Source organism: Oreochromis aureus, linkage group 1 (genome assembly GCF_013358895.1).
Source record: "Oreochromis aureus strain Israel breed Guangdong linkage group 1, ZZ_aureus, whole genome shotgun sequence".
NCBI lineage: Eukaryota > Metazoa > Chordata > Actinopteri > Cichliformes > Cichlidae > Oreochromis > Oreochromis aureus.
Window position 1 is genome coordinate 40627210 of NC_052942.1, and position 121896 is coordinate 40749105.

The 121896-nt window shown below is 46.5% G+C and overlaps 5 protein-coding genes across 8 annotated transcripts; 4 read left to right on the plus strand and 1 right to left on the minus strand.

Moving 5' to 3' along the window:
- Window positions 1–23211: 23211 nt before the first annotated feature.
- On the plus strand, window positions 23212–27663 carry tssk6 (testis-specific serine kinase 6). Its single transcript, XM_031738329.2, has 2 exons — window positions 23212–23489; window positions 26943–27663. The coding sequence occupies exons 1-2, from the start codon at window positions 23238–23240 to the stop codon at window positions 27615–27617; spliced, it is 927 nt and encodes a 308-aa protein (XP_031594189.1). The 5' UTR covers window positions 23212–23237; the 3' UTR covers window positions 27618–27663.
- Window positions 27664–32793: 5130 nt separating this feature from the next.
- On the plus strand, window positions 32794–46567 carry hdgfl3 (HDGF like 3). The gene is made up of 6 exons (XM_031738372.2): window positions 32794–33077; window positions 35609–35685; window positions 36885–37023; window positions 37466–37627; window positions 39643–39777; window positions 41261–46567. Exons 1-6 carry the CDS (start codon window positions 32994–32996, stop codon window positions 41285–41287), a joined length of 624 nt encoding a protein of 207 aa, XP_031594232.1. The 5' UTR covers window positions 32794–32993; the 3' UTR covers window positions 41288–46567.
- Window positions 46568–47986: 1419 nt separating this feature from the next.
- On the plus strand, window positions 47987–56016 carry rbb4l (retinoblastoma binding protein 4, like). Its single transcript, XM_031738319.2, has 12 exons — window positions 47987–48145; window positions 49939–50083; window positions 50168–50313; window positions 50585–50761; window positions 50847–50962; window positions 51563–51723; window positions 51806–51932; window positions 52028–52105; window positions 52195–52271; window positions 52377–52434; window positions 52689–52799; window positions 55421–56016. The coding sequence occupies exons 1-12, from the start codon at window positions 48130–48132 to the stop codon at window positions 55490–55492; spliced, it is 1284 nt and encodes a 427-aa protein (XP_031594179.1). The 5' UTR covers window positions 47987–48129; the 3' UTR covers window positions 55493–56016.
- Window positions 56017–56215: 199 nt separating this feature from the next.
- Window positions 56216–66026, minus strand: txlng (taxilin gamma). Of its 3 annotated transcripts, none has more exons than XM_031738317.2 (11): window positions 65966–66026; window positions 63831–63939; window positions 63312–63459; window positions 63014–63105; window positions 61332–61502; window positions 61059–61253; window positions 60245–60364; window positions 60087–60161; window positions 59875–59967; window positions 59703–59798; window positions 56216–58891 (listed from the first exon to the last, which is right to left on the minus strand). In XM_031738317.2, the coding sequence occupies exons 2-11, from the start codon at window positions 63921–63923 to the stop codon at window positions 58562–58564; spliced, it is 1413 nt and encodes a 470-aa protein (XP_031594177.1). In that variant the 5' UTR covers window positions 63924–63939; window positions 65966–66026; the 3' UTR covers window positions 56216–58561. The 3 variants fall into 3 exon arrangements, with proteins under 3 accessions (XP_031594177.1, XP_031594178.1, XP_039470063.1); XM_031738318.2 differs by having other exon boundaries at window positions 65896–65981; XM_039614129.1 differs by lacking the exon at window positions 65966–66026 and adding an exon at window positions 65282–65875.
- A 2289-nt stretch (window positions 66027–68315) lies between these two features.
- ccdc102a (coiled-coil domain containing 102A) lies at window positions 68316–121578 on the plus strand. Of its 2 annotated transcripts, none has more exons than XM_031738360.2 (10): window positions 68316–68469; window positions 98502–98921; window positions 99261–99653; window positions 105852–106075; window positions 106625–106733; window positions 108238–108354; window positions 108549–108758; window positions 116420–116590; window positions 117375–117478; window positions 119775–121578. In XM_031738360.2, the coding sequence occupies exons 2-10, from the start codon at window positions 98559–98561 to the stop codon at window positions 119905–119907; spliced, it is 1824 nt and encodes a 607-aa protein (XP_031594220.1). In that variant the 5' UTR covers window positions 68316–68469; window positions 98502–98558; the 3' UTR covers window positions 119908–121578. The 2 variants fall into 2 exon arrangements, with proteins under 2 accessions (XP_031594220.1, XP_039470064.1); XM_039614130.1 differs by lacking the exon at window positions 68316–68469 and adding an exon at window positions 87289–87415.
- The last annotated feature ends 318 nt before the right edge of the window (window positions 121579–121896 follow it).

Sequence of the window (121896 nt, forward strand, 5' to 3'; positions counted from 1 at the left end):
GGGATGGACTCACTGCTGCCTCTGCTGGACGTTAGAGGAACTGCAGCTTTCTGTAATTGAGGTAATAAAAAGTTTTTTTAAGTGAATAATATCAATAATATGATGAGGAGGATATATAGAATTTTTTTTTCTCTGAAATATTGTGGTGTTCTACTCTTAAATCGGAGTTATTTAGGTGTGTGTGTGTGTGTGTGTCTACCTGTTTAGACATCTTTGTGGGGACCAACAGTCACTTGTGAGGACAAAGGTGCCAGTCCTCATCAGTTTAAGGCATTTTTGAGACTAAAAATGTGGTTTTAGTGTCAGGGTTACATTTAGGTTATGGTTATTTTTAGGCTGAGGGTTAGGCATTCATGGTTAGGGTAAGCAGCTAGGGAAAGAATTATGTCAATTAGATGTCCTCACTAAGATATCAAAACGAGAGTGTGTGTGTGTGTGTGTGTGTGTGTGTGTGTGTGTGTGTGTGTGTGTGTGTGCGTGTGTGTGTGTGTGTGTGTGCTGAGATAAGAAGCCGTCTTTGGAAGCTGAGTGAGTCCCAGCGGTGAAACAGAGCCAGACGCTGCATATCACCCCAAACCACTGAACCTTACATTCCTCCTGAGTCCTGACATACTTATCTCCAACACATACCACTCTGTCAGGGGTCAGCTGCTGGCACAGAGACAGAGGGAAAGACAGCAAGCGAGGAGCAAAGGGAAGGGGGGTTAGGATCTAGGAGTAGGTGCTCTGCATCCCAGCCTATCCCTGCACCTCCTCTCTCCACCTGGAGGGGACGGAGGAGCGTAGAGAAAGAGTGAAGAGGCCTCGGATGGAAGGAGGGGTGAGGGCTGCTTAAGAGATGGAATGGCGAGGTCTATAATCCAGTTAGAGGTAAAGAGGAGGAGGGGGGGTCCAAGTTCCTGTGGTTGTTTTGCCCCCAGCCCAACAGCAGGCTGGCTCACAGGTCATTGAACTCCCTGATGCTCCTCCTCCCTCCTTCACCCACCTCTCTCCCTCCTCCTCCTCCTCAGCCTCCCGTCGGGGAAGATTACCCAGACGAGAAAATCTTAGGTCAACAGATAAACAACGGCTCAGCAGAGAGAGAGCGGTACAGTAAGCATCCCTGTTTCCCCGCTGGTTTCTGTCTTATGCGGCGAGCGTTTGATCCCGCAGAGTTCGGTCCATCGTGTGGACGCAGCGAGCCCGGCCGAGCTGCCCTGACGTCCCCACGGGCAGCGCCAATAGCAGGGATGCGGTGGAATGCAAAGTGATGCGCACTCTGCCGGGGCTTAGTCCTTCCATCTTGTTTAAGGCTTACAAAATTGTTGTGTAATTGTGGGGAGATTTTGGAAATTATCCCCAAATGCACTGATGCACTTCAAAAGTGACATCAAAATGCTTTGATTCGACACATACATCTTTCAAAGTCGGTAATATTTGATATAAGTGCCTTTAGCATTCATGTAAACAACGCAGATGTGACCAAAGCGGCGTGATGCCGGCCTTTGATCCCGGCGTCGCGTCTTTGATCTGGCTCACGGAGTAAAACATGTATTTTCCGAGGGGGGAATGCAGCCGGGCACCGCAGTGAAATGGCCCTGGCAGCATTAGCCAAACATCGACTTAACACACAGCCCAACAAATTAACTAAACATACTTACCAGTCTCACATGTTTAGGGCAGCGTGCCCCGTGAGCCTTGAAAAATCGAGAGCCGGTGCTCTTCTAATAATGCACTCACAGAGATTAATGTAGGAAGGGTTGACACGGGTTATGCTGATCGCCTGTTTGTGCAAGCGGAGACCGGAAAGCTTTGCAGAAAATGAGAGCCACTGAGCTAATACACCTGACCCCCACGACACCTCCGCCGACAAGCGCCTGGTTTTTACCACCAGCGCGGTCGCAAATAATTTGTGCTAATTGGCTCTGAAGGCAATTACAGCGGAGAGGAGACGCAGAGGAGGAATGCTGGGAAGAAACTGGTGCAGTATGAAATGCATATTGATAGTTAGCATCAAACGCTGCCCTCTTTGATGTGCCGCTGCGGCGGTGTCAGCGTGCGATGGGAGGGCTGATAGAAGAAGCTGGACAGGAGACGGGTTCTTCTGAAGCTGCGGAGAGAGGTCATCCGCACCACTGCAGAGTGTGAGAGCGTGAAGAAGAGGAGGAGGAAGAACGTAAGAGCAGGTCAGAGGATCACCATCATCTGAAATGGTCAGCAGTGACAGAGTCCGCCTCCAACCGTCCACCACGCAGCTGCTCGACACAGTCCTGACTGACAGGACTCAAAACACAAAACATTACTGCGACACTTACACTGGGTTCTTCTTGTTTACTCCGACCTTTGACCTTTCAGTGTGGTTGCTTAGAAGCGCTGCAGTTCCTCTGACATCCACCAGGGGCTCCAGCAGAGAGTCAGTGCTCGTGTTTACAGCCTGATCCAAAAACTGCTTTGGTCTGTTAAACTTTTTTTTGGTTAACTCACCTGATTAAATTGTATTAAGGCTTCAAATTTGGGGTGTGGCCTCTTTGACTGACAGGTGGAGGTAGCTGCTAGCTAGTCTGCGAGGCTTGGACCTCTGGGAAGTCTTTCTCAAAATGTTGGACAACTTTCAGTTGAGATGATTAAAGGAGGAGAGCAAACAGCATCGCTGTGAAAGTTTCATGATGGAAGTGGGCTAAAAAACTTCCTTGACTCAGTTTAGTTAAATATGTCGAGGACCATGTACAGAAAACATGATCTCCTAAGAGAAAAGATGCATTACACCAGATTCAGCTGCTAGCTAATTTCAATCCACAGTTCCTGAGCAGGAGAGATAACAGTTATACAATTATGCACGCAGCTGATTATTCAAGATAATAAAACACCCCAGCTAACAAAAATCAACCTGATTTAAGTCATTTCCTGTACACATGAAGGTCAAATATATTTAAATAGTGTCTTGAGATTTAAAATCTAAAAAGGACGACAAAAAAAAGACGTTGGATGGTTAATGCTATACCCTCCACCCCCTCTGAATCCCTACACCCTAACTCACGGTGTAACCTGACCAAATATAACCCAGCCCGCAGCTATTGTGATCGGTGGGTTCAGTTCAGTACTGTCAGTGTCTCCTGTACACTGCATGTTCTCGCTGCGAGGAATAATAATCATAGCATCAATAGAAAGACTCACCAGTGTCAGCATATTCCTGGAGGGATACTGAAACTGTCGCTGGGAATGCGAAGGAGCAAAACTAGTGAAAACTAGTGTTGTAACTAGTGTTTTATACACAGAGCAACACACAAAAGTGTTCCTCTGTGTATAAAACACTGGCACACAAATACAGGATGATTAACACTTAATGCACACAAACATGTGCCAGAAACACCGACTAACATCGAAGGCTCTGCAAAGACTCCCTGCAGAAGTTGTGTTCAGATGCTTTTGTTTTCTCATTCAGGTGGATAGAAATCTCTCTAACAGACTCAGTATAATGATGCAAACAATTACTGCTTCCTTGTTTACTCCTGCAAAACTCCAGGAGAAACCAGAGTGCAGAGAAAGAAAATAAACTCATAGATAGTATATCTCACTCCCAGTGCAGGAGAGGTGTGCAGCTCAGCTCAGTTCAGCAGGCAGGTCAGCGCTTCAAGGTCCTGCTCTGGCTGACTGACAGTTTGCTCTCACAGGGCTGAGTGGCCTGAGCATTTCATGTGTAAACCGCCGCTGCTCTGGCTCGTTTCAGATGTCATGAAGAGAAGCTGGCGGGAGGAAGAGCAGCCACAGCAGATGCGGTCTGACACTCGCGAGCCCCGGAGCGAGCTCTCAAACGTAAACGCCTGCTCAGGCAACCGGAAGAGGTGACAAAACACATCAGGTAACTCTGCCTTTGCGGATGGTTCCCAGCCTCTCCTGCCACAGACGCGAGACGGCCTCGCGTCAGACGTTCACGGTCGCTGAAGGTGACGGGCGTGATGTGAAGAGTGCAATGGAGCCGTTTAACTGGTTGTCAACTGGTGCCGCAGATGCCGACTGGTAACTACGAGAAGGAGCTGTAAATACTGATGTCATCCTGATGTCATCTGAGGTCGTTAGGTGTTCATGGACAGATGTCAGGGGAAGCTCGTTAGCAGCCCTGCTGACTTTAAACTGGACGTTGCAGTGAACGACGCCACAATGACAAAACAGTCAAACCTCTGAGGCTTTACTGAGACAACCAACGTTATCTTAAATGAACAGCTATGACCCGTGAATGAGATCCCGCCGATCCTTTAGTCCCAGTCATCAGTAATGGTTTCAGTGATTTAAGGCTGAGGCCTGAAGAGGGATTTTACAGATTGGTGAGCACTGACTCACAACAAAAGCCACCTCAGTGTGCTTTATATTGTACGGTAAATATTCTACAACAATGCAGACAAAACCTCAACAATCAGATGACCAACTATGCAAGCAAAACAGGAAGAAATTTCCAGCAGGCTCAGGGAGGGGCGGGGCCATCTGCATGTTGGGGGTGTAAGGGGGAGGGGCATGACAAAAACGTGTAGTCATTCATGCTTTACTTTCCTTGTTCCCTCATTTCTTACAGACTCAAGGATAGCATTAGCCTTAATCAGTGCTAACAGCTGACCTGATTGGCCTTTTTGGACGGGCAGTAATGTGCAATAAACATTCATTCTTTAGTTTATTAAGTCATTCCTTTTTGCACTTTTTAAAAATCCACTTTAAGGTTTACTGTGTTGTGCTTAGTTGTGCCAGTGTAGGACAGTTTTCCAATTTTGTGTAAGTATGACTTATCTTATCTTACTTCCTGTTTTACTTTGAAGGTTAGTTTTCTCCTGTTTGTGTGTGTGTGTGTGTGTGTGTGTGTGTGTGTGTGTGTGTGTGTGTGTGTACTTCCTGCCTTTGTTTCCCCCTCGCTGTCTGCTTTGCCCTAACTGTTCCCACCTTTGTCTCATTTTGCAATTAGCCCTCTGTGTATACCTGTCAGCAGGAAGTGAGGTAAGCTGTTTCACTGGAAGCACAAAGGAAAAAAAGAACTGGAATAACACGAGGAATGCTGACAACAAAAGACTCAAAGGCGGTCAGGTGGGAGGAGGAAGACAGTGAGTGGACAGCTGGACACCAGTGACACTGATTTCTGTATGAATCTCCAAACAGGAACCATAAAACAAACAAAAATAAAATGAGCCATTATTATCATTATCATGTCCTATATTTGGAAATACAGGAAAAATAACATCTAAATTTTTTTAAATCCACCCACCTGCCTGCTGGTCTACACAGCATTTACCTCCCCGTTTGGCCCGTGAACACCTGGTGACAGATTCATAAGATGCATGATGTGGAGTGAGGACCATTAAAACGCCACGCGGCAGATTTAAAGGTGAAGCATGCGTGTTTCAGCAGATTGAGCTCGTGTCACTGTGGACCCAGAGTGAAGCCTCCAAACAGCAGCAGAAAATAAAGAAATTGGGGATATTAGCTGATAATTAGCTGCAGTTTTGTTCTCTCAGCAGACGTCCTTGAGTTCTCTCCACATGCTGCAGCGGGCTGGGGGGCTACACAAAGTCCAGTCATTAATCCTGCAGGCTTCTCTAAAAATTTCAGATCACAGGCGGGGCCGCGGCCGTCGGCGAATCCCCTCTGCCGCCGCCGCCGTGGTGACATTACGCTGAAATATTAAACACTGGTCTGCATCACTCTTTTTATGCACTGAAGCATATTTTGTGTAGTGCTTAGGAATATTAAAGCATAATTTATATTTCAGGAGTTTGACACCTTGACATTTTGGCACCTCTGTTTTGAATTTCAGCATGCGGTTTGACATGTTTGTATTAATAACATTGTGATCTCTGAGGGCCATGGCCTCGGGCTACTTGAACAAGACTACTAAAGAAAGGGATTTCAAAAGGAATCGCAGAGCAGCCGAGGGACTCGTCAAAATCAGCCCTGATACTGTTGCCCTGATAAAAATCCATTACCCGCAAACGTGAGGGGGATGGTGGTGTGTGTGTGTGTGTGTGTGTGTGTGTGTGTGTGTGTGTGTGTGTGTGTGTGTGTGTGTGAAGGAAACTGAGACCTCTGAGTTTCTCCTTTTTCCCCGTATTCATGTTTGGACCTTACTGCTTCAACATTTTTCTTTATTTTTATCCCAACATGCCTCATGTCCTGCATCATTATTCCCCAAATCTGTGCATGACAAAAAATGTGTACAAATGGCAATTTTTACAATCTAAAGAATCATTTTTAACCCAAAAAACAAACAAAAAGAAAGAAATGCAGGTACCTAAAAAGCACATTTGAACGGTTGAGCATGTTACTGAAGGACTGATCAACATAACCATCAGGTGTTAGTCGTTCTATTTGTGGTTCTTTAACTTTTAAAAAGAAATAAAATTGGGGGAAAAAATGTAAAATCTTTAAAGTTTTTAATCATTTTATTACTAACAAAATAAAACATTACTGCTCACAATGAAACAGCTAACAAGGCGCTCGTAAAGTTTTGCAGTCACTTTCAATCCTGTGATCATGCAAACAAATAAAACCAAAAGCACTTTGATTATTCATGAAACTCAAAGCTGAGTAAAGCTTTAAAAATATTTTTTAAAAACCCAAGAACAAAAAAACACGTGGGTCAGTCTGAGTTTACCGTGGACTGAAGTCCAACCACAGATGAAGAACACAGTGATCCAGCTGTGCTACCAGTGAAACCAGAGGCTTTTGAATTCTCTTTTCATCCATGACTCTTGTTTTCTTCATGGTTAGCATTAAAGATCGAGTTAGGATAAGGTTAAGGTTAGGGGTGAGGGAGGACTCAAAATGAGCCACTTATGTTTGTGACCACCTGCTATTAAGGGTCAGCTAAATTAAGAGGCGACGACACCAGGTGATGGATTTCAGTGCACAGACTACACAGTTTTAGAACGACTGAACGTAAAGAATCATTTAAGTAAAATCCTCGCTGCAGCAGAGCAGCACGCTGCTCCACAGCTGCATGTTTGAACCAGCTTCCCACCTGTGTCCTTCCCATCTGTGTCCTTCCCTCTGTCTGTGTCTGATCATCTGTTCATCTAGCTGAACAGCTCGGTTCCTACTGTTCCCTTCAGTGCGTGTAGTTGGTATTTGGTGCAAAAGTCTTTAACTTTAACTGCATCTTTATACAAAACTATTTTAAGATATTTAAGCACAGCTAACCCAAAGCTTCTGTGAGGATTCTAAATTGGCCAGCTTGCATTCAAAGACTCTGTGGGAGTATCACACAGACACAGATACCTGCTAATCAGCACTCAGTAACATGCAAATCAAATCCTAGAATTTCCCTCACCAAAACTGGAGCTCAGACTTCCTGGTTAGTGCAGTAACATCACAGCAGCCATATTATTGGTCAGTCGGGATTGAAAACTATACAGTGATTTGGTGCTGTATGAATAAAATGTAATTGTTTCAAAAAGCTCCAACAGCACAAACACCAGAAGTCCAGTTCAGGGACTCCTAACATTCAGGTTTTGGTGCTTCAGCCATGGCTTAGTGAAGGAAAGTGACTTCTTCTGAGATGCTGCCATCCCTACAGATACTGTGACATTAAAACAGGGTTAGATTTGAATTAGTTGCTCAGTGTGGACATGAACACCGATAAGCACAAAAATAACAGTAGAAAATACAAACGACTGTCCTGGTGATACAAATGTAGTGTGAGTCCGGTTTGTTGGTTCAACCCTTGAAACTTTTACTGATCCAGAGATTTTATTTCATCCTCAAACAGACTCAAACCTCAGTTTTAAAGCCTGCTCTTCTTTGACTATTACCTACTAATGATGTGTTTACTGGTAATGGTTCTGTAAAACAATTCGATCCGACTGATGAAACATAAGAATTAATATGCAGCTAGTAGTAGACAGGGTGTAACACAACACACAGCAGCAGAGGGGAGTGCCAGTCAAACATTATTGGGTTATGGGCCTGCAGTTGTGGAGACATGCACTCTATACGTCAATTAAATATTATCAGATATACGTCTGCCAGACACCTCAGGGGTGACATTTATCACCCAGACATGTGATACTTCCTGTGTGTGTGTGTGTGTGTGTGTGCAAGCAGAGCCAAGAAAGAAACAAGAACAATCTGGGAGATAATTCCCAACCAAGGTCCATGCATTTTTTCTCAGATTTAAGCAAAATAACATCTTTTTCCTTGTTTCGAGCTCCACCTGATCACCACCTGATCACCACATGCAGTGTGTCTAAAATGAACACATCTAAGGACGTGTATAATGAAGTAAAGGTTTCCGAGCCTCGAGGCCTTCCCGTACTTTGACAAATTAAAGTACCTCGTGGGAGTTTTAGGACAGGAGTGTCCAACGTGTGTCCTGGGTGCTACGTCTGGCTCGCTAAAGGTTCTAATTAAGCCCAGTTAACTGGAGTGAAATGATTCCTATATTATATGTAAATTAAAAGTATTTCTAAATATTGACAAATTTTTCAAAGTGAAGTACTCTTTAGTTCCAAACACTGTGGAAGTACCTGTAAGGTCCAAACCTGGGGTACTTATTTAATCTTCTGCTGAGCGTTTAGCACGTTAGCGCTGCCTGTCTGTACCCAGGACACTCGCAATCACACCTCTATCTTCAATAAAGTTTAATATATAGGAAACCAAAACTTTTACATTAAAATGGTTATTTTATTTAATGTATTTGATTATTGTCTGAATACAGACAATGGCCATTAGAAGAACTGGTGAAAGTATAAACCTTTGTGCTGCTCTGAAGCACATTTTTGGATCTAAAGGTACACATGGTTACTTTGAGGTTCAGTAATTACCCCTATAAGGCATTAATTTGTGCACCTGCAGGGGCAGAAGTTTACTTTCACTGTACCCCCGTGTCTGAGTGTGCAGTGGAGGTACATGCAGGTTAAAGAAAGTGAAAATACAAAGTGAGTTATTGTGTTTTTACCCAGAAATCCAGCTGCTTATCAACATGTGGCAGCAGCGGTGGCTGTGACACACGGCTCACAAAGGCAATTTAAGTAGTTTAAAACCCCAAGAGGAAGATATTCGCTCAGGGTTTTAAAGCTCTTCTGAGTCTTAACACACAGATACACACTTCCCAGTGATATAAAGATCTCTGAGAAAACGCTGGAAGAATATCTTAATGAATCTGTTTAGAGGTTGTAAAAAAATAAGACAGACTCGGCTCTTTGTGAGTGGGCAGAGTCTTTTTCAGAATAGAAGTAGGAATACAAAGTGAAAATAGTAATTAGACCATCAACAGAAGAAAAATAATGATCATTACAAAACACAGAAAGCTCCACACCCATAATCCTAACCCTGGATCTCGAGCTGCAGTTTGACACTTTATGGACAAACAGCCAAAGTGCTCGACTAATCATCAAAACATCAAAGATGGACGGGGGGCTAAAAGCAGTGAAGTCATACAATGCAGAAGCACTTTTAAAACTGCATTCGGTGTAAGGACCACCAGGGGGCGACTCCTCTGGGGTCTATGAAAAAATGAGCCTCCCGCTCATTGTCCTGATGAGTTTATGGTCTCAGTCATAGGTTAGTTGAGACTCTGTGCTCAAGCACCTCCAAATTTCATCATAACATTTTTATAGTATTAAGAATAATATGTTTTGGAATTATCTTCAAATGTTATGTTTTCCTAACTTTTCTATTGATGACAGTACAGACAGAATAAAAACAGGCTTCATGTCCAGTGCTGATGATGTCACAATGTTACAGTCGCTCACACTGGTTTGTCATTAAAAGCCTGACAACTTGATGCAGAGCTCATTTTAGCGAGAGGAGACAGAGGGCAAACAAACGGGTGAGCGAGGAGGCGTGGTCTGATGAAGCTGTAGCTTCTGTTTCACTCACATTCACTGAAGATGATTTCACATAACTGAGCAGTGTGCTGTCTTCCTGTTGACTGTGGAAGAAATGACTGAGTCTTTGCCTCGGGTTCAATAACTACAGGCTCCGCCCTAAAACGGTGGATTAGATTGAAATCTCTGATTATTCTTAAACACTACAAGAGGTCATCCAACACATTAGGTTCCTTTTGAAGATAACATTGTGATGTTTATCCAGTTGAATTTGCAAATGTGAAATGGGTTGATTACATTTGCAAACAGCATATTTTATTAATATTAATTACAAGGCGCTGCATGCCTGACATTATGATTGGGAGCGAGCCCCCCGAAAAGGTGAACTTAGAGCCGCCCCTGGTCTCAGTGCTTTCAGCTATGATTGAAAAAAACATTAAGTCCATTTTGGAGATGATGGTCCTGTTAGAGTCACAGAGAAAAAGGAAGCAGAGGGAGGATTTAGGGCGGGGCTTCAGTCAAATTCAATTCAATTCAATTTTATTTATATAGCGCCAAATCACAACAAAAGTCGCCTCAAGGCGCTTTATATTGTACAGTATACTGTATAATAACAGATACAGAGAAAAACCCAACAATCATATGACCCCTATGAGCAAGCACTTTGGCGACAGTGGGAAGGAAAAACTCCCTTTTAACAGGAAGAAACCTCCGGAAGAACCAGGCTCAGGGAGGGGCGGGGCCATCTGCTGTGATTGGTTGGGGTGAGAGAAGGAAGACAGGATAAAGACATGCTGTGGAAGAGAGACAGAGATTAATAACAGATATGATTCGATGCAGAGAGGTCTATTAACACATAGTGAGTGAGAAAGGTGACTGGAAAGGAAAAACTCAATGCATCATGGGAATCCCCGGCAGCCTACGTCTATTGCAGCATAACTAAGGGAGGATTCAGGGTCACCTGGTCCAGCCCTAACTATATGCTTTAGCAAAAAGGAAAGTTTTAAGCCTAATCTTGAAAGTAGAGATAGTGTCTGTCTCAGGTGAGGGGAAGGTCTAAACCAGAGGACAGTGATCTGTTTATGAAGGAGCTGCAAAAACATATCAGTTATAATAAAGACAACGCAGCCTGTCAACTATAAATCAGTAAAAACCATCAAAAATCTGTTAGCTGTGAAAAAATCATTCCAATCAGCTCTGCAGTGGGCCTTCTATCAGCTTTTTTCATTACAATAAAACCAGATTTTGTAGGATTTTTAAAAAAATATTAGAACGAAAATGATGAAACTTTATTCTTTAATAATTCTTTAATTATATTTGTAATTATTTTATGAGCACAACCTTGAAACAGAGCAGCCACTCTGACCTGTTTTTGCACAAATCAGTGAGCTAAAAGTAGCTCAGCTTGATAATTAATGAAACTGACAGCAGCCTGTTAGCTTCAAAAATATAATAAAAGTAAGAAGTAAACTGATTCCTTTGGCCTGAACATTAAACAGCTGCAGATCAGGTCACAGGTCACTGAAACTGATCTGTTTGAGCAGCGTGATCTGTGTGCCGGTACCCTAGCAGCACCTAAACAAACCTAAAGTTTCAATCATTTCTTTTTTATTTAGATACTTGAATATTCATCTTCATCTAGTTTTATTGTCAAAGCCACAGGAGGCTGCAGGAGATTATCCAGCGTGTCCCAACCCCATCCTAAACCCTCCCGCTTTCCTTTCTTTCTGTCATAAAAGCCCATCGTTGTGTGTTTTTGAGGCAGCAGCTTTTAGCCACCTCAGGACTGGGAACACACAGTAGATTGGTTTAATTGAATTTCCAGTGTCCACCAGTCCAAGTCACCAGAGGAGAGATAATTCCCTTATCCACATCAATGCGGGCCCTCTGCTGGGTGCAGCGAGAGGGGCTGTGGACCTGCTGTTTGCTGGCAGGATCTGCCACAATCAATTACACAAGCTTTGTTAAATAGCCCTGCGATTTCCTGACTCCGCTCACCCCACGTTGGCGGAGTTAAAGGAGCCAAACAACAGCCGCTGAGACAAATAACCCCGATCGCTATCCGGCTGCACTGCAATTTGGTGTCTTAAGCTGGCTGAAGTAATGCCACGAGATGCTGGAGTGGTGCCCGCTGATGTGGAGGGGCTGATGAGGAGGGCAGGACCCCCTCCCCTCCAAAAAACACTAACCACCACATAGCTGTGATGTCCCACCAGCAGGGGGGCTCCTTTTATCCTGTGCGGTCACCCAAGTGTCAGTTCTGGGCCTCACACGGGTGAGACATGATTCGGCGGACGGTTGGAGAGGAAAAGAACAGTCTGAGGCAAAAACTGTGTCAGTATGTTCGGCTGTTATCTGATCAGATATGCTGCATTTTTACATTTAAGCTATGAAAGCAATAAACCGTATGCTTCCTGTCATTTCATTCACTTTCCTTTGGGTTTCATTTTCATATTTCTTAGTATTTCTTAGCTTCGCTTGCCCGTTTCTTTTCAGTCATAGGTTACTTTCACTGAGTCACATGTTGTCTTTGTAATTTAATATCTTTGATTTTTTTTTCTCTTATTACTGCCTGCTTTAGCCTCCAGGGCTGAAAAACGTCATCATCAAAAACTGCAGTTCCTTTAACATCCAGCAGAGGCAGCAGCGAGTCAGTCCCCATAGTCCCCTCAGTCCTCCCATGTTAAAACTTTACAGCAGAAATAAACATGTTTACTGATACAGTTAACCTGTTTAAATGAAATTCAAGATTAAAGTTTGCTTTTTTAGGGGCGTGGCCTGTTTGACTGACGGGTGGATGGTGACACAGGTGGCTGTAGCTGCTCTAGCTCCACCTGAACTGGACCTCTGGACCGTGTTTGTGCTGCTGGAGCCTTTAGGAGAATTTTTATTGGCATCATGTAACCAGTAATATGGCGCCTGTGAGGTTAATTACATGCCATCACAGTGGGCCTGTTCTTCTTCTCATAGATCTCAAAGGATGACTGTTTGTATTAAACGTGTCCAAAGGTTCAGATAATGAGGTCAGTGTACGACAGACAGCAGATTACTCTGAACACTCAGTTTATCACAGTTGCTTCTACTCTTGGACCTGAATGACGTCACAGAGAGAAGATATCGTCATGTGATCACAGGAGAACCGCCCACCTGCTGTGAGCGGCAGCCAATCAGAGTAAACCTGTGTCAGTAGGGGATTTTCCAGGCCTGACTGATCTCGATGGTAAGAAGCAGCCATGAAATCTTCCTTTTGTCTTTAACAGTTTTTGAGTTATTCATAGTTTGAGCAGGAAATTTGCTGACCTGGAATGACCTGGTTATCAGACGGAGGACGGGCTGAGGAGGTTCAGAGCCCCAGGAAGAGTTAAAGAAGCATTATTTTGAACTGTGGCTCATGCAAAGTTGCTGTGCTTGAGTCTAAGAATAAAACCAGGGAGCTGAATGGGGAATGCAGCCGTTTTTCTTTACGGACTGTTTTTTCTTTGTATCATTCAAGACTTTCCCTTCCTGCTATTTTTAATCATCACAAATCCTCCTTCTCCTCCAGGCTGTTGGGTACTTCCAGCAACTCGTGTTGGTTTTTATAATAATCATGTGATAGCAGGATCAGTTTATTCGATCGATGTGAATCTGCCACGGCTTTCTGTTAATAATGACACAGACTGTGGACCACGAGTCTCTTCCATTAAACCACGTCTGTAAATATCGAAGGCTTTCAAAAATGTATTTTCAGTGTCTTTGTTAAGCTTTCCTTTGATTGTCGGAAACATATAGAAGACATAAAGAAATCTTGGTATGTGGCTGATAATCCAGTTTGTGGTTTTGTGCACTTTATTCGCAGCCGCCTTTGCTTTTAACTTCTCCATAAATGGTCCTTTCAGACTAAAACCTGCCTAACAAAGCGAAGTGGCAGTCATCACATCTGTATGAAATTATAAATGAAAGTTTTTGAAGTTTTCGCAGAGTTCACTCTTGAAAGCTAACTGTTCTGCGCCTATTTTACTGTATGTCACACTTCTTTTCATGCTGACAAATGGAGGCTCTTTGTGTGGCCGCCGTCTCTGTGCAGCAATGTCTCTCATTGGATATGCCATCATCTCTGATGTGTACGATGATTTCTCGGCTTTGTTGCCGGCTGTATAGAGACAGGTTTAAGTGCCTCGGTGGAACTCCTATTCACCCCCCCGTGTTCAGCACTCTCCCATGGCCTCTTCTCCATTTCCAGCGCCCAGGAAAAAAAACATGTCATTGTGAACCATGACCCCACCCTGATCCACATCCACTCTCCATCAGGAAGCCAAACACATGCCTGAACAATTAACTCCTGCACTGCCATCAATTTAGCCTAGAGGGAAGAAAAGAGTGAGTCACGCAGGTTCAGGCCAAGAAGAAATGGGTAAAAACAGAAGGATAAAAAGGTTTTCTGAAGAAAGAGCCAGAAAAACATGTTTTTTAGTCCCTGCAAAGTAACTGTCACTGGAGTGACAAGGAGACACTATTGAGTGCCTCCGTTCATTCAGCCGGTTTGTCTGAACTGCTCAACAAACAATTACCGGGAGTCATGCGGGTTATGTTTATCTTGAGTCCAGGCCTGCGAGGAGCTGCCTTAAAAGCCACGGCGAAGGAGGCAAGTGCATCTTCTTCATAAACTCGTGGTTATTGGGTCTCAGTATTGATTCCTGTTCAGCACAGCGGTTGCTGGTCAGCAGGCGGCTGATGGCGGCATGACCCTGCTGTCTGTTCATCTCAGCTCCTCATCTCTGCTTTGCTTAGCCTCGTACGGCTCCCGAGTTAAAAATGTGACTCGTAATCAGCCTTCTTTTACAGAGTACCTGCATTAAAACCGTGCATTTCACCTCATTTTCACTGCGAGATTCATCGTTTCCAAACGTGCCAAGAACATGAGCTCGCTGCAGCGTTTAAGCTCCTAATTCGGTTCACTTTTATTTATAAATTCTCAGTGTGCTCAAGGTGCTTTACACTGAGGTAAAAACCCTACAATAATACAGAGGAACGCCAACAATAAGACGACCCCCTGTCAGCAGCACTTGGCAACAGTGGGAAGGAAAAACTCCCTTTTCACAGGAAGAAACCGCTGGCAGAGCTCAGGGAGGGGCTTGGAGTTTTTATTTGCCTGAAAAACGCAGACGGCTCTCGACACAAACAGAGACTTCCTAGTTCACGTGTTCGTGACTATTCCATATTTTGCTGTGACACAAGGCTGCTCCACATGGTGGCGGGGTGGGGAACTCCAGGCCTTTAGGGGCCAGTGTCCTGCAGGTTTTAGATCTCACTCTGGGTCAACACACCTTAATCTAATGATTAGTTCATTACCAGGCCTCTGGAGAACTTCAAGACATGTTGAGGAGCTAATTTAGCCATTTAAATCAGCTGTATTGGATCCTGCAGGACTCTGGCCCTCGAGGCCTGGGTTAAGGCACCAATGGGACACTTCTAACACTATCACTCCCAAAGTCTTTAACAGAGCGGACAGAAACTAACAAAGAACAAGCTGAGAGTCTCTCGGCCGGCATGGGAACTCCTCAGGAGGACGTGGCCAAGCATAGGAAAGTCTGGGTTTGTCTGCCGTCCCGGATAAGCGGACGAAAATAAATGGAAATGCATGATTCATCTTTTCAGTACTGTAGAATATAACTTTTATTTAGATGGTTGTCAGGAATTGTAATGGCTGTGCATTGTTCATAACATACAGGATGTTAATATGTCATATTTGTCGTGTGTTTTTATATCATATCTAACATCTGTTTTTTCTTCTTTGTTGTCTGTTTGGAGTGTAGCTTGTGCACGATGCAGAGGAGGCTCTGGGTCTGACCTGAGTCACTTCGGCCGCTAGTTTTACAAAGATGAAAGCTTCTTCTGACTTTCCTGCTGAGGTGAGTCAGACTAACTGTGAGGCTGATTTCAGGTGAACCTTTTGCACTGATTGTGAAACAGAAAAGTTATCGCAGGTTTGACAGGTGAGTTTTTCTCTGTTTAGCCTCCACAGCTCTTACAGCTCCTCTCCTTCCCCCCCTCCTCTGTTCCCCTTTGACCCCCCCTCCTCCACTACCTGCCAATTAATGCCAATCAGGCGATGGTGGGGGGTGGGGGCTGGGACTGGGACCACCTGGCTATTGCTCACAGCGGGCCTCTCCTCCGTACCTGTCAGGACCGGCCTCTCTGCGGCACGGAGGAGCTGGAAATCTGCAGCACCAAACTTGTGTCCACCATGGTTTATTAATGCCAGGACACACTCGTTCACTCACTGTGTGTGTGTGTGTGTGTGTGTGTGTGTGTGTGTGTGTGCGCGCGTGTGTGTGAGATCACTTTGGTCTTTTCTTCACTGCTTCACTCTGCAGCGCCATCCCGTTGCACTTGTTGTGCAACAGAGAAGAGATTTTCTTCTCCAGAACATATTTTTGAATGCAGAAGGATTTCAGCAAAGGAATGAGAACGAGACAGCCGGTCAGCAGTGAAGCAGCAGGTATCTCGGTCCGCTCCAACAGAGTCTGTGGACGCAGCCTGGTAACCAAAGACGGGCACCTCTGGCTCCAAAATCGCCACGGTCCTCATGAAGTGACGACCCTGTGGCATGTTTAATCAAATATCGTAGAATTCACACAATATTCATTAAGTGAAAATAAGTAAAGCTGCAGGCTTCTTTTTATGTAATAAATCTGATGTGAAATCCTCAATTTTTCTATGACTTATTTTTTAAAAACGAGTATATGTGAGTACGCTGCTGTCAGTGCAGAATGCATGCGTGCACTGCTTTCATACAGAAGACGAGCTCGGCTCTGTTTCCTTTGTTTTTCACCTGAAGTGCTTTGAAAATGGTGCATATTAACATTAATGGCTGTGAGTGAATTAGCTTTGCCTTCGAATTCATAAACTGTCAATGTTGCACGGCAGCGTCCCTGACATTCACTGGAAGTTTATTATTACGCTACGGAAAATAGTTCCCAGACAAAGACATTATTCTAAAGAGTTACATCTACGACGCAGTCACAGTTAAGGTTAGCAGCATATTCAAAGCGTTCCTTGTGTGTGTGTGTGTGTGTGTGTGTGTGTGTGTGTGTGTGTGTGTGTGTGTGTGTGTGTGTGTGCGTGTGTGCGTGCGTGCGTGCGTGTGTGTGCGTTTGTGTGCGTGTGTGTGTGTGTGCGTGTGGTGGAGAGAAGCTGAAGCAGTCCTGTCACACAGCCGCCTCGCCATCACCCAGGAGTCTTGGCTGCAAGCGTCCGTTTTAGAACTCAGGATCTTCGTAGAAATTGCGCCTGATCTCCGTGTTAAATAATGCATCCACATTTTTTTGTAATGTAAAAAAGGCGGCTTTTAGCTGCGTTCGTGGGACAGTAATGCCACCTGACAATCGTTCCCTGCAGTCTTGACTGTGGCCTGCAGGAAAGGAGTCAGACTCCTCGTGATTGACAAGGACAGAAAGTGGAGTAGTCCCACTCCTGTTTTTGAATTGTCAACCGCAGCCATGGGATTTAGGAGTGAAGGATGAAAACCGTGACTTTGACTTCAAGAAGGAAAGGACTTAAGCATGACAAGTGTGATTACAGTATCCGGGAAAGTCATTTAGGGCGCCAAGGTAAGAGCCGGTCTCAACAGGACATTCAATTATTTATAACACTGGGGAGTGTGGGTACTTTCAAGGCCAAACAGCTTACAGCCATTTCAAGGAAGGTGTATTCTCACATACTTTGGCAATACCAGCCACACAATATTTACTTAAACTAGTTTAACTTCAGCACAAGTGGCCTTTCGATGACGCAGATTTTGTCGCAGATACAAATGAGCGTGTGATTCAGGACTAATCGGTGACCTTGGAGCTCTGATCAATAACTTCTTTTACACAATCTTTCCTTATATGGATCCATCACATCACGTGGGTTAAATTCAGTAACCGACGGGGAGGTGAATGCAGACCCCGCTGCTTCCTTTCTCGGCTGAGTCAGCCACAGAGTCACAGAAAAAGCTCCTGTGGAAGCTTCAGTGTGAAAACATGGACGCACTCACCCACACGTTATCATCACACGGAGCTGGAAAAGCATGCATAAGAGCATGTACACGGGAAACAAACAGCAGCTTGTCTGTGGTGTTAGAAACCCATCCATCCACCCCAACCACCTCCTCCTGCTGTAGATTCTGGATCATTCTGCAGGTAAAAAAACAGCAGCAGGGAGAGTTTGACGTCAGAGTTGGAATGCAAAAGAAAAGTGGTCGTCTCTTTAGCGTTAAAAGTTTTTGACGGTTGGGGTTGACTTTCACTCACAGGTTTCTGGTCACAGACAGTAAAAGACGGGTCAGAAAGTGAAGCCATCGCAAAAGCACCTGAAACATACACGTTTAATGACCAACCACCAGGGGGCGATAGCTGCAAAGGGCCTTTCACATAGAAGTCTGTGGGCGCAGTCACTGATTTCATGTCATATTGAATAAAATGTTAGGTTATTTTGTAAATCGTGGTCATTCTAAGAGCCAGGCAGGACGATTATGCAGCGCCAAGTTCACCGGTAACACCACGGCCCATCGCCGCATGGTGGCGTCTGCGGATAACCACACATGGACAAAATACAGCCCGACATCCTCAAGGATAAATAACATTGACCTCGTACTGAAAAATAATAAAGGCATCTTTATGTTGAAGGATCTTTATCACAGGATAGTGTTGCTATTTCATTCCACTCCAACAGATGGCGCTCCACTCGTGTGTGATTTTAATCTTTCTTCTTCTTTGATCCCTAGCTGAGCGTTGGGTCTGGATCGACTCCTAAGCCCATACGCTGCTGTGGGTGCCAATGGCTGTCGAATTTCCTTCACAACTCGTTTCCATGCATGGCGATCGTTGGAGTGGTCTCGTCCTGGCCTTGTCGAGATTTATTCTGCGATCCCTGATGTCATCTTCAACCTGTGTCATTTTAATGGCACATGTAATAAATCTATTTATTATATTTATTTTTAATGCGCTGATATAATAGATATAAAAAAATACAAGCAGACTGTTTTACGTTAGCAGTCTTTCATACAAAAGTTTCTTGGTTTTCAAACAATGACTGAAGTTCATTCATTCAGCTGTTCATTATTAATAACACTGTATAAAAACCTTTAGGCCATTATTAGTAAAACTTCAGTCTGCGCACTAGTTTGCAGGTTTTTATCACTTGCTTTTTTATTTTGGTGTGTCTCTGTTGCTCTGCTTCCTACCTCACCTGTGCTGTCTCACCTGCGTTCAGTCAGCCAGTTTGCCTTCACAGTGCAAACACACTTCCTGTTTTTCCCTCCCACCAGCTGGATCAGCTTACTGCTTGTACTCAAGTCTGTTTGCCTTCACTCGATGTATTTTTTTATTCCAGTTTGATTCTACGTTATGCCGAATGATGACATGTGGTGGAGTTTAACTTGATGATTATTCCACATATTGTGACTTTCATTCCACATGAATCCTGATTTTGATGCCATATATTCAAATGTGAAAATGTGCTGATCAAAGAGAAAGCTTGTTAGACTAACTGCAAAAGTAACACATTATCTGAGGGGGTTGTGTGTCCTTCTCACACACACACACACACACACACACACGCACACACACACACACACACACACACACACACACACACACGTATTTATCCTAACTCATGTCCCCTTTGTGCGAGAGGTGTCTTGTACGATGTTCATTGGGCCACCAGAGATCTGATGGACTACGTTGAGCCTCTTTGTAAACACACGACTCTTCTGTCCCTCACACACACACACACACACACACACACACATACACACACACACTCTCTGAAGCCACGCTCAGTGGGCTGCGAATGCGATGTGAGCGGATGTGAAAAGTATCGCTGGTGTAGTCGCACACTTCCAGCGAGCAGCTCGGCGGACAGACACCCGTACCAGATGCTGAGCGTGCCCTGGGCTCAGAGGCATCACTGCGAGGGGGAAAGCCAGTGCGGGGAAATAAGCACCTGTCATGTGCCAACTGAAGTGTTAAGTGCACAAATTGTGGAGGCGAGGGTGATGTTTCCGCAGGGGTGACAGCTCTGGGTCTGGGTGCCATGTCAGGGCCTGGCATATCATGCAGAGCCCCCACCACCACCCTCGCACCCCCTTGCCTCCTCGCCTCCCCTCCAGCCCATCCCCAGCCCCCCTGCTCGCTGAGGGGCACAATGGCAACTATTATTTACTGGATGTCTGCCTCATTTCCACATATTCATCCTGGCCGGCCTTCGCGGGGCCACGGGGGTGCGTCGACCCCCTCTCCCACCCCTCATGTCGTTGCTGAGGGGCGGCAGTGGCAAAACAATCTCTGGCGAGCATTTAGATCATTTATTTAGAGCGCCGGGTGTCAGCCGCAAACCAAATTGCCCACATTTGTGCGGCGGGGTCTTCGGCTCACGCCTCTCCCTTCAGGTTGTGAGCCGTGGAAGGTGCATCAGGCGGGGTGTCAGAGGGCCTCTTCACAAACTAACATTAATGCCACATGAAGGTCTTTCTGTGAACAGTGTGAAAGTGCAAAATGTATGATAAATTGAGCGTGCCGGGGGGCCTTCATGGCTGTGAAGTGCTGTGGCCGGTCGCAGGCATTGTTATGACTGTGGCTATTTAGGATCATGGGAGTTGACAGTGCGCTACTGGCAGCCATAGAAGCCAGATTTATCCGGGTTTTTGTGCACCGACGAGCAGCAGAGAGAAAGCAGAAAGTTTCGCAACATTTCTGAATTAAACACAACTTCAAGGACGCGGTAAAAAGCAGTGACCTGCTGCCTAATGCTATTAGTTTTAAAAGCCTAACCCAACAACGTGTCAGCACCTTGGAAAGGCTTTTCGTACCACCACCTGTTGTCAAGGTGTTGGCAGTGGGGGCGTGTGCAGAGCAAGTAAGGAGTAAGTGAGTGTGCTTGGAGACAAATAGCTGCAGAGAGGGAGAAGGCAGGTAATCACTGCGGCCTAATGGCTTCCTGATGGGGAAACAGCGCTACATGACATCGGCTCAGCAGTCCACAAATATCTGCAGGAGACAGATGAGAACCATGTGATGCAAAGCAGGACAGCCGGGTACGTCACTTGTCTTTGCCTTTGCTGCCACCTGCAGGTCAGACTGCAGTCAGAGCGGACACGGAGACGTGATCGACCCCGCCGGGCTTCAGCATCTGTCATCGCTTCCATGCAAACACACAATGCACACATTTATTATTTTTAACTGTTTCCACACAAAGCATGTTACACAAATGAAACTTCAGCTCTTCCATCTGAAGCAGCTGCTTGCTTCTTGTCGCCATCTGCTGGAAAACTCTGTGAAACACAGTCTGACAAACAGCCGCCGACAGGATTTACTGTAACAGTGACTCACAGACCTCAGAAAATGAAAGTACCAATATGATCAAATGAAATAAAAATGTCTGCACAGACTTCCCAGCTTCCCTCTGATGTCTCCGGCTGAGCTTCAGGCTGACAGTTACTGCACAGTAGTTTACAGTCAGGCAGAAAAAAACAAAGTTATCCCAAATCAGTTTGGAAGAAGGAATTAGAAGCAAAAAGGCTGCATAAATAAAAACAGGATCCATACTTATTCTCACCCTGCAGATGAGGCGAGTTTTTAGTGGAGATTTCAAGACTGTTGGTGAGGCAGAAGTCCTGATCCGGAGAGCGAGGATCTCCAGAGTCTGCAGCTGTGAAAGCTGTAACAGTCAGTCCAAGCAAAGAGAGCAGCGTCGTCAGTAATCAGCAGCAACCCCATGCAAACACGTCTATGTGGGCAGAAGGGCTTCAAAATGAATCACAGGTCGCCTATGCAAAGAAGCCAGCAGGTCAAATATGTTTGTGTTTGCAGTCACAATAATTGTGTCTTTGCTGCTAAAGTGTTTAAAAAAGTCTGAGTCAGGAGAAGCTGGCTTCAACTACAAATTCAGTTTGAAAGACGAATCAAAGATAACACAGGAGCTAATGAGGTTGAAGCCTGACTAAAAACCTGGATTTCACCTTTATTTACTCTTGTTGAAGGTGAGAAAAATCAGGGTTATTTTGAGTACTCAGCTACAGTCCTGGCATCACTTCTATGAGCCAGATGTGGCCTTGAAGTTCCAGCATACCTGACATCCGCCCCGTGGGCGAGTTTACCAGACTGAGCACTGCGAGTCGAAGCCAAACGTGGCCTAACGAAAGCTGCAGATGTGCCACATGCCCATCAGCCTTCACAAATATCCACCAGTCAGATACAAAATCTTCAAAAATACTCACATCTCATCACAACACGTGACAGAACGATGTGCACATGCACCACGCATGGTGATTCAATTCAGTTTTATTTAAACAGCACAATTACACAACCACAGTTACCTCAGTGTTAGAGAGGACACCCCAACAATCAAACGACCCCGTATGAGCAACACTTGGTGACAGTGGAGAGGAAGAACTCCCTTTAACAGGAAGAAACCTCCAATGGAACCAGGATCAGGGAGGGCCGGTGAGAGAGAAGGACGAAACATAAAGTACAGTAGAGATGGACAGCCAAGTGAAACGCTGGGTGAGCTGTAACTGAAGACTTTATTGTTCTTTATTATTACTATACTTTTTTTATCCAGACAAAAGTCTCTCTGAGATTAAAATCTCTTTTTAAGGGGAGACCTGGCCATCAAGGCAGCAGGAGGTACAATAAATACGGCAGATAACAATAAATAAACATCTTTAATCACACATCAAACAAAACAGCAGGTCGATTTTCTGAATTCATAAACAAATATTCTTCATGTTTTCGATGCACGTAACTCATGAACTGATCCAGCAGCACAGATGTGTCTGATATGTTTCGAATGTTGGCTAACACTTAATAATAACCATGAGTAACAAATGGTAAATGCTTATTAACCATCAGTTAACAACAAATAACTCTTAACAACACAGCAAAATAATAATTAAAACTGTTTCCTAACTAGTAAATAGCTGATGTGTAGCTACCTGCAGCTTTACAATTACCAGTAATCTGATCATCTACATGAACATATACTATAACAGAATGATATGTGGAGTTAAGTATAGTTTTTCATTGTTAACAGTGAAATAGCTGTTATAATATAGCTCTATAAATACAGTGACATGAACAATAAAGTTTACACACGAGTCTCTGCCGTCCACACCGACTGCTTCCAAAGGATTAAGAGTCTAAGGGCAGGTGCTGCTCATCAGATGGACGGTTTAGTTTGAGCTATAAAAAAAAGTCTTCCCATCAGTGGGCATCACATCTAATTCACCCCAAGGTCAAGCAGACCCTCCAATACTCAAACACAACCTGTTATAATTAAGTTTGTTATTTCTTCTCTTGGTTCCTCTGTCATGTGACTGGAGGGTTCTGAGAATCAAGTGTTCTAGAAAATGATGTCATAAAGGCAGTTCACTGAAAACTAAACCGGCATCACAGAGTAACAGCTAACTCTGCAGTCATCAGCTCGACCACCATGGATAAACGCTCCATGGAGAGTCGCGGTTACCAGTATCAGGGCAGACTGGGACAAGGCATGTTCGGTGAAGTTGTGAAAGCATACTCAACCCAGATGAAGAAAATGGTCGCCATAAAAGTTACTGACATAAGTAAATGCACCACTGTTTACATCGAAAAGTTCCTGCCTCGTGAAAAAGACGTCCTGGAAACTTTGGATCATCCCAACATCGTTAAGACTCACGAGATCTTTGAGTCGCCCAAAGGAACGGTAAGACGTTCGTGCTCTCTGCTGTTTTAGCGTCACGCTGAGCTCTGCTGTTCCAAAGACAGCACAAACAAGTAAAGGTCGTGGTTTATTTTAGTGACCAGCAGGGGGCGACTCCTCTGATCAGTAAACACTTACCTTCTTGGTTTTTGGAGCAAGAAATGACCAGATTTGGACGAGTGGGGGGAGTGCTGAGTGTTCAGCTAATTAGAGCTCAGTAAGATCCAAATAAAATCCTCAAATTTCACTCAAACTGGAGCGCAGACTTCTTGGATGGTCTGTTAGTAGAATAACCTCGCAGAGCCTGCCAGTGTCTGCTGCTCATGGTCACATTCACAGACGCTTTGCACGGATCCAACAGGTCTGGCTGCTTATTAGTTGGTATTTACTGCAAAAGACACAGGAGTTTATTTATAATCAATCCAAGTCGTGTCTTTAATCCAAAACTATTTTAAGATAATTCACTGTAGCTAGCCTAAAGCTTCTCTTACTGCCGTTATTTGCTGATTCTTGATTCTCTAGCTTGCATCTTCAGACGCAGATACCTGCTAATCAGTGCTCAGTAACATTCAAATAAAATTTTGGATTTTCACAGCAGCCATATTATTGTCAGATGATGGCATTAAAAATCCGCCAACAGCAGAAAAACGGTCCAGAGGGACCGCTAGCAGCTACAGCCTCCTGTGTCGCCATTCACCTGTCTGTCAAAGAGGCCACGCCCTTAAAATGGCGGACTTTAAGACTTAATAATAATAATAATAATAATAATAATACATTTTATTTGAAAGCGCCTTTCAAAACACTCAAGGTCACTACACAGTAGAATAAGACATAAACAAATTTAAAATAGCAGAGTGGAGAGGTTATGTGGGATAAGCTATTTTGAACAAGTGAGTTTTGAGTTGGCACTTAAAGAGAGAGAAGGTAGAGATATTTCTTAAATCAGGAGGAAGGGAATTCCGGAGTCGAGGAGCAGAGCAGCTGAAAGCCCTGCTCCCCATGGTGACAAGACGGGGGGAGGGGACGGAGAGTGAAAGGGAAGAAGAAGATCTGAGACAACAAGATGGGGCAGTGATGTTAACCAGTTCAGAGAGATATGGAGGAGAGAGATGATGAATAGCTTTAAATGCGTACAAGAGTATTTTGAAATTGATACGATATTTAACCGGGAGCCAATGAAGCTGCTGCAGAACAGGAGTGATGTGGTGGACAGAAGGGGTCCTGGTGATGATACGGGCAGCAGAATTCTGGACGTGTTGAAGCTTGTGGATGGATTTTTGAGTAAGACCAAAAAGATTTGAATTACAATAATCAAACCAGGAAGTAACAAGGCTATGGACAAGAATGGCAGTGGCATGTGAGGTGAGAAAAGGACGGAGACGATTAATGTTGCACAACTAAAACTATGCAGACCGAGTAACATTATTAATGTGTGAATTGAAAGATAGAGTACTGTCGAGGATGACACCCAAACTTTTCACAGAGGAAGAAACGAAGACCGGCGAGTTATTGATAGTAATAGAGAAACTGTTGGTTCTGGATAATGTTGATTTACTGCCGACCAAGAGGAGCTCGGATTTATTACTATTGAGTTTGAGAAAATTAGAAGAGAACCATGAATTTAGTTCAGCTAAGCAGAGGGTGAGGGAGGATGGGGGAAGAGCAGAATCAGGTTTAGTGGACAGATAAAGCTGGGTGTCATCGGCATAACAGTGAAACTGGATATTGTATTTACGGAAAATGTGTCCAAGCAGTAGAAGATAGATAATGAAAAGAAGGGGCCCCAGGACAGATCTCTGGGGCACGCCAGTGGTCAGAGGAAAGGGCTGAGGAGTAAAGGATTTGAGTTGAATGAACTGAGTGCGATCAGACAGGTATGATTTAAACCAGGCTAGTGGAGTACGGGAGAGACCGATGGAGGCTAGCCTACTGAGAAGTATAGAGCAAGAAATAGTGTCGAAGGCAGTGCTCAGATCGAGGAGAATAAGAATGGAAAGTAAACCGGAGTCAGCTGCCATAAGAAGATCATTGGTTATTTTTATAAGTGCTGTTTCAGTGCTATGGGACAATTTTAAAACTGGAGTCATAAAAACCTTCTGCCTGCGTGCAGTTATTATGAAGGTGAAGTTATCTACAGAGATCAGAACAGTTTGTGTATCAGGCTGTAAACATGTTTATTTCTGCTGTAAAGTTTTAACATGGAAGTCTATGGGGACCGACTCACTGCTGCCTCTGCTGGACGTCAGAGGAACTGCAGGGATTCCTGCTTGGTTTATCATCTCAGTCATTAGTTTTAATTCTTATTGGATTGTGCATACTTTTGATTATTAAAGCTGGCCACCACTGTTCTATGTTTATAATATGGTAACACGAGTATAGCTCACTCGATGCATCTGCTACATGTCTAATAACAAGTAATCTCTAGAAATCCAACACAAACAACACCGATCAACATTTAGACCAACTACTGATTTCATCAGCTTACCTCGGTTAGTGTTGACGTTACACCCCATGCATGTAAATGTTGCTGAACTGCAGAGCTCCTTCAGTGACAGACTGCTGCATCCTAGATGCATGAAGGAGCGTTTCCGCAGGTCCTTCCTCCCTGCAGCTGTCAGACTGTACAATCAAAACTGCTCCCAACAATCATAGATGTTTACATCTGCGCTGTAACTGCAATAATTTAATCAACCGATTCGCACTACAACCTGGGTTTGCCTCTTATCTGTATTTAATTTAATTTAATTTAATAACTGTACAGTACTCTGTTTATAGTAACCATTGTCCTTAATGTAAATATGTAAGAAAAAAATTGTTTATGTTTCTGTTCTGTGTCCTGTGTACTGTTTGTTTGTATATGTGTCTTTCTGGCTGCTGTTTCAACCAAATTTCCCCAATTAAAGGATTATTCTATTCTATGTTACGACCACAAGTGTGGGAGTGGGTCAGGAGCAAAATGTCACTAACTGTGATCTTTGCTGATTAGCTGGGACAAGTGAGTCATGAGGAAGCCATTTTTGTGATTAATTTAAGTTGTAAAATATGGTTCCTCACCTGATAAATGGAAATTATGGCCCTGATACCCTCCCAGCCTGCTTTAGTCTTACTTATACTCTGATACAGACAGCTGGAGACTCATCCTTCTTATACTTCTTTGAGTTGATGCTTTGTAACGTAAAGTCTCAGAAGACTAGCAGGCACGCAGACGTCCATGCCGACCTTCACGCTCTCCATCTAATGACGAATTGTCAGTATAATGAAAGCCTGATGAGGACGTCTGTCTGTGGAGCGTCGGAGCACGCTCACACCTCTGACGCATCAGGCCTGTTTGATGATGAGAGCTGAAATAATATGATTAGGGTCATAAATGAGCGCACTGGGTCAACTGCTAGTCAGCGCTTGTGTTGTTAGACGAGAATTTTTGGATTTATTTCTCTGTGTGCTTCCATGTCGCAGGTCTACATGGTGATGGAGCTCTGTGTCAAAGGAGACCTCCTAAATTACATCAACAGCAAACTGGCCTTATTGGAGCGTTTCAGCCACAAGCTTTTCACCCAGCTGTGCAGGGCAGTGGAGTATCTTCACAGCAGGAACGTGGCCCATAGAGACCTGAAATGTGAAAACCTGTTCCTGGACGCAAAGTACAACCTCAAAGTGGGCGACTTTGGTTTAAGCAAGACGCTGACATATGTGGACGGTCGGGTCGTGCTGAGCAAAACCTTCTGTGGGACGTCGTTGTACGCAGCCCCAGAGGTTCTGCAGAGTCTTCCTTATGACCCCAAAGTGTCAGATGTGTGGAGCATGGGCGTTGTGCTCTACATGATGCTGTACGGCTCAGTGCCCTTTAACTGCTCCAACTTTAAAAAGCAGGTGCAGCTTCAGAAGAAACGCCGCTTTAACTTTCCGAAGGATCCTCCAGTTTCACCAGAGGCTAAAGACCTGATCCGAAGAATTCTGCACCCCAGCGTGGAGCAGCGGCTGAAGGTCAGCGAGATATTAGCGAGCGCCTGGGTATCAAAGGAACCGGTGGAGGAGTGTGACGGGGCCTCCACATCTGCTGCAGCGACGCCACCTGTAGGAAGCAGCTGGGATGCAGAGGAAGGACCGTCAGCTCCACGCACAGACAGATAACCTCAACATCAGGAGTCTGAAACACTGAATAAATAAATCTTCTCTAACCAGGTGCAGCTTTTTCTTTTGTTTTTTGTTTTTTAAATTTAATGTACATATATACTTCTGTCTCTTAAAAGTTTTCTTTTCACTTGTACTGAACACATTTGCATACAGTTTTCATTGTTCGAAAGCACAATAAAGATTCTGATTCTTTTGAGTTTCCACACATGGTGAGTTATTCCACACATCAGGAAGACCTGCCAGACATAAAACAGTCAAAGGTTTGGCTGCAAGTTCAGCTCCGGCAGAGCTGAAATTAAATACCAAAACTGCAGTTCCTCTAACGTCCACCTGAATCTGTTCACTCTGAGGGAATGAAAGACATCGTCAATAAGGCAGAGTGGAGCCTGCATTTGAATCCAGAGAAGCAGAGCATCAGATTTATCTTAAACTAGCTTCAGTTAAACTACAAACAAAGAGAAGCTAACATCTCGTCTTCACCGAAGCTCCTGAGCTAATGCACCAAAACCATGTCTAACTTCCTGTTTGACATGGAAACTGCACACACTCCTCAAAACTGCACAAAAGCCAAAAGATTAAACCTGAAGCAAAAAGTTGTAGAGAGATTAAAGCTAGAATGTTAGATTGCAGTTTCATGAGGAACTTTCATTCATGAACGTGTGCCACTGCAAAGCCAGATCTTCTTTACATAGAAAGAAGAATCCAGCTGCAGTGTTTGGAGGAAAAAATGAGTCAGTGCTTTACCACCTGAGCCACAGGCCTGCACTCTATTGGTTATAATTATAATTTTTAGGAGTCAGCCTTAAAACACTGCGACGTGAAGCCAAAATACCCAGAGGAAGCCATTAAGCACACACTAAGACTTGTGTGGCGTCCAAAAGTGTCATATAAGAGCCTCTAACACTCTAGAACTGTAATAACACATGCTTCCTCTGAGCTGTCAGCACTCAGTCCCACTCTCCTGCTCTTCATCTAATCTCCAGCCTGAACCAATGTCCACACAGGAAGACAGCGCAACAACAGGTGAAAACTCGACTTTAAGGGTGTGACGACCAAGTTCAACTTTTCTTAAATTTAAGGAGACTGATTGGCAATGTAGACAGGAGTACTAGGAGGCGAGCCAAATGGCAAAGAGAGGAGTGGCAAAGGGAAAGTCTTAACGCTGGACACGAAGGAAGGAGAAAAGGACTTCTCTCGGCAGAGAGATCAAGCTGGAGAGGATATGCAGCAGTTAGAAATGGAAATGTGCTAACAAGAGAAGACAGTCCTGAGAAGACATGAGTAGTAGTTACAGAAGGATAGAGCTAATGAGCTGTACCATGAAGATAAGGGAAAGAGTGGCCAACAAGACAGGTGACAATCAGTGGGCAGCAGTATGGATGTCTTCATGCTGAGAAAGAGCTCTACTGATGTGACGTCTCCTCTGAGTGTTGATGGAGACGGTCAGAGAAGGTGAGAAGGAGCTTCACTGTGTACTTGTGGATCAGAGAAAGCAGATGATTGGCTGCAGAGAGAGGAACTGTGGTACTGCATGAGGAAGTATGTGAGCGTGCTGCAGGACATGTATGAGGAGCAGATAGACCACACACACTTTTAAATGCTGTCGGTGGCATCAGCAACATGCATAGGCCACGCCTTGTGATCCACACAGGTTCAGCTCAGAGGTACAAATTAAGCTTTGCTCAGCACTGTGTGAGCTTTAAGACCTTTTCTCAGTGCGACTGGAAAAGTACTAATGAAGTGTATTTGAAACTGGAAGGAAAGCTGAGTCACGTCTGTCACGTGATGAGAGGAGGTGTGGTTTCTGAGTTATAATCCCAAACTTTGGAATTTCTTTCCAACTCAGACTTAACAACCAGTCAACGTGGTGCACTGACCTCTTACTAAAAAACACAACCTTGAATAAAAACATCCATCATAGGGAAGAAATTAAATGTGATGGTGGGTAAAGATCAATTTAAAAAATGAAGACCAAACTGATTAAAATTTTTACTGACGAGTAAATTTAGAGGAAGGTAATAAAATAAAGTAGCATGTGAGTAGCAGAGAGGAAAGGAGATCAAACGGGGAGTTTCCTGTTTTGTTTTAGAGGGTAAAGCACGTCCAGCAGAGGGCGACGTCAAGACTTCATGTTTTTTTTGGTAATATTTTATAACACAAGGGCGTAGATTTGGCATGGACGGAAGGGACATGTCCCCACCAATATCCAGCGATTATTGAATTGTCCCCACCAATAATTTGATCTCTTCGACTAAAGAAAAACAAACCCGATAGAAAGAAAAAAAAAAACGATCTGTCAGCGTCTCATTCACCCAGCGGTGCAGAAAGAGTTAAATTACGTTCTCTACTGGAGTCCTGCCTCATGTGACAAATATGGCCAATGTGATTGGCTGTGCCTTTCAGGGAGCTCTGTTTAGTTTTAGCAGCGGCAAGCCTGCGCTGCGAGGACCTGCGAGGAGGAGAGGAGGATGGCAGCACAAAGGAAGAACCTGATATAAGAAAGTATTTTTCAAAGAAACCTGTCAGTCACTTAAAGTCAAGTTCACTCATAAAATGTATCCGTCATAATAACGTTACAGGCTATGCTAGGCTTTGGCCCACATCAGTGTAAAACTGTATGTAACCATGCAGTGGGGTCCTAGCCTGTTTGGCGCCCCGGGCGAACACTCCCTCTGCCCCCCCCCACACACACACACACACACACACACATGAAGAGAGAGGGCGTATGCATAATATGCAAACAGCTACCAAACAGCCATCATAATTCGTCAACAATCAACAATTGACAATGACTAATTAACATTAAAATCTGTAACATAATGTAATGTTTGGAGTTTAGTCTGTTACTGTTACTATTTTTATTATTTCTTCTTGGAGCAACGGTAACCCACATAATTTCCTTAGGGATTAATAAAGTATTCTGATTCTGATTGTTTCAGGATGACCTGCCATTATCCAATCACACATCTGCTTACCTGTATCTTTTGCTCGTTTCTCCTCCTCTTCTTTTCTCTTTTTTCTAAACTGAGCACCTGATGGCTTTGACCTTTTCTTGTCCATCTTCCATTGGTTTTAATTTTGCACTCCAGTATGAACACAAATCCCCCAACTCGAGGATCACCACAACATAACCTAACAGACCTACACCTTAGTTCACAGATTCACTTTGTCTAGGGTTTATTTCTGGGATTTCACACAACCCAGGATTCAGATCATGAATACATAATGGGCTTGGATTTACAACATTATGAATGAAATGTGCTCTATTTGGAAACAGCAGGCCCCTCCCCTTTCGACGGGTTGTGTGTGAGACTTTAAATCATCAAACTGTAAATTATAAATTTTAAATTGTTATTGATCTCTTTACCCCGAGTCCTAAAGTGTGTATTTACTTTCTTACTCTTCTTATATTTATTGTTTGTTTACTTGCACTGCTGTAACTGGAGCCCCGTCGTCTCGTCTCTCTATATACTGGACTGTATGTAGCGGAGATGACAATAAAGTTTACTTTGACTTAAGCAGCGAGCAGGCGCACCGAGGGCTCTCGCGCTCACTTTTCGCGTATAGAATTTCGAAAACACATCGGTGCAAATTATAAGTCTGTATCATAATGTCCGGTGTTTTCGTGTTTGTTGTTTTGTTTTTATTTTGTTTTATTTTGCGAGTTGGTTATTAGATGCTGCTCCAGCCAGCCAGAGAATCCCCCGCCGCCCCGCCCTCTCCTCCCTGTGCCGCAAGCAGCAGGCGCACCTCGCAAACGGAGGGCGCCCTTACTCCCAGCAAATGATCGATAGAAAACCGATCGCTGCCTATGCCATTCCCAATATGTGCTGGCTGATGTCGGGGCAGCATGAGTACGAGCAATTCTTTCTTTTTTGCCGATGCCCGTGATGCCGCCCCCCACCACAATGCCGCCCCGGGCAACCGCCCGTGTCGCCCGTATCAAAAACCGCTACTGTAACCATGAATAACGTGTTTTGGAAACTAACTAACACAGCCCCCCACTTCCCACTTCCTCTATGGACCACCACTATTTATACCAATTCTATGTGCAATAACTCAACTGTACATACATAACACTATTTATTACATATTGTTTACGGTTTGTAAATTGTACATTTTATATATATACATCTTCTTCCCTATGTTAATACTGTCCATATGTATATAGTGCTGCAGAACTGTACCCCCCCCCCCCCAAACATGTTTACACTGAGTAGGAGATGCTCTGTATCTCATTGTACAGCTGTATAATGACAATAAAGGCATTCTATTCTATTCTATTCTAACTGCACAACAGGCAGCAGTTATCTCAATCTCCCAGAGTAGCATTTCTAATCTTGATTGAAACTGTCAGAGAAAACGGCAGCCTCGAGCAAGCCAGGATATAGTTTACAGAGGCTGTACCATGTCCACCAGGAGAGACTGGACAGTATAGATGTAAAACAAATATGCCAGCAGTTTATCTCAGTTAATGAGAGGAGCAGGCATGTGTTTGGCTCCCTCACATAGTGGACATTGAGTTGTTGTGTGGGGCACCAGTAGTCCATGTCTGTTGCTGTAACAGTAGTTCATGTTTAGAATAAAAAGTCCCAGCTCACTGATTTGATCGGGGCAATAGTGCCTAAAATGTTGCATAATTTTGCTGAGAGATCTTTTACTTTGTGGTAATCTTAGATGAGTAGTTTTATGGACAAAAACCAGCAGGTCGTTCAGTGTTCAATTAGTGCTAATGTATCAGAGATGTTGGTGTACTATAACTGAAGTAATGTTGTTAAGTCCTTAAAGTCATATTCTTTTATTGTCATGACTGTATTTGAAGCTATTTTTATTTTTGTATGATACCTGATTTATATGGAATATGGCTGAAGTAAACTAAAGTCTAAAATACTTAGTCAGTCATTTGTTTAATAGTAATTTAACATTATATTATTCACATATAAAACTATGAGTACATATTTTATTTAATCTTTGTGCTACTGAGGTAGCTACTGCTCTTGCACTTTGTTACTTTATCAAGTAAAGTTGATTTAAAAAAAATAAAAACATTTCCAGCCACCGGTAAGCTGAGGGCTATTTAACCGGAAGTGTTTGCTGGGGACGTTCGAGCAGCAGTGCCGCTTTTATTCTGAAGGCCGGAAGTCGAGTCTTTCCCCCGCTGTGGGTCTCCGCGATTCTTACGCTTCTTACGTAGGCCATTCCCGCCGCGTTTACGGCCGCCTCCAAGCGTAGCGGCAGCGCCGTCAGTCAGGCCCGTTTTCCGCCTTTCTTTAATTATTTCTGTCGGTGTGACTGCGGCGGGTAAACACTCCGATGGTCGTTGAGCCCGCGCGGCACTGAAGGACTGCACAGGCTCGGAGCTCCACCGCAGACATGGCTCGCCCTCGGCCGCGGGACTACAAGGCAGGAGATTTGGTTTTCGCGAAGATGAAGGGATACCCGCACTGGCCGGCCAGGGTGAGTCTGGGCTGGGAGCGCGGGAGGCGGGGTCGGTGCGCGCGGTCCTGCCGCTGCTGCGGGAGCGGAGCCGCATTTCTCTGCGCATTTGCGGCCCCGGGCAACGTCCGTGTGTGGGCATCTTACACCGAGTTCGGGGCCCTTAGCAGGGCTCCATTTTCTGCAAAACTGCGCTTCTCTCCGCGGCTCCCAGCTTGCATGCGTGCGTGCGTGCGTGTTTTAATGTGGTTGTGATGTTAAACCCTAAACATGACCTCAGGTAACCCCGCTCACGCGCCGTGTTTCTGTCGGCTTCTCGCTGCTGTCCCACATCACGAAAACGAGCCCGTGCTTCAAACAGCTCGGCTCGTGTATACCTGTATGTATACCTGCCACTCACGCAGCACGAGTGACCCACGGCTCCTGCAAGTCCTCACATGACTGCATTCACATAATGCATGAATGCAGATTTATTTTCCTGCAGTCAGGAGTGACTGTGGACACCTGTGCACACCTGTGCTCACCTGGTGATGCTGAGGGACCATGTGCAGCATGCTGATCATTTCAGATAAAGTCCAAGTCTAAGAGAAAGTTTGGACCCTGTCAGGATGGTTTTGCTGTTTGACGTTTTATCAAAGCGTTCTTTTATAAAATGTGAGATAAAATCCTGACAGCAGGTTCAGGATGTTACCGACGTGATGGGCTCCTACAGTGCTTCAGCTTCTACCCTGCAGGAGGTGCAGCGAAGCACAGCGATATTTGTCATGTCCTCTAAAGTTTATGAATATTTGACTGTAAAAGTGGATAAACGGGACACGCTCCACCCAAACTCCTGTCATTTCACAACAGAAGCTCTGATTCATGTCAGACTCGGTGTGTCAGTGGGCAGGAGGTTCCTCCATGCACGAGCAAAGTTTAAACACAGAAATGATTCATATATGAGAGCGTGAATGGATTCATCTACTCTTAGAGAGGTTTGACTAGGATTGCCAGAGAAACACCGACCCATTGGAAAGCTCTGACTGTGCTGAAGGGTGGCTGTGGCTCAGGTGGTACAGCAGGGCAATACTAATCAGAAGGTTGCTGGTTCAATCCTAGCCTGCTCTAGTTGACATGCTTCCCTCTGGTGCATCCGTCAGAGTATGGATGTTAGAGCATGGAACAATGTGCTTTGAGTGCTCCAAGTACAGAAGTACTCACTATACAAGAATCAGACCACATATAACAGGTAGTGTTAGGTAGACCAAGTGTCCTACATTTAAAAATGTAAGATGTGGTGGAGTAGTGATCAGCTGATGGATAATAGCACAGAGAAAAGCATTTCACTGTAACTTCTATCGGGCTGTTTCTCTAAAGCAGGGGTGTCAAACATACGGCCCGGGGGCCTGTGAAAGTTTCTGTGATTTAACAGCACGGTCTCATACCTTTAAATGGTTCTAGTTAGATCGGTTCTTGGTCCTGGGTGGAGGACTTCTTCATCAGTGTCCTCAGAGCGCAGGTACTTTACTCACAGCATGTTTTCAGGGAGCTCGTCTGTTTCTAATCTGACAGCACTCACATATAGTTTATTGTATTTTTTTATCCTCCCTACTTGTATTTGTTGTCCGTTCATCTGTTTATCCATCTCCTGCTGTTTGTCCAAGTCATTGCAGTCTAAGCAGCAGCGCTTCAAGCTCCCTGCCCACCTCCTCCACCTCACCGAGGCATTCCCTGCCTGGCAGATTTTATTGATACAGCGCCAAATCACAACAACAGTCGCCTCAAGGCGCTTTATATTGTAAGGTAGACCCTACAATAATACATACAGATAAAACAACAATCATATGACCCCCTATGAGCAAGCACATTGGCGACAGTGGGAAGGAAAAACTCCCTTTTAACAGAACCAGGCTCAGGGAGGGGCGGGGCCATCTGCTGCGACTGGTTGGGGTGAGAGAAGGAAGACAGGATAAAGACATGCTGTGGAAGAGAGACAGAGATTAATAACAAGTACGATTCAATGCAGAGAGGTCTATTAACACATAGTGAGTGAAGAAGATATAATCTCTCCAGCGTGGCCTGGGTCTGCCCCAGAGTCTCACCCCCCGACATGCAAAGAAGCATCATCAGCAAAGAAGCATCATCACCGCCCACAGGAGGCGCTGTGGGGACCGGGGGTTGGATCTACATGTATTTAATTTTAGCTGCTGAAAATTGTTTAAAACTATCATTTAAAGTAGTGTAAAACTCCTCTCTTATGAAACCTAAGTAGTTTCAGCACCTTGCTTCATTCGTAAGTCCAGCACACTGTTTTATAATCAAATGTTTGTTTTGTTTTTATTTCTGCATTTTGTGTCTGTTGTGTTTCCTGTAAGAGAAATTTCTTCATTGAAACTCATGAATGTGTTAAAAATCCTCAAAGATAGAAACGATGCTTCTGTAACTGTTACTCTGCTTTATAAATAAAGTTTGTTGGTTTTTTTCATCCTACCTCCTCCAACATGCTGAACAGGTTTCTGTGACCTCGGTTGGTTATCGCTCTGATAAATATTCACTTTCTCTCTCTGCTTCAGATTGATGAGCTTCCTGAGGGAGCTGTCAAGCCACCTGCCAACAAATACCCCATCTTCTTCTTCGGGACCCATGAAACGTACGCACCTTTTAATTTTTCAACTTGTGTTTACGAGGCAAGCAGCAGCTGCAGCGCTCAGGTCCACGGGCCGGGAATCACGATATTTGATCCGAAATAAATCCCAAGTATAAACTCAAACTCGCGTTTGGCCTCCTACAGAGGGTGGTTCGTGAAAATCGGCTGCATAGGAGTTAAAATGTGTATACACTCATATCCACGATATTAGCAGATTTATCGATTCATTGGCGTTTGTCTCGCTTTAACGTCGCAGTTGTAGATGATTTGAGTTATTTACATGCTGGGGGTTTTCTGCATACAGGAATTTTGGCCTTTCCTCAAAACAAAACCACCAGAACTTTAATAAAACTCTCCAGCTGAGAAGGTTTTTAAAGTCTGGGTTTATTTACTGCAGCATAAAATAAAAATAATGTAATTATATAGAGCATGAAAGCATATCAACATGATGCACAAACGTTACAGGTAACACAGACTGGTTTTATACTGCTGCGTAACTTCATCTGTAAACACATCATATACAGATGTTTTTGTTTATTTTCAATATTTTGTTGTACTTGTTACAAGGACAATAAAAATATTCTGATTAAGATTTGTGGATCCGTTGTGTTGCTCAACACCTGAAAGATCCCTGGTTTCAGATCAGATTCCTGGGATTTCGAGTCTCTGGAAGAGCCGTTCCATCCCTGATGAATCATCTTTGTGTATCAGGAGATTTATGCTTAACAGCCACACAGTAGGAAGGAACTGAAACTTTCAAATGTTCAGAGTTAAAAGATCAACATTTAAAAACAGAAATGAAAAGTACTCAAGTATATGTACTCAGTTACTTTCAGTCTGGTGCTATCCATGCTCTCATCCATCGGGTGAAATACTGAATGAATCTTGACGTTTGTTTTGTAAATAACGGTCCGGTTGGAGTGGGGAAGGAGACGAGGATCAAAAAAGGGAGCAGGCGCTGCTGTGTGGTCATACTCAGCCGTCACACTTTACAAGTCAAATATTTATGGAGCTTCGTTTCACTAAATTATCACAAATATCACCAACCGGCGATGGAGCCATCCAGATTGTCTCCTCGGAGCCTCATGAAAACGCCGCATGTTCATCAATGAACCTCAGATCATTCAGTGAAGCCACTCTGGGTGTTTTAATTATGATAACAGAAGTAAACGTGTCTGCTTCTTCTTCTGCGTCTTTTTCAGTGCATTCTTGGGTCCAAAGGATCTTCTTCCCTACAAGGAGTACAAAGACAAATTTGGCAAATCCAACAAGAGGAAAGGATTCAACGAGGGCCTGTGGGAGATTGAGAACAACCCCGGAGTGAAGTTCACCGGCTATCAGGTCAGTGGGCGCTTCGTCACATCAAAAGAAAAATGGTAAATGGCCTGTATTTGTATAGCGCTTTACACAACCAGTCATCCACCCATTCACACACTGGTGATGGCAAGCTACGTTGTAGCCACAGCCACCCTGGGGCGCACTGACAGAGGCGAGGCTGCCGGACACTGGCGCCACCGGGCCCTCTGACCACCACCAGTAGGCAACGGGTGAAGTGTCTTGCCCAAGGACAACCCAAGGACACAACGACCGAGACTGTCCAAGGCGGGGCTCGAACAGGCAACCTTCCGATTATAAGGCGAATGCCCCACTCTTGAGCCACGATCGCCCCCAGAGAGAAGGGCGCTGATCGGCAAAGACACCCTGAAGCTTCAAAGAAAAGCCTTTCACGATAAACATCTTCCTTTCAGCTTTTCTAATCAAACGCGGTGTTGTTTGCTCGCAGGCCATCCAGCAGCAGAGCTCGTCGGAGATGGAGGAGGGCGGGAACGCCGCCGATGGCAGCAGCGAGGGCGAAGAGGGCGACTCCGTTGAGGAGGAAGACGACAAGGAGAAACTGAAAGGAGACAAGACCGGGTCCAAACGGAAAAAGACGGCCAGCTCCAAGGTAGCGTCCTGCAGACAGAGTCTGAAACACTGAGTCTGTGCTCGTTGTGCTGCTTATTTCAGGTTGGGTTTGAGCAGGAGAGGTCATCATCTCTGCCGCAGTAATCTGACCTGCTGGGGTCAAATATGTGCTATAGAAACATAGTCTGTTAGTATAAAAAGCTTGAATCAAAATGTTCCCACAGCCTCCGACAGCAGGCTGGAAACACATTTTTAAATGGCAGTGACTCACTGTGGAGCCTCTGCTGGACATTAGTGGAACTGCAGGTTTCGGCGCTACCTCCAGGTTTCAGCTAAAAAGTCTGAGGCATTATTCTCGCGTTCTCCTGCTCTCCACAAACCCAACAATAAAGCTTTGGTCAGATATTTAAATGGATTTTAAAAGAACATCAGGGAGCTCGGTGACTCGGTCTCCCTTCATCGCCGTGAACACACACACGTGGTGATGTGGTGAGTGCGTGTTTCTGTGTGTGTTGACTCACATTACTCACTCGGGACTTGATGATCGGTTTTGTGCTGTTTGAGGAACGTTTCATGAAGCAGGGCGATGTGAATGTTTGATTTGTTGACGGTAACAAACAACTAACAAATAAAATCAGCTGATATGTGATGGATGTTCCAGAGGATCACGTGAAAGCTGTGTCGCAGACATCGTTTGAATCTCACGGCGAAACATTTTTTTTAAATCGCTGAACATGAGTCTAAACCTTCATCTGTCGCCCTTCATTCACCCAGATGTTTGCCGCCCTGGCAGCAGCGTCTCCTCCCGACGACCTTCCCCGTGTTTGTCACGTCCTCCGTCTTTTGTTTGACCTTTATTCTGGAGGAAAGCTCTCCCTCCCTCTCTCTGTGTGTTACTGTATTCATGTTTAAGCTGCTGTAAATGGAGGCAGGTTGAAAAAGTCACTCGCATCCTGCTCTTCACTTAGCAACCACAGTTGCCTAGCAACTGGTCTCCATTACACACGGCACATGTGGTGCATCCGAAGGAATGTGCCGCGCTCCCGGGAGCAGCATATGCGTGTGTGTGGTGTACATGTTTAGACATCTTTGTGAGGACAACACATTGGAGCTATTTTATGAGGACGAAATCCAGGTCCCCACAAGTTTGAGACTCAAAATGTGTTTTTAGTGTCAGGGTTACAGTTAGGTTTAGGGTAAAGGTTAGGATTAGGCATTCATTTTTGATGGTTAGGGTAAGGAGCTCGAGAAAGCATTATGTCAATGAGATGTCCTCATTAAGATATGAAAACGAGTGTGTGTGTGTGTGTGTGTGTGTTAATCAGATGGGGACAAAGAAACAGAAATGAGTTCATATTAAAGCTGAAATCATATTTTCAGGTCTGGACTTTGACTCAGCTCATATGTAACTTTATATATTTTATATAACAAAGTTACATAGTTGCAGAATTAGAGATGATTCCCTGTGAGCAGCACTTGGTGACAGTGGGAAAGAAGACGAACAGGAAGTGACCTCTATCAGAACCAGGCTCAGGGAGGGGCTGTCACTGTCATTTTTCTTTGAGTTTTGTTTTTGCTTTGTTTCCTGTTGGATCTGTTATGTCACACATAAGAATTTCATTCATTTCTCTTCATAACCTGATTCATCACTTCTCCTGTTAAAATTAGTTATTTGAGCAGACCCGCTGCTGCAGGCTGCAGTAAGTCTTTGTGGAGCATACAGCCTAAGTGTTTATGTTGTATGCTTCACAACACAACCAACAAAGATGTCCCTCAAGTTTTTCCACTTCTTGGAGCATTTCCTCACATTCATTCATTCGGCAGTCTTCCTCCAGGAATTGGCCTTTGTGGAATTTGTCTTTATATATTGCATGTCAGTTTCCGGCGTAGGGTTTCAAAGGGGTTTGCAGTGAGTTGGGGGGTTTTTAACCTTCCTGATCCGAGGCTTTTAAAGATATTTGCACTGATGTTTGGTTGTCCGGTTGAACTGCTTTATGAGCTAAATGTCTGCGACTGTGTGTAGTTTGTCTGCTGATGCTCGTTTCCCTGCCTCAGAAATCCTCAAAGCTGTCGAGGATCTCGTCTGGAGAGGATGACCTGGGGAAAGACGGGAAGGATGATGACCAGAAGAGCGGCTCGGAGGGAGGGGACCCTGACAACGACATCATGCAGAACACCACCGACAGTAAGGTGGGAATAAAAGATGTTAGCAGTCAGAGGCAGGAAAGGGCTTCGAGTTATGCATCCAAACTGATAAACAGGGTTTCAGTTGGAAGTGTGCGTTTCAACCCAAACCAAGTTGGTTTTAACCCCTGTTTTGAATTACTGGGAAACAATATACACGAATAGAAAAGAACAAAAAAGATTTGTTATATATATCATTGGTACAAATTCAAGAAACCTTCAAATATAAATGGAGACGATGCATTTACCTCTGCTGCTGTGTTTAATGACCGTTCCTCCCTGCTCCATATCAAAGAGAACAGCTTTTTGATGACTGGGACAGTTATAAGAGAACTTCTTTGCCACCGTTTGTGACACATGAATATTTGTTACTACTCGTGGACCGTACCTCAGGGAATCCTAAGAAGAAATTGAGGAAAAAGGCTCTTGGGCTCTCATTCAGGAGCAGATTGGACGAGCCTCCAGGTCGGAGATCCACCAATTGGACTGGAGGCATCCCCGGTTTTTGTTGCCAGTTACTCTTCAGGTTGTGGTTGGAAGTGCGCCCTCGCAGCCACTGCAGTGTCAGTTTTTCTCGCTGGATGCTCTGGATTCTGTCGATTGTGGCCTTACCGCTGTGCCCTCGCCGCTTGCATCGCCAAACCAGTGGCTGATCCCACGGTGTGGCTGGAGACCAGAAAAAGTGTTTGCTGTGAGTCTCACTGCGACCAGCTCGCGCTGCCATGTTTTTGTTGGATTGCCCTTCTAAACATTCGCTCCTTTGCCAATAAAGCTCTCCCTTAATGACCTTTTAGCCTGAGGTCATCGAATCAAAACCTTTCAGTGGTTTCTCACACTTGTTTGAGAACCCGAGGAGACTGATCCTTCCAAGCTGTTGCACCCGGACTGTGGAATGCACTGTGGAGTTTGGACTCTGTGGAGACTTTTAAGAAGCAGCTAAAGCTTTTAATTAGACCAAGGCTTAAATGCTTTTATGAGACATTTATGACTGTGTTGTGTTTTGCAACCAACAATCCAATGTGGTAGCCAACATAGCTGTTCAGCTTTCTTTGTACGCTCCATGTGTAGCTGGGTATTTGTCTGACTGCACTGTGCCAAGTGTAAAGTTTGGTGTAGGGTTGGAGTTCAGGAGCTGGTCTCGGCCCTTTACTTCTAATGAAAGGAAGTCTTCATGCTTTAGCATTCTGAGACACTTTGGACAATTTCATGCTCTGTGTGGACAGTTTGGGGACGCCCACTTCCTGTTCCAACATGGCTGCGCACCAGTGCACAAAGCAGGTCCATAAAGACTTGGATGAGCCAGCCTGGTGTGGTTGACTGGCCTGCACAGAGTCCTGACCTCCCAGAGTCCTGACCTCACAAATGTGCTCCTGCAACAATGGTCAAAAAACCCTTTGGATTACACATTAAATGTGCTGAATGTGAAGGGAAAGTGCCTGAGACTAGTCTGCTTTAGCTTTTCTGAACACGCTGTCTTTTCCTTCCTCAGAACCAGCTGCTCTTAGAGGAACACTAGAGGGGAAATCATTGTGTGTAGCTGCGACGTTGGGACGGTGACCCCACAACATGATTTCTCATCAGCACCACCTGCTGGCTGCCATCGACACCTCCACTTCCTGTTCTTCAGTGTGTGTTTGTATGAAAGATGCACCCTTACTGATGCTGGTATCAGCCTCCATGTTGGTGCCAGGCGTGAGACTGGGCATTACGTCACACAGGTTATTTCTCAGCACTCTCACTTAATCCCAGGAGAAGCCTCGAAAATCAACAGCTGAAGGTTGTAATTAGTTTCATGTGACGATTTGAAGGATATTTTAAGGGGCATTAAGTACATGTAAACCTTTAGGAGCTTTGATACCATAATGTGTGTTTTTAATGGAGCTTTATTTTTGATTTGATTTGTTTCTACTCGGCCTGAGGCGACAGCGATGTGTTTTAATTTACTGTGTTTAAGCTTCACGTCTCATAAAGTAGCGTCAGGAGCGTAAAGTTTTAGCTTTAGTCTGAAAGATCCGCTTTAGTCCGGACCGGGAATCTTGGAAACCTCGTCACAGACGGACACACAGATCTGAGCAACAGCTGCGTTAGCCAGTCGGTGTTTACGATGTCATCACAGAGCGCTCTCCTGCCCACATCGACAACATTTAAAAACCACGTCGCTGACTGATCACACTGAATATAAATAAATATTTTTTTGTGATTCAGCGTGTTAATAATAAAAACTTGAATTAGTTACAAAGTAACTGTAAAATATGAACAAATTATTCTTTCGATTGTGCAAAAATTAAAAAGTCAAACAAAGCACATTTTTTTCAGCATGTTTAAAGATATTTATCAATTAAACCTATAAAGCTAAAGATTTCCTCTATAAATGTATCTGTTTGAGGGGAAAACTGGCAGATAAAAGAAGGCTGCTTTGGACAAACAAGAATAGATATGCCATATTAATTTCTTCACAACAGAAGACGTAGGTATCAGGTAAATATTACTTTTAAACTGTGACAGGAAGTGTGAGCGTGTTTGTGCACGTGTGGAATAAATCGGGTCTCCGGTACAGATCAGGCAGTGACCGTGTGCACAGTAAGGTACCTGTATTTGCTCAGGTGAGCTGGCCAGGTGCTGTGAATGCTTATTGGTTGCGTTAGCGTTAACTGCTCACGTTGATCTCTGATCAAATTTGCACGTCTTTTTTCCCCCCTCGTTTTGATGACATCAGCAGCAGGGCTCTCTAAATCCTAAATGCTGATTGGCTGAAGCACATGTTGTTCCAGAGGTGTGATCCAGATGTTGATTCCAAGATAAAAACCACAGTTAAAATGTTCTGTTTAGGTGTTATTGTGGAGGTAGCTAACAGCCCAGCAGAATGAACCTGCTGAAAATTCACAAAGCACAGAAAAACTCAAAAATTTCGCCTAACTCGCTTCGATCTGACCGCACCTTCCAAACAATCAGCAAACAGAGTCAGCTGTTCGTGCTGACCCGACCGTCCGAGCTTGCTTTATTCAAAAGGGAACCCCGGTGCAGTCTGACGACAGAGCTGAAGCCATCTGGATTTGAGGCTATTTATAGCTCTGCTGTAGCTAACCAGCTGCGCTCTGTAACCGCAGCGTATTTTTTATGGAGTTTAATCCATTTTAGAGGATGAATGTAAACAATGGTTAATGAAAGCTAGGCTGACTAAAGCAAACCCAGTATAAGCGTTTCTGTCACGCTGTGCCGGTAACGGTAAATGTTTCGGCACATTCAGCGTTAGTTCATGTTTTTTATATATCAACAAAAAGCTGTAGGCTTTACTTAAACATCTGTGACTAAAATCAGTGAGAGCTCAGAGGTAACACAACAACATGACCCGTCTGTGTGTTTCTGTGGGTGTAATTCAGGCTCCAGAGTGAACAAACATGATGTGAAACGCCCAGATTTATCTGACGCAGTGCTCATGTTTTATGTTTGGATGCTCAGGTCTGTAAATTATTGGATTATTTTGCCTCTGCACATCACAGACTCAAGTAGTCTGAAATCAGCTCCTCCCTTTTTAACAACAGCTTTTGTCTGATTGGCTGCAGACTATGTGAGTGAGGGACTCATGAGACCACAATCTCCAAATTAAACGATAAGACCCGAGACGCCGACTGGCACCATAAGTGTTACTGACCTCCCATTTTCTCATAGGCGTCTATCAGATTGCAGAGATGTCGCCCCCTGGTGATCGGCGGAGAGAATGCAAGTTTAATTCACCCTTGAGTTAAAGCTGGCGTCCAGTGTGGTGTGTGTGAAACTGCAGAGCTTGTGTCCACAAACTTATGGTCCTGACTGTAACCTGCCTCCTCACTAACTGCTGAAAAATGACTTTTTACATGTACTACTTACTGTAGTTTGTCACACACAGTAGAAACACAGTAGAAATACAGTATTAGTGCATCTGTGCTTGCTCTGCAACTTGGATGTGATCACAAGGTTCTGAGAACTCGTCCAGAAACATCACCTGATATAAATTCGGCCCGGTGATATCCAGCATACCTGCTCAGGTGAACTTTTTTGTCGTATCGGCCTGTTTCTGGTCCACGTGTCTCCTGCGTTGCACGAGACTCTGTTTAACGTGCTGCAGACCTTTGACCTCTGTCACGCTGTCCCGGACACCAAATACCTGAACGCTCGGCACTTGTTCACAGCGAGTAGTCCAAACCGCAGAGGAGCAGATTAACGACTGGCCTCGTGCAGTGGGCATTTGGTCCATTGTCAGCATCTTCTTCCAGCCACGTGATGCCGTTTGCTTCCGCCCAGCAGGGACATGACCTTTTACAGAAACCTGGACATTCTAGCTCATGAGGTATCCAACCAATCTTACCTCCATCTCTAAAACTGCATCCTGCCACTTAAAGAACATCTCTCAGACTTTTAACTCTGCAGCTGAAACCTCTATTCATGCCTTTCATCGCCTCCCACCTGGACTACTGTAACAATGCCCTGTTCGGTCGGCCAATCACAGCCCTAGATGAGGTCTGCAGTACGTTCAAAACTTCTCAGCCCCACCCTTATGAGCCTCCGCTGGCTCATAGTCAGTTCTGCATCTCCTATAAAACCCCTCTCCTCGCCGACACCCCAGCCTGGACACCGCGGTGTGTCTGCGAGAACAGCCACGCTGATCCCTCGACTGAGTTGGACTTTCTTCAATGTCTTCCTCAGAGTTTGGACCTGGAAACGGTGATGACGTCAGTCTAAGCAGACAGGTGGGCCCGCTCTCAGAACCTTTGAGTCACACCTTGTGCGAGAGGTCAGGTGTGTTCCTCCAGTTGTACGTCATACTCACACAGTGTAGATAACCATCAGACAGTATTTGTACTGACTGCACAGACCTACCTGTACGCATCACTCATGATCACCTGTCACTGTGTACAAATGCATTTGATAAGACCCATATATATATATATATATACATACATATATATATATATATATATAAATACACATATATATATATATATATATATATACTCTCCTAGCGTCTATGATGTATGTCGGGTTTTGCGGTGTACTGATCACTCTAGTTATAGCTTGAAATAGGTTTCTGTTTTTTTACCTGGATAATTATGGGAGTGGTTTATGGAATATTCAGTGTCAAACATTATCCATCCACACTATATGTTACTCTTTTATGTAACCAGAAAAAGATGAATGGAAATGCATAGATAAATGTATGGAGTGTTGTGCACAACCGGGTTACACATTGTAACTCCGTATTAACTCTTATCTGTATATTTGACTTTGGTTGTAGAGTGTAGGAGCGCTATTCTATTCGGACCGCTCTAGAAAACAGCTCATCTTTTTATGGAGAAGTGACACATCCGTTCCTCTGTGTACCTGTGAAATAGATCACTGTATAATTCAAAGCTTTTTATAGTGGCATGCTCTGCTGTTGTACTCGCCATCCATCCAAGTGTCTGCTGGTTCTTCTGTTTAACCTCTGAGCATCCATCAGATCGGCAGCTGTGACCCTCGCGTCACATCCACCCTAACACGGTGTGGAAACTGGGAAACCTGACAACAGACGACGTCTGGGAGACCTGATCCGGTTTCGTCTTCATTCTGACGAGCCGTTCGAATGTTTTCCCTTTCAGATTATTTTGTTTCTTCACAAGCTGTGAAATGTGTGCTCTGAATAGGTGAAGATTCTTTAAAAACTCCCTCCCTGCAAACCCGCCTCTAAAAACTACCACACGAAGAAAGTAACTGGGATTATCCTCGCCACACCAGTAGACTTTGTTCTTCTTCCAGTCCTCTCCACCTCCTCCTGTCCCAGCATCCTCCTCTGCATGTCCACCTTCACTACATCCATGAATCTTCTCTGAGGTCTTCCTCTTCTCCTGCCTGGCAGCTCCAACTTCATCCTCTACCCTCCCTCCTCTGCACACGCTCAGACCATCTCAGCCTCTCTGACTCTGAGCTGTCCCTCTGATGGACTCATTTCTGATTTAGGACTTCCACCTCTCCAGACTACTTTCTGTTTAAAAAAAAGAGAAGGTGGAGGAGGATCAGGCTGACAAACTCATTAAGTTAAGCCCGTGGTTACTCCTAGCAACTCAGTTTTTGACCTGTGGGTTTACCGCCACCCTCCCCGCTGTGAGTTTGAGGCCACGCGGCGCCGGTTGGCGTCAGGACTTTGACCCTGCTGTGAAAAATATGGGAGTGTTTTTCGTCTCCGCCCATCAGGAGACTAAAATGAATCATTCTGACATCAAAAACTTTTTCTTGTTTTCGCTTTTTTCCAAAACACATTAGATGATGATGATGATGACCTCACGGGTTAACTTGCAGAGACTGAGGTAACTCTGCAGATGACCTGGTGGATGCTCAGAGGTCAGCGTCATGTTGCTGTTAGCGAGTGAACCTGAAGGAAACGGACGCCGCTGTTTCTGTTGGCTTGTCTGTAATCCCGAAGGTAATCTTGACCGCGTCCACCCTCAGAGGAGACGGGCGGTGTCATCTTTTATTTTGAAGTTCCCAAATCCTCCTTCGACCGAATCAAAGACGACGCCTGACCGCTCGGTCTTTTAACTCCCGTTGCCTTTGCTTTGCTCCCACTCCTGTTGTCATCAGATACAGACTGTTTATTTTCCCACGGCGGGTCGAGACATCCTCTCTGCGTGAACTCGTCTCTTCCTCTGTCGGTGTTTCTTTCCGATCTTTGTTAATGCTCGTATTTGGAACATGTTTTGCATTTTAAAGGTTTGTAATTTACTGTAAACTGTTTTTGCTGTTTATGGAAAAAACTTTTACAAAATAAACTCATTGGAATGCAGAGCGCGACTGTTTCCTGTTCACACTCACCAAAATAAAAGCACCTTTCTGACCTCCTTGGCTGTCCGTGTTACTGAGGTCTCACAGTTCTGCCTTTGATTTCAGTTTTTTCTCTTTAGTTTGGTTCCAGTGTACGTTTACTTGCTTCAATTTAGCTTTTTGGTTTCAGCCAATCTGTATGAGAGACATCCAATCATAATTAAAAGAAACCCAAAAATTACACAAATTCAAAGAAAATAAAAATATTTAACCTCTGTTTAAACTGTCTATTTTTATTCATTTTTGTGTGTATGGAATGATCTTTTAATAGCAGGATCTGTAAGTCTGCTGTAGTTTGTTCACAGGTGTGTTAAATGTGCAGATGTTCTTGTTTTTCAACAGTCACACCTCAGAGCTGCTTCTCTGTGACGTTTAACTCGGCTGCAAGGTTCAAATTCAATTGTCACATTCATCTGAGCTGCAGGGAGCTCAGCTGCTTCTTCCTCTGGATCATAAAACCTTTTCCCGATGAACATCACAGTGTCTTGCTGCTGCTTTTTCGTCCTTCATCTGTTGGATTAAAGAACATGAACAGCAGCCACAGGTTTGATCTCAGCCTGTTTCATTACTCCCTGTATTCAGGTTTACTTAAACGACACCTGTATTATCAGAATATCTAATAACGGTTCACCATTTGGAGCAAAATTTGGTTGATTTCAGGCGAGATGCTGAGTACTTAAACTGTCTCACACCCCCAGTCAAAGGCAAACTGCTCACTGTGTCTGTTTTGTACGGCGATCGTGGCTCAAGAGTTGGGAGCTCGCCTTGTAATCGGAAGATTGCCGGTTCGAGCCCCGGCTTGGACAGTCTCGGTCGTTGTGTCCTTGGGCAAGACACTTCACCCGTTGCCTACTGGTGGTGGTCAGAGGGCCCGGTGGCGCCAGTGTCCGGCAGCCTCGCCTCTGTCAGTGCGCCCCAGGGTGGCTGTGGCTACAACGTAGCTTGCCATCACCAGTGCGTGAATGGGTGGATGACTGGATGTGTAAAGCGCTCTGGGGTCCTTAGGGACTAGTAAAGCGCTATATAAATACAGGCCATTTACCATTTTGTAGGGCAGAGAATTGGGGCCACATTAAGAAAATAAAAAAGTACATTTTTCCTTGTACATTTTCTATTCCTTCCTCTTAAAAAATACTGTTTTTTTTCCTAATGAATTTGCCACACAGTTTCTTGTAAGTTTTCATTTATACCATGTAAATTTTATATTCGACCCCGCCCCCTCGTGACCCCGCCCACTGTGCTGTTCCCTTTGGTCCTGTGCCCATCACCGTGGTCCTGGTACTCCGCTGGTTCTGTGTTTTCTTTGTTTTCGATGCGCATGCCCTGTCTGCGCAGTCTGTGCGCAGCGCTGATCCCCTGTACTATGCGCGCGCTCACGCATGCGCAGCGCTCCTCCGTAATCCGGCGCTGAGAGGGAAGGACCCTGGGTTTAGCAGCGGCTCCCCCGAGCAGCAGTTTTAGCAGAACTCCCGCCTTCCTGGATCCTCTGCCGTCCGGCTGCGAGTCGCGGGCAGAGTTTGGACCATGGCCGATAAAGAGGGTACGTTTAACGGCCGCTGCTCGGCGCCGAAAAACTGCTTTGGCCTGTTTTCCGAGCGCGCCGCTTTGTGCGCGCAGACTCTGTCAGGGTCTCATGTTAGCATCACATGCTAATATCAGAGCTGTCAGCGCGAGCTTTCCCGGGTTTAAAACCTCCGTTTTTAAACACAAGCGCGTTTGAACGCCCAATCTTCGAGTTCGGTATGACGTCAGAGCTCCAAACTGACCCGGTTTGACGTTAATGAGCTGTTGCCTCACCACGAACAGCAGCTCTTCTGTTAGTCAGCCCGCACACAACTGGAGTCTGTTTGCTGCACGTGAGGCTGGTCAGGACTCCTTGAGCAAGGCACTTTGGCTGAACCCCAAACTGCTCCAGTCCAGGTCCACTCTGGTTCCCTGGTAACGTTTCATACATGAAAGTGCTGTGAAGGCTGCATCACGTGATTATTAATCAGATCATCAATCAATCAGATTTTATTGTCAGCACCTTTCACTCCGGTCAGAGCCGACAATAAATCAGAGTAAAGTAATTATGCAGGAATAAGCGATTTATAATAACTTGTAAAGAACATAAAAGCAACACTTTCAAGATTTAAATAGTCTGAGCAGATTAAGACTACATTTAGAAACTAATTCACTAAAAACTAATGTGTTAATAAACGAGGCAGATGCATAATAAAAATCTAGTAATATAGTATAAAAATAAGAGTAAAATATACAGTAATTTGACTACTGTAATGAGTAAATAATAATAAAATAACTGAGGTAAAAAATGAAAACTGCTTAATAAATCAAAATTTAAAATACAGTAAAAGTAAACAGTAACACAGGCTGACTGAAGCCCAAAGATGTTCAAGCTCAAAGATTTCACGTATCAAAGCCTCCAAAGGTGTTAGACATGCAGGTCGGAGCTTCATACCTCTCCTCCTGGTCCCAATGACGAGTCGGGCAGCAGAGTTTCGGTCAGCTGGTGTAAAGCCTCATTACTTTGAGCCGACAGCGGTCACTGAAAGCATCAGTTCCTCAGAGTGTGTCCCGATCCTGCCGGCTCTTCTCCCAGAACACGAAACTCCTCACCACATCTCTAAAGCTGGGACGCCGTTCAGAGGAAGCTCATTTCTGTTGTTTGCATCCTCGTTGGTGTTGTTTCAGTCGCTGCCTGCAGCTCGTGGTCACAGGTGACGGTAGAAACCTTTGCAGGTCTCTCCTCCTCACAGCAGGCTGATCCATCACTGGGCAGTAACACTCGGGAGCGATGCAGCATTTTCCCGCAGAAAAGGGGGAAAACTCCATAACATCAGCAGCATGGCATCATGACATAGACACAGACTTTATTTCATCCCACACTGGGGAAATTCACTTTTCACATCAGCAAAAGGGACACGAAGAAAAGGTGAATTAAAGAAGTGTTAGAAAAATAAATAAGACCAATACTACACAATGTACAGATGGTTATTGCATACAGTAAAATACATATAAGAAAAATCTTGCTGTACATAAAGCACAGTGGGAGTGATGATAATACTAATGTGAGATTTAACAGAAATTCTGAACAGCTGATTTGTGTAAACATACGGTGTTTGATGTGTCGGACAATCTGATTGGACCAAAACATTCTCATCTTTTCTATACATACAGTTATTTCTTTTTAAAGAGTTTCTCTTATTAATGTCTTTTTAAAGCAGTTGTAAAAATATGGTCAAAGATTTGCAGTACAGGAGCAGATGTCTGCATCTCACGTACAGTCAGGATGAGACGTGTGTACCTGTGTCTCACCTTTTGGTCTCTCTGAAGTGTACGACGATGCGGTGGAGGAGCGGGTCATCAACGAGGAGTACAAGATCTGGAAGAAGAACACGCCCTTCCTGTACGACCTGGTGATGACGCACGCGCTGGAGTGGCCCAGCCTGACAGTGCAGTGGCTCCCAGATGTCAGCAGGTAAAAGAAGGCTGCTCAGGTGTGTGCGAAGCTGCTGCTTTATTGGCTGGTTATGGTGATGGTTCAACTCTGCGCTCTCCACAGGCCGGAGGGGAAGGACTACGCCGTCCACAGGCTGGTTTTAGGGACGCACACATCAGACGAGCAGAACCACCTCGTTATCGCGAGTGTCCAGGTTCCAAACGACGATGCCCAGTTTGACGCGTCGCACTACGACAGTGAGAAAGGAGGTAAGCGAGGGCGTGTTTATGTGCTGGTTACAGTTACTTCCTGTTTGAAAGGGAGGGGGAGGGTTTTAGCTGATCTGTGCGCTCAGACTGTGTTGTTGTGTCCCCCAGCAGGTACGTTGATGCTGTGTTCAGGTGTGCTGAAGGCGCGCCACTCCCACAGGTAGCATTAGTGTGTTAGTGTGCCCCTGAGCAGCTTTCAGGTACAGTAAGTCAGGACATGGCGGCTGGCCACCGTCGCCTGTTCCTCTCCATCTGAGCGTTGTTGATCTTTCAGAGTTCGGCGGCTTCGGTTCCGTTAGCGGGAAGATCGAGATCGAGATAAAGATCAACCACGAAGGCGAAGTGAACCGAGCGCGCTACATGCCCCAGAACCCCTGCATCATTGCCACCAAGACTCCCACCTCCGACGTGCTGGTCTTCGACTACACTAAACACCCGTCTAAGCCAGGTGAGGTCGCCACCCGGCTGCTTGCTACATGCTAAAATCAAACGCCCTCATGCACCATGACGAGGCATGTATGTGTGCGTTTCAGATCCCAGCGGGGAGTGTAATCCCGACCTAAGACTGAAAGGTCACCAGAAAGAAGGATATGGCCTTTCCTGGAATCCAAACCTAAGCGGCAACCTGCTCAGCGCCTCCGACGACCACGTACGTGACATCATCATTTAGCTTCAGTACACGAACTGAAGAAGGGTCCCTGTGAGAGTCAAGTTTAAGGGTTTGGAGGTCACACAGGCCGGCGGCAGGACATTACCAGGATGCTCAATGTCAGATTTCAAACTAAAATGCCTTTAAAAATGTTTTTTAAAAGTCCAGCTTTTCAAAATAACAGCTTCCAGTTTCTTATTGGATGCTGTCAAGACTTGTGGAACTTTCAGAATAAAGGCCCTTTTAATGTTAAAAAGTTGATAAGATGATCAAAAATATTTCTGTTTTTTATCAATTTTCCAAGGAAAAAAGTTCCAGAGCAAAAGTAGCAGGTGCTTCTTCCAGTGATCCAAACATTTCGTCCCGGTCACACGGTGACGTACAGAAGTCGTTTCGTTATTGCTGCTCAGTCCCGTTAACGAGTGGATTTTTCCCCTGATGGTCACAGCTGACACTAAACTCTACATGTAGTCATTCAGAGGAATAAGAACTTGATTGTCTTTGCTTTTATCTCCTGGAGACGAACGCAGTTACAGAATAAATATTTCATGTTTGTTTGCTCATAAAACTTCCCCACGCCCCCCCTCCTCTTCCTCTCAGACCATCTGCCTGTGGGACATCGGGGGCGGTCCAAAAGAAGGGAAGATCTTGGACGCAAAGACCATCTTCACGGGCCACACGGCGGTCGTGGAGGACGTCTCCTGGCATCTCCTCCACGAGTCACTTTTCGGCTCCGTCGCCGACGACCAGAAGCTGATGATGTAAGTGATCGTTGAAGGTGGTGGTTGTTTGTAACTGTGCGATCAAACCTGCTGGTTCTGACCCGCCTCCATCCATCCTCAGATGGGACACACGCTCTAACAACACATCCAAAGCGAGTCACTCAGTGGACGCTCACACCGCCGAGGTCAACTGTCTGAGCTTCAATCCCTACAGCGAGTTCATCCTGGCCACCGGCTCTGCCGATAAGGTAGAGGACACACCCACCTGCTCCTGTCATTGTACGAATAGAGTTCTTTCTATTACTCATATATGTTAAGGTGTGTGTGCTTTTCTTCCTGTCAGACTGTTGCATTATGGGATCTGAGGAACCTCAAACTGAAGCTTCACTCCTTTGAGTCACACAAAGATGAAATTTTCCAGGTAAGAGCTGAAAGTGTTTGTGAGGCTTCGTCTGCGACTCACACGTGATCGGAAAAATGATGGCAAGGCCTTCCTGTCCTTTTTATTAGGTACAATGGTCTCCTCACAACGAGACGATCCTGGCGTCCAGTGGCACCGACCGGCGTCTCAATGTCTGGGATCTCAGGTAATGCCTCGCTGTCAGGCGGAGCTTCAGATTAGGGCGGGGCTTGAGACAATGACACTAATGTAGTTTTATTAAAAATACTGATATCGACTTGTCTTGTTTTAGCAAAATTGGGGAGGAACAGTCTGCAGAGGACGCTGAAGACGGCCCGCCGGAGCTCCTGGTAGGTGATGATGTCAGCATCACGTCTTTAAGTGACACTCAAATGTCTTTATTCTGATCACATGATCATGGCTGACCTAAAAACCAAGCATGTTTTAGTTCATTATGACCTTTCGATGACACAAGTGCTCTTACTCAGATACTGTGACATAAGCAGAGAGTGTTCGGGTGTTTCAGGTGTGCTCAGCAGGTGCATCATTTTCCTGTCAGACCAAAGCCCCGCCTCTCTAACCTGTCATTGCTGATCTCCATCAGTTCATCCACGGCGGCCACACGGCAAAGATCTCAGACTTCTCCTGGAACCCCAACGAGCCGTGGATCATCTGCTCAGTGTCCGAGGACAACATCATGCAAGTGTGGCAGATGGTGAGCGCGCGCACACACACACACACACACACACACACACACACACACACAGTATGTGACAGTAACAGATCAGATGAAGTGGTGGGTGGTGCATCAGGTTTTTCCTGCTTAGTCGGCCACACGGTGAAAGCAGCAGCTCGGAGTTCTTTCGCAAAATTGGGGAGGAACAGTCTGCAGAGGACACTGAAGATGGCTCGCCGGAGCTCCTGGTAGGTGATGATGTCAGCATCAAGTCTTTAAGTGAAACTCAGATGTCTCGGAGTTCTGTCATGGAAATGTCATTTCCACTTGTGAAAGCCGACTTCAGGAAAACAGAATATCGTTTCACTCGCGCCAAAGACCGAAACATCTGGAAGCTCGTTTGGATATGTTTCAGAAGCAGGAAACGGTGTCACGAGCACGCCAACGGTTGTAATTGTTTTGATTTCAAGAACATCAGAACATCGACCGTCTGATCCTCCAAACAAAGATTTATTTATTTAAACGTACTCGAGGTGCAGTGATGGTTTCCGAGGTTTTGGAGGGAGGCTGAGCGTGATGCAGGATCCGTGCTGAACACTAACAGAGACACTGAGAATGTTGTCCTACTGGAGCCGTCTTGGTTGTAGCGTTCAAGGCCTCAAACGTCTCATCAGCTCCGTGGTCAAAGCTGTAGCTACTGTGCATTCTGGGCTGAGCTGTGCAGCGTCACAAAGCTTTGCCTCAGTCGCAGCTCATGGGTCCTCCAACAGGAATGGCTAACAACACAGCAGTGGACCGCTCTGAGGTGGCCGTACGAGCCCTGATCCTAATTCAGATTTTATTTGTCACATACACAGTACAACAGATCAGATACACGAATAAAACTAAAATTACAAATCAAGTATAAAATTAAAGTTAAAAATCCAAATTAAAAATGTGCAAATCAGCTGATTGACAGTGAACAGTCAAAAACAGTTTCTGAGGTACATGATTTTGTTAATAAGTGCATGTACAGTGATATGAGAGATGCAGAGTCCAGTCCTACACCTGGTTCATTGCCCGAGTAGCCTGGGGGAAGAAGCTCCTCCTCTTTCTTTCTGTGTTGGCCTTAATGGAGCGGAAGCACTTCTCTGACCTCAACAGTGAGACGAGTCCATTATCAGGGTGGGAGGGGTCTTTCAGCATCTTCCTGGGCTTTGGTGCTGCACCACTTGGTGTAAATAGACCCTGTGCATGAGAAAATGCAAACTTCCTGTTTTAAGACCGGATGTAGAGTTTTACATTTCCGGTAGCTTTATTTTGCGGTCAATCGCTACTGTGAAGATGGACTCCAAAATCATGTCCAAAACGCGAAAACGGAAAGATCGCGTTAAGTTACAAAGAGCAGAAGGTGGGAACACTCACCATTGCTGTGTCATAAAAAAATCAAATGATCAAGTTTGACGTTTGACGCGTGTAGATCGATTGGTTGTTAACATCATTCAACACAAGCAGAACTGCATTACAAAATCAGAAGACAAATCGTTCACATTCAGCAGCACATCTCTGTATAGTGACAGTTCTTATGATTTAAACAGGCAAATGTTCAGTATTCAAACTACAGGTGAATAACAGTGAAAGCCAGCCATGTTTCCCCCGTTATGTCGATATCAACTAGTCAAGTACACACCTACACAGCATGTCAACAAACCGTGAAAAAAAGCCACAGTTTTACAGCCTTAAAACATCTATAATCATTGTAAAAAATAAAGTTGGCTACTTCACGGATTTCACCTATCGCCAGCTACTTTTAGAACATAACCCCTGCGATAAACGAGGGACGGCTGTATACAAATACTGAGAAATATAGAATTTGAATCCTTTCTCTCTTTTGCTTTGAGGCGCGGGGGGAAAAATATCGACAAGGCGATGAACATCATCTACAGATATATTCGGTAAATGCCCAAGACATCTTGAGAAATGTAAATCGCCGCTTGATTTATCCATTTGGTTGACTTGTTTTGGAAAACTCGACCGTAAACAAGGAGCGAATATCACACTGGAAACGAAGCGCCTTACAGGAGTTTCCCCACCGGAAGTAGCACATGCTAATTCTATAGACTGCAGGTCAGGGAGCTCTGAGCGAATGATGCGTTCGGCAGAGCGCACCACTCTTTGACGAGCTCATCTGTCCTGCTTGGTGCTGTTCCCGTACCAGGTGCAGATATTACCCGTCAGGATGCTCTGGATGGTGCATGAGCAGCACAAATCCCACCTTTACCTGTGGAAACAGCTGAAACATCCAGCCTGGAGAAACAACCCTTCAAACCCGAGAGCGCTCGGGCAGTTTGCACATGGAACAGAACAGCTGTGGACAGTTGGAGAAACCGCTGGATTGCAGCGAGAGCCTCAAAATGTTAATATGCATGTAAATATGAATTATGAAGGTAGGAGGAGGTCCATCATTGTGTCCAGGCCAGTTTCAGTAGTTTTTTTTTTTTACTGTTTTTCAGTCGTGGTTCAACAATGTCAGAGTAGGATGTTTTTAACATTGGGGGCGGAGATGACCTGCTCTCGTTTTCGTCTGACGTTCATCAGATCCGTGCCGATCTCTCACGCCGCCCGTGTTGAGGTAAGAACTGCAGCCGCTGCTTCTAATGGTTCTTTCGTGTTTCTTGCAGGCGGAGAATATCTACAATGACGAGGAGCCCGACAACACACCTGCATCAGAGCTGGAGGCTCAGGGATCGTAACCCCGCACAGGCTCCACCCCCCCCACCTCTGACCCCCACCCTGATTCATCTCAGTGCGAAACGAACAGCACGGAGCGTTGGAGGTGTCTCACACTCCGGCGCCGTCTTGCTTTGCTTCACCACTGCCCGGTACCCAAAAGCACTGACGCACCTGGAAAAGATTAGAACTGAAGTACCGCTCGGGTGGGCGGAGCTCCGATGGATTGGCTCTTTGTGCACGCTGTCGCTGTGAATTCATTTTAAAAGGGCTGACGGAAGGAAACGCGGCGTTACAGCATAGCTCGCTCTGTTCCTCCACCTGCAGCTCCTGTTAGATGTTCCCGAGTTGACGACGCGTCCTCCAAACAAACATTCCCGCTGCGTTCGCCTCCCGCTCCTTCGGTACTTCCTCACCTCTGCATTCGGCTAAATTCCTACACCCGAGGGAAACAGACGTTTGTTTGTTCTGTTACATGATGTGAAACTTTAGTTTTTGGTTCCTGCACCTCTGATCGCAATAAAAGCTTTTGTAACTTTTCCAAAAATGCGTCTCAGCAATTCTTTAAGATTCTTCGTGGAAGAGTCTTCAGCTTTTTAACTCTCCTAAAGTAAATCCTAGTTGTATTTCCCTTAATCCGGCCTCTATCCAAACCATCAGCTCCTGTATCATTTGTGCCGTTATGAAAATGTGAGGAACAAACACAGACACACAGAGGAATCAAAGAACAGAAACCAGCAGCGCTGCAAATTCTACAAAACGTTTATTGAAAAGCGAGACAGACTGTAGGAACACGGTAACGAGGGGTCAAACAAGAAGCTCTCCAAAGCTGTGACACCTCTTTGTTCACAGTCTCACCTGCAGAGGTAGATTCTGACATTACCTGAGAGTCAGAAAGAGGAAACGTGCTGCAACCTTTGTCCCCACCATCACCATCATGTCGAACACAATCCGATACCTGACTGGTCCAAACACTGATCATGTGACTTTATCTGGTCCCTTCATTATGCGTGTGTGTGGGGATAAGTTTAATAAAAACAGAACCGGTGAATCTGACGAGTCCAAACACTCCTTCAAACTTTCAGCTTTGCTGTTCTCGCAGCTGTTTCAATAAAGTTTAACGTTCTCGATAAAAGGTAGTGCTGAGGTTTTCTGGTGGGCGGAGACACACCATCACCTGACAGGAAAAAGATGAAAACGGATCAAACTTCCTCAGTCATTCGGGCGCTGCTGTGTGGTTTGAATTACAGATGTGCAGCACGAGAACGGCGCTGAAAGCAGCTGGAGCGTTTTTTAAACGACAGCACATCAAAAAGCCGAGAGCCTCATCTGACGCTGGAGACACTGTCGACACATCAGCGGGACCATCGAGGGTGACCCCGAGTTAAAGTGGACTTATCCTGCTTCTGCTCACTTCCTGTCGTGTATTTCCTGTTCCTGTGTCGTGTCCTTAATGTTAAAGCTCAGCTGCTCTAAACACAGTTCTTCAGTTTTTTCTACTCTTGAATCCGGATGATGTCACAGAGAGGTGGTGCCCTGTTTTTCAAGAAGCAGCCAATCAGAATGCTGTCTTAAAGTGTGAGGGGCTAAACCAGCCTGTTTCAGCAGCAGTGAGGCCAGGTATGATATACAGAAGGAGTATTTTGAATCATGCAAAGCTGGTCTGGTAGAGTCCAAGAATAGAAACAGAATAGATCCACTTTAACGACCTGGTCAAAGAAAACTGATAAACGATGAAAAGGTGAAGAGAGATGAACGTTTGAGACAATTTCTTGCTTTTGATGACTTAATCCCCACAGAATGACCCGGAGACGGATTTGACCCCTGCTGAGATTTTCCTGAACAAGACACAGACCCAGGTGTTCCTAATAATATGCATCACTGACAAAAAAAACATTTTTTTTTTTTTATTCAGATTCATTAAAAAAAAGAAAAATCACATTCAGCTTTTCTTCCAGTATAAAGATCACAGAGCCCATCATCATTTCCAAACATAATTTACATGAAATCACTTTTCAGAGTACGAAGGCCTTCGACTCTTCCTCACACGTGCACGCTCCTCAACACAAAACACATGCATGATCCCTAGAAATGTGTTGAACGGGTTCAAAGGAGAGGAAATGACACTGGTTGACCACAGGGGGGCAGCAAACGATGCCCAAAACTCATGGTTTGAATTTGGTTTTTTTTTAAATTGACAGAGGCTGTCGTCATGCCGACTCAGCGCCTATCAGCAGGTTCAAAAACGATCCCGCTGCGTCCCGATGGCAGCCGCGTGACATTAACAGCGTGAGGTTAAACTACAGTCACTTCCTGTTATCGCCAGTTTTGTTTATGAAAACCAAAAAACACATTTATGTGTGATCGGACCAAAGCTCTTACATTTCAATAAAGTTCAAATTGAATCATTTTGATTATTTCTCTAAACATTCATATAAACGTGATCAGAGCTGCACCATGGATCAGTTTCTCACCAGCTCACTAATTTTGTGGCCAAATTTTGCTGACTGTCCTCTGAAAGTTTCCTCTAACCTGAACGTGCAGCAGAGCTGGATCATGGTGGAGGAGACATCCACAGACTTATTCATCATTAATAAAATTTAAGACTTACTGAAAGCACAGCTGCAGCAGACAGACTAAATCTGCAGGAAACACTTAGAACCAACTACACTGCGAGGTTCTGCCATTTCCCGCCCCTGTGGTCGGTCAGATGACCTCTGACCCTGGTCCCGTTTTCTCAGACACTCGATAGCGTGTCCGACTCAAATCAAAGTAAACACTCAGACGTGTGAGGAGAGAAATCGAAGGCCCGCCTAGAGGTTCCCTATGAAAATAAAGATCGAGTAGAAATGGGGAGTATGAAGAAGTGCCGATCGTTACCGCGCGCCACGTTTTAGAGAATCTGATACAATCATTTATCACACAAAGAGACACGGCTTCAGCTTCTGTGTAGAAATCTGAGGTCTATGTTAAAAAAAAAGAGCTCTCTCTCCACTGAAGATGGTTTTCTGGCTAGTTGTGGAACTAGGCTGGAGCTGCGTGAAGCCCCTCCCACCGCGCCCCCTCACCTCCACGCAGGCTGCGAGGTGAGCTCAGTCCTGCGGCGCGCTCGCCGTCTCTGCAGGCTTGCTGTCACCAGGAGACGCCGTCGGGTCCATTTCAGGTGGTCTGGGAGCTTCCTGAACGTCCGCCGTCTCCGGCCCGTCACCCTGCGCTGAATCCTCCGAATCCTCCCCCTCCTCTGCCGAAGGCTCTCGCGCTTTGGCCTGAGGAGGCGTGGCGCTCCCTTTGTCTCCCTGCTCCTGGAGGAGGCTGAGTCGGTTGTTCAGGTCGTTCCTCTCCTTCTGCAGGGCTCTGCACAGCCTCTCCAGCAGCTCCAGCTTCCCCTGCAGAGCCTTGAAGTGACCGTCACGCAGCGTTTTCTGCAAAACAACAACATTCAGTCAGGTCCAGTTTCACGTAGGAGAAAGAATCAGATGGATGAAGCTCCTGTGACATCACCTCGTTGAGTCTCGACACTGGCATTCTGACCACCATCATGCTGGTTTTCAGAGGCCACAGATCAGAGCCTGGTCAGGATCAGAGGTGTTCAACTAAAATTTAAGGATGTCCAATTACAGAAAACTTCCCTAAACAAAAGAGCCATTATAATTCACTATGAGTAGCCTAACAGTTAGCAGAGTGTGTGTGTGATCAACAACTGGCTCTCCAGTAAAAGAAAGAAGGCCACGCCCCTAATACAACAAACTTTAATCCAGGCGTGTTATAGGAACATCCTCCACCGTACAGGTGTAATAAAGGAGGAAATGATCCACAGAGACCAAACAGTGTATCAGGCTGTAAACATGTTTATTTATGCTGGAAAGTTCTAACATGGGAGTCTATGGGGACTGACTCACTGCTGCCTCTGCTGGACGTCAGAGGAAGTGCAGCTTTTGGCACTTCAGCATAGCTGCTTCTTTCAGCCTCCGAGTTCAGATGAGTGCACTTGAGCGTTGGACCTTTATGTTTTAAAGGCTGTGACGGTGCTGAACACTTTATTTGCGAGACACTAATCAGTCTGGCTCTCCTACGTCTGCTCCTGCGTTTCAAGCTGAAACCGACGCAGCATTTCTGAAGTGTGTGTCTGAAACATCTGAGGCCAAAAACGTGCCTCTGTCTTCATTTTACATCAACATCGGTCACTTTAAACGTTTCGAGAAAAACAAAACAGAGCCCATGAAGAAGAATCACCTCCTCTGCCATCTGCAGCAGCGCCTGGTTGTTACTCTCCCATTTGGTCCTCCACTGGGTCGTTTCCTTCTCCAGCTTCTTGATCTTCTTGGTCATCTGCAGGCACACAGAGAGAGTTTAGAAACACAGACAGATGAGCAGGTAACCGCATGCTGACATGCAGGTGACTCACCTTCTCCATCTCTTGTCTAAAGGTGGTGAAGACCTCGTTGCTTTTAGCCAGAGTGCTCTGGAACTCCTCAAACTTGTCCATGTACAGAGAGAGCTGAGAGACGACAGCAGTGAGTGATGGAGACGATCCAGCTGACCTGTGTGTGTGTGTGTGTGTGTGTGTGTGTGTGTGTGTGTGTGTGTGTGTGTGTGTGTGTGTGTGTGTGTGTGTACCTGCTGCTTCAGCTGGGTCTCCTGCTCCTTCATCAGCTCACACTTGCGTCTGGACTCGGTGGCGTCCTTCAGCAGCTGCAGCGGCACAGACACAGTCTCTCAGACACTTGAGCTCATTTACAGCTGCGATAAAAACCAGAACAAACTGAGATCCTCACAAAGTCTCTCTCGCGCTGCTGCTTCTCCTCCACTTCCTTCATCATCTCGGTGATTCTCTGCAGCTTGGCGTCCATCAGCTGCTGCTGCAGCTCCTTGTGCTTGAACACTTTGTCGATGTGCTGCAGAGAAACAACAGAAATCACGTTTCCTGCAGGACCCAAGTGACTGTAAAGATTATTACAAAAGCAACATTTTTCTTGCTGCTCTTGAGTCCCAGCCAAGCTTTTCAGGTCCTGGTTATGTTTCTCATCAGTGTGCAGGACGCTGTCACAGCGAGTGATCTGAATGTGCCGAGGCGATGAAATCCTCAGTTTTATCTCACTGCGACATGACTAGAAGAGTCGATTTAAGACTGTAATAGTCTTTAAGGCCTTTAAATGTGTATCTAAGACGTCTTAAAGAACCTTCGTGGAGGCGACATATTTTCCATCTTTGGGAGATGAAGCGACTGCCTTGTTTTTAAGTTTAAAACATCTTCCACAATCAATTTATTTGACCACGTGTGTTGTGGCCACAATCTGGAGCTGGAGATGAGGGTCCTGGTTCTGTTCTGGAGGGTTACTCCAACCGGAACCTGCAGCAGGTTCATGAGCAGAACCAGGATCACCTGCTGCAGAAGTTGTCAGTGTGTCCACTCTGAGAAGCGGCTGTGACATCACAGGTGCCACAACCAGGCCGAGTCTGTGTTGTGACACCCAGAATGCGTTTCTGCCTTTTTAATGGCAGCATTAATCCTCTTCATAACAACCAGCGCTGACTTCATGAGCAGAAACAGACTGTTCTGATTGGACGGCGGGCGGGACCTAAACTCACCTCCTCTCGGAGCTCGTACTGCTCGATGAGCTTCTTGAGCTTCTCGGCCAGCTCCATGTTCTCCTGCCTCAGCTTGGTGTTGTGGGCGCTGTGCTGCTCCATCTGCACCTCGATGTCGCTCAGGGTCATCTGGAAGTGCAGCATGGCCTCCTTGCGCTGCTCGTCATACTCCCTGGACCGCTGGGCGTTCTCCTCCTGTGGGGTTAAAGGGAGGAGTGACACCTGCACAAACGTAAAATGGTCCTCATCGGGTGTTTGTGGCGGCTGAACTACCTTCAGGGTCTTGTTGTGTCTCTGCAGCTCCCGGCAGAGACTCTCCAGCTTGCTTCGGGCCAGGATGGCCTTGCTGTGCTCCCCCTGCAGGTGCACCTTCTCCTTCACGATCTGAGACTGCTTCTTCTGCAGGGCCTTCAGCTGCTTCTGCATGCAGCGGCTCTCCTCCAGCTGAAAGACAGCAACAACAGAACAAACTGGGTCATTTTTATGTTTATGGAAACAAACGGGAAGCTGACGGCAGCGTGGTGTGTGTGGAGGCTTAGAGCAAACATGTAGCACCAAGAAGCCTGATCTGAAAGGGGACATCTCTAAGCCGTTCAAGTATCACTCAGAAACATCTCAACAGTCGTATCTGAGTCACAGTCAAACCAGGCTTCATGCCAGAATCTGATAACCTCCTTGTACTTTCTTCTTCTTTATGTCCAAATCTGTGAGAGCTTCCTGAGGTCTAAGTAGGGCTGTTCGATATAACGATATATATCAGATGACGATATAAAAACGTCTATTGTTTCATTTTACGCTATCGTTTGTTTCGTGGCGTCGCAAAATAAACTGTTTACGGCAATATTTTTTCATCGTTTTGATGGTCACTGTAGTGGCTATATGAATTTCCTAAAGTTCTCTCTTTCTCTTATATTTAATATAACCACACTACAGACGGACAAGCGCCTGTTTTTATGCGTTGTGGTTAGCAACAACGACGGTAACACCATCGCGTGTCCGCTTGTTTATGTTCCACATAAACCTTTCACAATAAAGCTCAAGATCCTGTTGAGACTTTTCAAAATAAACTGAATCACGTGAAGAGCAGATTATTTACGGATGAGAAGTAAAAAAGAGCCGCCAGGTGCTAAAAAATAAACCTTAGACTAAAACGTTAGAACAGGCTTTTCCCCGCAGCACGCCGTGTAATAAATACTCACAAAGAAAACGGCGGCCATTACAACTTATGTCTAAAAATGTATCGTTTCATGCATCAGTTAAAACACTCGACTCCAGCTACATGACGCGCAGCTGGAAACACTTCACGCAAGACGAGCTGCCTGAGATTCACATAATTTACAGAAAATGTTACATTTTTGTGATTTATATCGTTATCGGGACGATAGAATTCTTATATCGGGATATGAGATTTTGGTCATATCGCACAGCCCTAGGTCTAAGGTCACCTTTGTGTGAGATGGTGACGTGAAATCTGGAGCGCGAAACATCTTCAGACTTTTTCCAGATGCCCAGCTTGTTGGATTCATTTACTTCTGTGGCTCCGAAAACACAAACTGAAGCTTTGTGATTATTTTCAAACGTTACTGTTGTTCACACTGAGCTTCTGCTGATTATTACTCTGTGGGTGTCCACTGATCCACCCACAGAGCTCTGCTGAAATCCAACCAAACTACCACGATCGCTGCTGTCAGAGCGGGACATGATCGGCCATGACCACGACTCACGGAGGACCTGAGAGCGTGTTCACCGTGTCGGTAAATCTGAATCAATCTGCTGTTCATGATGTATGTGAAACAGAGCGAACGAGCACGTGTTCCAGCTCACACTGAGAAAACCAGACCAACCACACATGGTGACAGAGTTTCGACATTTTCTGGCCGACGGTGCTTCATGTCACCTGCTCCCAGGTGGTGGGAGTATCTGCTCAGTGTCGGTGTGTCGGATTTGCGGCTCACCAGGTCAGCGTATTTCTTGCACAGAGCGGCCAGCTTCTCCTCAGGAGTGGCGAGAGCGTTCAGCGCCTGCATCAGAAGAACCACCTCCTTCCCTGAAACCACACGGAAGATCAAAACTAAACAAACCGGACCGATGAGGAAGAAACTGACATCAGGTGACACGAGAATACACGTGAAGCTTCACACGCGCCGTGTTGGTTTTATTACGTTTTTATTTTTGTATGTAAATATTTAAATGTGAATCCTGAGGTGAGAAACGCATCCTGGCTGTTCAGTGCTTCTAAAGTTCTGCTCATACCAAAAGCTTTGTCCTCTCTGTTCTTCGCATCTCCGCCGGCATCGAGCTCCGCCTCCACCAGGTCGCTGGGACTGTCCTCTCGGCCTGGAGTCTCCCCCCTCTCCTCATTGGTGCAGGAGAGCCCCAAACCAAACTCAGACACCTCCTCCTGACAAAACACATCCATCTATTAGACAGTTATCCTTTACACAGGTTCTCTCACAGAGATCTCACTCTGTGCAGACTCCGCCCCTCCGTGCTGGACTGCAGCTGGTGGTAGTCTTTGTTCTGGTCTGAACTCGAGGGTCGCTCTAACCAGAATCTGCAGCAGGTGGAGAACAAGGACTACCAGCTGCAGGACAACACGGAGGAGATGAAGTCCGTCTACTTAGTGTAGAATCAGCTGATTATACTGTCACCAAGAACACGTGGGATTATTTATCTGACAGTCCAACTCTGAGGGAAACACAGAAACCTCCCACAGGTCACTAAACAGACATGAACAAGCAGCAGCACAAACGACGAGCCGTCTACGCTCACCTGAGACGGGCTGTCCAGGTCGGGCGGGGAATCGTTGCCTCCTACAATTCGTCTCGTCACCACATCGAGCTCGCAAACTCCCGAAGTCTCCATCAGCGTCGCTCACGAGCTGAAGGTCAGAGCAAACACAATGAAAGTCAAAGCACGGAGAAATAAAACCAATTATCTGACCCTCAAATCTGCAGTTGGATTTACTGAAGAGGTCAGAGTGGTGGGTGGATACAGTGGAGTTTTACATGTTTTCATGTCTCTAATTCTGGCCAAGTCTGACATTTATTTCCATTCAGGTCTGCGTCAAACTAGGAAATATGGTTTCATCTTATTCACAATATCAAACAGGTGAGAAAGATTTAGCACTGACGAAGAATAAACACTAAATCCACGTCGACATCACTCCAAATAATGTGAAAAACTCTGGGCGGTGAGTGTCGCCTTCCTGCTGACAACGACTGACAGTGACCTCAAACCCCTCAGTTCACCTGCCTCAGGTGTACAGCAGCAGGTTGTGATTTACTCTCAGACAGGGTTGATCCTCTCTGACTGTGTGATTAAACCCACTGCTGTTGTTCCACACAGGTAAATGCACATCACTTACCACACACTCACACACTCTGTTTAAGCATTAACTGGTGTTCCAGGTGTTCATGGACCTCTGTTGGTGCTCTGTCTTAAATCCTTCTCCTCATTTAAAGTGTTGTTATAACAGAGATCAGCCACAGCTGCTGTCAGTGTCAACAATACAACTTTTACAATACGTCTTTATCGTGGACTAACTGCGTGAAATAAGCTCAGACTTTCAGCTCGGCTGCAGCCTGATGGCTTGAACGGGATGAAGAGGACGAGGAGCTCGTGCTTCTCCACAAAGACACCAGACTGTGTTCACAGTGAAACACGTGTGTCCAGCAGCAGCAGGCTGACCCTCTGCGCACGATGATAACAGTCTGACTTCAGTGCACACACACGCTGAATAAAAGTTACACTCAGGCCGACAAACAGACCACTTCATTAGCATCTTTCCACTAAACGTAGCAGCTGATAGTTTAGACGCCCCGAAAACGTTCGGTGGAATACTTTAAGAAGCTTAAAAATATCTAAAATGGACTTTATAACGTGTTTCAGCGGCGCAGCGGCACAAACTCACGGAAGTTTACCCCGGGCTAGCAGGCTAGCCTAACCAGCTAACAGCTTTACAGCAGAAATGAGCGGTTAGCTTCCAACTGCCCGAGTCACAGAGTGCGAGCTGACCGTGTGAACTTGCAGGTGAACCTGTGTGTGACACCTTCAGCCTCTCTCCTACCATCAGAGCGGACTTTCCTGCGCAAACATGCTGCAGTCGCTCAGCTAGAGCTGAAACACTGGCAGCTACAGCGTTAGCTGTTCTGCTAAAGCCGACGATAAGAAACTTTGAGAGTCCAGCTAAAGAACCACAGAGCATCACCTCACCAGCCTACCTGCGGGGCTTGATGTCCGGTGTGTGGGGATAGCTCCCGTTTCTCTCCGCTCGGCTAACGTGTTTACAGTAAACACTGTAAGCTAACCAACTTCACTAAAGTCTAAAAAACACCACATTAACGAGTTAATTCAAGTATAAAACTACAGCCGGATTAAAGTAGGCACCCTTGGGCATTAAGAACAGCCTAAAAAGATTTATTATCAGCTGCATGTCGGTCCGGATCAGCACGGTAACCGTAACCCGGACCGAATTTAAGGCGAGTCTTGTGTGACGTCCATCGGCGCGGACGGCATCCTGCTCAGGCTAGCTGCTCTGCTATGCTAGCATCTGATTCTGTCTACCTGTGAATAAGTGTATCCCTCACGTGTCAGGTGTCACCTTTTGGATTAAAGAGCGCAAGTGACAAACTAACACCGCGCGGAAATGTAACGCGCCTTTGGAAATTAAAGCCAACATTAGTTTACTTCTGTTAGCACGGCTAACCTGAGCTAGCACCCAGACTGTAGCTAACCCTGCCTGCTAACAGTACTGTACAAACTTTACTTCGCCAAATACCAAATGTTTCCCGGTTCTCGTCAAAGCTTCGCATTCAAGCTAATAACCATACGGCACCTAATAAGTTTGAATCCGCCCGGAGCGTTAACAGTGGGGTAGCCGTCGCTGAAACACCTGGAGCGGTTACCTGTGTGTCTTCACCGGAGATGAAAGTAGGAGTCAAGCTGCCATCAACCGACGAGCGCAACATCCGGTTATGTATTTTTCAAAATAAAATCCCCTGAAGCTTAAAAAAAGAAGTCATTGCCTCTGTGGGCAAACTCGGCATACTTTCGCCCTTTTTCATCAGATCTGATGTCACAGTGGCATACCAGCTCACAGAAACTGAGTAACTGACCGTGGAGTGGCAAAACTTGATTTAGAATCACCTTAGGGTCCTTGTGCTTGTGAGACTGGTCAGCGCACATCTCTCAACTTTTCACATCACAAATTTTGTAATTTTTTAATTATAAATAACATTATTTCCAAATAATCATCATTTGACAGTCTATACCTTTTTTCTGGGGGTATTTTTCTTATGTAGTTGTACAGTTTTTGAATTAGGTGCATAAAAGGCTCTCTAATTTGAATGTGGCGTCCACCGCTCCTATTTCCTGTGTTAATCTGAGCAGCTTGATGAATCTAAAGTCGAAACGAAAAGCAAAAAAGCCCCGAGAGATTTTTGTTTTTCAGGGAGGGAGGAAGATGAAACTTCTTTACAAAGATCCGTACATCCAAATAAAATAACAGACCTCTCTTCTTGTTTATTAAAAAAAAAAAAAAAAAAACAATCTTTATGTTGCAGTTTTTCGCTGATGTTAACTTATTTTTTTCCTGAACATCCTGAATAAATCTTTAATTATAAAAGATATTGGCATTTATAACAACAACAACAATACTATTGCTAACAATAATACTAATAACGATGATGATATAAGAATGTCCCAAATGTGGGAAAAAGTGCATTTTCCCTTCTGTGTTTGTATAATAGTTTTTGGTCTTCCTCCTCTGCCTCTCAGACTGTGACCCTGCCGGTGTGGAGTGAGTGGGAACAAGTGAGCGAGTCCAGAGAGTGACGGAGTCAGTGAATGAGCTCAGGACACCGAGAGTTTGGGTCAGAGAAAAGGAGTTAGTGGCATGAGAACCCTGACTGAGCATGCACAGAGGAAGTTTCACGCGTGTAGCTTGTTTCTGATTGACCTTATCATTGTTTCACTGAGTTGGAGGAGTGGTGGTGGGGGGGCTATTAGTCCCCCCACCCAAAGGTTAAACCAGCTGTTTACGTACGAGGACTCTGAAACAAGTCCATGTGCTCGCCACCAGAGGACGCTAAACCGCGGTCTCTGTTTACTCCTCATAGTTCACACAGTCTCATGACACTTATTTAGGCTGATTAAGTAAAAAATCCTTTAAGTCCAGGGCGGCTTTCATGAGATAAGTTCCTGTTTTTGTGCCCTTCATCTGCGGCTCTGTCAGTGAAACAGACTCAATGAGTGAAAATGTGAAAGGACATGCAGACACCACTAAATCCTGCCCTCTGAATCCTCACCCTCAGAGTCCTCAGGCAGTTTACAGCCAGTTTGTCAGGCAGTGATCTCAGGTTAGATTCCAGCAGTAGTGACACTCTGTGTTTATCTCATGGACTTCAAACCCAGCTGAAGGAGGAGGAGGAGGAGGTCTGTTGTGGTGACACCTCCTCCTCCTTCGTCTCCATGGTTATATATGCTGCCTGAATTCACTGGGCAGAGGAGACACTGACCATCAGATCAGTCAGAGCTGATCACATAATTCATGATCATAATGTGGACACACCATACACACCATAACTGTCAGCTTCTAAAGGTTTAATTTTTCTACTCTTTGCTCTATGTGATGTCACAGAGAGAGGATGTCCTTGCATGGAGTGGAAGCAGTAGAGGGGAATCAGCAGGTGATGAGTCCTGGTTTCCAGTTAGGATGAGACCCTGAGGCAGACCCGGGACAGGCTGGAGGGAAGATGTGTCTCAGCTGGAGGACGTGCTGTCCACAGGAGCCACAGTGGACTGAGCAGATGTTAGAAAATGGATGAGACTTTTTAAAAAGTGAGAGTAATGTTAGTTTGAATTTGCATTGTTTCAGTTGTTTTAGTGCAAAGACAAATGCATTTGACTCTAAATAAAATCTACACATTAACTGAGACCAACAAAAATCAGTAGCGACCCTCAGATACAGCATCCTGCTGTGTTTGTGTTCCTCCTGATTACAGCTCAGAATTCCACTAATTATAATCTTTTCTGAGTGTTTGCCGAGCTTTCTGATCTTCCTCCGCTTTGTTGTGCAGCTCCCAGTGAACTGAGCTCCTCTGCTTTCAACCAGGGGAGCGTTCAGCTCAGACAGCCAATGAGCTAACGGCTCGAAGCTGGGCGCGTGACCCGATTGGCTCAGCGCTGTGCATTGTTGTCATCCCGACGGGCGATTGGCCGGCCGATGAAGCCCCGCCCCTTCTCTGCCCTCGCTGCTCTCCATCCAGAGCGGAGAAGAAAAACGGGAGAAGAGACGGAGAGCTGCTCGGGGCTTCGGCTGCAGTTAAAGCGGCACCGCGGAGCTGCTTCAGCGGGATTTAGAGACTGGTTCCGCGGGAATAACGGCGACGCTCACCGGCTCACCTTCACGGTACGTCCTCCCGCTCTGCTGCTCTTCCTCGGGCTGAGTTTGAGTGCCAGCCGCTGTTGGTGTCAGATATCAGGGAAGCTGCTCCTCCCGTCTGCTTCCACCGTGGAGCCACTTTCAGGGTGTTGATGTGCAGATACGAGGGCTGTGCACACACTTTGTTCTCTGCGAGACCAGAGACCCTCTGCGCTCACGTCTCCAGCCTCTCTCCTCTCTTTCTAACTCTGAGAGCTGGGTGTGAGTCCTGCACGGCACGGGCTGCAGGGTGGTGACCCATGGACCCCGCAGGGCACAGCTGGGTTTTCTGGAGGTTCACTGTGACCCTGACCGAGCTCTGCAGAAATTAAAAAGGGTATCCACGAGTGAGGGCTTTACTCCGAGCTGCAGGGGTGGACTTGGTGGAAAAACCCAGGAGCTGGGACACGAGTGGTAACCCGAGGATCAGTGCACCACCTGTGAGGTTCAATATGTTTATGAAAAGACTGTTCAGGTGTAGTTTGGGATCAGCTTCAGGTCAGACACATGCCTACACATTCACGTCACAGAGTTATTTCCGGTCATGTGTCTGCTGCTGCTTCATTTTCGTGTTAAACAGTAACGTAGAAATCCTGCTCCAAACACTCAGTCTGTCCCACTTTTTCTACTCCTGGATCTGCGTGATGTCACAGAGAGTGGATAGAAGCTCCACCCACCTGCCTTTTAGTGAAGGTTGTGTTAAAGTGGGAGGAGCTAAAGCAGTGATGGAAGGGTTAGACTGCAACTAAAAATGTAACGATTGCTTATTATAATAACTGTATTTTTGAATAATAACACGTGTGTTTACCTCAGAGCCAGAATACTCACCTCAGACAGGTGCTGGGAAACCTGTAAAATTATACCTGTGATTAATCAAACTTCAGTGTCTGTTAGCATTAAACTGTGACAGTTACGTTCAATGTTACTACAGTTTAATTGTGTTTTAAATGTAGCCTTTGCAGTGGTGCGTTTATGGCCCTCTGGTAAAACCCAGACTCGCTCACTGCTTAGTTCAGTTCGAGCCAAGATGGCAGAAGGATGGACTTTTGTTTACAGGGTCTATGTGAAAAATTAAAACTCAAAGTATCAGTAGGTGTAGGCGATTATCTGTGTGTCACCTGGTCCACCTGTGGCTTCAGCTCTCCATCTGCTGCACTGAGGATGATTGGTGGTCTCCCTTTTGAGACGAGCTGTACTGAACATTCGAGCAGCTTTTATTTATCTTTGGGTCTCTCTTTAAAAATCCTTTATTCAGACCAGCGTACTGTTGCTGTCCTCGTCTGTCTGTGACGGCGTTCAGTCATTGAGGTATTGAGGGCTGTCATTCAGGCGGGCCCTCACCGGTGACCGATCCCTGCTCGTGCTTGTGATGTGATGACAGCTGATTGTAGCTGTTAACAGGTTTTCTGGATGTTCACAGTTCTTCTTGGAAGTAATGAGTCAGTGCAAAGCCGTAAAGATGTGGGAGGTGTAAAAGCTGGCGTCGGCTGTGTTACTATGTGTGACCGAGTTGGACTGCTGGGGTGACTTTTTTAGAAAAAATGAGCCTCACCCAGACAGAAAGCCAACACAGTCAGATGCCTCAGGAGGGGATTATTGTTATTAGTTTTTACTATCTGATGATGTGTGCAGCACTTAATCTGACTGGATTCTGCTTTGAAGGAGGATCACAGATGGAGATTCGGGTTATTTGAAAGAGAATATTAGATGTGAGGGTGTGAAGCATCATGGGATGTCCCTGCCATTCTCCCCCCCGAGTGTCATCAGGAGGCGTTTGGAGGTTTCACACAGAAGACAGCGCAATCTGTTCGGCTGCTTCCACCCTCTGTGTTTCTACCTCAGCCGTCGCCTCAGAAGCACTCCTGCGTCTCCGACCTTCCATCCTCCCTTTCAGGCGCTTCGGCTCATCTCGGCTCCGAACGTAGACTCTGATCCATCCGTCTGTCTCTCCTGTAAACACTGTCTCAGAGATCAGACACGCTGTCTGAACCAGCAGCACATGGCCCTTGTTCTTCCCTTTCGCCTTTTGTTTCCATGACAACCACACACAGAAATCACCCCTCAGATTGCTGTGTGTGTGTGTGTGTGTGTGTGTGTGTGTGTTTTAGCTCTTGATGGCTGGCTCTCTGTCGTGCCTTACGGGGACGCTTAGCTGTAATAGAGCCATGATTACAGTTGTTAGAAACATCTGTGTGTTTCCTGAGGAGAAGAAAAAGTCCGACTGGCACAAAATTGTTTTTTTCAGAGATCAGATATCTCCCAAATGATATTTTTTATGTTTGATGACCAAAAGCATAAAACACCGTGGGCTGGAAGGCCCAGATGCCTGCAGTTCCTCTTATGCCCAGCAGAGGTAGCAGTGAGTCAGTCCCCATAGACTCCCACGTTAAAACTTTACAGCAGAAGTAAACATGTTTACAGCCTGATACACAAACTGATTGGTCTCTGTGGATCATTTCCCACTTTATGTTTTTATAAATCACCTCTTCAAAGTTTGCATTATTAGGGGCGTGGCCTCTCTGACTGAAGGGTGGATGGTGACACAGGCGGCTGTAGCTGCTCTGCTGTCTGCTAGCTTCACCTGAACTGGACCTCTGCAGTGTGTTTGTGCTGTTGGAGCCTTTTGGAGCATTTTTAATGACATCATGTGACCAGTAGTATGGCTGCTGTGAGGTCACTGTACTAACAGACTGTCCAAGAAGGCTGAGATCAAATTTGGTGAAATTTGAGGATTTAGATGGGATGTTACTGAGTACTGATTAGCTGCTGTCTGTGTGTCTGTGACTAAGCCAGATGGTGTTGGTAGACCGGCTGTTTAGAGTAAATATGGTCACTTGGCTCCTCAAAAACAACATGATCGTGGTCAAAATGCTAAAGTTGAGGCATCAGAATCAGCCAGATTCTGGGTCCTTATTTATTTATCATTTGATCTGCTTTTATTATGAAATACTGTCACGTTTAAGTGCAGTATCCCTAATGAGAAAGGATTTACAGGACTGGGGAACACTTTCACTGTTTCTGGCTTTGATGTTTTTCCAGCCTGTGTGTGTGTGTGTGTGTGTGTGTGTGTGTGTGTGTGTTTGGGGGGTAAACAGTGCAGAGCTTCATGTGGAATCTGGCCTGGTTGTTTCTCTCCAGTGTGGCCTCGCTCCATCCTGCAGACCTTTTGTTTGTCCGTCTTCCTGTGTGGAATATCAACATCCTCTCATTTGTCGCTCCACCCGCCGCCCGTCAGGCCAAACCAGAGGAGCCGAGCTCCGTCTGCTCCAGCGCACCTCCGCGTGCTCGCTCGTCTTCCTCCTCTGTGAGATAACGGCTCAGCTGGCAGCTCCGTGCTAATAACGCTCCTGTTTGCTCTCATCGGTTTGTGTGCCGGCCGCCGGCGTGCCGTCTCCCGCTGAACGCATTCCAGCCTCCTCACACTGTTTACTCTCCTCTCTGCGCCTCCCCCTGACTGCTGCCTTCTTTCTTTTTCCTTTTCTAAACTCTCTCACTTCATTTCTGCCCTTTCTGTCATTATTTTATCATCATTCTGCTCTGTTCCTTCATATTTTCTCCCTCTTTGCGACTGTTCCTCTCCTACAACTTATTGTAGTTTCACAACAAGCCTGGTTCATTTGATTTGCACAGTGTGTCACCTGTGAAGGTTTAAAGTGGCAAAAACAAGAAAATCACAAACATACAAATGATATCAAGGACAGAGAGGGAAAGGAAACACATTTGGAAACGTTAGAAGCAGAAGAAGACGTGCATCAGCTCTGTGTGTGCTCCATTAGAGAGCGGCCTAAAGCCGGTGCATCATTTACTGATTCGTTATTAAATAAGAGCCGAGTTTAATGGCGGATTAAAGAGCGATGTCTTTAAAGGTTTCTGTAAAGTTTGCCCTGCTCCAAAGTTTTGGGGCATAAACAGCAAAAAGCTGCATCCTAATGATCTGTGAGGACGTCGGCCTGGCAGCGGGGGAGGATCTGAGTGCGAGCTGGGACGGAGAGCGTCGGCCCGACTGAGGCTTTTCAAGGCTTTAAATAAAACGGAGCTTTTTTCATGATTCAGTGAACCACGCGTGTGCATGTGTCACTCCCTGCTGCATGCTGCATGATCGCTGACCACTCACCGGAAGCAGGCTGATGTGTTTTTGGATATAAAGTGATTCCCAGTAAAGCTCCAGTTTCTGATTTTCAGCACCAATAGTTTCCAGGTGTGCTGCTCCAAACAGCTGCTTCTTTACGAGCCCGGGCTGTGGCACAGGTTCCTTTTTTATTGTAGTTGTAGTTTTATTGTAGTTTCTCTGCAGGAAAATTAAATATGATTCTATCTGTACTACAAAGACACAAGTAGCAACAAACAAAACCAGCTGTTCATGTAAACGTCAGTTTCTGCATGAAGCCGGTAACTTTATCAAAGTGGCCTGTGATTGGTCTGACGATGACGTCGCTGGTTCTGAGCCGAAGACATGAACAAGTTTCTCAGACTCACGGCGAGTCGGAAACGTTCAGTCCGGGACAGGTCATCACTCCTGCACCTCTCTGAGTGGAGATTATTACACGTGCACTGTTTTCACACGTGCACGACAGCCGTGAACATTTGTATGTGACACAGCTGCGGTTGAGAGTCGTTCACGTCCAGCATTAACCCGACTTTTACCCTGCTGCAGGTCATTCAGTCCATTTTAGACAATCAACTGTATATAAAAGATGGCTGCTGTGACGCAGGTTTAAGGCACCTCTCAGAAGCAGACGCTGCATTTATCTCTCATGCTCTCAAGCTCCATGCACCGCGATGATGTTTGAGTGCAGAAGAGACAGCGAACCTTTAAACCCACACCCAGAGTTTCCTGCCTGCAGGGCGGCAGCGTCAGAACCACCGACTCACCTCAACATGCCGTCAGCAGCGACGCGTTAATCGCTGTGCACGAAGGCTTATCAGACTCTGCACAGCAGCAGAGCAGAGCTGCTGTGCGGTTGTAGCAGTGTTTTATTCTTGGAGGGAGTGTTTCCATCACAGTGTGTGTGTGTGTGTGTGTGTGTGTGTGTGTGTGTATGTGTGTCTATGTTTAGCTGTGTTTGTTTAGGACTCAGTAATTATGGCTGGCAGCAGAGTTTCAGCTCCAGCAGTAGGAGGAATGTCTTTGGTCTGCTTCTGTCACTGAAACTGACTCCAGAGGACTCAACCTGCATTTTGTGATTATATATCTGTGCATGTGTTTGTTTTTGAACTGTTCACATCCCACAATCAGTCAGTCCACTCAGGGTGAGGCGCTCCGGGGACTGAATGTAGGTCAGCGTAGTTTCATTTATGTGTGTGATGTTTTTGCCAAAGGAAGTGTTGACCTCTGAATTCTTCTTTCCTGGCTCGTTACAAAACACACACACACACACACACACACACACACACACACACACACACACACACGCCTTCCTGTCTGGGTGGAACCTCAGCATGATGTCAGTGACCGCCTCTGGTGGCCTTTAGGTGATCTGTCTTCCAGATGTGCTGAGTTGAGGGAGGAGCATGTGCAGAGGTGGGTGGAGTCTGGGGACCCCTCTGATTCCTCTTGCTGACAGTCGGGGGTCACAGTGATCCTGTTCATGTAGATACGGTACTGTGCAGAAGTCTTGAGCCACCTCTCATGTCTGTATATATTGCAGGACAGTGGGACCAGCAGTCATGAAAACACAGCATATAAGACAGAAACAGTCTGTATGTTTCTGAAAGGTGAATATTTGGTGTGAGCAGCTCTCTGCCAGCTCTGAGAGTTTCCAGGCTTGATGAAGGACACTTTGACAAGATCTTCATCAGCACCGGCTCACATGCACAGAGTCATAGATTCAACTAAAAATGGGAACCAATGATGTGTTTGTGTGACAGCTGCTGGGAACAAAGAGCCGGGTTCTTTGCTCAGTTTTCTCTTATGTGTAAACACAACACTGACTCATTTCATGAGCTAGGAGCCTTGTTATGCTTGAATGAGTCATAGGTCAGAGTTCAGAGGCTTAACAAACAAAACATTCCTGTGAAGATGGTCGGGCACGAGGACTGGGCTGAAAATGAGAGAAAAGGCAGCCAATGACCAAAGAAGCTGGACGACTGTTGCTCAAGAGCACTTAAGAATAATTTGGTCTGCTTTGCTGGACGACTGTGTTTATGTCGACGAGTCCGGTTCAGTCCCAGAGCTCGCTGTGATGATTATAACCCAGAGATGGGTGGCAAAGTGGTCTGCAGCACCTTAAACACAGCCTCTTATCTGACATTTACTGATCCGAAGCATAGAAGGATCAGCTGAGTGATCAGCTGATGCTGAGATCAGCTGAGCTGCAGGTCAAGGTCGGCTTTGTGGCCTGAACGAAGCTAAAGGCTGAGTTTGAACATGTTCTGCCCGTCGTGTGTAGCTCCAGCAGAACCTTCTCAGAGGTAATAAGACGTCTCCTTTTAGATCCCAGCTCTTGAGGTGCAAACACGGCAAGTTCCTCCGACGCTTCCCGGTGCTTGCTGGTGAAGGTTTCGCGTGGTGGATCTGTGGCGTTAAACACTCGAGTGGCTGCGATTGGGCAGTTTTGAACTTTTCGTTATCGTACAGATCCATAAACGTTCTGCAGCCTGTGCTGCATTTATATGAACTTATTTCTGGACCATTTATTGGATCCGCTCGCCGTCAGCAGCCGGCTCTCAACCAGATCATAATATTTGGCGCCAGCACGGCTGATCCTGCCGTTAAATCCGAGCCTATAAAACCGCCTGCTTCCTTTCTGCAGTATCCATACGTGTTTAATGTGTACGTTAAAGAGACGAAGAGGTTTGTTTCAGACTTTTTCCCTTAATTTTACAGTACAGGGCAGCAGCTGATTTCTGTGTTACTGTAGGGTCTTTGCTCTGTGAAGCTCCTTGAAGCGACTGTTTGGCGTTGTGACCATCGTGTGGTGTTTGGGCCGGATGATTCAGGTTCCTCTGAACTCCATCCAGCATCCAGCTCGCTGTTGCAAAGGTCTCCCCGATCACAGCTTTGCCTGTTGTTGGGTTTACAGTACAGGTGTCTGTACTCTGGACACACTCTGCATGATGTCACAGAGGCGTCGCTGCCAGGGTGCTGTTGTACCATCAGTGCATCAGAGCGTGAAGGCGACGCCGCTGATTTACCTGTCGGTCTGTGTTCCCACCCTCACCTGACCGTGACACAGTGTTCGTGTCCGGGCTGTGGAAAAGTAACCTTGGTGTTATCTCGCCGCTCCAGCTGATATCTCAGGCCGTCAGACACATTCATGAGTTTCAGCCTCGGCTGAAATTAAGCCAAGGGTCTGTGATTTATTCAAACTTGCGTGTGCGTGCGTGTGTGTGCGGTCGCAGACAGATTTGCGGCTCGACTGCCTCTGCTGCTGCTCACACAGCTCCAGCCCTCATGTTTGCAGAGTATCTCCCTCAGAAATCACACACAGTCTTATCAGCTTCTTCTTTAACGTGTTTCCATCCTTATCTCAGTCTGTGTGGCTTTGATGCGCCCTCACAGCCACACTCTTTACACCTGTCTGTCCTTTATCCACGTACCTGTCTGGATTTTTAGGACATGCTCTGGGATCCTGGATTAACAGTGTGATGTGACTTTAGATTATCTGTGTCTGCTCAGGATTTTACCTGCATTAGTGTATTTTTCTCCCCACTTTTATGACCTGCTGTTTGAGAAAATTAGCGCAGGACTAGACCGTAATGATGCGATGGCGACTGACCCGATGAATTATTAACTTTCTGCTGCAGCTTTTAAATGAGCCTGATAATAATCTGTGATTTCTTTCACTGACTCTTGCACAAAGTGTGTTTCTTTGCCCGGCAGCTTAGATCTACTCCAGTTTGTCCCTGCGGTTGAATAAATGAATTATAAATGTTCCCAGTAGAGCATTAGTGGATCTCTTCAGCCCTCTCCTGTCAACACCGAGCACATTCATTGTTTCATCAACAGAGCGCTCATCATCTCCAAGTCGAGTGGTTTATCTTCCAAAATTTTATTCCTTGTTTGCAGAGTGGCCTCGTTATCCTCAGACTTTATCAGTTGCCACCAGTGTATGGCATCTCTAGACCCAGCAGTCTTAGCTAATTATAGGCCAATCTCCAACCTTCCTTTCATATCAAACATCCTTGAAAGAGTAGTTGTCAAACAGCTAACAGATCATCTGCAGAGGAATGGCTTATTTGAAGAGTGTCAGTCAGGTTTCAGAGCTCATCACAGCACAGAAACAGCTTTAGTGAAGGTTACAAATAGGGATGGGTACCGGTGTCCGGTGCCATGATGGCACCGGTTCTGACATAAACGGTAGTAACCAGACCGAAAAGCAGCGCACATTTCGGTGCTTTATTTCGGTGCTTTTTTTTTCCTGAGCCAATTCTAGCCAATCATTTTACGTTTCCGAGGATAGTAGGCGGGGCCAGGTACGTACGTTCTTTTAGAGCAGAGCTACAGATTAAAAATGTCCAAGGCAAAGCGGTCAAAAGTCTGGCTGTACTTCACAGCCAAAGGTGCAAACTCAGCAGCCTGCAACAAGTGCTTTAAGCTGATACTGTGATACTGTCAAAGGAGGTAACACCTCAAATCTGATGAAACACCTGGCGACGCATAGCGGGGTTTTTTTAAAGCCGAGAAATTTGCCGTGTTTGATAGCTAGCTGCGAGACCTCACACCGTGCACATCTACTGCGGGTGTGGTCCCTGTTAGCGGACCTGGAGTTAGCAACATCCCCCCAAAAGAGTAGAGTCCTGGCCCCTAGCCCTGCCAGCATAGCAGAAATGATGACGGATGATGATGGCAGCAGCAGCCGTTCTCCTCTGCGTGAGTAGCTTCATGTTGTTCGTGTGTAATTAACGTTGAGTACGCTAACCACATTATTACATTAATGCATGTAAGGTGAACTAGCAAACACCGTCGTAGTTACATGCGGCTGTCTTCTTGTTTGATGGCAGATACTCCCTTCACCCTGGCCAAAAAGGCTAAAATGACCAAAGAAAAAGTGGAAAACAGCTAAACATGAGAGATTTTTGGACAAAGTTTGTGTTTTTTCCATTGTTTAAGCACTGCTTCCAGCCAAGAGTGAGAACATATATGCCCTATAGCTGCAGAAAAGGCTAACATTGTTATCTTTTTACAAAAAAACAGCTGAACATGAGAGGTTTTTGGACCAATTTTGTGTTCTCCATTCTTTAAGCACCGGTTTGAGCACCGTTTAAGCACCGGCACCGTTTCAAAAGTACCGGTTTGGCACCGGTATCGGATAAAACCTAAACGATACCCATCCCTAGTTACAAATGATCTTCTTATGGCCTCTGACAGTGGACTCATCTCTGTCCTTGTCCTGCTAGACCTCAGTGCTGCGTTTGATACTGTTGATCATAATATCCTATTAGAGCGATTAGAACATGCTGTAGGTATTACAGGTACTGTACTGCAGTGGTTTGTAGCATATCTATCTAATAGACTCCAATTTGTACATGTAAATGGAGAGTCCTCTTCACACACTAAGGTCAATTATGGAGTTCCACAGGGTTCAGTGCTAGGACCAATTCTATTTACATTGTACATGCTTCCCTTAGGCAGCATCATTAGAAGACATAACATAAATTTTCACTGCTATGCAGATGACACGCAGCTCTATCTATCCATGAAGCCAGGTATCACACACCAATTAGTTAAACTGCAGGAATGTCTTAATTCAGTTAAATGTAATGATGTCATGCTTGTTTCTCCACCTTGGTTGTTTCTGATTGCTTCCAAAGTTATTTTACCTTCATTTTTCCCCTGGTTGGTTTTCACCATCCCAGAATCTGGAAGAACAGTTTGCAGCTAAAGATTTTCACTGATGTCAGAGTTTGCTGTAGAGTACAACTCTTAGCTGCGGTGACTACAAGTCCATCCAGCCACCAACTCATCACTGCAGCGTTCCTGCACCATCCTAGAGACCTAATCTCTGCAGTGTGTCCTGGATCTGCTCCGGTGTCTCTTCCTTGTAGGACACGTCCGAAACACCTCACCTGGGAGGTGACTAGGAGGCATCTCGATAAGATCCTGGAGCCCTTCAGCTGTCCACAGCTAGTGTGGTCACAGCTGAAGGCAGGAAACACAAGGTCTTCCTTATGAATGTTTCTGTCTCCTCGAGCTGAACATTTCAGACAAATAAAGACCTTTGAGAAAAATCAAAGCATTTTAAGGTCTTAATCTGGGCTGAGATAAGTGGAAGGCTGTTTATCAGGAGATGCTCTCAGACTTTCATTCCTGTTAAAATGAGCTCAGGAGTGTGGAGGAGAAACGGGCCGGACAAAAAGGAGTTTATCTGTAGTAAAGCTCGTCTCTGCACAGCACAGCATAGCGGTGCTATACTCACACTGGATAAGCAGCTAAACTCACCACCTCAGTGCTGAGTGAGTGTAAAACACGAGCTCCTGAAGTAGACGTGCACCTGTGGTACAGAAGCCACCGTGTGAAATCATGAGGCTCCTGTCATGATTTCACATGTTATAATAAAAATATGGAGCAAACGTTAGTCGGCACAAACTGAAGGATTTTCCTGTCAGAGTTAATATTCAGAGGAGATGGCCTGGATGTTACCAGAGAGGTGGTGTTTCCTGCGATGTGCAGGTCCTGCGACCTTTCTGCCTCACCCACTCGAACGCTTAATTAACCCTGAGGCAGAGTGTAATTCATGGCTCCTCAGAGGGCCTTTACCCACTCAGCATGACAGCAGTTTAAGTGTTTACAGCTCGGGCCTCTGTACACTCCTCTGTCTGCCTCAGCTCTCACAGCTTCACCTTCAGTGGAACATGGTTTTGTCTTTAGCGCTGGTTCCCTCCACACAAAGCCAACTGGACTTCATCACAAAGTTTTTGACTTATCGCTTAAAAAGAACTCAAAGTTTAGGATGCTTACACGTTTTGTTCAGCATGAAAGACCTTTGGACTGAATGAATGAGCCCACATTCATCTACAGTCACTGGACAGATGAGGTCTCTTGGATGGCTCGGGATGGATGGACGTAGTCTCCACAGCTGCCCAGTAAGATGTGGCCAACATAGAGCTGCTGTGTTCCTCCATTCCACAGATGCTCGTAGCTCACGTCACGTCTTGATTTGTCCTCCTTACAGTTTCAAACCAAGCTGACTGTGCTCCTAAAAACCTGCTCGTCTTTCTGTGGGTTTGTGTCCTTTATCAAACACTTTGGGGTCATTTATGTCGACCCAGCCGGGCCGTACAGTTGGGAAATAATTGATCATTTACAAAGAAATGTCTTCAGTTCAGCAGGCATCAAATACGATTTCTGCCTCTGTAACCGGGCTGATCGTCTGATCCTGGAACAATCTGAGAACTGAGGGACGCCCACTCGTGTCCTGCAGTGACCCCCGTTTGTATCTGCAAGTTTAACACTCGCTTTACCCACGAAGCCTGCATCCTGCAGTCAGCTTTACGGCAGCGTTATGACCACGCGTGCAGGTTTGGTACCAGACCACATCGGCGTTTGTGTTCATTTAAGCTGTTTGTGAGTTAATGAGCGTTAATGCTGAACTGTTCTCTAAATGTTGGTTTAACGCTGGAGAGTTTGGAGCTCTAAACCGTCGGAGGAAGCAGGCGTGTTACGCAGACCTGTTCATGTGTCAGATCCACACAGGGAAGGATTGTATAAATAATGAGGGCAGCTTTGATGTCGAGCATTCTTCAGATTTTTACCCTTAAACACAAACTTGGCTTCACTGTGTTTCTCTTTGTGTCTGAGTTTAGTTCCAGGTTTTTCCTGAACGTCCCTCTGAAGCCACGCCTCCACATGCTCACGTACAGTTAATAGGAAGCGTAGTAGCGGAGGACGTACCCGAGCTTTTCACAAGGAAGGTTCACTTGTGTGAGTGAGAGGATGGTTTCCTGTCCGCTCACACTGACCTGCTGATATCCGTGTCTGTGTTGCAGCGTAAGCTCGTTGGGCTGATTTGCTCCCATTTAAAAGAGGCTTTGATCCCCATTAGGGCGCGTTAACCCCTTCTCGCCCTCAGCGCCCGGCTGCCTGCCGAGCTTCGTGTCACACGGGCCGTGAACTCTGCCTCAGTGTGGGAAAAGATTAGAGGCAGGCAAATTCCTGGTCATCTGAGGCGGCGCAAACGGTATTAGAGTGCGGCCGCAGCGCTGCGCCTCAAGGCTGCGACTCCAGCCAAGCTTATCCCGCCCACCCGCTGTCGCGCTGTTCGTCTGTAAAATCATTCTTCACCTTTGAAAAACTTCTATAAGTATTTTCAGAATTCAGGCCCAGAGGTGTTAAAAGGAGGATTTCCATTTTCCATTTTGGCAGATGTGAAGGTGTAACCCACTCCTCCTCTTCCTTCTCCTGTCTTTTTATCTGCTTGGCCTCGGTATCTGCGATTTCATCATCTTCCTCGCAGATTAGGAAACTCAGGCTCCATCTGTTTGCATATATGTGCACGATATGCAAACGGCTCTCAGCTCTTTGGTGTGGGAGAAGCTTTGAAGCTGCTCAGCCCTGCAGCGGTGCACCTTTTTTTGGCTCTCCGGAGCCGCGGCATGCTCAGAATGCTTCAGTAACCTTATGCAATGAGGAGGAGGACGATGAAGATGATAGTGAGGTGAAACAGGATGATCTATGAGTGTTTAGGGTGCATTTTATCATCTAAAAAATTGATTTCAGCTGCGTTTCAGTGACACAGAGACTGATCCGAGCTCAGCCTGGTCGGCTACAGCTGCTGCAAGATCAGCACACATCATTTTCTTCCTGATTTAAGATGAGTTTTTGAAGCATTTCACAGCCGTGCTCGCTCTGTCTTGTGTCCTCGGCGGTATTTTGAGTCATCTTTGGGTTACTGCAGTCAGACAGAGGACCTGGCAGCAGGTCAAAAAGCTGATATCAAAGCAGTGCTGAAGCACCAGAAGCTGCAGTTCCTCTAATCTGCACTCGAGACCGGCTACAAAAGTTGGACGAGGACCAACAGAGCAGCCAAAAAAAGGCTAACGTTGAAGCTAGTTCATGCATTTATTACTTCCAGGCTGGACTACTGTAATTCATTATTATCAGGATGTCCTAAAAACTCGCTGAAAAGCCTTCAGCTGATCCAAAATGCTGCAGCAAGAGTACTGACAGAGAGAGCAGATTTCTCCTTTTTTGGCTTCCCTTCATTGGCTTCCTGTTAAATCCAGAATTCAAAATCCTGCTCCTCACATACAAGGTCTTAAATAATCAGGCCCCATCTTATCTTAATGACCTTGTAGTATCATATCATCCCACTGATGATCACCAATGATCAGCAGACTCTGAAAGGTCAGTAAAGCCTGTAAGATCTTCACATTTAGTGTTTTATGAACGATTTAATGATTAAATCTGTTAAATATATCTCCAGGGTAATGTCCTGGACTGTTTCCAGCCTTTTACTTTATGAACATTATTAATAGTTCAGGTGAGCTGAAGCGTGTTGGTACGATTGTCTGCGCGAGCCTCCGATCCAGGTGAGGCTGACAGCACTGATCAATCCTGAAGCTCCTGAACTGTGAAGCAAGCAGAGTGAAAGTGTCTCCCTGTTGTTGTGCTTGCATCCATCACGTCGTCCCCCATCGGTCCCCCCGCGCTCCTCTCCGTCCTGCTGAATAAATGATGGAAATGTGATACGGCTGCAGCCCCGAGCTGGACATCGATCCCCGAGCTCTGTGACGCCGACTCTGGACTCTGTCCTTGACTTTGCTCGCTCCTGTTTGCTGATTTGAACTCTTTTTAGTGTCAGTGAGCCGAGCGTGTGCGTGTTTGTATTGGCATGCGGGGCGTGTGCTGCATGGGACCGCGGTGTGTGTGAGAGAGAGAGTCATGCTTCAGGAATGTGCTGTATAATTTACTACAGTGGAAAGCTCTCCTTGCAGTAACACCTGGGGCCCCGTGGGACATGAAGTTCTGCTGTTTGATGGTTTAGCAGAGACGAGCAGAGGCGGAGGAACGTTTTTATCCAGATCGTTTGTGTTTTTAACCCCTTCCAGCCCCAAAGGTTCCTCTGGGTTTGGCCTTAAAGTTTAGCAGTCTTAAACACTGTTAACACCTTTTCCCAGTAAGAAATCTTTGACTTTAGTTTTGAATACAAATATTTAAGCTTTTCTCAGTTTGAGCTGGTTTGATCTGCATCGTCATTCAGACCTCCTCACGTAGTAAACGCAGAAAAACTCTGATTACGTGTCCTTGATTATTTCTGTTCATTAGTCTGTAAGGATGCTCAGGGGAAAAGAAAAATGTCAAGTTTTAAATATTGTTCATTAAGATCTCGACATGAAAACATTTCTTTGACTTCCTGGATCCTTCTCGGATATTCAGTTAGTTTGGAAGTGTCCAGCAGGGCTGCGCTGTATCATATCATCCATGATAACACGGGTATTAATTTTTATGAGATTACAAACAACATCGCTGCTAGAGCAACACCCGGTTTCCCGGACATGTCTGAGAGCGAGAGCAGGAATCAGCCTCTGATGACGAGTCAGCATCCTCCAGGAAACTGCAGGAAACCACAAACCTGTTTCAGACCAGGCCAGGAGCAGCTGGTGATGTGTGAAGCAAAAGTAATCAGAGTACTCAACCAAGCCTCGCTGGATTGCTCGTGAGTTAGAATCTATGTGACAGGAAGAGGAAACGCAGGGCTTTAAGCTGCTGGTTAAAAAGCTCGAGCCAGCCTAGATATCAGTCAGTTTCAGTCGGAGTTACCAGCTTCTGTTAAACTGAAGCGTCTCACAAAGTTAGAAACAGTTTCTTCTACACTTCAACTTTAACGGGAGCTAGCCTGGTGTTTAAAGGACTCTCGGAGGCACTTTGGCCTCACAGTTCTTCTGTTTTGGACAAAGGTTCAGTGAACGTGGGCAGAAGGCTTTAACAGCCGTTTATTGAGCCAACAGGAAAGCTGTGGTGGGTAAACAGCAGCTCATGTGATTGATAGCTGTAATAACAGTTGGCAGTGGTGACCACACCAGCTGTTGAATCCTCACGCTCACCATTGTGCTGCTGCTTCTTCAGCGACGCTCGGCTCACTGAGTTTTCTTTAGATCAGGTTTTTATTGGCTCCGTTTGGCTGCTCAGCTGCTCCCACAGGAGGCTGGATTCACGTCTGACATTATCGGATGATCAGTAAATACATTTAAACGTACGCGCAGTGATGCAACAAGAAAGACAACAGCCTGTTTGAGTCGGTGGAAGCTCTTTGATTTAAACAAATATGCAGTTAACAGTAAATGAAGACATTTTTAGCCAATTAGAAAAGATCTAAGAGGATAAATGACGCCCACGCTGGGCCCGTGGTCTATCAGCGAGCGCGCGTTCCCACGCTTTAACCACAGTGACTCACAGCGAAGACACGACATGTGGCGGAGGCTCGTTACTCAGGTCTCTGTGTTTACGGTAAATTATTGAATCTGATCGAGAGGCCTGACGTGACCGTAACAAGATCCTCGCTGTAACAAACTTTATGACTTTCAGACAAAAGGAGAAGCGTTTGGCTGATGTCCGTGGATCGTCAGCCATACAGTTTCACAGCTGCCGTGTGCATCCACAGAGCTGCATCCACAACAAAGCAGCGGCTTCAACAAGCGTGCTCGCAGAGGAAACGGCCACATCAGCGCCGGCCTGTAAAAAATGATGTTTTACTGCATTCGGGAAGCCGAACCATTACCTCATCTGCCAAAGACACAAAAGCTCTCGAGTAAGCAAAAGAACAAAGCAGCTAAATATCCGAGACACACACACACACACACACACACACACACACACACACACACCGGCTTCATTAGCCGTCGTTACGCTGCAGCTGCACTGATTCATCAGTAACCTGAGCAGGTCAGAAACCTTCAGTTTGCATGAATTTTGTTTCATATAACAGGTGAACAGGTGAACTGCTCACCTGGTGGACGCTAAACAGATGATCCATTACAATAAAACTTAGACTGGTGTCTCTCGTGTGCCCACCACAAAAGAACAGATAATAAAAAATTAATAAATCAGGAGATAATAGATTTTATGATAGTCCTGATGGGGGCTGTGTGCGGGGTGAAAGCTGTTCCTCAGTCTGTTTGTGTGGGATTGTCTGCATCGTTTGCTCGATGGAGGAAGTTTGAGTACAGGGCGACGGGGTGTAGGTCACCTCACGGTGTAGGTGCTTCAGCTGTGCAGCTTCTGACCCGCCCGTGATGGCGTTCGTGACGATGTTCTCAGTGGTGATCCTGTAGAAGTTCAGCAGCAGATTCCCGGGGAGCCGGCGTGCTTCAGCTTCCGTAGGAAGAACAGCCTTTGTTGGGCTTTTTTGTTTTTGTTTTTTTGACCAGGCTGGAGGTGTTGCAGGTTCAGCCCCAACAGACGGACGGACGGCGTTCCTCCACACACAACTGCTGGGTTCTACTTTCTGTTCTGCTCGAGTCTGTGACTAACTCTTTGGTGCCACCTTAAGCTTGTAAGTTTGACGACTGTTGCATCATCTGCAGATTTTATTATAGTGGTGGATGGGGGTGTGTTCGTGGGTGGAGACTCGGACACAGCCCTGTGGGGTCCCCGTGTTCAGGATTATGGTTAAAGAGGGGCGTCTCTCCTCTCTGTGTGAAGGTCCAGTACCCATGAACGCAGCGAGGAACCTCGGCCATGTTTGTAGTTCATTGTAGTTTTACGGTGTTGAATGCGGAGCACAGAAAGCATGACTGTGGTTTCTTCTCTGTGTCGACGCGCTGTGGTGGCCGAGGTGGCAAACACTTGGTAATAAAATGAGAATAAATTCAGCACTTTGGGGATTTTCATCTTTGGACAAAGCCACAAACTTCCAGATGTTTCTGTGGGCTCTGACTGGTTCTTTTTTTAAAACCCAGCATTTGTCAGACTGTGGAGGCACTGCGGGTGGAGCGTGGACACCAGCCTCGAGTCAGACTTGAATATTAAAGGTTTATCAGCGTTGAAGCTCAGATTTATGGGCTCTTTTGCTTTGATGGTGTATTTTAGCTGATGAGTGAAGACTGTGAGGTGATCTGTTATTTCAGTTGGAGAGAAAAATCTGAATCTCTGCTTTGAAGTTTGGAAATCTCCCTCTGGCTCCATTTCAGGAAACGTGCGACTCGGAGCGGGAAGAGGTTTGATGCAGGAGTCCGGAGCCAAAGCTGCAGCGATTAGTGTTGCGTTGGAGCCAGAGAATCACGCCATCAGCCATTTTTAATACGATGGGAAATCTTCGAGGCTTCGTTCTGTTTATCTGAAGGAACGTCGGGACGGTGTCACTGTCTGCGACGCTTTGTGACGAGACGGGAAACAGTGGGCTCATCTCTGTGCTCGGGTCAGACGCACAGATGTTTCTGTGATTCAACACCGAGAAATGTTTTTATTCCCTCAGGCTGATCCAGAACTTTTACCCAGAATGCACTTTGTTTCCTCCAGTGAATGATCAGAAAACCAATCAAACATCCCGGGGTACGGAGGACCAGGAGGACCAAAATGAAGTAAATAATATGTTGCTAAATAATTCATTAAATGTGGCATTAATTAATTACAGTTTGAAAAAATAAATTTTAAATAAATGAATCATCAACTCAAAACACGAGAACATGGTTCTCAGCCGGAAACGGTGCGGTGCCTCCTTCAGGTCGAGTGACTACACCAGGTCCCAGACTTTAATAGAACTCAGCTCGACTTGGTTTTGGTTGTTTTCCATTAATATCGAGTACCACCTAACGTGCAGGGTACTGTAACGTCAGTTGTATTTAATACAAACGGGCGAAGGTTTACCTGCTGCTTGGTGTATGGTGTTTTGTCAGACTCATATGTATTAAAAGTACCTGGTACCAGGTAATACCACCGAATGGTTGAGCCCAGCTGAGGAAGTACTGGTGGAAAGAGGCTACAAGTGTCTCGGGGTCTTGTTCATGATGGAGGGGAGAGTGGAGCATGAGACTCACAGACAGATCGGGGCAGCCCCCTCAGTGATGACAGGGCTGGGCTGTGTTCCTACCCTCACCCACAGTCGCGGCTAACCGTGTTTCTTTTGAGAGGGGGTGGGGCTCTTCCTTAGAGATGGGGTGGAGCAGTCCCGTCATTCGAGAGGGACTCGGAGTAGAGCTGTTGCTCCTCCACGTCCACTGGGAGGAGGCCCTGTGGAGAGATGGCGTCTGTCATCTGACTGGATAAACTGGAAGAGGTGGGCGGGGTGAGGGAAGTCTGGGCTTCTGTGCTCAGACCCAAACTGGGAGAAGTGGTAGGAAATAGATCTATGAATAATTAAGCGTGCCATCAAATTTATTGAAAGTTGGAAGATAATAAAAAACATATAAAATACACATTGAATTGATTATTTAATGATTTATTTATTTGTTTATTTCGGCACTCATGGTCCTCCATACAGGTACCAGTGCTGGATCTGTTCCTGTCACAGATACTAAACTGGTGCATGGTTTATTCAAACTGTGACTATGATGCTGCTGCAAAAACAGGTTTAGTCTTCAGACTGTGGGTCCTGCTTTCTCTGTGAAATATGTTTGTTTTCCATTTTGAACAGTTTGAAGACGTAACGACGGCTCAAACATAATAAAAGTCAAATCTCGACCCACGTCAGAGGACTCGGTGGCTCTATGAGCTCTGAAATGTTCATGAGATGAAAAGTTTTTCATGTCTTCATTAAAAATTGTGAAGTTTTTGTACATAAAGAATGAGCTGACTGTGGGGGTCAGGTGGGAGGCGCTGATTGGCTGTTCATACGTGGATTCCCTTCTCCTTGTCTCATCCACACTGATGCAGCTCAGCAGCTTTCAGAAACACGAGGGAGGAGCAGGAAGAGGAAGAGGGGAACCTCACTCGACACCTTTCATCTGCAGCGCGGCGACGAGCCGCCACACTCGATGTGTAGCTTGTGTTTCAGAGTGTGAGTCACAGCAGGAGATTTCAGCCGTTATAGTGAAATCATGATGGGAGAGGACCAGTGTGAGTACGATCCCAGCGTGCTGCTGCTTCTTCCTCTCTTGTTTCAGGTTTCAGGCCCACAGAGCTGGTTCTCATTAGAGGAGAGAGCACACGCGCTGACTCACTGCACAAAGTTTGGCGAGCGCTGGGGGAAATCCTTTGTAGCGGCATGCTGTATCTTTTTTACGTCCACATTCACATAAATCAGCTCGGCGAGCACACAGACCCCTCCCTCCGTTCCTCTGTCGTCTCGGGCTCGTTTGAGCTCCTCAGGTCGGTTCACAGAGATGAGCAGACGTTAGTGCCGACGTAAACGGAAGAAGATCGGCCCGATCGTTTTGTTTGCAGCGTTGAGGTTTACATTAGTCAAAGCTGGGGCTGTGCAGCTACGGTCAGCGAGGACAGATGCTCTGTCAAAGCCTTTATTACCCCGCGGTCTCGCGTGTGTGTTTTATGGGCCCTGTGATGACAGAGGGTGGGGTTCACATGGAGGTTGTACAAAGAAAGAAGGAGGCAAATGCAGTCAGGAGGACGGTGAAGAGCTGGAAGACAGGAAGTAAAGCCAGGATGGTTTGGCGTGGTAGTGAGTGTGTTTGCAGAGTCGTCTGCAGCTGTTGAAGCCTCAGATGGTTCTCATGTGCAAACTGCAGCCCGAGTGTATCCTCCACTCTTGTGGGTAACCTGGAACTAAATGAGGTTTGTGGAACTGGCTGCCAGATGACGAGGCATGGAGGTTTGGTCCTTTTTAGTGTTGGAGTCATTTAAAGTGCACAAGTCTGTTTCTGTCACGACTCTGATGTTCCTCTGTTTACTCGTTCCTAAATGCAGCCTGGAGCTCACCTGTGTTGGTTGAGACCAGTTTAAGCTCATATTGTTTTCAGCGGTCACGCTTACCCAGGTACAGGTAAAGGGGGGGGAACCTGAAGACGCCGCGGCCATGGAGTCAAGTCTTTTATGCTTCCTTGAGTCTTTCCTTGACGGGTGCATGTTTAGTTGGTATGTTGTAACCTAAAATCTAATAAATATCAAACCAACACGCTGAGCCGTTCCCAAACTGGTCGAGAGACGTAATCCCTCCTTACGGTAGAGCGTACCCAAACACGTCACCCACCAGGCATGCTGGGTGACACTGGACCACTTCATCTGCCTCCTTTTGATGTGGAGGCGCAGCAGCTCCATCAGTTAGATGTGTGTTAACACATGGGTGTGTCAGTGGCTTAACAGGTTTGATTTTTATCCACCCAGGAGAATGGATCCCATCTGAGATCGATTTCCTTAGTCTTATTTTGAAAGTTCATTTGCTGCCACTCTTTCCTGACCGAGACGCTAACCAGCTCGTCCACATATGAAGCGATGTCTCTGGTGGATATTACGGTCACTGGTTGGACAGGTGACCATCCAGTCCATCATTTGGTAAACTGAAAAGTTTAACCTGCGCACTTTGCACTTCTACACTTTTCCAGCATTCACACTTTGTTGGGCATGTTGAGGCCTCAGCTTTAGAGTTTGGGATCCAGACGTGCTTCTACAGGCTCCTGGAGGTTGGGATGGATTTTGGGATCTCCCCCAGTGGCTTTAAGAAGGATCTCAGCAGAGATCAGGAACTCCTCACACACCGACTCCAGTGTTAAACAGGCGTGGGAACGTGTGGTCTCACTCATTTACTGCTGTAATCTTTGGGGATTCGTGAGAGACGCATTAATAATCAAATAGTCCAAATTAATCCGTCCTCGGTTTTCCCTCAATACAACAAATTATCAGTAAAGTTTCTGTTCATTTGAAGTTGTCAGCACATTTCAGTGAAAACTCTCCGGCTCTGGCTGTACTCATGCAGCGTCGTCGCTGAGCTTCGTGTACCGTGGCCTCATCCATCAGTTTAACGATCAGCTGATCCAAAATAAACTGAGGCTCGATTAGTTGCTCAGAGACATCCGTCACCGTGCTGGCTGGAGAAGCTGACGGTGACAGAAACAGGAAGCGCTTTATTTACAGTGTTGATGCTGCTAAACAGCACTCCTCCTTTAAATAAAGCGGAGACGCTGAAAGACGTCTTTCCTTACTGAACGTGGTGTAATCTGATAGGTTAGCGTGGATTTGCAGCTCAGGAGCCACAACACCTGAGCCCGCCAACATCTTAGATGGGAATGCATGTGCGCTAATAAGCAATGTCAGCTGTTTGTAGTTACGTAAGCAATAATTACTGCTGTGAACATTTGTTGTATGTAAATCTACAGCCTGGCTGTACACAGTTTACTCTCTGTATCGCCTTTCATTGTGTCTCTATTGACAGAACAGAAATAAGCCATGAGTTTGTTTTTCTAACCCTAAAGATGGAGTCCGTAGTAACACAAAGGAGGATTTATTGTTTGCTGTATTTGTGGAGTAAACATATTAAACAGGTTTATTAAATTAATAAAAAACACAAGAGAATTGATGGATGAATAGACAGACTCACTCTTTGACCCTCTTGGCTTCAGCTATTTTTTAGCTTCCATCCACAGACAATATGGCAGGATCCAAATAAAATCCTCAAATTTCACTCACTAAATTAGATCTCAGGCTGTTAGTGCAGTGACCTCACAGCAGCCATGTTATTGGTCACATGATGTCATTAAAATGCTCCACAGGACAAACACAGCCCAGAGGTCCAGTTCAGGTGAAGCTAGCAGACAGCTAGCAGCTACAGCCACCTGTGTCACCATCCACCTGTCAGTCACGCCTCTAATGCATGTTGTTATGAAGCGGGGAATGATCCACAGAGACCAAACCGTTTGTGTATCAGGCTGTAAACGTTAATTTCTGCTGTAAAGTTTGGACATGGGAGTCTACGGGGACTGACTCACTGCTGCCTCTGCTGGACGTTGGAGGAACTGCAGCTTTTAGAGCTTAATGTTTCTGTCCTGGAGGTTCAGCGAGCTGCACTGAGCTGGTTTTCTCTGCTTTTAAAACAGAGATTGCATCTTCTGTGATGTCACTGTGGTGAGTTATTATTCAGTCTTTATTCACGTTTTAATATTTAATGAGGAGCTCTGAACCCGGAGGGCTGAACTCATGTTTTCAACACTGGGGCTGAAATATGGCAGACAGAAACATCCTGAACTTGGTGTTGGTTGAGCAGATAAACAACTTGACAGCACACACAGGGGTGGAGAGAAGCTGTAGCAGGCTGGTGAAAGGATGGAGCTGCAAGTCAGTACAGGCTGCCGGTGAGCAGCACTGACACGTTCCTGCGTGGATGGAAACAGATCGATGTGCTCGTTCCTGTCAGCTGTACACACAAAGGTGCACTCCTCCTCCTCCTTCCTCATCCAGGAGCAGAGTATAAATCAGTTGTGTGTGTGTGCACAGGGTTTTTCCTGCATGGAGGAACGTTTGCACCCCCACCCAAAGAGAATTTAGCCAGCTCCAAGTCCAAAGGAACAGTTTCCAGCACCAAATAGTGCCGGGTGATATTTACCAAAACACATATCTCGACATACACTATGCTGGCAAAAGCCTTCACTCTTCTGCCTTCACACACATATGAACTTGACTGACATCATATTCTTAATCCACAGGGTTTAATGTGACGTCGGCCCGCCCTTTGCAGCAATAACAGCTTCAGCTCTTCTGGGAAGATTTTCCACAGGTTTAGGAGTGTTTGTGGGAAGATCCTTCTTCCAGACCACCTCTGGCTCCATCCCAGAGGTGGTCTGTTGTGTTGAGGTCAGGACTCTGTGCTGGCCGGCCCAGTTCTCCTACACCAGTCTGGCTCATCCATGTTTTTATGGACCTGCTTTGTGCACTGGTGCGCAGCCATGTTGGAACAGGAAGTGGCCATCCCCAAACTGTCCACACAGAACTGGGAGCATGAAATTGTCCAAAGTGTCTCACTCTGCTGCAGCATGAAGAGTTCCTTTCACTGGAACTAAGGGGCCGAGCCCAACTCCAACCCCACACCATAATCCCCCCTCCACCAAACTTTACAGTGCAGTCAGACAAGTACCGTCTCCCTGGCAACCACCAAACCCAGACTCATCCATCAGAGTGCCACAGGGAGAAGTGTGATTGGTCACTCCAGAGAATGCGTCTCCACTGCTCTAGACTCAAGTGGCGGCGCACTTTACACCACTCCATCTGTCGCTTTGCATTACGCTTGGTGTTTAAGGCTTGGATGCAAATAGTTGCCATGGAAACCCATTTCACGAAGCTCTCTGTGCGCTTTTCTTGAGCTAATCCGACGGCCACGTGAAGTCTGGAGGTCTGTAGACTCTGCACAAAGCTGGTGAAGCGCCTCACCTGCTGACCCCGCTCTGGACTACTGGTTCATGTCTGAGCTGCTGTTGTTCCCAATCACTTCCACTTTGTCATAATCCCCCAGTGTCTGGTGGCCCCACTGTGTGGTGACCTCAGTATGTGGTGACCTCGGTGTGTGGTGACCTCAGTGTGTGGTGACCCCTGCAGGTGAGAGTCCCTGCCTGCCTCCGGATGTTGCGTATGAGTTTGTGATGAGGGGTCGGATGGAGCCGAGCGACGTGAGGTGCCGATCCCGGCTGCTGCTCTGGTCGGATCCTCTTTAAAAATTCACGAGTCCTCCTCACCGTCTTTGTCCTCTCTGTCCTGCAGCTGCTTCATCCCCGCGGTGTCTCATTACTGATGACTGACGCGGAATTTGGTTGGAGCCAGTTGAACTGTCTGGATCAGTCGATTCGCCGTTCAGCAGCACAAACACACTCTCAGTCACACCTCTGCTTTCCTAAGCTTTTGCACAGCGCTGGTGCGTCAGCTGCCTCCATGTTTTCACTGATACAAGCTGCTCTCTCACACTGACACTCGGCCCTGAACCTTTCAGGGATTACTTGACAGACAGCTGAACTTTAACCTTGAGAGTGGTCGACAGGTGTGCTGTCACTCTATCCAGGTAGCTTCCTCACCTTTAAATAAAACCATTTCCTGGAGTAGGGGAACTGTTTCCTGCGGTGAGGACACACCGTGGAGGATATCCCGACCTGAAAACATGATTCAGAGCATCTGTCGTTGGTTAGTTCAGCTCTGAAACATGAACGCTTGTTTGCTGTTACAGAGTTTCTCCCACATGGGTCTGTGTTTCACCTTTTATGTGCACCAAATGTCAGGTAAACATTTCTCTTTCCTCTGGGATAAAATCACAACAATATTTTCCCTCATTATCTTTTCTCTGTGTGTTCAGTTCACACCAAGCCCGTGACCCCCTGACCTCCTTTAAAGCAGTGTGCAGGACTTCACTGTAGCGTGACGTTTGCACTGACGACCTCTGCTGCTGCTGAATTTCTCACTTCAGATAATCTGATGAATCAAAAATGCCACCGTTTGTTCCTGGCAGTGCAGCAGGCTGCAGTGTTTATAGGTCTAAGTCGGACTTGCGTGACTGGTTGTCAGAAACACGCCAAGGCTGCTCTGTCTACAGAGACGGAGCGAGAGTCACCTCGGTGTAGCAGACGTTCTCACTTTGATTCTGCTGTCTGAGGCAGCTCACAGCTCGTTAATGACGTCTGCACCTGGTTAACATCTGGATTCATCTTTGTTTAGTAAGCGTAGCTGCTGCACTAACTTATGCCAGAGGGGTAAACTGCAACGCTAGTTTAACTTATCCAGGCTTTCTTAGCTGGCTTGACAAAACCAGAAACCCCAGGCAGAAATATCGGGTATCATGACGGTGGTTATGAAGTTTCTCGGTAAGCCAGGCTTTGTGCATCCGGTCCTGAGTGTACTCACATTAAAAATGGTCCCTATTATCAGGTGATGATGATAAAAATCCACAAAGACCGTAAAAATAAAAGAGTAACAAGGACATGAGATGACTGCTGCAGAAACTCACAAATCTGCCGATTAATGAGTTTATGACCAGATTGATGGCACAGAGCGGGAGGATAAAGATTTTAATCTCTCAGTCAGAAGATTTTTCATGGATTCAATCATTTTCTGTCAGCGCTGCTGTTTGTTTCTGCACATCAGAGCTCTGAAACTTTAACCTGGATCCATGGAAACATTAAAGCTTCCTGTCCCACAGCCTGGTGAGGACACCTGGGAGTGAATGAATGTGATTGGTGGAACCAGGAGAACATCATGTATACATCTTTGGCATGAATGCATGAACATTCAGTGACAGCGTGAAAGATTATGAAGGGGAACTTGGCTGCGTGTGTGTACGTGCATGTGTGTGTGTCTGTGCGTGTGCGTGTGTCTGTGCGTGCGTGCGTGCGTGCATGTGTGTGTGTGTGTGTGTGTGTGCGTGTGCGTGCGTGTGTGTGTCTGTGCGTGTGCGTGCGTGTGTCTGTGCATTTGTGTGTGTGTGTGTGGGTCTGTGCGTGTGTGTCTGTGCATTTGTGTGTGTGTGCATTTGTGTGTGTCTGTGCGTGTGTGTCTGTGCGTGTGTGTCTGTGCGTGTGTGTGTCTGTGCGTGCGTGTGCGTGTGTCTGTGCGTGCGTGTGCGTGCGTGTGCGTGTGTCTGTGCATTGTGTGTGTGTGTGCGTGCGTGTGTGTGTGTCTGTGCGTGCGTCTGTGTGTCTGTGCGTGTGTGCGTGCGTGCGTGTGTCTGTGCATTTGTGTGTGTGTGTGCGTGCGTGTGTCTGTGCGTGCGTGTGTGTGTCTGTGCGTGTGTGCGTGCGTGCGTGTGCGTGTGTCTGTGCATTTGTGTGTGTGTCTGTGCGTGTGTGCGTGCGTGCGTGTGTCTGTGCATTTGTGTGTGTGTGCGTGCGTGTCTGTGCGTGTGTGCGTGTGTCTGTGCGTGTGTGCGTGCGTGCGTGTGCGTGTGTCTGTGCATTTGTGTGTGTGTGTGTGCGTGCGTGTGTGTCTGTGCATTTGTGTGTGTGTGTGTGCGTGCGTGTGTGTGTCTGTGCATTTGTGTGCGTGCGTGTGCGTGCGTGTGTGTCTGTGCATTTGTGTGTGTGTGTGTGCATTTGTGTGTGTCTGTGCGTGTGTGTCTGTGCGTGCGTGTGTCTGTGCGTGCGTGTGTGTGTGTGTGCGTGTGTCTGTGCGTGTGTGCGTGCGTGCGTGTGCGTGTGTCTGTGCATTTGTGTGTGTGTGTGCGTGCGTGTGTGTGTGTCTGTGCGTGCGTGTGTGTGTCTGTGCGTGTGTGCATGCGTGCGTGTGTCTGTGCATTTGCGTGTGTGCATGCGTGCGTGTGTCTGTGCATTTGTGTGTGTGTGTGCGTGCGTGTCTGTGCGTGCGTGTGCGTGTGTCTGTGCGTGCGTGTGTGTGTGTGTGCGTGTGTCTGTGCGTGTGTGCGTGCGTGTGCGTGTGTCTGTGCATTTGTGTGTGTGTGTGCGTGCGTGTGCGTGTGTCTGTGCGTGCGTGTGTGTGTCTGTGCGTGTGTGCGTGCGTGTGCGTGTGTCTGTGCATTTGTGTGTGTGTGTGCGTGCGTGTGCGTGTGTCTGTGCGTGCGTGTGTGTGTCTGTGCGTGTGTGCGTGCGTGCGTGTGTCTGTGCATTTGTGTGTGTGTGTGCGTGCGTGTGTCTGTGCGTGCGTGTGTCTGTGCGTGTGTGCGTGCGTGCGTGTGCGTGTGTCTGTGCATTTGTGTCTGTGTGTGCGTGTGTACGTGTGTGTGCGTGTGTGTGTGTGTGTGCGTGTGCGTGCGTGTGTACGTGTGTGTGCATGTGTGTGCGTGTGTGTGTGTGTGTGTGTACGTGTGTGTGCGTGCAGGAGGTTTTCCTCTCGTTCACGTCTCGTGTTCAGCCCGTGTCGTCGCTCTCTTGTCTGTTTGATTTTTGTCTGCTTCTCTTTCTGCCGTTTGTCTTCCTGACCCTTCTCTTCCTCCTCTTCCTCCTCTCATTAGTCTTCCTCTCCCACACTTCGACCCAGATTCGGGTTTTTCCTGAGTACACTGCTGGGTTTGCTGTTTGACTGGGAGGTGAACTGGAGGATGAGATTTGGGACTGGAGGCGCTGGATGAGTGTCAGGGAGGGATTTAGCGACGCAGCTTGTCGGGGGCAGAGATGGGAAACATGCCGCAGCTTTCCTGCCTCGTTGCTCTTTGTTCATTTTGCAGTTTGGATGTTGGATTCATGTTTAGCCAGCGTGCTGCGGTTCTGACTGCTCATCTCTTTTATGGCTCATTTTAAGAGGATTGGTAGTGAAAGAGTCAAATCTGCTCAGTTTTCCGTCTTGTGTTTCTTGTACTTGGACAGCGCGTAGCACTGCTGCTGTGGACGATTGAGAAATTAATGAACTCCTTTTTGTTCTCTTTGGCCTTTTTCTTCTTCCACAGAATCAAAACTAAAGTCACACGTGTCATATTAATGTTTGAAGTCCATGATGCTGGGAGGTTACTGCAAACATATCACAGTCCTGAGATCATGTTTGTTTTCAGTCAGTCGTGTTCTTTCAGTCCGCTCGGTGATGTTCACGTTGCTGCCTTTGAGTCCCGTCCAGGACCGCAGGTTCCACTTCACCTGTCCCGCCCTCTGACTCCCGCCATGGCTGATTGGACTGGTCCTTCAGTCCCTGCTCCAATCAGACTGCACCGTCAGTCACAGTCATTAACCACGCATACCTGTAGTCCACTATGAGGCATTTGCTGAACCAAATCAAGTCAGTGTTTCTGCTGTTGTCGGTACCTGGAGGGAGCCGTTTGCTTCCTTGGGTTGTGTGGCTGATGTCATGTTTGAGGACAGCGCTTCGTGTTTGCACATCAGCAATGAGACAAACGTACCAGAGTCCAGCCTGCTGTTCATCTGTGAAACGACAGACAGACAGACGGCACTGAGGGAGGAGGAGACCTCAGGCCGCAGCAGAGCTCCGCCTCGACGCGTCCTCTGGGTTAAACCGTGTCAGACTCGGGTTCGAGGTCTGCTGTCAGGACTGACATGGATGTGGTTTCACTCAAGCCTTCAAAGACTCACACAGGATGGAAGAGGATTCATTTATATTTGGAGAGAAGGTGAACGTCATGTTTTAATTAAGTAGTAATTTAAGTATAATAAACACAGTGTGAGCTGAATTAAACAATCCACAGGCCGAGTGAACTCAGAGTTTTATAGATGAAAGGAAAGAGAAGCCAAATAATCTCATACCTCACTTATCTTGTTCCAATAATCAGCCGAAGCCAGAATTCCAGTTGAATTGTGATTAATTGCACAGCCTCAGGCTGAAGGGCCGAATGAAGCAAAGGGACGAAGAGCGATGACGAACTCTTCAAGTCTTAGTTCTGATTTGTGACTCACAACATCATCTCAGACATTTTATTTTTGCATTATTGTGAAAAACAGCCATGTACTTTTCATAGATTGTCAGTTTTTTAGCGCTCGGCTGTAAAAGGCTGCCGGCGTGAACACGATGAGAACGAGGTGACAGAGGTCATCTACTGAAATGTTCTCAGTGACCTCGGCCTCGGTTGCTTCTGCTTTTTTCTCCTCACTTTAACTTTTTGTCCTTTTCTTTGTCTGTTACTGACATATTTTCTGTAGTGATTAATAAAGTTTTCTGATTCTGAAGGACAAGGTCAGAGGTCAAGTTTTCTGAAAATCGCGTGAACACAAATAGAGGAAGACGTCACCTTGGATTCCCAAACTGATGCCATACGTGCATATTTTTTACTATAGCTACATATTTTCTGATACGGTCGTTTGATCGACGCTGTGTTGCCGGCAGCCCGTCCATGTTTCTGATTGGTCAGATGCTGCAAACTCCGCCTCTTGCGTGTGAACACCCTCATGGTCTCACTGGGAAATCCTGAGTTTGTGCTACCCGCAGTGCACAGTTTTGGGAAAGCAACAAATGCGTGCAGATGCGCTCGCCTGCAGGTGGACAGTGATGTCACCACGCGCACATAGAATGCTGATTGGTTTAAAAGCTGACTTGGACAGGAAGAGGAGCGCGAGCGGCGTCATTAACCTGCAGGAGGAGGGGACGGCAGTTTTCAGCCTCGTGTCCTCTCAGGAGTTCAACCAAAGCACAACAACAAACAGATGTTTATGACACTGCCCCCTGCTGACAGCGCAGAGCTACAACACGCAGATGACTGTCCGCAAAGCTCTGGCTGCCAGCCTCCTGGTCCGCTAATCAAACCGATGACCATGTGACCCTGTAGCCTGAGTGATGATGTCAGAGTGGGAGGAGCCAAATAAGGGAAGGATATCCTGGACATGTTGAATCTGCAGGAGCCAGCTGCCGTCTTTAATGTGGCTGTTCAGACACGATGAGGTTTCCAGCCCAGCTGGTTATTTTTACACTAATTACACTCAGTGCAGCACGTCTTTAACTTCATGCCTGGGCTGATGGAGTACGCTGCCTGAAAGCTGTCAGTTTACCTTTGGAGGTCCAACATGTTACCTGTGCAAACAGGGCAACAGAGGCAAAAGGAGAGGGTGTGTTAGTGGTTTTACCCTCCGCTGAGCCCCCAGCTGCTGAAGCTAAACCTGCTTCATTTCCTCTCCTGCTCTGCTGCCTCGCTGAGACTTGTTCCCACAGTCCCACAGCTCCTCAGAAACTTCCTCTGGAGCAGGGAGGGCAGCGGAGGCAGGGGGCTGAGCGAGGGGGCAGGAAGGACCGGAGCTTTTCTTGGCCCGGAGTCTGAGAGGCCAGCTTCACCACAGCCAGCTTCACAGTGTTTTTTTTCCTCCAGGATTTCACAACCCAAGCTGGCACTGACAGCCGAGATAAGATCAACGTTCGGCCGATACAGCACAAATGTGTTTCATTAAGATCCTTCAAGAAAAATACTGACAGACATCGAATACGAGCGATTATTAAAACGCCAGCAGGAAACGATATGAATCCACCCTCAGAGTACACCAGGTATCCAAGTAACGTCACACCCCGCTGCACCTTTACTGCGCCGGGCTCACAGGAAAACTACACCCAGCAGAGACTTTGATTTGGAGCATTGAAAGGCTGCGAGTAGGCGACCATCACGGCGGTGGAGCGGGCCTCCGTCATCGCTGTCTGTGTTTATTTGTTTTCTTTATTTCTTTATTTCATTGATTTTTATGGTTTTTAATACTTTTTATGTTATTAAATTTGTAATTTTAGGTTTTATATTATGTTTTTGTTATTCATTTTTAAATATTTATTAAAATTCTGTGTTCTGAATCTTCCTCCTGATCCGGTGATTTATCTTCAGAGCGCTCTCTTTCTGTGTTTCTGTCTCCAGGGTGAGGACGATGCTCTCCTGATTCTCGGCGTCCTCGTCCACCCCATCACCTCCACCATGAACCACACTCCCAGCCCCCACCTGTCCGACGGCGGCAAGCAGGCCGGCGGCGGCCTGCTGTGCAGCCTGGGTCTGGGATCCGACCGGGGCGTCCGCTCCCCGGACAGCCTCACCCACACCCCCAGCCCCACAGGAGGAACGCCCAGCTCCAGCCCCCCGCTGCTGCTGTCGCCCGGGCTGGGGGGCCTCGGGCTCGGCTCCCTCGGGGCCATGGGCGAGGCAGCCGGAGCCGACTGGGAGAGCAGGGAGGAGCTGAGGCTCAGGGAGCTGGAGGAGGCTCGGGCCAGGGCCGCCCAGATGGAGAAGACCATGAGGTGGTGGTCGGACTGCACCGCCAACTGGAGGGAGAAGTGGAGCAAGGTGGGAGAAATGTAGCTCTGTGGCACGGAGCAAGGTGGAGACCGGGCTGGGTGGGGCCCTAGGTGGGGATGTGCTTCAGTATCTGAAAGAAAGGCTCAGTTATGGAGCTGCAGATGTTTGTGAGCAGAAATAATAATAATGACACTTTTCTCTTACAATGACATTAAAATACATTTCTATGATAATGGTCCACAGTGAACCTGTATGGAGGACCAGTGATGCAGAAATAATATTAATAATAATAATGATGTAATACAGACGCTGAGCTCAGATGTTTTAGATGACTTCCTATAAAGCGGTTTGATAACCCGCCTGCTCAGTCGTCGTCTTTGTTTCCAGGTTCGTGCAGAGCGTAACCGAGCGCGCGACGAGGTCCGTCAGCTCAGGCAGCGGCTGGACACCCTCACCAAGGAGCTGACCGGCGTCCGGCGCGAGCGGCAGGAGCTCGCCTCGGAGAACGAGACGCTACGGCAGGAGACGCTGCGCCTGCGTGGCGACCACACGGCCCCGCCTCTGTCCGCCACGTCCCCCTCCTCCTCACCCGCACACCCCCGCGGTGCTTCCTCGTCATCCTCGCCGTCCATCCCCCCTTCCTCCCCGGCGTCATCCTCCTCTTCCTCTCAGGTCCACGGCGACGTGAAGCTGGACAGGGCGGCAGAGGGACCGCCGGGATCTCCAGAACCAGAACCGGTGAGGGACGTGGACTTGGACAGGCAGAAGACGGGTCAGAAGGTGAGCGTGCTCTCAGCTTCCTGCAGAGGATTCAGGTTTTGGTTTCAGACTGATTTTCTTCCACACGATGTCCTGCTCTGCAGACTCTGCAGGTGCTGACCTTTAACCTCTGCAAACTTTAGTTTTACGTTTGTGCTTTTAAATGAAGCATCTGCAGGATGGAGCTCCGTCAAACTCGGTGCTCATGTGACCTGAAACAAATGATGTAATCATCAGTGAACTTACAGCCTCACTTTGATCAGTGGTTACTGCAGGGGGACAGATCGGGCGGGTGTTCCATTAAGGAGCATTTTAGGGTTGGTGCTTAGTGCATATGAAGGATCTGATGATGGTTCATCCATGGACATCAGTGATTCCCGACCCAGCAGGCAGCAACGTTTACAGGTTACTTGATTATGTCAAGAAATCTGTAAAAAAATAAGTAAACAAATAAAAATATTTACAAAAGAAATGAAGTGTTGAGTGGACCTGAACAGGATTAAGCTTAATTTAGTAAAATGGTGACTAAACCTGAGACTAACGTTCAGCTGTTGGAGAGATGAATGAGTGAACATGGTTTAACGCCCGCCTGCTTCACATCGGTGCGCTCGCATCCTCGGCTGCTACACGTGATCCGTGAATGTAGGCCACTCGGGCTGCTGTCTCCACTATGATAAAATACACCCCTGTTATAGCACCAGAGGGGTGTGTGTGTGTGTGTGTGTGTGTGTGTGTGTGTGTGTGTGTGTGTGTGTCCTGTTTAGGAGGTACAGCTACCCTCTGCCTGTGCACCTGAACACTAATCACGCCCGTGTCTCCAGAGGACTCAGCGATGCTGCGGACGCTGTCTGCCTTCACTGCCGTTGCACCCATGAAGACAAACATGGCAGGACATAGTTCAGCCGTTCATTCACTCTGTGGAGCTGCTTTGTGCTGAAAACCTCAAACATCAAACTGTTTTTGGAGGCCAATGTAACGTTCAGGCTTTATTCTGCCCAATAAAAACAGAAGAATGAAAACGAGACCGCACCAAAAACTGTAATGGGCTAAAAACGAGTCCGCCACACGTGTAACAGCATCAACAGCTTTCTTCACTGCAGGACTGCAGCTAACGCTGTTTATTGCACCATGAAAACACAATGAATGTGTTCTGTAGTTCATGTTATTGTAAAATTACTTCTGTGGCATTAAAATGTCCTGATTTGGTTTATCGTGTCACAAAGTCCAGAAACTGAAGCTCCTCGTAGCTCCACTCTGAGACTCGCTCTCTCCAGGCTCGCGGGCATCGTTTGATGGTCAGGGTGTATTCCCGTCTTTCCAAAAACATTCCCTTTGGGAATTTCACAGCATGGTTTCCTGTTTCACAGCGAGATATTGCAAAGCTCTTCCTCGGCCTGGAATCAACTGGAGACCGGTCTCGCAGGAGTTTTGCATCCATTGGCTGTGAGCAGAGCAATTTTAATGAGCAAACAGAAGCTCTCTGTCCGTGGTGGTGCCCGGGAATGTAGTGTTTACGTGGAATACAGACTGGAGGGTGACGCAGGAACCTCGACACACCGTCCGTCTGTCCCGGGGGATCCCGAGCTGCTTCCAGGGAAGGTTAGAGTAAACATATCATCAGTGAGTGCTACCCTGAGTACTCCTCTCAGCTGGGATTACCTGCAAAACCTTCAGAAATCCTGATCAGATGCCAGAACAACCTCACCTGGCTCCTTTTGACATGTGGAATTAGCAACTTTAGTCCAAGCTCGTCACATCATCTCGATCTGAGCTGACTCACATCAGGCACCAAACCAGAGGGATCAGTTAAGTCTCCATCACTCTGACCTCAGGGGACCCTCTGGTCCTCAGGGATGCTGAAAGTGCAACACTGGCTTTAAAGATGGTACCTGGAAGTGCTGCTTCATGCTGACGTAAACCAGTCCAGATGGTCTCATCGGGAATATGAGGCGCCGTTCTTTGGAGGCTGGTGTGGACACACTTCCTGCTGGGCAGAGGCTGCAGGGTAGACCGGGATCAGTCAGAGACTCCTGAGTGTACATCTCCTCCTGACCTGGGATCTCCTCGGGATCTCTGACAGGCTGGATGTGTGGACCAGCCTGTGACCCTCCCTCAGGTCAAAAATGGGCGGATGTCCGTTATCATTGAGAGAGAGTGCCGTCACACGGAGGTTTCACGTTTCTTTCATACGATTCATATGATTGTATGATTTAGAGTCGGCTTCGTCCAGTAGCACAAATCTCTTTGGCTTTCGGTTGAGTTCTGAAAGTGCTGCTCGGTTTTATCCGTGACCTGTACCTGTAGTATCAGAGGTAATGAATCATGTGACTAAAATAGGCCTGAAAAGTTGTCCTGCGACATCCTCTCAGTAGCTGGGGGACGTTCCCCTGCGGTCACGTTTAAATCATTCTGGTTCTTGTTTTATTCTCGACAGCAGCTCTCTGCCGTGGGCAAGGGCCCACTTCCACTGGAGGCAGCGGCGACCTTCACCTTCAGTCTGCACTAACATCTGATTGGCTGCTTCACTAGAACGTTCTGGTGTCGGGTCTTTAGTTTTTATATGTGAGAGTCATCAAACCCAGGGGCAGGAAGTGAATTTTACTCATGAGCTGCAGTGCAGGCGGAGGTCGATGCGGGGCTTCACCTGCACCGTGCCGTCGAGCTTTCTACCGTGAAATCTGCCGGCGCGTGGAAAGCGGCAGATCTGAACGAACTACAGCGTTACGGAACCCGAAACGATGAGCGGGACAGATTTGGCGTGCAGTGTGAAACACGTCGGGGATGTTTCTGGCCGCTTTGGCCTCCGAGCGATCATCAGAGCGTCGTTAAAGCGCCGCAGCCTTCCCGAGCGTTGTGGCATCCATCCGTGCAAGTTTGAGTTCATTAAACTTGAATCTGAGCTGACGGTGAAAAAAACGAAGGCTGCAATCAAACGCAGGATTTCTGCGGTTTGTCTGCTGTTTACAGCGGCGGTGGGTCCCTCTGTTTCTCCGCACACATGTTTGGGCTGCAGGGCTGCATGTAAACCGTGATTATGTGTCTGTCAGCAGGCAGCAGAGGTGGTCTTGGAACGGTGGCTCGCTGTTGCTCTCACAGAGCTCAGCCTCATTTCCTGTCTCCTTCCATTGTTCTCCTCTTTGAGTGCTTCCACATGTCAGGCTTTGTCTCACCCACAGCGGCGCAGCGGGGCCCTCTGTTGGCCGTCGCCTGTAATGACAGCGGCAGCGTGGCAGCTCTGTTTTCCACGTGTTGGGACAGAGCGTGCTCCGTGACGTTGTGTCGCTTTTCCTCACGCGTGAGTCTGGACGACACAGTGTTGTTTGTGTTAGTGTGTCGTCCAGACTGGAGGGTTTGCTGTCATCTTACAATAATCCAAACTGGAGCACTCAGTGAAAACAGTGACATTTGACTGAGTCGTGATCTTTAAGCTTTCAGTCAGAAGAGCAGTGGTAGGGCTGGGCGATATGACCCAAAATTCATATCTCGATATTCTTTAGCTGGATGGCGATATACGATATACATCTCGATATTTTTTTAAAGCCATAAAGTAAGAACAAAAAGAGAGTTCTTAGTCACACTGTGTCCCAGATGTCACACAGGCACCTTTATTAACATACAGCGCAGATGTACATGAAAAATAACATAACAAAGAGCTCACAATTGTGCAGTCAAAATGTAAACTAACAGACGCTGAGCATAATAACAAAGACAGATCTCACAGCTGCTCTGTTCCCAACTTCTACTGCGTGACTGACAGCCTGGAGTTTGAAATCCGCTTCGTAACCATGTCTCTGAACAGGAGCCATTTATGGTCCTTATACACACACAATACGGTAATATTACGTTGAAGCACAGTACGTATCACTCCGCGAGGCTCCTCGGCAGCCGTAATGCTCCAACAATCCATCAAGCGGTGCAGCTCCGTAGCTTAGCAAAGTCGTACTAAAACATATTTTGACAGATTGCTGAGCGCTGTGTATCACATAACATCAGTTCGCGGTCATCAAGCACAACCAGAATTCATACAAAAGGCACGCAGTCGACTTTTGAGAAAATGAAAGGATTTTAGGCGTCAACACGTTAGCCCGGTTAGCTCGTTAACGCCGTTGGAGATTTGCCCCGTTAATGCAGTTATGGCGTTAACGTCACGCTGACAGCACTAAAATAGTAATCTCCAAATGTTTTCTTTTTACAGACCAGCTGCTCTTTGATAGCTGCCGTGTCCATCTTGTCGTTGCCTGCAGGTGAAGCTATGGGGGAGGAGGGGGAGTTGTTTCAGTGAAGGAGAGTATATATATATACTCTCATGAATAGAATGTATAGAATAGTAATAGAATAGAATATAATAGAATGTAATGAATAGAATAAAATGAAAGGAGTATATATAACATAAATAAATAGATAAACAGTTTGGTACTTTTAAAGGTTCTGCAAACTTTATTATGACAGCGACAAAACACAACAACAGTGCTTCAGAGACCCTACAATGTGTGTGTGAATGGGTGGATGACTGGTTGTGTAAAGCGCTTTGGGGTCCTTAGGGACTAGAAAGCGCTATACAAATACAGGCCATTTACCATTTACAATAATACAGAGAAAAACCCAACAATCATATGACCCCCTATGAGCAAGCACCTTGGCGACAGTGGGAAGGAAAAACTCCCTTTTAACAGGAAGAAACCTCCGGCAGAACCAGGCTCAGGGAGGGGCGGGGCCATCTGCTGTGATTGGTTGGGGTGAGAGAAGCAAGACAGGATAAAGACATGCTGTGGAAACACCTGGGGGGTGTAAGTCAGCTTACAGGGGGAAGGAAACGTGTTGGCGTTCCAGCTGATTTAGAGTCCTTGTGGGAAAACGCCTGTTTGATGATTAAAGCACAGAAGCACATGCAGCTGGTGTCAGCAGGGCCAGCAGGTGGTGGTCAGACTGGGAGCTGTGCTCACATACATCAGCTTTATGTTGGGTGTTTATTCAGCTGTTTACATTTACTGTGTGCTTGATTGGTTTGTCTCCTGCTTCTCGGCCCTGACTGTGGGCGGCTCCTGGTCCGCGCCCGGGATGCCCATCAGATATTCGGACCCATGATCAGTGCAAAAACCTAAAGCTTTACACTGATTAAGAAGCGTGGAGATGCCCCGAGTCTTGACTTGCAGGTGTTTCTGCATTTTGACCCTCCGTCATCTACAGAAGCTGCACACGTCAGCGACAGGTGTTCTTACTGCTGTAGACGTGTTGCTGTCTCAGCAGTTTGTGTATAAACTAAATAAGGTTGAGGCTGTTTTCTTTTTTAAATTTCTTCTATAAGTTATTATGGTAGCATGAATTTTTGTGACGCTGATAATCGTGTTGTAAAAACCTGATATTGTGATGATATCGTGACGCCTCAGACTGAACTTCTGTTGGACGCTTGATCAATAAAACAAAGCATGAAATTTTTTATCTGCTGAAGTAAATTCATAAACTCTGATTGGACGTGACGGCAGGTTATTGATAAATCAGGTTTCTGACTTTCCTGCTCTCCTCTTCAGTGCCGGCACCTCCCAGTTTAAACTGTCTATCAGTGTGATTGATATATCGATCGACATTTACTTCAGTAAATCTCAGCTGCTTTAGTTTATCTCCGAACGCCTGCGATGGTCTCAGCTTTGATGCCAGAATGTCCTTACTTTTGAGGGAGCACTTGAAGGCAGCGTGCTGGATGTCTTAGAAACGAGCAGCTCTGGATCGTGCGGGAGACGAGTGATTATTCTTTGACCTCTGTGGAGGAAATAAGGAGGAGATCTTTGCTGTCCGCCTGCCAGAGGGGACAGATTTACTGCATGCAGCAGGACGAGCGCTACGCTTAGTTTGATTTCTGTTAAGGTCATTAAAAACACGCAACATGAAAATGATGTGAGACTTCGCTGGCAGCAACCTCAGAAATTCCAGTTGGGTGGGTCCAGATTTGGTGCTTTTTTTCATGTTATTTTCCATCATAACTTCATGAGGAAACATCCACATGAGATTTTCAGGGCTGTCAAAGTTTACACCAAATTGCAGAAACTGTTCCACATGTTTCAAGTCGTTGATCTGTTCTCTGAGTAAAACACAGCATGTCTGTCACATCGTCCCTCTCTCTCGCTTTACCTGCCAGCGTGCGTCCGTATCTCCCACCTGTGTGTGGTTTAGCCTTCATGTCACCGTCTGACCTCCTGGTCTCTTTGTCTCCTTCTCTGTCAGGACCTGGAGCAGCTCGATTCCGTGCTGCGCTCCCGAGCTCCGGGCGCCGACGCTCAGGAGGCCTGGGATGGCCGCGGCGCCGTCAACCCGGCCGGCTCGCGCCGGCAGGAGCGAAGCCGTCAGCTGTGGGAGGACGTGGGGACGACGGAGGAGGACTCGAGCAAACTGAACGCCCTGCAGCTTCGCCTGGACGAGTCTCAGAAAGTCCTGCTGAAGGAGAGAGAGTAAGAGACGCTGAAGCGTGAAAAACACGACTTCTGTTTCTGGTTCTGTCAGCAGGGACGATTCATTCTGCTACATGCAGGGACACCCGAGGTCGAACCATCAGAGTAACATAATCTAGTCATAAATCAGCATTTCACCTTAAAAATCAAACAGTTTCCATCTTGTCTGTATTGTTTTTTATCGACGCTCATCGAAACTCATTTTACGTCGTGAGTTATGTTTTCGTTTCCACACCATCAGAAATCTGTAAAGACAGAAACCTGTCGGCTCGACTCTGAGCTGAAGCTGTAAGAACGTGAAGATCACAGAGAAATGGCGTCAGCTCGTTGTCCTGTCATTAAAAACAGAACGTTTCACAGGAAAAGTCTTTTTTTGGATCCGCTGTAAACAAGAAAGCAAACAAACCGCAAACACACGACAGATTGTACAGAAACAGGAAGTCTTCTGCTATTACATTTATTTATTATTTTATTACTCTGTTCTAGCACGAGTGGGGAGTGACGGGGAGTGTGGCGTCACTCATTCGTGCTGTCTGTGTTTCCCTGCAGAGACAAGCTGGCTCTGAGTAAGAGCATCGAGAGACTCGAGGCTGAGCTCAGTCAGTGGAAACTGAAGTACGAGGAGCTGAGCAAGAGCAAGCAGGAGGCTCTCAAACAGGTGAGGCACAGCACAGGGTCACCTGAGCACAGCGCACGCTGCTTCGCGGGACGGTCCGTCTTCTTTAAACGTGCGCTCTGACTGTTTTTCTGCTAACAGACGAGCGCTCGTGTCTCTGAGCTCTGTGGTTCATCGATCACTGACCTGCTGTCGCACAACGAGAAAACAAAGACGGAGCAAAGCAGCCGAACCAAAAGAAACCAAAAGGAGCAAACATGAGAAATACATCAAAAGTGCAACAAAGGAAGTCAGACCGCGTGATTCTCAGCGCTCGACTTACAGCTTGAATTTCATAGAAAATGTTCCTCACTTCAGATTTTTACACACAGTTTGGTCCACATGACGCTCGCAGACGGTCCACAAATAATTAGTGTTCATAACATTTAGTCAGCAAACGAGCTGAATGTGAGAGCTGCTGACGGCGTTTCACAAACAGTAAAATAACAAGTCTGCATTTTTCACATTTGAATTTCATTTATAGCTCCAGTGATCATGAAACAACAAAAGGAAGATAACCCAGTGTGCAGCAGCTGCACGGTTCAGACATCACGCGTCCGCTACGTGTGTTCAGTTTGAATTTTCTGTTTTTACTTCTTTATACAACAGTTACTGTCAAACAGCATGCAACTGATGCAACAGGACAGGCGCAGCTAATGTGCACAGCTGACCTTCAATTCAGCAATAATAACAACAACAACAACAACAGCAGCAGCAGCAGCTGTTACAAATAAATAGAAACACGAGTTGTTAAACATTTCAGTGATCACAGTTTTGCTTTTGTTTAAATCATAATTTTGCTTTTGTGTTAAAATTTTCGGGTCTTTGAATGTTTTTATTTCTGGTGTGAAAATGTTCAAACCTGTGGCCTCTGTGATGATCGCGCAGTGATCGTCAGTCACTACGAGTCATAAAAGTGCCCTTAAAATCGTTTCAAATGTCCCGGCAAGTCTTCTGCTGCAGGAGGCCTGCTGTGCTCAGCAGCGTAAAGATGATCACGGTCCAAATCATAAAGCCGAGTGTGACGATCTGTCTGTGTCGAACCACTAGGGGGCAGCACAGCCCTGCAGACGGCAGGTCTGACAAACATGAGTTTGATAAAAGCAGCAAAGGGAGCGGGCGGGGGGGGGCAGAAGATGTGAGAGATGTGTAGATGATGATGATGATGAAGGTGACGGGGTTTGGAGATTGTTAGAAGATGCAGATGAAAGCGGGATCGCGCTGCAGGTTGGAGGAGGCGAGAGGCAGAGATGAGGAGATAAGAGTGACCCCCCGCCCCCACTCATATCTCCACGCATGCTGTTTCAGATCCTCCAACATCACAGGAGGCGTCTCACAGTGTCTGCTTTAAAGAAACAGGCGCCTCCCCCGAAAAATGTCCAGATAACATTAAATGTCAGGCGGCTTAAAGATGAGACGTGGATTTATTTCTAACATCAGCCTGAACGATGCCGGGAAATCCTGAGAGTCACTGAAAGATCAAATGTTCAATGTCTTCATCCTGCAGCTGAACCTGCTGAAGGAGATGCACCAGGACGAGCTGGGACGCATCTCTGAGGACTTGGAGGACGAACTGGGGGCTCGAACCAGCATGGACAAGAAACTGGCCGAACTACGAGCTGAGGTGAGGGAAACCTGACAGCAGCGTGCGAGAATCATGACCCCGAGAAAAGCCGTGAAAGTGAAAGACGTGAACGGACATGTCTCTAACATTTATAAACAATTTCATACAGAATTAGATTAAAAATGTCAGACTGTCGATCGTGTGTGCACCGACGTTTGCTGTGAAATCTGAGGCGTGTTGTGTGTTTCCTACAGATGGAGCGGCTCCAGGTGGAGAACGCCGCAGAGTGGGGGCGTAGAGAGCGCCTGGAGACCGAGAAGCTGGCCCTGGAGAGGGACAACAAGAAACTGCGAGCTCAGGTTGAAGACCTGGAAGAGCAATTAGCCAAGCAGCGCCGGCAGGCCGCCTCCGCACTCGACAGCGACCTCAAGGCCATCCAGACCGAGCTGTTTGAGAGGAACAAGGTGGGCGGGGCGTTCTGTGTGCTTACTTCCCTCTCTTCTTTCCTTTTCCTCGCGTGTTCCTCCACGGTGTTATCCCTCACGCTGCACAGCTGTCAGGGGTTTTAGGTCCTTTATTTCACCGACACCATGGAAATCCCTCCACAGATGTAGAGACAGGCGGCGTTTGGTCCGAGGCGGGCATCAGCCGGCTGAATAACGAGGAAATCATAGAAGTAAACCAAGTCTAATCAAAACTTCATGACAGTCTGAGGTCCTGCTGAAGGGGGGAGACAACGCTGGGTCACGGGGTGTCCCTGTCGTCGTGGTTACATGCAGGTTAACTGACATCCAATAATAAAGATGGAGAAACTTGTAAATGGGCAGAGACGGTGAAAGGCGCTGCAGGTTCATCAGCTTTAACCCGTTTCAAAGGGTTGGAGATAAAAAATAGAAGACTAACAAACTTCAGCTTTTATTTACTTCAAGTGGAAGATGAGAAAGTTTCATTGAGGTGAAATAGCGTACCTGTAACCTTAGGTCAGGTGGTCGTTAAAGCCAGACGCCCTCCGAGCGCCCGACGCTCATCCTGCTTCTCCCACAGCTCGTTAAATAAAGTGATGAGTTAAAAAGAGAAAAGATTTCTTTGGCAGCTCAGAGTTAACCTGAGTCTCATCAGGTGCCTTCCACCTGTGACGATCAGACGTTACTTAGGCCCAACACACAAAGCTCACTGTGGTGTTTCCTGCAGCTGACGCTGGTCACGTGCCGCACATGCAGAGCAGCCGCAGGCTTTATGCCGTGTTTGTGTCGACGTTACGGACACAGAGATGTTTCCACCAGCAGCTGCTGCCTCTCACATTTTTACTGAGTCACAAACGAGGTTTAAAGTGCAGGAAGTTTGGTTTCCTGCACACCGATGAGATCGCTCTGCGTGTTTGTGCCCCGACCTTGTCTTTCAGGAAGGCGCGTGTGTGTGTGTGTGTGTGTGTGTGTGTGTGTGTGTGTGTGTGTGTGTTCGAAAACAGAAAGATTGATTGTGTTTAGTGTTAAAACCACAGTATTGATCCGCACAGCGAACAACAAACATGGCGAGTGATGCACACGCACACACAGACAAACGCGCACACACACACACACACACACACACACACACACAGGTTGATTGATAGCAGAATCATCTTCATCCAAAGTCGAGGCTATGGATACTACAGCACAGATTGATGTTCACTGTCTCACACACACACACACACACACACACACGGACAGTGTGTGTGTGATTCATCATTTGAGCTGCTAATAGATGGTGTGTGTGTGCAGCGTGTGATACCTGTGTGACCCTCCGTCTGTGCATGTTTGCATTAATCGAGGTCCATCACACCGCCATCGCTGTCAGCTCGCTGCTCGTCGTGTCTGTGCGCGAGATTCGGCTGCACGAACGTTTCAAAGTGTAAAAAACAGCATCTTCCCATCATTGGTCGGATAAGTCACCTGATCACAGTGAGGCGTGATGATGAGGTGAGGTAGGCTGAGGTGCGAGGTAGGAAACGGCGTTTAAAGGAAGTGCCATGGTCACGAGGTTTAAGGAGCGACTTTGGCGCCGGTTAACCAAAGTGGGCGGGGTTAAACTTTTGAACTGTTCCCAAATATTCGAGGCGAGTTATCGAAGCGACCTCCAGCGGGAGGAGTGATTCACCAGACTGAATCACTTCCTGTGTGCCATCCCCACCGTCCAATCAGCTGACAGTTGTAACCAAGTGAATTCATAAAATACTTAATAACAGCAAACCGATAAAAAACAAGCAGAAAACACCAAAGATAATAAAAACTCATCATTTAAATTCCTGAAAGAAAAAGAAATTCAGCAAAAACTAATCACAGGTCTTTGAAAATGATCAAACCAACACAAGGATAAATACAATTAACTGATAATAAAAAGCAAATTATTAAACGCCCAAACAGAAATCAGCAAAAGAAGCAGAAATGAAATAAAATAATAATTTAGGTGAGACTTCCTAAAGAGGAACTGAGCACAGCTGGAGTTATGATCCAGCAGGTTGAAGCATTAAAAGCCTGATCCAGGTGACCCGAGGGCTCAGGCGGGTTCATAGTTCATCTGAGAGGTGCTGAGCTCTGTGCGCGCCTCCGCACGGAGCTGAGGCCGATTTTTTTTCAGCTTCCTGTGAAAGTGTGTGATGCTGCTGCAGTTCGCAGGTCAGACTCAGGCGAAACAATCGGATCAATGATCAGTCAACATCTGAACCTTCCCAGGGCAGGAAACACTCCTGCTTTATCAGCACGTTTAAGTTTTGGCTGAGAGGCTGAAAAAAGTCCAAATCTGAATCATGAGTCACGATCCTGGCAGCACAACACAAACGCAGGACTCTCGAGGAAAAAGGCCGCAAACATCCAAACAGAGAATTCAGAGTTCAACAGCTTCAGAACTCCAAAAATGAAGACAGCAGACAAACACAAACAGGCTCGGGGTGGAGACACAAAGGACAAACTACATACACACAGAGTAAGAGACTATCAAAATAAAACAGGAAGTAACATCGACGAGACATGAGAGGATACTGGGAATGAACTGAATAACCAGGAATTACACATAAGTCTAAACACCGTCCATCACAGGTAAAGATCCAGGATAAAACACAAAGAATACAAAACTCTCAGAGTATCAAAGAACTACAAACACAAAATGAACAGTCAGCAAAGACGTCGGAGGAACCACACAGAGCGCAGAGGCCACTCTTTACATCAGGAATGATGCAGCCTTTCATCTTCTTTCATTACTGCCGACAAGCATGGCGTCACACGGCGAGCCACCCCGTGCTGTAAGCGCTTCGATCGGTCGAGTCGTCTGAGGTCAGGCCGAACGGTGTGCATCCCAGAGTTCAGCAGGGTTGGATGCTGCATCAAAGAAACATCTGGAAGAAAATCAATGAGTGGATAAACAGTCTCCATATGAGGAGGTTATTTAGGTTTTTCCTCAAAATGTCACACTGCAAATAAACCTGATACGGCCTGTAGGAACAAGTCTGCAAGGACGGTAACCAGTTAGAGAAACATCAGGAATAAATGATTACAAGGGAAACAGAGAGACGGGTTCACGCTTCAAATACAGGTCACTCCTCTGTGGGCCGCCCATCCCACAGCTTGGACCAAACAGGACAACGATCCCAGCACAGCAGCAAAGAACGGAGCTGCTGCAGTGGGCCGAGGTCCAGACTGAGAGGGTGTGTGTGTGTGTGTGTGTGTGGTGATCTCTGGTCCTTTTAAATGGCCTCATTAAGCAGCAGGATGGGTGGCAGAAGCGCGTGTGTGTGTGTGTGTTTGTCAGTGTAAGTGGCCTCCATTACCGCCCATCCCACAGGGTTATTTATGAAGATGTCAGGCTTATTTAATGCTGCATTTAACAACACACACACACACACACACACACACACACACACACACACACACACACACACACACACACACACAGAGTAAAAATTCAGCCTAATGAATCAAAGGAAGTCAGACAGAGAATAATAATTAGACACTGTGAGCTGAAGAGTGTGACTGAGCTCGTAGTCTGTGAGGAAGACTCTGATGAAGAGGAGGAAAAGATGGCAGAAGGACAAGGAAGAAGTTTGTCCTGGTGGACTTCTGTCAAGGACCTGTTCAACGAGCTATTTAATAAAAAAAAATGTGGGACAGGAAATGGCAGAATTTGCTGGTTAATTGTGATTAGAGCTTCAAAATAAGAGCGAGGCGTCTGATTGGTGAGCTGCTCTTTTTGTTCCCAACCTTTCATTTTACTTCCTTCTGCTCCATCTTTTCTTTGTCTCTCTTTACATTTTCTTCCTCTTTGTGTTTCATTGAGCCGATATTGTCAAACCGCTCCGAGAAGCGCGCACAAGCCCCTCCCCCACTGTACGACTCCTGGGCAGCCCTCGTTATAAAGCCAATTCTCCTCTTCATCGTCTGTGGGACTGCTGTCTAAATGAATGCTAAATTCTGCATGACAGAGGGTGAAGGAAGAGAGTGTGTGTGTGTGTGTGTGTGTGTGTGTGTGTGTGTGTGTGTGTGTGTGAGAGAGAGAGGGGCGGGGTAAAATAGCTGTGGTGATTTTGGGGGCTTCTTCTTCTTTTCCTCTTCACAATAAAGCAGCGTTTTGTTAAGGTGATGCATGTGTAAACACCTCTGTGTGTGTGTGTGTGTGTGTGTGTGTGTGTGTGTGTGTCTTTGTTTTCTGTGAGCAGACGTAGCAGCAGACTTCAGGGTCTTTGCAGTCAAGGAGAAACATTTAACAGGCAGCGCAGCGTAACACACAGAAGCACACACACACACACATTTGTAGGAAGGCAAACATTCCTGCTCATACGCCGTCCTGTAATCCATGTTTATGGAGTCAGGGACTCCCGCCCCTCCCCCCTTGCCTCCCCGCCCTCCCCCGTCCTCTCCTCTTCTTCCACCCTCTCAGACAGTCATCGTCTGGAAATGATAAGACTGGGGGGATATTGAGGTCTCTGACCTGCTAAAGATAAAAGCAGGAAGTCCTCACACTTCTCTGGCTGCAGATATTAAAATTAAATCACCTGCCGCAAATTAACTGAGTTCACATTGAGCACGGTTAACTGAAATAAGGACGGGTAAGATTTTAGAGATGTGTCGTTCTAGATTCTGTTCGCAGGTCTGGTTCTTTATTAATTTCAGAGCAGCGTTTATGAGGAAAGATGGAGGTGGCGAGGGACGGCTCACCGTGTGTAAAAGCATGTTTGTTCTGCAGTATCAGAAAGTCATCATGGAGAAAACAGTTTTATTTATTTAGCAGCAAATTAGCACAAACCAACAATCAGACGGTCCTCTGTGAGCAGCACTCGGGGAGGATGAACCCGGGTCGCCCTCTATTGTGTTTTCTGCCCCTAACGTGTCAGAGTGAGAGTGGTAAATGCAGCAGCATCACTGAGACGTGGCAGAGAATCACCTGATCCAGCTCAACAACAAGCTTCATCGAGAGGGAAATGTAGAGTTCGGAGACACACGAAGGGTCGGAGTGAAGTATAAAGTGTAATTATCTCTTGAATGTAACCATGTTTTATTAAATAAGTCATATTCATTAAACTTGGAAATATGATTATATTTTTTCCTGGATATGAAACTGTATGGGGCAGCACGGTGGTTAGCACTGTTGGTTCACAGCAAGAGGGTCCTGGGTCGACTCTGTGTGGCGTTTGCGTGTTCTCCCCGTGTTTGCGTGGGATCTCGGGTACTCCGGCTCCCACAGTCCAAAGACATGCAGTTAGTGGCCACAGGAGTGACAGTGGCCACCCTGGACAGGTTCCCAGTCTGATCAGGACCCACGCAGCGTGCGATTGTTGGTTACAGCACTTTTATTTTGACCCACAGTGTTTTCCGCTGTTTCAGCACTTTGTATTCAACCAGGAAGCCAGCTTTCCAGCACCTTCCCGACCCCAGACACTGAAAAGGCAGAGCCAGAGACCACACCCCTGCCACACCCATCTCATGCATGGTGGTAGCTGGTTATAGGCCCCTGTGACCCTGATAAGGATAAGCCAAAGATAACGGATGAAACTGCACAGCTAGGGTTACATAAAATTAAATGTTACAGTGAAGGCTGTAGACTGATCTGTAGCTGATCGAGCGGACCTGTTCCTGTGTTGGATGTTCATGATAAACATGTCCAACCTTTCTAATAATGAGCTCGCTGTATGTGCAGTAATCTCTGCAAGACAAAAACTCAGATTAATCTAAATACGCAGTTTGTCACAGTTTTTTCTACCCCTGGATACGGATGATGGCGCTGAGAGGGGATAGAAGCCCCACCCACCAACTGCTCACACATGTTTATGAGGGGCAACCAATCAAAAGAAAGTTGTCTTAAAAGGGGAGGAGCTAAAACAGCTGGTTTCAGATGGAGGATGAACTGAGGGGCTGCACAGAGGATCAGGTACAGAAGGATTATTTTGGACTGTGAATCATGCAAAGCTGCTCTGGGGGGGTCAGTTAGCATTGCTGTGGTTCCTGTGATACAGATCCACTGGGATTATCCCACAGGTGTTTGGATTATCACAGAAAATAATCTCTGTTGGAGGTAAAAGTTTATGATAATCCATAAACAGGCGCTACTGTTTTAGTCTAATAGATGAAGCATCGTCACATGACTCGAGCGTGGCTGAGCTCCTGTGTTTCCCAGGATGACTGTCCCTGACTGGGACATGTTCACGGATCTACTGACGTATTTTATGTTGGAGGACCAAACATGCAGATGCGAAGCTCGTGTCAAACTCTTTACTCCAGACGTCCAACCTTCTGACTTTGAGAGGATGGAAAAGGTCATTTCTGGGTTTGAACATTTCCAGAATTGTTTTTGCTGGAAAAGTAATCCAAGAAAATATGCAGTGTGTCATATAAGCAAGTACTGTGTTGCCCCTTTTTAAAGACGTTACCAGTAAGGAGCTCGCCAAAGCAGAGCAGTCATGTCAGACATGTTTCTGACCTCCTGGATTTCTGCCTCGTCCCACTCTCTCGCCTCCCTCTCCCGCAGACAGGCTGCACTTATCTTTGTTCTTATGCTTCACCTTTCCCGTCCTGTGAAACACCACCTCTCCAATTACCACCCTCCACTCTTCATCTTCCTCAACCCCTCATCTCCAGACCCCACCCCCTCTTTTAATCATCCGTTCTCTTTGTTTGATCTGGCTCTGAGCTTGCACTTGTATTTGTGCACTGTTCATCATTTAAATACTGACTGAGGGGGGAGGGGAGGAGGTGTGTGTGCAGAGTCTGAAGGAATTTGTCATTATTTGAACAACAGATTGGACCTGAATTCCTCCTCCAATCAAACTGCTGTCCGTGCGCCGTCTCACTGAGGACATAGAGATCGAAGTTAGTAATAAGATAAAAATGTAATATCTAATAATGCTGAGAGATGGATCAGAAGTACAGATGTAGATAAATAAGGATGTTCCCACTCCCCGGCTTTTATTATCACTGTATGCGTCTCATTTCTGTCCATCGTAAGTTGAGAAAAGCTTCCTGCTGTCTGGGGAGCCATTAGGCTGCGGGGGGGGGGCATGAAAGTGCAGTGAGCGGCAGTGGTGCATTATTAATCATGCCATTAGCTCCAAGTGCAAACCAGTCAAATGGAGCTTTTGTTGTGCTAAACCTGACTATGACCACAACTACCTGCAATTACACCCTCGTAAAGACACGATTTCACGTTCCGATGCTCCTCGGAGAGGCTGCGGTTGCTTCTGCCTGCAGCTGCTTCAGAAACCTGAAGTCTGCGGCGTGCAGCACACGATAAGGAAGTGCACGCTTTAAAGTCCTTCATCTGTCAGAGTTTCATATAATCCTCACACAAGAGCACAAGGCTCCTGACGTGTTCGTGTAAACGTCCGTCGGTTATTTACTCAGAACTCACAGATTCTTTTAAAACGTTGAAGCATTTAACATTAGCATTTAGCCAGAGATCATCTGACAGGATGTCATGAAATATGCCAACAATCACAAAACAAGAAAAAAATCAAACTGTTGCTCTAACATCACTTTTCCATTAAAAAAAACGTTACCTGGTTGATAAATGAGTGAAGTCGTTCCGGATCGTGGTTAATCAGTGACAGCTGTGAGAATCTGAGGTGGAAACGCCAACGTCTGAACTCTTTCTCTGTCCTCAGGAGCTGGCCGACCTTCGCCACATTCACGCTAAGCTAAAGAAGCAGTTCCAGGAGAAGACGGCAGAGCTCGCCCACGCCAACCGGAGGGTCGAGAGCCACGAGGCCGAAGTTAAAAAGTTACGACTGAGGGTCGAGGAGCTTAAGAAAGAACTGGGACAGGCTGAGGATGAGGTAGGAACATGGCTACGCAGGTATACGGCTGGGTCACAGATTATGGTTGATCTCATCTGCTTATCCAGCTTCTGACTGCTGACCCCGCCCACATCTCCATGACTCATTCCAAACAACCGAGCGACTGACCAGATCTGATCCCTACCAGTCATTCCTGAGAAAACAACCAACACACAAACAAACCAGCCAGTCATGTGACCAACTAACCAAAAGACAACTAGTCAGTTAAAAACTGAGCCTCCTTCCACCAAACCAACCGACCCGGCAGCAAATGACAAACGAGCAGCAGACTAACAACACAAACGACCAGACAACTGGCCAAACCAATCAGCTAACCAATCAGATCTGACACCTACAAACAGATTTTGTTAGTTATTCCAGACAGCAACAGACAAACCAACAAGCAGCCAGTTAAAAACTTTATGAACCTCCATTCTGACAGACTGAATTAATCGAACAGCTGACCGATAAATACTTCTGTGACTAGGTGTGGGGTTTTCCTCTTAATATTTTCAGGACAATTTAAGGTGATAAAAAAACGTCTGGTGTATTTAAAGTGTTAAACATTCATTTTGAAGCTGTCTGTGTGGAGAATATTCCACGGTGCTGAATGGAAGCATACTAGCTGCTACAGCTTCGGTTTTTGTGCCTTATGACATGTTTTGCACATCGACCGCTGTGTTTTGGCGCCACAGCAGTGTCTTATGTGTTTGAGTTGTGCCGTCAGGCTGATATCGTGCAGTCTGAAGCGGGATTTATGCGTCTGCATTTTTTGCATTTCCAGCTGGATGAGTCTCAAAATCAGACCCGGAAGCTGCAGAGGTCTCTGGATGAGCAGGTGGAGCAGACGGAGAACCTGCAGGTGCAGCTGGAACACTTACAGTCGAGGTAAGACATGGGTAAATCTCTTTGCACCCGGTGTCCTACACCTGTGTCTCATTTCCTGTTGTAATACAAACTCAGTCACTATTTGCTGAAGCAGACTTGACTGAAACATGATGGCCGACGGCGGCGTGACATTTATGACTCGTATCACTAAAATGTTAGAAAAATTTCTTAAAACATTTGACTCACAAGTTTTGATGAAAAACATTGTAGCAAATTTGGTTCATGTAAACCTGATGCTGAGCTTGTAAACAGCTTGTTAACGTTGCCCTGTGGCAGTAGGGGAGTTGTAGTTTTTAGGTGTTGTAGTTTTATCCAAGCAACGACAGCTGGGCCTGAAAAATTAAGCCAGTGCTGAAAACTGCTAATGTTGGAATGCCGGGATGGAGAAATCGGCAGTTCATGCAAGCATCTCGCTTCTGACAGCATGGACAACATCCATCTTTGAGATACAGTCTGTTGATTTTGTACTTTAGCGTCTTCTGTTCCTTCCCTGCCAGCCCACAGCTCCCACAGCTCCCACAGCTCAGCTCAGTCTGTCCCGTTTCTGACACAAAGACTTACACTCAGCAAGAGTGTCGGCATGTTTAGTAACACTTCTCACACTCCTGAAAAGCTCTACGGGCTCTTACTCAAAACACACCACCTTCAGGAGCGCGCACGTGTGTGTGTGTGAGTGTGTGTGTGAGTGTGTGTGTGAGTGTGAGTGTGTATGTGTGTGTGACGTGAAGCTGACAGCCTACTTGTAGCTGCCAGGCTCAATGTGAGTCTCGGCACTGCCTTCATTTATTGTTCAGAGATTAGCTTTGCTGTGTGTGTGTGTGTGTGCCTGTCACTCAGCTCTATCAGCTTTGCACAGTCCTCTGCTCCTCTCTTCCTCTCCTCTATGCTCTCTCTCCCATTTTCTCCATGCTGTTGCTCCAGCACCCAGCAGCCAATCACTGAGCTCCCGGTCACAGGTTGCCGTAGTAACAGGGAGCTCGCTCTCTCTCATGCCTCTGCTGATGTCGCGGAATGACAGGCATGTCGGCATGGCAACAGCTTGAGAAGACTGACACAATCTTTGTGTTTTGAGGTTTTGTCGAGGGCGCCGCTTCTCTTCGTGCTTTCATTCAGTTTGTCGGCGGCTGCTCGGCTGTCTGTGCTGCTCACAGCGTGCCGGGTCGTCGTACACCGGGTCTGCAAAGCATCTGAAGCCTGCGGCCTGTCTACCATCCAGCAGGGGGCGATGCCTCTCAACCTGGTGAACTGTTTCCTGGAAAATAAAGAGGGCAAAAGTAGCCCTGAGGTTATGCCCACTGTAAAACTTTTCCACATCAAACGTGTGGCGATGGTCGCTGTGGTGACCCTGTGAATAAACAGTAAGAGTGGTCGAGGATGAAAGCTGAGAGATCTGTTGCAGTTGCGACGCCTGTGTCGTTTCTTACCTCAGACCCACGGCTGAGTCGCGGCTCACCTGAGTCCGCGTGTTCACCGACTTTGTCTTTGTGCATCATCCAGTTTCATAATTTGAACATTTAATGAAGTCCATTTTATTTTAGTGATGCAAACAGTGGGAACTACCAACTTTGCAATGAGCTTGTTTAAAATTATGACAAAAGGGGCTCGTTCAAGACCTCTTGCAGCTGAAGTGCGTCACACCCCTGCTGAAAGTGTTTTATAGTTGTACAGAGTCCCTGGTTCAGTCTGGGACGAGCTGCAGTTATCGTCCTGTCAGGCTGTGCTGACCACGTCAGGAAACCATTCCCGTATCGATTTACACACAAACACACACACGCCGCTCAGTCCTGCTTTCAGACCACAAACCAGCCGCTCTCCCCTCTGCGTCTGAGTGAAAGTGTCAGTCAAACAGAGCGTGCCCGAGAGCGCTGTGATCCATCTCCTTTACATGCACAGCTTCAACTTGTAGACACCAGCTATCAAACAGTCACACAGGAACTGTGTCGACTTCATACAGTTCAAACATCCTCATCTCGTGCAGGTGTTACAGAGGATATTATCTATAGAGGCCAATCAGTTTGTGTATCAGGCTGTAAAAATTGGTTATTTCTGCTGGAAAGCTTTAACATGGGAGTCTATGGGGACTGACTCACTGCTGCCCCCGCTGGGCGTCAGAGGAACTGCAGGTTTTTAGCACTCTCGCATGTTAAGTCTGTTTTTTTTTTTGGGTGAATCGCCCGCCGACTGATTTCACACAGTGTCTGGAAAACACTTTTCCCGAAGTCGCTGAGCGGTCTCTCGGCCCGTGTGACTGAAGTGAGCGGACGTTATTTTAACCCTCTCTCTGTCTTCCTGTCAGACTGCGGCGGCAGCAGCAGAGTCCCGGTCTTTTCGGGAAGATGCGATCGGCTCGCTTTGGTCCTGAGAACCCCGACGGTCCCAGCAGCGACGTGGACGAGGAGGACGAGGAACTGCAGCTCCAGATCCCATGACATACACACACACCTGCACGCACACACGCACACACCACACGCACACACACAGACATCATCAGTCGCGTGGTGATGGCGAAGATTGTCGCTCTCGGCTGAAAGCTGACGTTTGGCAACACAAAGCAAATCCGTCCCAACCAGCGAGCAACATTTCAGCCCGAATCCGATCAGCCGATCTTTACAGCGCACCTGTGCATGTGCCTGCAGCGACAGGTGACGGTGTCTTCGACCAATCATCATTTAACAGAACAAAGAAGCTTCAACAACAGACGTTATCCGTGCAAACACGCACACACGCACGCACACACACACACACACACAGCAGGATGAAGCCCAGCCGGAGTGTGACAGGCGTGAACAGGAAGTCCGGATCGTCTGATCCTGATTAAAAGAACTTAACTCAGGCTGAACTGCAGGACAAGCCGACATGTTTTTATCCTTTCCACGTACTCGCTCATTCGTACCTCACGTCATCGTCACAAGCATCACAGCTGCTCCAGCTGTGATGCTATATTTACATCTGCAGTATTAGAACTCCGCCCAGAGGGAGAAAAGCCTTTCGCGCCCTCTGAGGTTCGAAGAGTTCAAACAGAGAAATTATTTTACGCAGTGTTTCTGAATTTAAGTTTTTCTGCCAAATACCAAAGTGTTTAAAGTTCACGGCCTCGCTGAGAGCACTCGAACGCAGCATTCACACGCAGGAAACAGGCGGCTGAGGAGTGTGACGCTGCTCCACGCGACGATGTCACGACACATGACGCTGTGCACCTGTACACCTGCAGGAATCACAGGTTTGCAGATGTAAGACGTTCACTTTCCTCTGCTCCCCTTCTGAGGCCACTCGGAAAGATTTAAGTCTCTGTAGGTGAGTGGGCGGGGCCAGGCTGCAGGAAGAAGTCCTACCAACAGCAGATATTCAGAACACCCGCTGAGCCGTATAATGTGTTCTCAGCAGGACTGAAGCTCAGTGAAGTTTAAAGTGTGTGAGAAAGTTTCACATCTATGAGGGAGGAGTAAGGGAGAGAGGCGTGGCAGGGCGGAGTCAGAGCGTTTGGAGCGTTTAGGTGGTGAGCAGAAGCACCTGTAGCTCCGGCTGTGTGTCTGCTTTTATTTAACCTGAGCTGCTTTCTGCTCGCTTCCAGAGAGATAATCACTAACGCTAGCATTAACTCAGGGTACACCTGGGATCAGCCTCTCACATGGAGTTCAGGTGTTCCCCAAATCAAATGCACACGTGTCTCCTGTTGATCCACCTGTGCAGGCTTCCTATAAGTTCTCAGTTTCATGCTAGAAAACATCCACAAACCAAATCCTCTGTGAGCGGTTTCGTGGAGGAACCTCCATCCTAACCCTTCTTCTCCACCAAACTGCACCCACCAACCATGTCAGTGTGCATCCACCTGAGCCTTCTTACCTCGGAGCGTCACATCCTGCTGCAGCTGCGTCGCTGACAGCACAATTTGACGCCCTGCAGTGTGAACGGGTCGGCCGAGCTGCGACGTCAGCTCGCTGCGCGCTTCTTTGCTTTAGCGGATGTAGACGGTGGAAGGTAAGTAGTCCCTAAATGAAACTGCAGGGTGTGTGTTTTTCTTAATTTTTGAGTAAGTGGGTGAGATACCTACGGTGGCCCTGAGAGACCAAACGGACTACAACTTAAGAAAACACCAGCAATGAGAAAAACGCTGCAAAAGCACACAAAACACAACGGAAATAGGGAAAAAAACAAGTTTCCAAAAGCACAAGGGAAGTGTTTCTGGGGAGACAACAGCCCGACGGACCAGAATATGCTAAGAATTGCGCTGGGAGACAAAAGAAGTGGAGGATCTATTGATTTTGTGAGGAAAGAAATGATGAGAGGTAAGTGTGTTAGCCTAACTATTAGCCTAAAAATTCGTCATCAGTATTCAATGAATCATGAGAATATAACACGCTTACCTACCATGTTTTGGTTCCTGCAACTGGTCCGTCGGGTTATTGTCTCCCCGGAAA

Coding starts and splice junctions, on each gene's coding strand:
- ccdc102a (XM_031738360.2), top strand. CDS start 98,559: ATGAACCACACTCCCAGCCCCCACCTGTCCGACGGCGGCAAGCAGGCC. Junction 106,076..106,624: donor GTCCTGCTGAAGGAGAGAGA/GTAAGAGACGCT, acceptor GTTTCCCTGCAG/AGACAAGCTGGCTCTGAGTA. Junction 116,591..117,374: donor TGGGACAGGCTGAGGATGAG/GTAGGAACATGG, acceptor TTGCATTTCCAG/CTGGATGAGTCTCAAAATCA.
- tssk6 (XM_031738329.2), top strand. CDS start 23,238: ATGGATAAACGCTCCATGGAGAGTCGCGGTTACCAGTATCAGGGCAGA. Junction 23,490..26,942: donor TTGAGTCGCCCAAAGGAACG/GTAAGACGTTCG, acceptor TCCATGTCGCAG/GTCTACATGGTGATGGAGCT.
- rbb4l (XM_031738319.2), top strand. Junction 50,084..50,167: donor TGGCTCCCAGATGTCAGCAG/GTAAAAGAAGGC, acceptor CGCTCTCCACAG/GCCGGAGGGGAAGGACTACG. Junction 52,800..55,420: donor TCATGCAAGTGTGGCAGATG/GTGAGCGCGCGC, acceptor TGTTTCTTGCAG/GCGGAGAATATCTACAATGA.
- hdgfl3 (XM_031738372.2), top strand. CDS start 32,994: ATGGCTCGCCCTCGGCCGCGGGACTACAAGGCAGGAGATTTGGTTTTC. Junction 33,078..35,608: donor ACCCGCACTGGCCGGCCAGG/GTGAGTCTGGGC, acceptor TCTCTGCTTCAG/ATTGATGAGCTTCCTGAGGG. Junction 35,686..36,884: donor TTCTTCGGGACCCATGAAAC/GTACGCACCTTT, acceptor CGTCTTTTTCAG/TGCATTCTTGGGTCCAAAGG.
- txlng (XM_031738317.2), bottom strand. CDS start 63,923: ATGGAGACTTCGGGAGTTTGCGAGCTCGATGTGGTGACGAGACGAATT. Junction 63,460..63,830: donor ACCTGGACAGCCCGTCTCAG/GTGAGCGTAGAC, acceptor GTGTTTTGTCAG/GAGGAGGTGTCTGAGTTTGG. Junction 60,365..61,058: donor AGTACGAGCTCCGAGAGGAG/GTGAGTTTAGGT, acceptor GTTTCTCTGCAG/CACATCGACAAAGTGTTCAA.